Source organism: Dipodomys merriami, unplaced genomic scaffold, assembly GCF_024711535.1.
Source record: "Dipodomys merriami isolate MVZ:Mamm:240054 unplaced genomic scaffold, mDipMer1.0.p SCAF_26, whole genome shotgun sequence".
NCBI lineage: Eukaryota > Metazoa > Chordata > Mammalia > Rodentia > Heteromyidae > Dipodomys > Dipodomys merriami.
The window spans coordinates 8388313-8532491 of NW_027204048.1; the positions used below are offsets into that span (position 1 = coordinate 8388313).

The following is a 144179-nucleotide window of genomic DNA, read 5'->3' on the forward strand; positions in this document are numbered from 1 at the left end:
CTCAGGTCAGGGGGCAGGGTCAGAGAGCTTGAGAGTTCATGGTGAACACACCCAGCAAGAAATATAATCTCAGAATTCAGAGCCATACAGACTCAGACTAAGGGTGAGAGCATGGAATACACTGGGTCTTGGGTGTTAGTATTTGATGCTAGCACTCTGAAGTTCAAGAAACAGCGGGAAGAACAGTCTGATTAAAATAATAATCTACAGAAAAAAAGTTGATCTAATAGGAAAACTCAACTTCTGAGCATGTGTGGAAAATATACAAGTAGAATGGTTTTCATTCACCAGAGAAGTTTATAAATTCATGCCCGGATCACACACAAAACAATCTAGAAATATATATAATGCATATTATATATAATTCTATGTTGATAAAAATAACAATAATTAGTTGCCAGGCACAGGTAGTTCATGCCTATAATTCTAGCTACTCAGGAGACTGAGATTTGAGGATGGTGATTGAAAGCCAGCCCAAGCAGGAAAGTCCATGAGATTCTTATCTCCATTTAACCACAAGAAAACCAGAAGTGGCACTGTGGCTCCAAGTGGTACAGTACTAGCCTTGAGCAAAAGAGCTCAGGAATAGTGCCCAGACCCCAAGTTCAAGCCCCAGGACAAAAAAAAAAAAAAAAAGAGTTCATTTTAGCAGAAAAAAATGATAGTGATTTACAAGTCCCAAGTAATTTTTTGCAACAAATACATTGACAAGGCAGATTTATTTTTAACTTAAATAGAATATAGTACAGCTACGGTTTTATACAGTTCATACAGTAATTTGGCTGTGTTTGCTATGTTCCTAGAGTTAGGGGGAATGTCAACATGAGTCATTGTGTTAGCTATTATGAAAAGGAGTGTTTCACCATTCCAAAGTCATTATCATTCAAAGAAGTTAAGATTATTCTAACACTTATGGAAAGGACACACTCAAGAAAACATTGGCTGATGATTAAAAATTGCAGACATGGGGAAATACGTTCTTACAGAAAGATAAAACTAAAAAAGCTGAAAGTATTTTTCCTTGATATTTACCAGCCAAGGGTGGTGACTCATAAGGACTTCAGAGAAGTTTTAATCAAGATTATAAATGAAGAAAATTATAATGATTCAGTGATTTAATCATCAACAAGCCAATTGATTTGCTTTTCCAATACACTGAGTTGAACAGCAAAATACAACAAGCATTCCCAGGATTTTTTTATTGTAAAGATACTGTACAGAGGGGTTACAGTTACATGAGAAAGGTAATGAGTACATTTTCTATTGATCATTGTTACCCCTCCTTTGTTATTCCCCTACTATTCCTCCCCTCCCCACATCCCCAACTCCTCCTTCCTCCTCCTGAAGTTGTAAAGTTTGTTTTCAATATAGCATAATGTCTTGTACATCTCATTGTTACAATGGGTCAACCTGTATCCTTGTTTCAGCATTTTGTTATTTCCCTTCCCCTTCCCACATTAGAAAAATGTATATACAAGATGCAGGGCACCAGAATCAAAGTGACAAAAGAGGTTATACCATAGGAAGAGAAAATACAAAAGAAACAAAAAAAATCACATAGTATACTAAAAACAACAAAGAGGAAATGGAAAGACCTAGAAAAAATTATATTAAGTAAAGTAAGCCAGACCCAAAGAAACATAGGTTGCATGCTTTCCCTTATTTGCAATAACTAGTATACATCTAGGATAATCTTACTAGACAAGCAGAAAAGGTAAAAAAAAAGCTATGTACATATGACCATATAAGATGATGCTGAGCAAAATGAACCCCGAGATAGGCACCCAAGGATTTTTTTTACCCCACCTTTTCCTCTTCCTTCTTTTGGATCATTAATTCTCCTCAAGAATGACTGTCACAAAGTGTGGCCATCAGTTCCTATGGCAATTCAGGAATGCAGTCTCATAAGATAGTTAAGGCTTCTGAATTTCTGTGGCTGAAGAGGACCAAGATATCTGTTTGGTGAAGACAGTGGGGAAAAAATAGCCATGAAAATACATTTACAAACAATTCCCTAGGGGAGTCTTATTGTGTTCCTTGCTATTAAAAAATATGGATTTTTTTTTAGTATGCTATATGACTTAGAATAAAGAATGTGCTTATTTTAGCCAGGCACCAGTGGCTCACACCTGTAATCCTAGCTACTCAGGAGGCTGAGATCTGAGGATCATGGTTCAAAGAAGCCCAGAAAGGAAAGTTCATGAAACCATTTTCAATTAACCACAGAAAATCAGAAGTGGAATTGTGGTTCAAAGTGGTAGAGTCCTAGCCTTGAACCGAAAAGTTCGGGGACAATGCCCAGCCCTCGAGTTCAAGGAAAGAAAGAAAGAAAGAAAGAAAGAAAGAAAGAAAGAAAGAAAGAAAGAAAGAAAGAAAGAAAGAAAGAAAGAAAGAAAGAAAGAAAGAAAGAAAGAAAGAAAGAAAGGAAGGAAGGAAGGAAGGAAGAAAGAGAGAGAGAGAGAGGGAGAGAGGGAAGGAGGGAGGGAGGGAGGGAAAGAAGGAAGGAAGGAAGGAAGGAAGGAAGGAAGGAAGGAAGGAAGGAAGGAAGGAAGGAAGGGAAGGAAGGAAGGGAAGGAAGGAAGGAAAGAAAGAAAGAAAGAGAGAGGGAAGGAAGGAGGGAGGAAGGGAAGGAAGGAAGGAGAAAGAAAGAGAGAAGGAAAGAGAAAAAGGAGAGAAAGAAAGAGAAAGGAAGGGAGAAAGAAAGAATGAGAAGAAAGAAGAAAAAGTATATACTTACTTTGAATATATCAAGAGAATAAGAGTGTAATAGGTGTTTGTTCTTAAAAGCAAGCGCACTGAGGACATAGAATGACGTTTCAAGAGTCCTAAAGGTGCCCCCCCCGCCCCCCGTGTGTCTCCACAGGGCTTTACCTGGTCCCAGCCTTTCCTGTTTGCCTTGGCTCTCCAGTGCAGGGCATCTGATAGGAATCGCTCTCTGAGGCTCCCCTCTCCGCCAATCTTTGTGTGTATCTAAAGATGGGATATGAAGGATTGACTCCCCCCAGGTCGTGTGTGTTTGTTTGTCATGGTGACATTTGCCCAGAGATCCTTTCAATAACAGCCAGGGATAAAGGCAAAACTCCAGACTTGCAAGGATGTGTTTCAGCACCGGGAGGCTGAGCGCAGGCAGCCAATGAGATCTGGGGGTAGGGCGCCCGGGGTGGGGCTTTGTCAGATCGCTCAGCAGCAGAGAGCCCAGGGGAGCCTTTACAGTCACCACCGCGGGGCCAGAACCTGGGGGACGATTGCATCCCTCAGCCTGACCTTCCTACAGAGCTCGGCCCTGCTGACCATCACGCAGCACTCTGCAGGGAACCTGCAGCAGGCTGATCGGCCACCAGGCAGAACTGGAACAAGAGTGACACCTTGAGCCTATTTGCTGTAGGCTTTGCGAGTTTCTATGGGAACTGTTGTGCTGTGTCCTACAGACCTGAAACTTGGGTGTCTACCCTGTACTTTGGGGTGCGCTCCCCACCTTGGCTCAATCAGGTGGTTGATGCTGTTGTTTTTAACTTCCCTGAATCTCTCAGCTTGGATCCAATGGTGCTAGCTACAGCCTTTCTCCACCCACAGGAATAGAATCTCCTTCTTAAGCTGCCATTCACTTTCAAACCCCCCCCCACTGCCCCAGCTGCACCAGACAACCCCTCTCCTCCCACCCCCCTCCCCCCCAAGAACCTTCTGCTCTTTGGTTGAATCTGAGTTTTGACTCTGAAATGTCTCCTTCTCTTTGTAGTTCTTTCTCCCAGAACAGTTACTTTTATTCACTGAAATATTTGTCATCTCAAACCTTGTAATTGTCATAGGAAGTATAGGTGAAAAAGAAAATGTAAGCCTGACTCACTACCAGAGTTCTTCTCAACTAAATCCACCAAAGGTTTATCTAACCCTCGCTGAGTAAAATCATGTTTTCCCTTGACCGACCTCACATTGATTTAGAGATCTTTAAGAGAGCAACAAGATTAGAATTACATTTGAATTCCTGCAGTGCCTGGCACATCCATCCTCAGAATTGTGCTGGTTGGATGGATTGTTTGATTGACAGCGATATAAACTGATGATGGTTAAATTTGTCCTGAGAAAAATGTAAGAAAAATTCTAAATCTCTAATACTCTCTTCAGAAACCAATAGTAAAATTTATAATTTGTTTGACCATTGTTTTTGTTTATTTTTGTTTTATTTATTTGTTCATTTTGTGGAGAAGACAAGAAGCTTGAGTTTAAAGAGATCGCAAAGTCACTACCTACACCTGGACACCCACTGGTTTGGGGTAGGACCTGGAGCGGCCGCAATGACAGATCTCCTTCCAAGGTGGATGGAACACGGGTGTCAGGCCTAGCTTGGGGTGCTGATCAGTCCAACTAACTCATTCTATTATTCTTTTCCCTCAGATGCTGCTGTGCTATTAGCTGATGATGGTTTTCATAACCATATATTAGTGACTGGGGAAAACACCTGCTAATATAAATACACACAGGGGACTGGGAAGGTGGCTCAGTAGTAAAGCTCTTGCTTGCCTTGCATGCTTGAGACCCTGGGTTCGATTTCTAAGCACCACATAAGCAGGGGGGAAAATCCGGAAGTGGTGCTGTGGCTCAAGTGGTAGAGTGCTAGCCTTGAGCTGAAGAGCTGAGGGACAGCGCCCAGGCCCAGAGTTCAGGCTCCACAACCGGACCAAAAATAAATAAATAAATACACACAGACACAAATACACATATTTGGTACATACATATATACATACACACAACATACAAACACATACAGCTTCAGAGGGAAAGGAGTATATTTGACAGCCCATAGACAGACTATTGCTACTCTGTTTTCTTTTGAAGTAATTAAAACATTATGATCAGTGTTGCATCGCATATGTATTTTTTGAGTAAGAAAAGAATGCTTCTTGTTTTTAAATGACATAGTTTCCTGGGCCATGGTCCCAAAGATAACTATCAAATTCCTCCCTGACCTTTTAAATTAAAAAAACCCACATAGTTAAAAGGCTGATATGTTTGTGTTCAAAATATAGACAAGTTAACTGTGTTCCCTATGGAAGCTTCAGGACTTGATATAATGCCCTAGTAAACACCTTTTGGTCCCAATAAAGAACATAGCTTCATTTGTGCCAGTTGGACAAGGATCTTGTCTTTACTAAACTGCAGGTCCGCATGAAAGTCTACCAACAATGCACATGGAGCTAATGTGGTTGGGCTTAGGACTTTTGTACGCCCTCAAATTAGAACACATCTTGGTTCTTTATTCTTAGTTGGATGACCACTCAACTTGGCCAATTTGTCCCTCATCGAGACACACACAGAGTGCGAGTGTACAATCTAGGCTGACTCTCGGGCTTCAATATTAAGAACCTTACTAAAATTTGTTTTTTTGTTTTGCTTTGTTTTTGTTTTTGTTTTTGTTTTTGTTTTTTTACCAGTCCTGGGGTATGAACTTGGGGACTGGGCTGTCCCTGATCTTCTTCTTCTCTTCTCTTCTCTTCTTTTCTCTTCTCTCTCTCTTTCTTTCTTTCCTTCTTTCTTCCTTCCTTTCTTTCTTCCTTTCTTTCTTTCTTTCATTCTTTCTTTCATTCTTTCTTTCTTTTTGCACAAGGCTAGCATCTACCACTTAAACCACAGAGCCACTTCTGCCTTTTCTGTTTATGTGATACTGAGGAATTGAACCCAGGGCTTCATGGATACTAGGCAAGCAGTCTATCATTAAGCCACATTCCCACCTCTGAAATTTGTTTTTAAAAGAATTCTTTCTTGGGCTGGGAAGGCGGCTCAGTGGTAGAGCACTTGCCTTGCATGCCTGAGGCCCTGGGTTCAATTCCTCAGCACCACATAAGCAAAAAAAAAGCCAGAAGTGGTACTGTGGCTCAAGTGGTAAGAGTGCTAGCCTTGAGCTGAAATGCTGAGGGACAGCGCCCAGGCCCAGAGTTCAAGCCCCATGACCAAAAAAAAAAAAAGAAAAAGAAAAAGAATTCTCTGTGCAGTGGTAATAGCTGGAGATGTGATTGATTAAAATAAAATTCAATGTTTCTTCCACACTCAGAATTGTGCTTGGTAATTAATATTTGTATATGAAAAAGCAATCAATCAGAACTAATCTTTTAGGTCTCTTAAACATGTTCTATGAATCTCTTGGAAAAATTTAACACTAAAAATAATTGAGTTTATTTGGACAAAGACTATCTGAATTAAACTGATTTAGTATCCAGTCTACATATTGGAAAAAAGTATTGAATAGCCTCAAACAGTGGATTTTTCTACTTAAATAGAACACTACTACATCTGTGAATTTATGTTACTGTGACCTAAACTGATGAATTCAATGAAATATTTTGTTATATTTATATGTATATAGTGTCAGACAATGTGTGCAGTGAGTGTTTGTTAGTTTATGGGTGAAGATTTTTTAATTATTATTAAAATTAAAATTGACGTAATTGTCCCATTGATTTAATAAAAAACAATAGAATTCCTTAGCAGCAAAGAATTTGCTATTAACTCTTCCTAGGAATAATAAGATTTCATTCTTATAGAATGAGCTTTCTAGTATCAGGTTTGAAAATAAATGCTATTCAAACATGTTAAACTTTGACTAACAATGTGAATGTCTGATCCATTGAATGGCAGGAAATGGACTATGCACAATGATTCTTCCTCGCTCACTTTTCTTTTTTTTGGGGGGGGGACGGGAGTACTGGGATTTGAACTCAGTGCCTTAAATTTGCTACGTAGGCACATTACCACTTGAGCCACACATCCAGCTCATAATGACTCTTCCTAAGTGTCATTTATGTTGTCTACTCATAAAACCTTTAAAATGTAATTGTGTAATCACGTACAGCCTATGTAAAGTCTGTGATATCTATAGTAAACATAAAATAATGATTGGAAATTTGCCTTGGCTTCTCAGAACTTATGTGAACTATTAAACTGAATGACTTGAATAGCTTTCATCCTGTACTAAAAGCCAATCTTACCTGGAATTTTTTTTTTTTTTTTTTTTTGTCATGTGGCTTGAATTCAGTGCCTAGGCTCTGTCCTTGAGCTTTTTTGTTCAAGGCTAGTGCTCTATCACTTTGAGCCACAGTGCCACTTCTGGTTTTCTGGTGGTTAATTGGAAGATAAGAGTCATGGACTTTCCTGCCCAAGCTGGCTTTGAAACGTGATCCTCAGAACTCAGCCTCCTGAGTAGCTAGGAATAGAGGTGTGAGCCACCACTACCTGGCTAGAAATTGTTTCTTAATGTCTTGAAACTATGGTTATGTTAGAAATAAAGTCAGTGGTGGTCCGTTTTTAAGATAAGGCCTTTGAGCCTGAGTCAAAAATTACCAGTTGCTTCTTGTATAACAATCTGCAGACATTTGCTACTCTGGAGGCTGAGATATAAAGATTGAAGCTGGAAACCAGCCTGAACAGGAAAATCTGGGAGATTCTTATCTCTAACTACCAAAACCCTGGAAGTGGAGCCATGGATCAAGTGGTAGAGCCCTAGCTTTGAGCCAAAAAAGTTCAGTGACAGTGCCCTGCCTTCTATGTCCTTATGTTCAAACCCCAGGACCAGCACCAACAAAATAAAATAAAATAAAAATAAGGTAAAATAAAGTAAAGTACCATTGATTCCTATAAGATTTTAAGAAAATTCCAATGCTTGTGTTCCATGTCCAACAGTAGGTCAGTAAATCTCTGGTGTTAGAGACCTGCATTAGTATATTACAAGATGCTTTGTACTCCAGGCTGACAATTCATTGGCAATTATTTATTTCATTTAAAATTTCTATGGAATTGATAAGATAACTACTTTTTGATATAAACCAGTCTTCTCAGCAGACTGGAAAAGAATCTTCTTCAAGTTGCTCTATGTCAGGTTAGAAAAGTTTTCAAATGTGTGTCACAAGGTGAAACATACAGGAAAGATTCCGAGGTATGCACAGAAGAATCACCTTTTCTTCACTCTACCTCTATCAATCCCATATTTATACCTAGTTCAAGTGCTTGCCTTGTGCTGCTACACATCACTGATGGTATCTAAGTTGAAGACCTGAGTGGATATGTATAGTGAGTGCTTGAGCAACTTAGTCTCCTTGATAAAGTTCTTTTACATTCAGTAAGAAACACAAGCTTTGAATTGAAAACCCACAGCCTCAGACTGAGGATGTTCTAAGAGAGTCAGTAAACTTGATGGGCCCAAGAATCCTGGGGCATGGGTGCTAAGCAAGACACATCTTTGTGAAGTCTTATCAAAATGATTTCTACAATACAGGCACTAGTGGCTCGTGTCTGTCATCCTAGCTACTCAGGATACTGAAACCTGAGGATCACTGCTCAAAGCCTGCCTAGTCAGGAAAGTCTGCGAGATTCTTATCTCCAATAGACTACCAAAACTAAAATTAAAAAGTTAAATAAAATAAACCAGAAGTGAAGCTGTAGCTCAAGTGGTAGAGCACTAGCTTTGAGCAAAAGAAGCTCAGGGACAGTGCCTAGGCTCTAAATTCAAGCCCCAGGACAAAATAAAATAATAATAACAACAATAACAATAATAATAATAGTTTCTACAGAAGAATATCCACCTAGAGGAAGAGTTTAATTTCTGAGCATCAGATAGGATGGTTTTTGTCCCCCACAGAAGGTGATTCTAAATTTATTTATTCTAAAACACATAGACCCAATCATCTAGAGCCAAGTGTACAATCATTTCAAAGTCTGTAGTTGAACCAGTAAGAACCAGTAAGAAACCCTACATTGAAAACCAATCAGGTTCAGATAAGCCTAAAAATCTAAATGACAATATTTATCCTGCAATATGGTTCTTTGCAAAGAAAGATATTCATAAGACAATTCACACCCATTTTGACTGACTTAGAATATTGCAAATCTAGTGGTTTTGATATTCACATGGTCTAAGCTGAGACAGCCCATAAAACATTTTTTTTCCTTGTATTAGCCAGAGGTGGGGGAGTGTCAAAATGAGTAATGGTGTTGGTTATCATGACTAAGACTCTTTTATCATCCTAAAGTCAATATAATATTATTGTAACATCAATTTAAAAAGATGCTGGACACATATCATACGTGTAGAAAGTCTCTTCATTTCAGAAAAGTGAAAATTTAACACACCATGATACATTTCTCATGATTTTAATAATCAGTGGGTACTACATTGGACATCTGTGATGGTATAATCAAGACTGTGAATGAAGATCATGTAACAAATCAAGAGAGACTGTTTTCATGGCTTACAAACTTTTTTCTTAGCTTTTTCAGCACAATTATCAGAACAGCAAAATATGGCCAGAATTGCAATAGCTTTTCGGAAATTCATTTTCTCTTTTGAATGCTGTGACTTCCTCAAGAGTAACCAACTGCCAGAAAACATGGTCTTCATCTCCTGTGGAAAGTCAGGGATGAAATCTAACAAGACACGTAAGACATCTGCATCTTTGGGGCCAAGGGAGTCCAGGATATCTGTTTGATAAAAAACAATGAAGAAGTAGATAGATAGATAGATAGATAGATAGATAGATAGATAGATAGATAGATATTAAAAGACATGAATATATTCATATCAAGGAGAGCCAAATAAACTTGCAATGTTTTTCACCCTGCAATGTGACAAAATAGAATAAAACTTCGAAAGAGTCCTCAACTGTAGCTCTTTAGACTTCCTTGTTTCCCCACCTTCACTAACCAAATAGGAAGAGTACACAGTATCTCTTTGATGTGAATGTTTGCTACCACTGTACGGTGGGATTCCTTCAGAGATCCTTTCAATAATAATGATTGACAATCTGCTCTGATGACTATGGGGAGACTAAAGTCCCCCCAAAAACCGGAAAAACCCATCCTTTCACTTTTTATTCTTGTTTGTGTTTTGTTTTGTAGTTTTTATGTCTGGTCATTTGTTGTTTGTTTTTATTTCATTTCTATGTGTTATGTGTATTGTGATTTAAGATTTGCTATTCCACTTAAAGCTTCTATTTTTCATGATTATTTGGGTTTTTTTTCTCCCACTTGCCAATTTCCTAATTTGTAAGGTTTTTTTTTCTTCTTTCTTTGCCTCCCACTCTCCCCTTCTCCTTTCTCCCCACATTATACTACTACTCTATCCGCGCTACCCTGCCTAGTTCTATACACAAAGTAAGGCCTCCTTCTATGTGTGTAAACAATAATTACAGGAGTTAATTTACATTAAGTAACTCTCCAATAATATCTGAATAATCTTTCTTTAATTTCAGCAAGTCTCCCAAATACACTTATATATAACTTCTTTTTCTTACCTTCCTCTCGATCTCTAAGCTACTCCCTACATAACCTTCCTTCGAATTCTTTTCCACCTCTTACACTCAGTAACAAGGTCTTTATTCTCCTCCTACTACATATAACCCTCCCCTAGCTGTTCTTACCCTTCTACTATCATTATACCCAAGTTCTCTTCTGAACTTGAATTCATATCTTTCCAATCCTAACCCTTCACCACTCCATCTGCTCCAGCCCATTGATCCCTAATGGTTTATATCTGACCCAACTTATACTTGCATCTATAGTTGACCACAAAGTTGGTTCCATTGGACTATTTTGAGTACAAGGGGACCATCCTGTTAACTCTAAGGAACAGACTACTTATCAGCCAAACCCAGATTGTCTCAAAAGTTATAACTATACATAATCTCAACCCTGAAGCCACAATATCCTTCTCCGAGCAAAGAAAAAGAGAGCTAAATAGGAAAACACCCACACATAACTTTGAAACCCTAAGATCTATACATCTACATGACTCCAGGTTGGCTCCAATCCAAAAAAAGTCCTGTCCTACTGTTGTACCAGTGTGGTTCTTGTCTCCAAATGGGTAGAACTAACCGCAGAAATACAAGGAACATAGCCAATCAACAAACACCAATACCATCTCCACATAAACAAGCTATAGAGCAGTCCCAGAATAATCTTGAGGATAATGCCCAAGATAGATTAAAAGCATGGCTGGTAAACCTGCTGAATGAAAAATTGGACACCCTGCATAGGGTTATCAGAGAACACAATGAGGCCAACCAGAAGCTAATAGGTGACTTCATGGCCTCCACAAATAAAAAGATAAAGGAACTCCAGCAGAGGGAGAAAAAAACTAATGAAAAGATAGGAACCCAGATTAAGGAAGTGGAAAGAAAAGTCTGAGAACCAACTCCAGGAGGTAAGGCAATCTATTTAAGACTTAAAAGAAAACCTTAATAAGGAGCTGGCCACCATTAAGAAAGACCAGCAAGAAGCAAAGGTGATAAACACTAAAGTAAAAAGCCTTCAAAGTAGAATGGAGGAGGCAAAGAAAGAATATCAGAGGCTGAAGACAGTTTAGCCTCCATAGAGAAAGAGAACACAATTATTCATAACAAAACTAAGAAGCATGACAGATCACTGCAGGAAATACAAGATCAGAAAGCCTAATTTGAGAATGATAGGTATACAAGAGGGCCTGGAGAAGGAAGCCAATGGATTAGGAAATATATTCAGCAGAATCCTAGCAGAGAACTTCCCAAATATACAAAAGGACAGGCCCATCCAGATACAAGAAGCTTTTAGAACCCCAGATAGACCAACAGAATAGGACATCCTACTGTCACATTATAATCCATACTGGTTCAATAGCCACTAAAGAAAGAATTCTTAAAGCTGTCAGGGAGAACAATCACATATAAAGGTAACCCAATCAGAATCACCTCAGACTTCTCAGCAGACACTATAAAAGAAAGAATAGCCTGGAAAGAGGTATGCCATGCCCTAAAGACAAATAACTACCAACCAAAAAGAATCTACCCAGCTAAGCTCTCATTCATAGCAGAAGGACAAATAAAAACCTTCCACAGCAAGGAAAATCTGAAGCAATATATCGCTACCAAACCAGCTCTCCAAAAAATCATCAAAGACATTCTAAATATAGAAAACCAACAAGAGCAGAATATAGGCAATGAACCAGCCCCCAAACAGAGAAATACATAATCACAAGAACAGCAAAGGCACAGTTTGCCCCCAAAATATGGATAAAAACAAATACCCCTCAGTCCTACCCCTTAATATTAATGGTCTTAATTCCCCAATTAAGTGACATATATTGTCCAGTTGGATCAAAAAGCAAGATCCTTCTATCTGCTGTCTTCAAGAAACACACCTTGCCCACAAAAATAAACATATACTGAAAGTGAAAGGCTGGAACAAAATCTACCAAGCAAATGGCCCCCGTAAACAGACAAGAGTTGCAATCCTAATATCAGATAAAATAGTCTTCAAATTAAAATCGATGAGAACTGATAAAGTCACTACATACTAATTAAGGGATCTCTCCTTCAGGAGGATATCATGATTCTAAGCATCTACTCACCATATAATGAAGCACTGAAATTTATCCAAGAAACACTACTTTCCCTCAAATCTCACATAGATCAAAGACATTAATTGTGGGGAACTTTAATACACCACTATCCCCACTAGATGGATCAACCTAGCAAAAACTCAACAGAGAAACCTTGGATCTTAAAATCTGCATAGATCAACAAGACTTAATGGACATCTACCGAATATTTCACCCAGGAGCATCAGATTACACCTTCTTCTCAGCAGCACATGGAACATTCTCCAAAATAGACCACATTCTAGGCCACAAAGCACATCTGTCCAAATTCAGAAACATTAAAATTATACCCAGCATTAGATCAGACCACAAGGGAATTAAGTTAGAACTCAACACCAAAAGCCACCAAAGAAAGTCCTGTAACACATGGAGGCTGACCAACACACTATTGAACCACCAGTTGGTCATGGAAGAGATTAGAAATGAAATTCAAATGTTCATGATATTCAACAAAAATGAGCACACAAATTACCAGCCCCTCTGGGACACAGCAAAGGCAGTACTCAGAGGCAAGTTTATAGCTCTGAGTTCCTATATCAACAAATTGGAGCGATCTGAAACCAACAATTTAATGAGACATCTGAACCTCCTTGAAAAAGAGCAGCAAGATAAACCCCAATCCAGTAGACAGAAAGAAATAATTAAAATTAAATCAGAATTAAAGGAATTAAAAATTAAATCAGAATTAAAGGAATTAGAGTCCAAAAAACTATGGAAAGAATCAACAAAACAAAAGAGTTGGTTCTTCGAAAAAATTAATAAAATTGACAAACCCTTAGCAAATCTTATAAGAAAAAAAGAGAACACACCCAAATAAACAAAATCAGAGATGAGAATAGAAACATCACTACAAAAACAGCCAAGATTCAGAATATAATGAGATACTTCTCAAACCTCTATGCTAAAAGGTTTGAGAATCTGAAAGATAAGAACAAATTTCTAGCAAATATTGATATGCCCAAACTAAGCCAATATGATTTAAAACAACTTAACAGACCCATATCAAGCATTGAAATAGAAGCATCAATAAAATACCTCCCACCCAAGACAAACCCAAGACCAGATAGATTTATAGCTGACTTCTACAAGGCCTTCAAAGCAGAACTCACACCAATACTCCTCCATCTCTTCAATGAAATTGAAAGCAAAAATTCACTATCACACTCTTTTTATGAAACCAGCGTGACCCTCATCCCAAAACCAGTCAGGGACTCATCAAAGAAAGAGAACTATAGACCCATTTCTTTGATGAATTGATGCAAAATTTCTCAGCAAAAATCTTGGCCAATCGACTTCAACAACTCATCAAAGTACCATACATCACGATCAAACAGGATTCATTTCAGGGATGCAAAGCTGGTTCAATATACACACAAATCAATTAATATAATTCATCACATCAACAAGAGCAAGGATAAGAACCACATGGCTATCTCAATAGATGCAGAAAAAGCATTTGACAAAATCCAACACCCTTTTATGATGAAAGCTCTGGAAAAACTAGGAATCCATGGAACATTCCTCAATATAATAAAGGCTATATATATGACAAACCTACATCCAGCATTGTACTTAATGGTGAAAAGTTAAAGCCATTTCCTCTAAATTCAGGAACGAGACAAGGATGTCCACTCTCCCCACTCCTCTTCAACCTAGTATTAGAATGCCTAGCTACAGCAGTAAGACAAGATGCAGCCATAAAGGGGATCCAAATAGGGAAGGATGAAGTAAAACTCTCCCTCTTTGCAGATGACATGATCTTGTATTTAAAAAACCCCATGGACTCCATTCCCAAGTTACTTGAGCTGATCAGAAACTTTGGCAAGGTAGCAGGGTAAAAATTAACCCTAAGAAATCAATGGCTTTTTTGTATGCCAATAATGAGAAGAACATGGCTGAAATTAGGAAAGCAACCCCTTTTGTAATAGCCCCACAGAAAATAAAATACTTAGGAGTCAACTTAACAAAAGAGGTGAAGGCCTTGTATGATGAAAACTTTAAAAACCTGAAAAAGGAAATTAAAGCAGAACTAAGCAAGTGGAAAAAACTCCCATGCTCCTGGATTGGGAGGATTAACATCATGAAAATGGCAATACTGTCAAAGGCTATCTACAAATTCATTGGGATACCTTATCAACATTCCAACCTTATTCTTCAATGAAATAGAAGAAGCAACCCAAAAATTCATGTAGAACAATAAAAGACCCCAAATAGCAAAAAATGATCCTTAGCAGAAAGAATAGTGCTGGAGGAATATCAATACCAAATTTCAAACTCTACTACACAATCATAGTAATCAAAACAGCTTGGTACTGGCACAAGAACAGACCTCAGGACCAATGGAATAGGACTGAAGACCCAGAAATGAACCCATAGACCTATAGCTACCTAATCTTTGACAAGGGACCTAAAGAAATAAAATGAAAGAAAGACAGCCTTTTCAGTAAATGGTGCTGGCAAAATTGGTTAAACACTTGTAGAAAACTAAAACTAGATCTGTATATATCACCCTGCACCAGAATCAACTCCAAATGGATCAAAGATCTCGAAATAAAAGCAGACTCCATGAAAACATTACAGGAAGGAACAGGAGAAACTCTAGGGCTTCTTGGCACGGGCTGAAATTTTCTTTCTTTTTTTTGGGGGGGAGGGGGCGGGTCCAGTAATGGGGCCTGAACTCTGGGCCTGGGCGCTGTCCCTCAGCTCTTCAGCTCAAGGCTAGTGCTCTACCACTTGAGCCACAGCGCCACTTCTGGCTTTTTTCTTTTTGCTTATGTGGTGCTAAGGAATCGAACCCAGGGCCTCATGTGTGCAAGGCAAGTGCTCTACCACTGAGCCACCTTCCCAGCACCCAAAATTTTCTTAATAGAGACCCAGAAACACAACAAATCAAAGAAAGGTTGGACAAATGGGATTGCATGAAACTGCAGAGCTTCTGCATGGCAAAGGACATAGCTAGCAAGATCAACAGAAAGCCCATGGACTGGGAAAAGATCTTCACTAGCCATACAATTGACAAGAGTCTCATATCTAAAATATACTTAGAACTCAAAAAACTAAATCCCCCAACAACAAATCCTCAAAGAAACAACTGCCCAATAAATAAGTGGGCTAAAGACTTAAAGAGAAACTTCTCTGAAGAGGAAATAAGAATGTCCAATAAACACTTGAAGAAATGCTCAACCTCTCTAGCCATAAACGAAATGCAAATCAAGACAAGCTGAGATTCCACCTCACCCCAGTTAGAATGGCTATAATCAAGAACTCTAATAACAACAGATGGTGGAGGGGATGTGGCCAAAAAGGAACCCTACTGCATTGTTGGGGGGAGTGTAAACTTATTCAACCACTCTGGAAATTAGTATGGAGGTTCCTCAAAAGACACCACATAGAGCACCCTTATTACCCAGCAATCCCACTTTTGGGCATTTACCCAAACGATCACAAAAAAGGTTATACTAAAGCTACCAGCACAACTATGTTTATTGCAGCATTATTTACCATAGCTAAGATATGGAAGCAACCCAGATGCCCCTCAGTATATGAATGGATCAAGAAAATGTGATATATATATCACATTTGTATATATATATATATATATATATATATATATATATATATATATAATGGAATTCTATGCCTCCATCAGAAAGAATGACATTGCCTCTTTCATTAGGAAATGGAAAGACTTGGAAAAAATTATATTAAGTGAAGTAAGCCAGGCCCAAAGAAACATAGGTCCCATGGTTTCCCTTGTTTGCAATGACTAGTATATGTCTAGGACAAGCAGAGAAGATCAAAGGCAACATACATACAACCACATGAGATAATGTTAAGCAAAATGTACCCCAAGACAGGGACACGAGGTTTTTTTTTCTTTCTTTTTTGCTAGTGTTTTTAATGTACTGACAATGCACTATGTGAAAAAAATAATAATGATTGACAAAGGAAAAGCCCAGACTTGGAGGAATCTGTCACTGCATTGTAAAGCTGAGCACCTGCAACCAATGAGATCTAGAACAGCACCCTTTAGGGTGGGCTTTCCTCTCGGCAGCTGACAGCTTCCAATGCGTAGTGCAGAATTAGAGGGGCAAATAGGAGCTCTCACCTAACAGTGGCTTTATCTGAAGTGTTGGTTCATTCCAGATATTTGCCTCTCTCCTCTTCAGGTCTTTGCAGAAGTTATCAAGACCATCTACCAATGTGCTTTCACAAATAAATGTATAAGGCATTCTGGGAGGGCTGGTGGTGGTCTTGCTGGAAATCAGGCTCAGCTGGAAGCAGACTCCTAGCACATAGGACAGGAACAAGCGTGACATCCTGGGCCTTGTTTCTTGAGCTCTTGGATTTTCAGGTTTTCTGTGGAGATGGTTGCTGCTGTTACCTATGCATCAGAGCCTGTGTCAGCACCTTGGTCTTCAGGCTGCTTTTTTATCTTGGCTCAACCAGCTTTTATATACCTTGAGCCATTACTCAGCCCTTGAGCCAGTGGTTCCAGCTCCACCCCTTCTACACCCAGCTCTATAGAACTTCCTGGCTCAGCTGCTATTCACATTAATCCCTCTCTTAGCCATCCCATTTCCCATGTCCCCTCACATTTTTATAAACTGGTTTTTTTTCTTGCATTAGACCACATTTTCATCTTTCCTTTATATTCTATTCTCTCTGGGTAATAATATTTTTTAATGTTCAACAAACTATATGTAACCTTTTGAGTATCATGGTCTGAGGCTAGCCTGAACAAGAAGTACAAGATACTACTTGAAAAATAACTAAAGTACAAAGGACTAGTGGTTGGTGACTCCAGTGGTAGAGCATTTGCCTACCAAGTTAGAGGCCCTGAGTTCAAACCCCAGTGGCATCAATTAATTCTGGAACTCGTATATGACTCCCTCTCTGTAAGAATTACATTTGCTCATTCTTCGTGGCCTAAAAGTAAACACTAAAAAGAAAAACAATGGGATTTATTTCTCACAGTCCTAGTACTAGAGGTCTGAGTCTAAAATGGAGGCAGCATTAGGATTCTGTGTCTGATAGGAGCTCATTTTTCTGGTTCATTCTTAGCACGTTAAAGACCAGAGAACTCTCAGAGGTCTCTTACAAAGCTGTTAAAGTTCTCCACTCTTAGGACTTAACATCTCCCAAAGCTCCCATCTCCAGTTGCCAGCAGTGGAGATGAGGCTTCATCACACAAGTTTGGTGAAATATAATTCAGTCTAATCTCAAAGCACAGGATTATCATGTAAACCTGACAAAGAACCAAATGTAAAACTGATTTATAAATTCACGACCAGGTACTTCAGTTAACTCTTGTGGCATAAACTAGTGTTTTCCTTCCTATAGTCTCCTTAAAGTGATTTATAGTTGTTTTACAAAGTATTACAGGATTAGAATTAGATTCCTACACTACCTGGTATTTACATCTTGAATACTGAGATTGGTAAAAGGATTTAATTTTCATAACTGATAGGAAACTAATGATGGGGAAATCATTCAGTAGGAGGGAAAATGAAAATTCTCAGTAACACAACATTAAACACCTGTAATAAAGTCTGAAACTTACAATTCATATTTCTCTTTATTCTTGGAGTAAATTTGAATCTTGAGCTCAAATGATATTCAAAGGGTACTGTTATTCCGTCTTCCTGAGCTCCTGAGCAGTATGAGATCCTAGCAGTATGCTAATAGGATCTTAGGTAGGACCTAAGATGCAGTTCCTAAGGGCTGGGGAGTCAGATTCCATCACATTCTATTCATTTCTATCTCTGCTTTGATTTTTCTGGGAACATTGTTGATTTTCTTTTCATTAGTTACATGAATACTTTAGTTTGAGATTGTATGGTTTAGACATCACACACATACACACACACACAAGCTAAATGGAAAAATTTTGTGATCTATTGGGGAAATAGTTATATTTGTCCAAAAGATTCGTCATCAATTTCCTATATTCCATGTGTATTTTGTGAGTATAAAGAAAAAGGCTCATCATTTTTAAATAACCACCTTCTTCTTGGCAACAGGCGCTGTCAGATCCCATTCTTGACCTTTGAAATACAAATATACACACGTATTTATAAGCCTTATTTATTGGTGTTCATAACCTAGGAAGATGAGCTGTGTTCCCTTAAGGAACTTTGAGGACTTGGTGTAAGCCAGGATATTAAAAAAAATAAACTAGTAAATATAATTAGATCCCAATAAAAGACATGGTTTCTTTTTGTGCCAGTTGGAGAAGGGCCATGTGTTCACTCTGATGATGGTCAACAGGTTAAGTCTATCAACAGTGCCTGTGGAGATAAAGACTAGTTGGGAGACTAGCACTAGTGGCTCACGCCTGTAATCCTAGCTTCTCAGGAGACTGAGAATTGAGGATCAAGATTCAAAGCCAGCCCAGGCAGGAAAGTCTGTGAGACTCTCATCTCCAATAAATGACTCAGAAAAAGCTGAAAGTGGAGCTGTGGCTCAAATGGTAGAGAGCTTTCTTGAGCAAGTGAAGCTCAATGACAGTGCCCAGGCCCAGAGTTCAAGCCCCAGGACCGGCAAAAAAAAAAAAAAAAAGAAAGAAAGAAAGAAAGAAAGAAAAGAAAAAGAAAAAAAATTAAACAAACAAGGAGATCAGGGGCTTTATCTGTTGTTTTGGGGGCATTTAGTTTTACTTCAGGTGGACAGTGGATAATTAAGGGAACACAGTGAATGCATATTCATGTATTGCATATTCCTGCTGCACAGGACAGCAGGTAAATAGAAAGATGGAAATATAATAACAGGCAACTGCCAACCAACAGAAAAGTCCCTGTGAGCTTTTATCTCCAATTAACCACTCAAAAACTAAAGCAGTTTGAGCTGTGGCCCACGTGGTAAAGTGCTATCCTTGAGCAAAAGAGCTCAGAGACAGTGGACAGTGCTCAGGCCTTCAGTTGAAGCCCCACAACCAACACACACACACACACACACACACACACACACACACACACACAAACCAAAAAAAAACACTGAGGTTGGGGGTCAGGGCTTTTGGATGACCTCAATTTGGAGTATGTCTAGTGCCTTGGGGGAATTAACACTCAACGTTGGCAAATGTTGGCCCACATTGAGAAGCAGTGAATTTTGCCCCTGGGTGTCCCTTAAGTCTGTGAAGCCCTACATGGGTGACAATCAGGTGCTGAAACCTGAGGTTTCAATGCCCAACTGAATAGGACCCCACTGCAATGTCTTTAGAACAGTTCTCCACTGTATGGAGAATTGTGGAATTACGAAGAATTGTTCTAATGACTCCTACTCCTACTCCAACTATTGGAGTTGGTTGGTTAAAATAAAAAAAAGTTAGATAAGTCTTACATAGTAACTACATTTGAGAATTGCTTTGTGGCTCATAGAACAGCCATCGATCACTAGAATCTTGTACGTACTTTGAAAAGTTATGTGGCTCTCTTGGAAGCATGAACTATAAAGATAATCATGTTCATTTGGGAAGAATCATCCAAATAAACTAATTTTGTGTACAATCTGCATATTGCCAACATGAAGAACATTGATGAACACTTAACAATGGACATTAACTCAACCAGGACACTGAAATACCTCTGAATTTATATTGTGATCACCTGAATAAACAACATTCCAAAAATTGTTTTCTCTATGTGATGTTAGACAGTGTATACAGTGAGTTTATGTCTTATAGTATTACTGTTTTAGGAATACTTAAAGGCAATTGATGTAATCATATCACTAATAAGAAACTTCTTACCAGGAAAGACTTTCTCTTGACCATTAAGTGCATAAGTGTTATTCAAATACATTAAATGCTGACTAACAATGAAGGTAATACTTTGAATATCATGCTTAAGTCATATAGACATATATATTGAAAAGTTGTATGTATTTGGCACAATGCCTGCACATAGGGGCCACTTATGGAGTCTATTCATTAATCCATTAACATATAACTATATTGCATAATCACACTCCCTAAGTCAAACCTAAGACAGCTAAAGTAAATGTGAAATAATGGTTTCAAAGTTCACCTTGGATTTTAAAAATTCAAACAATTAGACTAAACAGATAGCTTCTGTCTCATTTTGAGTCACTCTTGTTGGTGAAGTCTAAAAAAGTATTCTAGAATTGAAGTGTGCTCATTTTTATTTTCCTTTCTTCCTTCCTTCACTCTCTTTCACTCTCACTTCCTTTCTCTCCCTCTCTCCCTCTCTTCCTTCTTTCCTTCCTTCCCTCCTTCCCTCCCTCCCTCCTTCCTTCCTTCCTTCCTTCCTTCCTTCCTTCCTTCCTTCCTTCCTTCCTTCCTTCCTTCCTCCCTCCCTCCCTTCCTTTCTTTCTTCTTGGTTGCAGGGCTTGAACACAGGACCTAGATAGTGTCCCTGATCTTTTTCACTCAAGGCTATAGTGCTCTACCACTTTGAGTCACAGCATCACTTCTAGTTTTCTGGTGGTCAGTTGGAGATAAATCTCACAGAATTTGATGTCTGGGCTAGCTTTGAACTGTAATCCTCAGATCTCAGTCTCCTGAGTAGCTAAGATTTTCAGGCATAAGATACCAGTGCCCTGCAAGTGTGCTCGTGTCTAAAATCTTGTTTTAAAACCATTGCAACACAGCTTTAAAAGTTTTAAAGGGTTAATGAGATCTTCAGCTATGATGGCCTAAAGGGCAAACTTCTCTTGTTCCTGGTCACTTTCAATGTTGTCTTTTTTTTTTTTTTTGTCAAATGTGGGGTCTGAACTCTGGGCCTGGGCGCTGTCCCTCAGCTCTTCAGCTCAAGGCTAGCGCTCTACCACTTGAGCCACAATGCCACTTCTGGCTTTTTCTGCTTATGTGGTGCTCAGGAATCGAACCCAGGGCCTCATGCATGTAAGGCAAGTACTCTACCATTGAGCCACCTTCCCAGCCCCAATGTTGTCTTTAGTCACAAAGTTCTTGACTTTCTCTTCCCTCCCTTTTCTTATTAGAGCTAGAGAGCCCAGTTGAAGATTCCAAAGGCCAGGCACTTTCCATTGGGTTCATTAGTAAAGACAAAAAATAATAACTTCTACATGGCACAGTCCATAGAGGAGCTAGCTGATCATGGGGACCATTAAAACTAAGGGTTTATCTGTCACTCATTCCACTACACTGATGGAGTACTATTCCCTTGAGTGCTATTCTCTCTCTTGATCGCCAGCCCTCAGGATGGATCATCTCACTCGTTGCTCCCTTAACTCTCTTCTTGTATCCCTTCCTTCCTGAGATCCTTTGAATCCAAGCAAGTTACAAAAGAAAAGCTCAGAGCTGAAGCACCAGCCACAGCAGTGTTGTAGGCATAGCACCTGTAGCCAATAAGGTCTCCAGCAGGGCTGTCCTGGTTCACCATCCTGACTAGTGGAAAATGCAGAAGTCAGTGGTGAGAGCTCTCATCGTGGCCATAAAGGAAATGTAAATCAAAACACCAGTGAGGTATCATCTCACTCCAGTCAGAATGGCTGTTCTCAAAATATACAACCAACAGTAAATGCTGGTACGGTTATGGGGGAGGAAATAATCCTAATCCCTACTAGTCGGAATGGAGAGATGCTATTACTGTGGAAATCACTATGGTTCCCCCTTTGTCCTTTGTCTCACCACTTTGTTGTTCCCTTTCCCTTCCCTAATTCAGATAAATGTATATACAATACCCAGGGAACCAAAATCAAATACAGTGATAACAGAGGACAAAGAGTGAACCAATACAATAGTGATACTGACAGGAAAATATGTTGGAAATTATCTGTACAACTGGGGGGGGATTGGGGAAGGAGGGAAAGTAGGAGAAAATGGAGAGGGTAGCAAGTTTGACAAGAAATGTACTCATTGCCTTACTTATGTAACTGTAACCCCTCTGTACCTCACCTTGACAATAAAATTTTTTAAAAATCACTATGGAATTTCCTTAAAACAAAAACAAAAACAAAAACTAACCCTAGAACTGCCCTAAAACCCATTGATACTACTCTTGGGAATTTACTCCAAAGAATAAAATTCAGGATATACTGCCATCACCCATGTATTCTAGTTCATTGCAGTACTATTCATTATGGCTAAGTTATAGGAATAGCCCGGCTCCCCTACAACAATGAATTGACCAAAAAAAAATGTGCAGAATAATTTTATTCATCAAGAAGAATATGTACCTACTATGAATCATGCAAAATATTGCAAGGCTGATGGGTTTTCTATTCACATGGTATAAACTCTGATAGAACAAGAAACAATTTTGCTGCTTTTCTAAAAAGTATAACTGGAGGTGGGAGTGGGTTTGAAGCGAGTTTTCATGCCAAGAATATATAATCATTCTAAAAGTCAGCATAATTAAAAGCAGTTGGTATAATTCTATCACTAATTAAAAAGGACATAAAGGGACTGGGAAGGTGGCTCAGTGGTAGAGCGCTTGCCTTGCATGCCTGAGGCCCTGGGTTTGATTCCTCAGCACCACATAAGCAAAAAGAAAAAAAAAAAAACAGAAGTGGCTCTGTGGCTCAAGTGGTAGAGCGCTAGCCTTGAGCTGAAGAGCTGAGGGACAGCGCCCAGGCCCAGAGTTCAGGCCCCACAACCGGACCCAAAAAATAAAAAAATATAAAAAAATAAAAAGGACATAAAGGCTTTTTCACTAAAAGAATTAACTGTTGGCAATAATTAAATACAGGAGGACTCTTCAGAAAATGTAAATATTACAGATAATTTTCATGATTTTTAATAATCCATGGTAATTGAGTTGAATATCAGTGAAGATATAATCAAGATGACAAATGAAGATTACATAAACGAAATAGTTGATTGCTATTACCTGTCAATGACTAAAAATATCAGTACTGACTGATTGCATCTATATAGCACATTATCCGCTTAAGTTTTCTGATGCAATCACTTGCACAGCAAAGCGATGCAAAGGAAGTAACCATGTCAAGCTTTGTTGCCCTTTCTTTTGGATGGTCTGTCTTCCTCAGGAAGGGCTTAGTCTTCAGTTCTGGTGAAAGCATAGTCTTCAGTTCCGGTGAAAACTCAGGAATGTGTTCTAACATGAGCTTTAAGGCGTCCGTATTTCTGTTGTGGAGGAAGACTTGGCTTTCTGTCAGGTCAAAAAGTGGAGAAAGAGGACATGTGAAAATACGTACAAATCAAGGAGAGCCAGTTAAATTGTAATTGCTTCCATTCTGAAAAGAAAAGGACTTGACCAAATATACTGGAACCTCAAACTAGCCATAGACTCTAGCCTTCCCACTGAAGTTTGAGGATTCCTCTTCCATCAAACTTCCTTGTTTTCCCCCCACTTTATTGTTCTAGCTGGCAAAATGGGAAAGGCACAAAGGCTCTCTTTGGTCAGATTGATTTTTGCCAAGTCGTTTGTCACTGCTATGATGAGATTCTTCAGAGACCTTTCAATCACAGCAAATGGCAAAAAATAAAGGGGGGGTGGGGTGGGGAAGTCCAGACGGTGGGAATCTGCTACTGCTCAGTGAACTGAGCACAGGCTGTCAACGAGATCTGAGCCAGCCACCGCTCCCAAGAGTAGACTTGCAGATTTCTTAGCAGCTAAGAGTCTTTCATTCTTAGTGTAGAACCAGAGGAGGCAGGAGGGTTTGGAGCACTCACCTGACCGTGGTTCCCCTTGAAGTGTCAGCTTCGCACGGACTTTTGCATCTCTCCTTCCAACATGCCTGCAGAACTTTTGGAGCTTGTGGATAACTGCAGCATTGCAGGACATATTGCCCTGACTCTGAGAGCTGGCAGTGGTCTCACTGGGGATCAGGCTCAGCAGTAGCCAGGCTCCTAAAAGGCAGGGAAGAAACAAGCGTAGCATCCTTGGGGCCATTCTCTCCTGTGCTGTGTTTTGGTTTTTTGTAGGAATTCTGGCTGGCATTGACTACAGACCAGAGCCGGTACCCTTGGACTTTGTCTTCTTGGATCAACTGGCTTTTATATACCTTAAGGTCTTATCCAGCCATGGTTCCAGCTCCACCCTTCTCCGCCTACCTCCATAGAATGTCCTGGCTCAGTTGCGGTTGACTCTGGCCCCTCCCCTCTCACATCCCATATCCCTCCCTCCTCATTGATCTTTTCCTGTTGTAAGAGACCACATTTCAATCTTTTATATTCCCTTCTCTAGAGACAACCAATTTTTTATGTACATTAAATATTTGTGATAGGCAGCAGTGGCTCACACCTGTCATCCTAGCTACTCAGGAGGCTAAGATCTGGGGATCACGGTTCAAAGGCAGCCTGGGCAGGAAAGTCCATGAGACTCTTGTCTCCAATTAACCACCAGAAAACTGGAAGTGGAGCTGTGGCTCAAAGTGGGAGAACACTAGCCTGAACAAAAGAGCTCAGGGGCAGCATCCAGGCCCTGACTTCAAGCCCTACTACCAGCCAAAAAAATAAATAAATAAAAGTAAAATAGTTTAAAATAAAATATCGTAACCTTTCTTGTGCTTGCTTTTTAATCTCAAACCATTGGATTGTCATTATAATGCATATGAAAAGATCATTGTAAACCTGAATTACTAGGCATATAATTATGTAACTATTATTATAAGATAGTTCACTACCAGACCTATCTCAGTTAACTCTTGCTACGTGACCTTGTTTTTTCCCTTTGTTCTTCCAAGTGTTACTTTGGAATTGGATTCCTATGGTATCCTTATTTTATTTTGAATAACATCAGGGGAGGATAGATTTACCTCTCACAAATGAAAGAAAATAATGATGCTCAAACCAACACCTGTAAAATGTATCAAAATTCCAAATAATGTTATTTGGCTACTTTCAATAAAGTCTGACATATATGATGAACTTTCCCATCATTTTTTTTTTGCTGAAGATAAAAATCTTGAACTCAAGAGAACTCAAACTTCACTCCTTCCATCATTCTTCTAGAGATTCTGACAAGATGAAAAAGCAGAGATTCCGATCATTGTTAGGTGACATGACTTGTTACAGCCTCCCATCAGTTACATGAATATTTTATTTGAAATTTTATCTTTTAGAGAAAAAAATACTGTGTGTGTACACACACAAGCATAAATAAGTATAAAGTCTAAAAGGAAAAAATAGAAAAATTTTGCAATAAATCAAGAGGATATTGCTAATTCATATTCTTCTAAGATAATGGAAATAGTTTTATCAATTTCCTGTATTCTATACATTTTATGCATAAGAAAACATCATTTTTTAACAGTATGATTCTTTTAGAAAATGATTGGCCTTATATATAACTATCGGTTTCCCCTCTGAACTTTTAAATGCAAATATGCACATGTATTTATAAGCCTCATTTATTGGTGTTCATTACCTAGGAAGATGAACTGTGTTCCCTTAAGGAACCTTGAGGACTTGGTATTAGTTTGGGTACCTTAAAAATAAACTAGTAAATACCTTTAGATCCCAATAAAAGCCATGATATCTTCTTGTGACAGTTGGAGAAGGGCCTTGTCTTCACTCAAATGCTGATCATCAGGTGCAGTCTATCAACGGTACTTGTGGAGATGAAGACTGTGGTTGGGGTCAGGGCTTTTGCATAATGTCAGTTTGGAAACTGACGAGGGCCTTGGGGGAATTAACACTCAACATTGGCAAATTTGTTTTTGCCCACAGTGAGATACCCACTGAGTTTGTGCCCTGAGTCTATTGCCACGGTGTCCCTTGAGTGCTTGAAGCCCTGCTTACGTGGTAGTCTGGTGCTGAAACCTGAGGTTTCAATGCCCAACTTACTATGAGCTCCCCACTGTGATGTCTTTAGAACAATTCTCCATAGAATGGAGAACCTTCCTGATAGCCTACTACTACGATTGGTGGGTTTTAAAACCTGAGAGGCCCTCAGGAGAGTCTCACTGGAGCCTTGAGGAAGAAGAGCTTTAAGATCTTAAGGTGGCAGAAAACCACATACCATTATTCCTCACTTCCTCTGTATCCTCAGTGTAGTAGAAAGACCCCTACTCAGGTGGGCAAGGCCTAGTCATCTGGAGTGACAGAGCCCACCGCAACAAAGTTGTTAGCAAGGAAGCAACTTCATTGAGAAAGTTCCTACACTGACTGGTCAGGGCTGCAGCACAGACTCAGGAGCTGGTACTGTGACCCCAAATGGCCCACAAGCCAGGGTTTTGAAAGACAAAACACATGCAGTCAAGTCTGGTCACATGCAACACACACAAACGATTGCATAAAGGATCCTCACATCCATCCCAGGGGACCACACAGAGGTAGGCAGGCACAGGAGAAAGATTATTACAAGATTTATTCGAAGAGCCATATTTGCCCCGGAGAGAGAGCACATGCAGCCTCCACTATCTAGGTAGCAGCAGGGTCTGGGTGATAGGAAGCGAGGTAGATGGGAGTTCAGGTGGCTCTGGGCAGAGAGAGGGAGGGGCCAGCTGTTTGGCAGGAACTCCAGGGCAGAGAGGAGCTCAGGTCTGGGTGGAGCTGAGAACCAAAGGTGGGCATAATGCTTACATTGCATAGTCATGACAGGCCACACACAGGTGGACAATGGAGTTACAGTGTGTCTTATAGTAGCTGTTCAAACTAACCTATCACTTTGAATTGGTGCATGAATTTGGTGGGCAAAAGGTGGGGTTTACATTTTGGCGGGGAAAAATGCAGGTAAGTTTTAAGCGCTGAGTTGAGCAAGTTGAGCAAGATTACTGGGGATTATCAAGGGAAATCATGAAGGAATGAGTCAGGTCATTAGGGGGATGGGGGCCAGATGTCTCCTCTACTCCAGGAATCTGGCTCTCCAGCTCTGGAGGGGGTTAGATTAGTGAGGCTGTTTTTCATAGTTTAAGCATTGTCTAAGGATCACCATCACCCAGTGAGTCAAGATGGAATCCAGAAGCCCACAGGTTGAATTAAAGTTTACACTGAGGTGATGTTAGTTTAAGTCTCAATTTTTTTTCTCTTCTGGGCCATTTCCCATTACACTCCCACCTTTGACTTGTTCCTGAGTCGAATCATTGACTCAGCTCCTCCATAGGGAGAGAAACATATTGGTTTTGCATTCCCATCAGTTTTACTGCCCTAATTCTTTTTTGCACGAATTGAGATATGGATACTGAATCTAAGTAACTTGAATGCCATCTTGGCATCTTGCTATTAATTGTAGATGTGGACTTTCCAAACTCTGGAGGTTATAAAGGACACTCTTTGGACTGTAAATATTGTCATGGGCTCCGGGAAACTCCTCCTTCCTCTAGATAATTGAGGTCCTGATTGTCCCCCTGAATTATCACTTTGTATAACCACTTTATTAGGAATAAGTATCCTCATTTAGCTTGTTTTGTTTTATGTATGACACTTTTTGTCCTTATCTTTTAAAACTGTGTGCTAGCTCTGTGCTGGACTGCTGGTCTTTGAGACAGGAGTCCACCATGCAGTCACTGGCTTTTTAATAAACATTCCAAATTTGACTTTTTGAATTGTGGCATCTCTAAAACCTGAGAATTGAGAGTACCATACAACAGAATGACATTAATGCATCTATAGCACAAGGGCCAAATACTAACATGAAGAGGATAAGAATCAGAGGGCCCATTACAGCTGAAATCAAGGTCATTAACCATGGGGACCAATTAAACAATGACTCATACTGCCCTTGTGACTCTTTGTGTCTCTTTTCATGCTCATCTAGTCTCTGTTTAACAGCGGCTAGGCTGTTTTTGATAACTCCAGTATGGTTGGTCCAAAAGCAACATTCTTCTCCTAGTGCCACACATAGTCCACCTCTTCTAGAAGTAAAATGTCTAATCCTCTTCTGTTTTGTAACACTACTTCTGACAATGAATTGAGGGAATCAGTTAGATTGTCTGTAGACTCATGCATTTGGTGCAAATCTGTATCCACTTATGTGGCAAGGGAACTGAAATCTGCATTTGCTTTAATTAGTGCAGCTGCCTCCAATGCCAACAAGCCAGCTACCCCTGCTACTTTGCATGGAATTAAAATGGGAACAGCTCTTTTGGCATGGCCTATGTCTACCAGATTATAAAATCCTTCTGGTCCTCCATAATAGTCTACCTTGGGGATAATATAGGTTGTTATATACAATTCATCCCAGGATGAGTTTTGAAACAGGGCTAAATCTAAGCAAGGCATAATCCATAATTACAACTATGTCTGGGTCACCACCCATTGTCCAGTCAGAGGTGATAGTCTCACATCCCCAGGGGGAACAATAGTATTCACCTGGCTGTTTATAGTTTGATGATATCCTTGGACACATGTAGAAGGGACAATCAGAAAAGCAAGGATCTGGGCTGGGAAGGTGGTTCAGTGGTAGAGCGCTTGCCTTGCATGCCTGAGGCACTGGGTCTGATTCCTCAGCACCACATAAGCAAAAAGAAAAAAGCCGGAAGTGGCGCTGTGGCTCAAGTCGTAGAGTGCTAGTCTTGAGCTGAAGAGCTGAGGGACAGCGCCCAGGCCCAGAGTTCAGGCCCCATGACTGGACCACGCCCCCCCCAAAAAAAGAAAAGCAAGGATCTACAGGGGCCAAGGCACATGTTGTTATATTAACTTGGTCAGTTTGATGATTTAGCCCCTCTACACTTTGAATGGGTTTTACATAAATTACGGTGCTCATGTCTGTAGAGAGCTGCGAGAGGCCGCACCTGGAAGATGGTGCCGGCTTCCGCCCTCCGCCTTCCCGATGGCGAGTGCTCTCGTGGTAAACAACTCCTTACATGGCTAAGGCAAAGAATCTGGCTTGCTTCCGCGCACCTGAACCTATTGGTGGTTCCCACGTGGCGTATCAGGGTTGGCTACCCAGCGGGTACTTAAGGCTGTGGGGAATTCTCCCTGGGGTTGGGGTCAGAAGATTACTAAAAGGTCCTGAATAAACTGCAGAGAGAAGAGTCTGGTGTTGCGTCTTCCTTGCTGGTCGAGGTGGTGGCGACACATGTCAAACTGCAAGATTCCCCATTTGTACCTCTGTGTATTTGGGGGTGTCATTGAGCCACCTGTTTTTAGTGGCAAAATCATAAAGAACGAAATAATTGTTTTAAAAGCCTTATCTTTAAAAGTTCTTTGAGGTCTCGATGTGCAGTCCATTTGTCCTCTGATGGTAGACTGGCAGCCTTCAAGAGTGATGCATGGATCTAGGTCTTGATGCCATCAACCTTAACTGCCGATGGTGTTGTCAGGATCATGGTGTGGGGTCCCTTCCACTGGGGAGACAGGGCCCCACATGAGGTCCCCGGTGAGAAGCTGTGTCCTGGAGCAGGTGTGTGCATCTGGGCCACACAGAATTGAGAGTGTAAGGCCTGTTGTGTGGTGTGTACGGACTGTAAGGACTGAAGTAATTTTTGGTTAGAAATTTCAGCAATAGTCTCATTTTTTAGTCTGGGTCCTAGCAAGGGTGATCTTCTGAACAGAATTTCATGAGTTAGGCCCTTAAAATAGGGCATGCATTTTGCCCTAAGTAAGGCAAATGGTAGGAGGGTCAGTCTCTAAGGTTAATTTAGTTAAGATCTTTTTTGAGTTCTATTCATCCTCTCTACCTGCCCTGAGCTCTGGGGATGATAAGCACATGTAATTTCCAATTAATCCCCAAAAGCCTGTTTAACTACCGAGTAATTTTAGACTCAAATGCAGGCCCATTGTCTATCCCTAAGCCCATAGAAGACCAAACCTAGGCACTATCTCTTCTACTAGCCTTTTGGTAACCACTTGTGCTATTTCTATCCTAGTAGGAAAGACCTCCACCCACCCCGAGAAGGTATCTTTGAATACCAGCAGGTACTTGTATCTACATTTTCCCATCTTGACCTCCATGAAATATACTTCACATAAGGCCCCAGGCATAGTTCCCCATTCTCTTTTGCCTAGTGGTGCCCTTTGCTGTCTATTGTTAACATTTACCCTCTGACAAGTCACACACCTACTAGTCACATCCTGTAAAACAGAGCTCAAGTTGGGTACATGATATCGTTTGTTGATCAGTTCATACAGTTGCGGCTATAATTTGAAGGCATGCTGGCCATCCGGTCCAGACTTTTGGAAAAATAAGCTACTGGCGGATACCACAAGCCTAGCTTTTGAGTCAACACTCCCTTGGCTTCGCCTCCTTTTTCATCCACAAAGAGATGAAAAGGCTCAGATACATCCAGAAGGGCCAGAGCAGGTGCCATCATTAAAGCCTGTTTTAGTTTTGGGAAGGCATTTTCCTCTATCTCAGTCCAACAGGTTTGTCACCCTCCACTTTTAAAGCCTCATAGAGGGGTCTTGTCATTTCAGCAAAGCTCAAAATCCAAAGTCTGCAGAAATCCACCATTCCCAAAAATTCTCATACAACTTTAGTTGTTGGAGTGGAGATTCCCAGAATGCTCTGGCTTCTGGCCTCTGACAACACCCGCATCTTCTCCGTTAGATCATATCCCAAGTACACAGAGCTGGGCCTTTTTTTCCTGAGACTCTATAACCGAGCTCCTGAAGCACTAGGGAAATCCCTTCGGTGGCTTGTTAGCAGGTCTCCTTTGTCTTCTGCAGCTATAAGCAAATCATCCACATACTGTAAAAGAGTCCCTTTGGGGCGGATAGTCTGTATTCACGGAGGTCAGTGTGTAAGGCTTCATTGAAGATGGTGGGTGAGTTTCTGAACCCCTTGAGAGTCATGTCCAGGTCAGCTGTCTTAAACCCATGCTCAGGATCCATCCACTTGAAAGCGAACAATGGTTGGCTTACTGGAGTGAGGGGAATTCTGAAGAAGGCATCCTTTAGGTTTAGGAAGTATAGACCTGTTTTTCAGCAGGCAAGACGCTCAGGAGAACATAGGGGTTAGGTACGGTAGGGTGAAGATCTTCTACTCTTTTGTTTACCTCCCGCACTCAGGTCCTGTACTGGCCTTTAGTCCCCTGTGCCAGGCTTTTTCACTGGAAGTAATGGTGTATTCCAGAATGATTTGCAAGGAACTAATATGCCTGCATCTCTCAACTAGTCTCTGTGAATTTTTATCCCCTTTATGGCTTCTGCTGAGAGGGGGTACTGTTTAACTCGTGTTGGCTTAGCTGAGGCTTTTAGCTGCACTATCACAGAAGCAATGTGAGCAGCTATACCTGGGAGTTGTCTTGTGCCCATACTTGGGGGGGGGTGTCTTGTCTTAGCTTTTGTAAGAGCTGAATGTTGGCTTCTAGCTGGCCTTTTGTCACCAACACATATTCATGTGCTAAAGTCATGGTTACCAGAATCTCTGCCTCTTGGCAGGGCGGGGGGGGAGGGGGGAGGCTACAGGTATATTTGAGTTTGATCGTTTCAAAGCTAATTTGTGCCTTTGGTTTATGCAATAAGTCTCATCCCAGTAAGGGACAGGGACAGTCTGGCATTACTAAAAAGGAATGAGTCACCGTCCCCCTCCCCAAATCCACAGTCCTTTTAGTGGTCTAGGGGTAAGGCTTAGTCCAGTCAGCCCCTGTACCTGGATTTTATCCTTAGTTACTTTTCCTAGAGGTTCCTGTAAGACTGAAAATTGGGCCCCAGTATCTACTAAAAACTGCACTGGTTTTCCCTCTACTCTGAAGGTTACCCTGGGCTCAGAGAGGGAAATCAAGCCCTGACCCCCTCAATCTTCTAAAGTGAGAGCCTCTGCCCTTTTCTTTGGGTTAGGGCATTCCTTAGCCTAGTGTCCTCTCCCCTTACAAATGGTGCACTGATCTCTGTCTAGTTTTTTGTTTCCTCCCTTTTTACCTGGCCTGCCTCTCTTTTCCCAGTGCTTTTCCCTCATTTCCCTGTTTTCTCCCCCTCTATCCGTTCGCTCCTCTTCTCTTTTTGCCAGTACCATAACCTTAGCCATTCTCTTAACATCTTTATCCTCATTGTCTCTGTTGTTAAACACCTTCTTGGCTACTTCTAACAACTTAGTCAAGTTTTCTCCCTCGAACTCTTCTAGTTTTTGTAATATCTTCCTGGTATCTGGGGCTGATGGTGTCACAAATTTCTTGCACTACTGTTTTCAGGGGCCTCAGGATCCATGGGGCTATAAGTTCTGTAAGCCTCCTTTAACCATTCCAGAAAGGCTTTCATTTTTTTCCTTGGATAAGCTCGATTACCTTGGAAAGGTTGATTGGCTTACTGGCAACTGCCCAGAGACCTCTCAATAGAGTCTGGTGAAAGACCTTTAGCCTCTCCTTACCGACAGTCTTGTTGGGGTCCCAATGCGGGTCCTCAAAAGGAAGGACTCTTGGATCTGGGCTTCGTTGTCAGTCGGCTGTCCTTGTGCGTTGAGAACCAACTTCCAGGCTTCCCGCCAAATACACACCCTCTCTTCTGATGCAAAGAGAAACTGCAGGAGTGGGTGAATAATCAGCCCACGTTGGCTGATGTAGTATAAAGACAGACTCAAAGAGGTTAATTAAGGCTTGGGGTTTTTCCAAAAACAGGGGATTTCTATCTTTCCAATTATATAAAATCACTAGAGGAAAAAGGGGTATAAACCACTAAGGGCTGAGCTTTCCCTTCCTCTTTTAGAGGAATAATTTTTGGAGTCTCCTCCGGACTCGTTTCCATCTTTGGATTGGTCCTTTTTAAGTTTTTCTTTTCATTCCTCCTCCTCCCTCCCGTATCTGGACCCCAACCGCATGTGTGGTGGACTAGGAGGAGGACAGCCTTCAGGACAAGAGGTAGGTGGTAAAGTAGGGTAAAGGGATTGTGGGGGGAGAGGAGCATAACGGGGAGGAACAATTTCCTCCTCCCAAGGCTCCAAAGGTTTAGGTGGTGGAGGTTTTTCTTTTAGAGCCAAAATCGAAGGGGTCTTGTTACCTGGGGGTATATGAGAATTAAGCCAATTTGGGGGTTCCTCCACTGGATATCTCCAGGCTACAATATAGGGGACTTGGTCCAGATGTCCCCCTGGGCCAAAGATTACCGCCTGGTTCTGGTAAATTTGGCAGGAGAAAAGTGCTCTCTGCTGGTCACCCTGTTCGGAAGCTGGACCATTCTAGCTGACAAAAAGTTTTCAACTTTTTGGAGTATCCTTTGTCCCCAATTCTCTTGCTTTCTTCTGGAAATCCTATATTGAAACAGGAGAAAGTCTAAGGGTGTCCTGGGAATGGACTCACTTTGTCCCATATTTTCCTGTGAAGTAAATCCAATTCAAAACCTGGCCAGGGTCTTCAATCCCCCTCAGGTTGGAGCAGCTAAAACCTCGATCCCGGATGAGCCCCCAAGAAATGTAGTAGAAAGACCCCCCCCTACTCAGGTGGGCAAGCCCACCTAGTCATCTGGAGTGACAGAGCCTACCGTAACAAAGTTGTTAGCAAGGAACCAACTTCATTGAGAAAGTTTCTACCCTGACTGGTCAGGGTTGCACCACAGACTCAGGAGCTGTTACCATGACCCCAAATGGCTCTCAAGCTAGGGTTTTAAAAGACAAAATCCATGCAGCCTGGTCACATGCAGGTGACCAGTGGGTTTACAACACACACACAAAGGATTGCATGAAAGGATCCTCACATCCATCCCTGGGGACCACACAGAGGTAGGCAGGTACAGGAGAAAGATTATTACAAGATTTATTCGAAGAGCCATATTTGCCCCAGAGAGAGAGCACATGGCAGCCTCCACTATCTAGGCAGCAGCACGGTCTGGGGGATAGGAAGTGAGGTAGATGGAAGCTCAGGTGGGGCTGGGCAGAGAAAGGGAGGGGTCAGCTGTATAGCCAAAACTCCAGGGCAGGGAGGAGCTCAGGTATGGTGGAGCTGAGAACCAAAGGTGGGCATAATGTTTATATTGCATAGTCATGACAGGCGACACACAGGTGGCCAATGGAGTTACAGTGTGTCTTATAGTAGCTGTTCAAACTAACCTATCACTTTGAATTGGTATATGAATTTGGCAGGCAAAAGGTGGGGTTTACATTTTGGCGGGCAAAAGGCAGGGTTTTAACAGGTGGTTGAGCAAGTTGAGCAAGATTACTGGGTATTATCAAGTGAAACGGTGAAGGAATGAGTCAGGTCATTAGGGGGATGGGGGTCAGATGTTTCTCTACTCCAGGAATCTGGTTTTCCAGGCTCTGGAGGGGATTAGATTAGTGAGGCTGTTTTTTTATAGTTTTAGCATTGTCTAAGTGTCTCCATCACCTAGTGAGTCAAGATGGAATCCAGAAGCCCACAGGTTGAATTAAAGTTTACACTGAGGTTATGTTAGTTTAAGCCTCAATTTTTTTTTTCTTTTCTGGGCTCCATCTTCCATTACACTTAGTATGTTTTGTCAGCTGATAATAGGGGAATATGTTGGTTTGAGATTGTACTCTTTATCTCTAGGGAATGGAGAATTGCTGGGGGTGGCCCATCTCCTCGCATGTGTGCACATGCTCGCCCCACACACACACACACAATTAAGTATATGGGAGGTCGTTCTTTTGGATCAGACTCTTTCATCAGGAGGACCAGATTAAATCAAATATAGTCACTGGCACTAAATCCCCCATACTGAAATGGAACTTACAAAGTTATTAGTTCCTAAACTCAAAGAGATGTTCAGCATTGTATTCTAAGGCACTGGGGAGCCTTAGTTTAAACATTTCCTATATTTTATCTCCTAAAAACAAACCAACCTTGAGGTTCTACCTCTCCCTTGTTCTACTAATCTGGGCACTGAATATGCTGCTATTCCTAAGTCTCCTCACCCACAGAAATGGCAAAATGCCTTCCTATCAACCTATAACTTCCTTTAGTACCATGAACTGAACAGCTACTTGTAGTTCACCTGCAATGATTCCACATTGGACTCACAATGAGCTCACAGTCTGCTCTGTCACTGATAAGTCAAGATGAAAAAAATGTGATGAATCAAAACAACACTGAGATACCATCTCACCCCAGTTAGAATGGCTATAATCAAGAACTCTAATAACAACAGATGCTGGAGGGGATGTGGACAGAATGGAACTCTACTGCATTGTTGGTAGGAGTGTAAACTTGCTCAATCACTTTGGAAAGTAGTATGGAGGTTCCTCAAAAGACTCCACATAGAGCTCCCCTATGACCCAGCAAACCCACTTTTGGGCATTTACTCAAATGACCACAAACAAGACCATACTAAAGATACCAGCACAACTATATTTACTGCAGCATTATTTACCATAGCTAAGATATGGAACCAACCCAGATGCCCCTCAATAGATGAATGGATCAAGAAAATGTAGTATATATATACACAATGGAATTCTATGTCTATGTCAGAAAGAATGTCATTGCCTCATTATTTAGGAAATGGAAAGACTTGGAAAAAGTTAAGTAAAGTAAGCCAGGCCCAAGGGAACATAGGTCCCTTGGTTTCCCTTATTTGCAATAACTAGTATGTGTCTGAGACAAGCAGAAACGGTTAAATAAGTTGATAAGGACTCAAATGGCTTTTCTTTCTTGTTATTGTTTCTAACATATTTATAAGATGATTTCTTTGTTGCTTTGTATGTCCATCCCCTACGGTATAACCCCTGTTTTCACTGTATTTGATGGTGGTATAATTTGTGGAGGGGAAGGGAAAAAACAAATTGTTTTAATAGGAATACAGGTGGACCCATTGCAACAATGAGCTGTACAAGACATTATGTCAAAAAATGAACTTTACAACTTTGGTGGGGGGTGGGGAATGGGAGGACAGGGATGGTAAGGGGAAACAACGAAGGAGGCTCATTACCTTGCTCATGTAATTATAACCCTGCCGCGGACCGGGTTCTGTCGGGACGACGGAGGATACCTAGGGGAGGAACCTGGAATAGGACGGGGAGATGGCAAACAGACAACTCACACACATTAGGAGTGGATGCTGAGTGCTGAGTGCGATTTAATGCAGAGGATAACAAACTTTTATAGCAAAAAGTCTCCATAAGAAAGGGCAAAAGGTTACATAATCTTGCTGCAGGGCTTCATTCTTGGGCGGTCACCAGCTGGTCGCCTGAAAGGGCAAAAGGTTACACAACCTTGCTGCAGGGCTTCATCCTTGGGTGGTCACCAACTGGTCGCCTGATAGGCACTTGTTTCCGGCTTTACCTCTATTTTTAAGAAATACAATTGGTTTCGATGATTGTCACCAATTAACCACTACTTTTTTATATAGAGGCCTTAACTGTCCCAGTAAGATCTTTCCTGTTCCTTCTTTTAATAGTAAGCATCAAGGAGACTTAGATTTAGCAAGTCTCTTAGTAAATGAGGAAGTTCTTTCTCCTAAGTAGTTATCTCAGCAATTGCCATACATTCTTTCTGTTCTAGCCGCGCCTACAACTTTTTGTAAATCTCTTACAAACAATTCCTTCTGCTGAAGTGACTTTGTGAAACCCCCAATACTTTTATATTAGCCTCCAAGAGGGGTTTCAGGGTAGCACTTAACTCTGGTGAGTTAGTCATATTTTTAAGACACTCATCAGATATTGGAGTCGTCAACACTCTTAAGAAAGAGCTTTGAATAAGGGAACGTTGACAATGAGTAAGTACAATGAGCAGTAGAAACAGTAAAAGATTAATAGGCACTCTTATGAGGAAAAGATAGGCAGAAACACATCTTTTCCAGGGGTTTTGCCAGCCTTTTCCCAGGAGTAGGCCTCTTAGAAGCCCTATTCTCCGAGGTAGACTTCGGTGAAGTCCCAAAACTCAGAGATAGGTCTCGAGGCCCCTATCATGGTCTGATAGATGGTTTCCCATGCTAAGCAGACTCTACTGGGGTCGGCGTGGCATAACCCCTCTGTACGGTATTTTTACAATAAAAATTTATTAACTAAAAAAAATAATGATATTGGCAGAGGGTCACTGAGAATGAGATAAACCCAGAGAAACCCCATAGGGTCTTTTTAATGCATAACAGGAAGGTAGAAACAGAGAGAAAACAATGAGGGGAGAAAACTCACAATTTCCATAACAGAAGTAACGTTCCATCTGCATCTGGAAAAGGAACCACTCAAGTGACAGGACAGAGGTGGGTCAGTGTGTATGGAACTGCCTGTCAGTCAGCATGACAAAAAGGTAAGGGGGATGGTGAAGATGTGCTGGAGATGGACACAGGGAGAGAAGATAAGTCCTTGAGTGCGTCCTGCATTTGGAGGTCAGGTTGCATCTTTTCTGGTCAGCACTATGGAGGCAAGAAAAGAATCTTGGGAGTGTAAGGACAGAAACCACAAGGCTCTTAGAATGGACTGTGCATTGTATGAAACAAATGACTTTCTTTTCCCCAGGATCTTTGTTCCTTAGAAATTCAGAGAAGCCAGTTACATTATTTCACATTAATATCAGGGTAATGCTGGCCTTGTGAAAAGAATCTAGAAGTATTCCCTTCTGTTTAATCTTTTGGAACAATTTGAGCAAGTTTGATACTATCTATTCTTTAAATTTCAACAATGGAGTGAGGAGTTTCTTTTACAGTATTTTTAAAAATTACTAGTGCAATTTCTTTTCTTTTGTATTGCTGGTCTGTTCAGGTTTTCTATTTCATTTGGAATCCTGTAACCTTATTGAATTCTTTATCGGCTCTAATAATTTCATTATCTCTAGAACTCATGTGGCATCCTAAAGACCTCACCATAAAAAATTTGGAGAGCTATGTACATTTACATATATATATCCAGAAGATTCAGTATTCCGATGTATAATTGTTAAGAATCTCTGAGGGGGCTGGGAAGGTGGCTCAGTGGTAGAGTGCTTGCCTTGCATGCTTGAGGCCCTGGGTTCGATTCCTCAGCACCACATAAGCAGAAAGAAAAAAAAAAAGACAGAAGTGGCGCTGTGGCTCAAGTGGTAGAGTGTTAGCTAAAGAGCTGAGGGACAGTGCCCAAGCCCAGAGTTCAGGCTCCATGACGGGACCCTTCCCCCTCCCCCAAAAAAAAGAATCTCTGAGGATTCTTTGTTCTTTGCATTGTCAATTTCAGTGACTCCTATCCATTTGATTTTGAGTCTTTTTATATTCATCAAACAAGTTCATCCTTTATCTGTGGTGAGAACTCTAAAAATCTGTTCTCTTAGCTAGATGAAATATACATTACATTATTAACTATGGTATATGTAATAGAATAGATCACCTGAACTTATTCCTCCAGTCTGCAGCTTCCATCCAATCTCGCTTTTAAATCACACCTAGCCTGGTGCTGGTGGCTCCTGCCTGTCATCCTAGCTACTCAGGAGGTTGAGATCTGAAGAGCAGTGTGAAGCCAATCTGGGCAGGAAACTCCATGAGACTCTTATCTCCAATAAACTACTCAAAAAAAGCAGGAAGTGGCAGTGTGGCTCAAATGGTAAGTGTTCACCTTCAGGAAAAGAAACACAGGGACAGTGCCCAGGCTGAGTTCAAGCCCCAGGACTGGCAAACACACACACACATACACACACACACACACACACACACACACACACACGCCAATAACATATATGTTTGTTTCAACATATACAGATTGCTAATTCTGCATCCAGACCTGGGGTACAATGGAAAGCAAGAAAAGACATAGGCCTTGGCTTTGCTAATACCTGTGGCTATCTGATTGGTTAACAAGGGGCCTATCTCTCATGGCTTCATCCCTGATCTCCTAGGAAGTCAAGAAGACAAAAATGAATGGAATCCAGGGAGGTGGGGAGGAGACATTTCTGTAGCTGGCAAGCTGCAACTTCCCAGAGAAGTAGACCTGAAACTCAAGCCGAGAACACCAGGCTACTTACAGTTCTCGCGAGGTTTCCAGAGGCGGCACGTGCGCAGGGGGGAGAGAGGTGCAGTGAGGGGTGGGCGGAGTGGGCGGGCCGGCGGCGGTTGCGGTGGGGACAGGGCCTGGCCGGGGCGGCCGGGCATGTCGCAGCTCCTCAGCTGGTATCTGCTGTGGCTTGTGCTTCTGCTGGTTGGGTTCTCGCGGGAGCTGAGCGCAGACATCGGCAGGGCCAGGAAGCTGTGCGGCAGACATCTGCTGCAAGAAATAGTCAAGCTCTGTGGCGACACTGATTGGAGCCATTTCGAGTTTCCTGAGACTCCGCCCTGGAAAGGGCGGATTCCCCAGGCTTCCCGGAAAGGGAAAGCCTCCAAAGCCGGCGCCTTCAAGAAACACCATAGCCTTTGGCAGGGTTGGAGAGGAGTCACACACCCAGGTAAAGGACATCCAGCCCGGGGATGGCTGCTCATCCCTGCACACTTCTGGCCCTTGAATTTGCTGTGCCAGGCAGTGAGCTGGGGCAGGATGTGGACTCAGGTGTATTGAGAACATGCAAACCCCCCTTCTCCCTCTCTCCCCCCTCTCTTCCCTCTCTCTCCCTCTCTCCCTCTTTCCCTCTCCCTTCTGTAGAGGAAAGAAAGGCCCACGTGTTCGTAGATATATTCCCCAGCTTCACCTTTCTGGAGTGCCCTTGTCAACCAGCAACCTCTATATCCTTCCAAGCCCAAGCAGGTATCATTTCCCCAGTAAAAACAACATGCATCTTTTCAGACTCGAACTGTTTTATCCAGGCATCTAGGAGCCGTTATCTAGGACGTGCAGGAGTTTTATTTCACAATCATCAGCACTAGACATATAAGTGGCTCAACCCAGCAAACAGTAAAAAATGTGAGGGAACCTTCTCAGATCAGAAATTGAGTGGTGTGGCCAGTGCCTCAGGCCTCTAACCCTAGCTACTTAAGAGGCTGAGGTCTGAGGAACACAGAAGCCAGGCCAATTAATCACCAAAAAAAAAAAACCCTGGAAATGGTCAAGTGCCAGCTTTCAGAGAAAAAGCTAAGCAAGACTATAAAGGCCCTGAATTCAAGCCCTGGGACCAGCACAAAACAAATAAGTAAAAGCAGTAAGTACTAACATAGAAAGCTTTTATCCATTCTTGTCTGTATTTCTGTTGCTCTTGGCCACAGTACATTCTCCATAAGGTTTACTTAAAACTTCATGTACTTGGACTTCATTTACAAGTTAAATGATAAACTTACTGAGATTTTTTTTGGGGGGGGTCAGTTGTGGGGCTTGAACTCTGGGCCTGGGCACTGTCCCTCAGCTCTTCAGCTCAAGGCTAGTGCTCTACCACTTTGAGCCACAGCACCACTCCCGGTTTTCTGGTGGCTAATTGGAAATAAAAAGTCTCATGAACTTTCCTGCCTGGGCTGTCCCTTAACCACGATCCTCAGATCTCAGCCTCCTGAGTAGCTAGGATTACAGGCATGAGCCACTAGCACCCAGCTTTATTGAGAATTTCAAGTCCTGGACAATAGAACTTTAAAACTAAATGACAGACTGCTCAACTTAAAAGCAGTTATAGTAATCCTAGATACTCAGAGGGCTAAGATCTGAGTATTGTGGTTCAAAGGCAGCCCTGGCAGGAAAGTCCATAAGACTAATTAACCACCAGAAAACCAGAAGTGGTGCTGTGCTCAAAGTGGTAGAGCACTAGCCTTAAGCAAAATAGCCCAGAGACAGCACTCAGGCCCTAAGTTCAAGCCCCATAACTGACTGAAAAAAAAAAGCAGTGTTGTATTCCAAACATTTTCCAAGGACTATTTCGTGGATGTATTTCACCCAAAATGCTAGAATTGCCTCCAGCATGTAATAGGTGAAAAAATAACTTTATACTTAATACCTTCAAGTAGTCAATAAGAAAAATATTCTTTGGAGTTTTGGGTTTTTTCCCCTCTGTTTTTGTTTTGTTTGGAGACAGGTCACATTTTGTAGCCCAAATTGGCTTCAAACTCTTGATCCTCCTGCTACAGCCTCCTGAGTAGTGGAATTATAGGGGTGTACCTGGCCAGCAAAAATATTCTTGTTTTAGTATCTTCCAGCTACACTTTCATGTTTTGGGGATAACATTTCCAACAATGTTTTCCATTTTACTAGAAAATGTAGTTTGTTTATATTCCACCCCTAACGTAATGTCATTGGAACTATTACCTTTTAAAATAATTTACTTAATTTAGTTTTATACAAGTCAAGTGTTCTGAAGTTTAAAAAAAGCAAATGTACTGTCATGCCAATATTAGATGCTAATATAGATGACTGGAACAAATACAAATAGTGCCTGTCATATTGTACATACTTAACAGCTTATTTTTGAGTGAATATAGGGGTCTAATACAATTACTGCTACTGAGAATGAAAACTTGAAGAAGAACCCATCAGACTGAATCTTGTTTGTTTTTCTTCATGACACTTACCTGCATATATACTCTTGCTGCCCTTCTCTTACCCTGGAAGTATCTCTCTTTAAAGTCTTCTACTGTTGACTCAATTCAGTGATTCTCAGATTTTTGGTGTTTTTTCCATCTGTCTCTATTTTTATTGTTACTGTAGAGTTGATATATAGATGGTCATAGTTAAATGAGTAATGGCTATGAGTACAATTCATTTTGAACCATGTCTCCCCCCACTTCTGTCACTCTCTCCCAGTGTTTCCCTCTCATCCCCACCCACAAGATATTCATTTCATTTGCCGCACTGTCTAGTGAGTATTGCTGTTGTATTTGTTCATCTTTGTTCCAACTTTTATGTGCCCTCTTTTGCCCTCCCAAATACAAACAAACCAACAAACAAAAGAAAAAGGAAACAAAAGCAGCAACATGGCAACTAAAGAATGTCTCGTTTCTTTTTCTTGGAGTTCATTTCATAGAATATTATTTTATATGATTATTTGCACCTAGCTACTGAGCAATTGTCCACCACTCCTATACATATCCTCTCATGGCCTCACTATGTGAATGACTAGGTTCCTATATGATTTATTATATCCCAGTGTGTGTGCACTCCAGTTAGAATGGACATTATCAGGAAAACTAACAATAACAAATGCTGGGAGATGTGTGGCCAAAAGGGAACTATGACACTTTTGGTTGGAACGTAAATTTGTTCAACCATTCTGGAAATCAGTATAGATGTTCCTTAAAAAGACTAAACATAGAGCTTCCCTATGACCGAGCAATCCCACTCCTGGGCATTTATCCAGTAGACCACAAACCAGGCTACACTAAATCCATCAACACAACTATGTTTATTGCAGCATTGTTTACCATAGTCAAGATAGGGAACCAACCTAGATGTCCGTCAGTGGATGTGTGAATCAAGAAAATGTGGTATATATATACAATGGAATTCTACTTATCCATCAGAAAAAATTATGTACCATTCGTAAGGAAATGGAAAGACATGTAAAAAATATATTATGTAAAGCAAGCCAGAGCCAAAGAAACATAAGCTGCATGTTTTCCCTCATTTGTGGTAACTAGAATGTGCCTATAAATCTACAAGTAAACACACTGAATAATTAAAATAAATAAATAAATAAGGGCTTGGGTTTTTATGATAGCATTGAAGATTGAACTCAGGGTCCTGAGCTAGGCAAATGCTCTACCACTTGATCTATTCCTCCTAATGTGCAGATTAATAATGTAGGAATTAATCACTTAGAAATCCTGTTTATATGTTGTCTGATTCAATAGATCTGAGAAGGAATGTTAACGTTAAAAGTTGGACACAGTTTTGAGTCTTAAAGACAAGTTCACTTCTCTTTTTTCTTCTTCCTCTTTATTCTTTTCCCCAAATCATTTTATGTCTATCTTATTCACTTAAACAGCTCTATCACTGGTATACCCTTTTCAGGTATTTCATAAGAATTTGTATTTTGGCATAGAATCCAAGAAGAAAGTGCTTTCCAAATCCTCTGCCCTAGGTACTTGAGCTATCCACTAGCCCAAGTCCATGGGTTTGGCCTATCAAGTTATAATTTATGCCATTTCTTTTACATGTGGTATCACTGAAAAGCTGATTTTTATTTAGCTTCTGCCATCAAGACATATGGTTATATTTGATCAAGCTAGCTGTCGACAGTTTTAATCTTCTGATTATTTGTTTGTGTCTGGTACAGGAATGCAGGAAAAGATGTCTGGAACACTGATACTTAAAAATACTCTTTTTCAGAGATATACATAACTTGAATCTAAAATTGTGGATTATCTTGAGTGAATTTGTTACCAAAAGAAGTTCTTTCCTCTCCTGCTCGCCTCTCTTCTGCTTCCGCATTTGAACCATGAAATGATGCAGTACAGAGGCTCTCACCACATGCTCATCAGCCCCCCAGAACCATGAGTTAGATAAGTTTATGGTCGCTTTAAATTACCAATTGTCAGGTATTGTACTAAAGAAGCAGAAAGTGGGCTAAGACAGATGTAGTAAGGGAATTAGCCAAGTGGATATCTTAGGAGAAAAATATTTAAGCAGCAGAAACAATGGAGCAGACACTTCTGTCTAATATATACTGGAAAGAGGCAGGAGGCCAGGATGGCTGGTACAGAGGAAAGAAGACAATATCAGAGAGGCAACAAGCAAACTAAAATAGGGCCTTTTAGGTTGTCATCATTATCACCAACATCATCATCATCATTATTTGAGCCGTAGAGGAGTTAGTACCATTTTCTGAGCAGAGGAGTTACATAAATGACATTTAGAAGGAATAACTGCTTTTGAGCTCAGAGTAGAAGGTAGGAGAGGTAAATATAAAAGTAGATCTGTGAGGATCTTAGCTATGGTAGCCGTCGAGGGACTGAAAGCTGCCATATTCTAGATATAATTGAGCAGATTTGCTATGAGATATGAAGGGGGGAAAAGAGAAATAACCATCAACTGCTTTGTTAAATGGCAACTCTTTTGTACCACTGCTTTAGTTTGGGCATAAACAAACAGTATGTAACTCTTGTGAGCCTCAAGGGTTTTTTTTTTGGAAAAAAGTAAAATTTCCAAGGCTGATTTTAAACATGATTCCAAATTTGTGTGGAACACTGGAAGGATGGGATTTCCATCAGCTCAAAGTAGGAAAGGCCTCAAGTGAAACAGGATTGGAAGACATTATCAGTAGCTCCTTCTTGGACCTAGTTTGAAAAGTTTAGCTGTACTTTTTTTTTCTTTTGGCTGGTCCTATAGCTTATACTCAGGGTCTGGACACTGACCTTGAGCCTCTCTGTGCTCAAGGCTAGCGCTCTACCACTTGAGCCACAGTGCCACTTCTGGCTTTTTCTGTTTATGTGATACTGAGGAATCAAACCCAGGGCTTCATGCATGCTAGGCAAGCATTCTACCACCTTTAAGCCACATTCCCAGCCCCCTTTTAAACATAGTGAGGTTGCTTAAATAGGAAACTTTGAGGTAGAGATATTGAATAGGAAGAAAGCTATATGAATCCAGAGTTTAGAAGAGAAATCTTAAAGATTGAAATGTGGTTTCATGGTTATATTGATTTTTTAAAATCTACAATATTGGAAGGGATCACCAAGAGACTAAATACAGACATAAGACTACCAAAGACACCAACATTTAAAAAGCAGTGGAGGAAGAACTAGCAAAGAGAAAAGGGAAAACTAGTCAGATACAAAGCAAAGCAAGTGTGGCATCCCAGAAAGTAAGCAAAGTCTTTCAAGAAGGGATGTTTTAATATATCCATTAAGATGAAAATTGGCTATTGAATTTAACATTATATAGCTACTCATGACCTTGATCAGAGGAATATTGGTGATGGAACAAAAGGTTATTTAGAATGTAAGACATGATGAGAGAAGAGAAATACAGTTAATAATATAGAATACTCAGGTAATTTGGGTACAAGGAAAAGATATACAAGGTAGCACAGGAAGGTAACTGGGGCCCAAAGAAATGTTTGAGAACTTGGGTTTTATTGTTGTTGCTTTTTGTTCCTGGCAATACTGGTGTCTTTATCTCCCCCACCACCAGGCTGGCTAGTATAGTACTCTTGAGGTAGCTAGGATTATAGGCTAACGCCACCAGGGCTTGGCTGATTTTTTTTTTTTTGGGGGTCCGGTCGTGGGGCCTGAACTCTGGGCCTGGGCGCTGTCCCTCAGGTCTTCAGCTCAAGGCTAGCGCTCTACCACTTGAGCCACAGCGCCACTTCCGGCTTTTTTTTTTTTTTGCTTATGTGGTGCTGAGGAATCGAACCCAGGGCCTTGAGCATGCAAGGCAAGCGCTCTACCACTGAGCCACCTTCCCAGCCCCAATGATTTTTTTTTTAATGTATGAGAAATAGTATTCATTTGCTTATAAGAATGATTCACAGGACTGGGGATGTGGCTTAGTGGTAGAGTGCTTACCTAGCATGCATGAAGCCCTGGATTTGATTCCTCAGTATGACATAAACAGAAAAGGCTGGAAGTGGTGCTGTGACTCATAATAGAGTGCTAGGCTTGAGCACAGAGAGACTCAGGGACAGTACCCAGGCCAGGCAAAGCTCTGAGACTGGCAAAAACGGAATGATTCACTTAGTATAATTTTTTCAGGTTTCCCTAATTTGTAATAACTAGAATATGTCTACCATACTCTTAACAGGGGATCTCAATAGCCCAATTGTACATAGGACCATATATAATGAAGCTTATCAACATGAACTCCACGAATTGGAAACAAGAGGTTCCTATTATGTCCTCTATGCAGTCATTTCTTTATTTTCTGTTTTAATTTTCTGTACCCTTTGTCTTATATATAAGTTTATCCAACCCATGGAAAGTAAAGGGAATCACAGAAACAGCAGGACAAAGGATGAACTAATGCAACACTGATACTCAACACTATGTTTGAAAGGAACTTTACAACTTGGGGGGAGAGGTATAAGGAGGAGTAAGCCCAAGAAAATGAGGGATGGGGTAACAGTGTTGAAAAAGAAATGTACTCATTTCCTTACTTGTGTAACTGCAGTCCCCCTGTTCATCACCTTTACAATAAAAATAAAGAATGATTCATTCAGTGTGGCTGATAGTGATTTATAAAAACAAATATGTGATTCAGTTTAAGTGAAAATTGATGAGGGGTACAGGGAGGGTTGCTGGAGTAGGCAAACGATTAGATAAATGCTCTCGAGTGGATGATCTTTGCAAATAGGTAGCAAAACAGAATTACAGATACAGATATTAAGAGGTGAGTAAAAATGGGGAAAACAAAAATGCATTTTCTCTTTTTGCTTTGATTTCTTGTGAACAAGAAAGCAATATTAGGTGAAAGTGAGTTTGGGACCCTTTAACATGATAAATTTCATTGATAGTTGGGTGACTGTTGCTCACACATGTAATTCTAGCTACTCAGAAGACTGAGATACAAGGATCCCAGTTTGAGCCAGCCTTGCAGGAAAATCCATGAGACTTTATCTATAATCAGCCACCAAAAGCCAGAAGTAGAGCTGTGGCTCAAGTAATAGAGCATTAGTCTTGAGCAAAAAAGCTCAGAAACAGAGTCTAGGCCCTGAGTTTAAACTCCAGCATGAGCACACACACACAAAAACACTGGATTCTGTGATCTTGACTTTGCATTTCTGGGATAAATCATTTCTTAGATATTTGTAAAACATTTTTATGGATTCAGATAACCAAACTGTATTTTGAAATTAACATTTGTAAGCCAGATGTGCTTTTAAGAGTTCTTTTTTTAAATCTCATATTGTTCTCATCTATTTTTAAATATATTAGCTTCATAAAATGACTTTTGGGCTTTTCCCTGGAAAACCTTGTATCTGATTGACATCTAATATTATTGTAAAATAGGTGGAATCCACGTCTAGAATCATCTGCATTTGCATTGCTATGTGGTACTGAGGTTAGAGGCCCTCATGCTTGCCATGAAGGTGCTTTACCAGTTGAGTCATGCCCCAACCCATTTTGCTTTAGTTATATCTCAGATGGAGTATTACTTTTTTGCCTAGGCCCAACTGGACCATAATCATTCCTATTTATTCCTCCTTTGTAATTATGACAGGTGCATTACCACCACAGCCAGCTTATTGGTTGAAATAGGAATTTGCTTTTTGCTCAAGATGGCCTTGACCCTACAGTCCTCTTGCTCTCTGCCTTCTGAATAGCTGAGATGAGCCTCTGCACCTTTTAATTTCTTTGATGATCATTGATATATTTTCAGTGTCTTTTTGTGTCGAGGTATTTTGTTTTTGGAATTTAGCCATTTTGACTTGATTTTAAATGAGCATCCTCAATATTCATTTATTTTAAAGTCCACTGTTCTCTATAGTTTTCCTACTGTATTTTGTTCATTTTCATTTCTTTTTTTCTTATTTACTGTGGCCCCCCGAAATCAGATTTGTTCCCTTGGATCACCTGACTTGTGACATTCTAGTCTGTGCATTATGATGTGGGATGAAGGTGCATGCTGCACAGCATATCTCCAAAGGGCCGGAATCTACCGCAAAAGCTACTGGCCAGTATAGAATGCACTGTGGTGGATAAGGACCATCATGGAAGTCCAAAAGACAATTACCATCTGGAATTATTTTTAATAATGCTGATAGAAGTATGAGTTACTTTTTGATTGTACCTTGAATATACCATCCTTTTTCTAATTTCTTTATATTTTGAAGAACAAACTGGTTTCTACTACGTGGCTATGAACCCAATTTAAAAATGGGTAAAGAACAGAAAGAACATTTTTAAAGAGAACATATAATAGGCACAAAAAATAAGTGTTCAACATCATGACATAAATATTGATCAAAATAACCATGATGTATCACTTTACACCCATAAAGATAGCTATAATAAAAGAGGAAAATATCAAGTGCTGCTGAAGATGGGGGAGAAATGGGAATCCTACTTTATGAGTACCAGAATTTTGGAATGATATATCTGCTGTGGAAAAATGTGGTGCTTTCTCAAAAGTTAAACCAAATTCCCATACGATCTAGTAGTTCCATAATTAAGTACATACTCAAAAGTTTTGAAAAACCATATTCACACAAAAACTTGTATGTGAAAACTTCTATAGCACTGCAATTCATAAGAGCCAAAAAGTTAAGAATGACAAATTGTCCATCAATTAATAAAATGCAGTGTGGAAAAGCCATACAATGTCAAATTATTCCACCATAAAAGGAATGAAGAAGTTACACATGATACAACATAGATGAACATAGAAAATGCTGAGAAAAACAACACAAAAGGCCTTCTAATGTGTGCTTCCTCAACTAGTAAACTAACACAGGATGTGGTGATTCCTGCAATTTTTTTTAATGGTTAAGTGTTCTGTTCTTTTCTCTCTCCCTTATTCATCTTATAGGCTTGATGGTTGACAGCTGAAAGTATTTTTCAGTTGTTCATCTAACTATATTAACAGAATAGATGCTTCCTCAAAATCAATTAGTGATTAAAAGAAAAGAGAAATGGAAGTGACTAGTGACTACTGAACTTTTAATTACCCATATTATTATGTATTTAAAATGTAATTGTGGTTTTCTAAATAATTGGCTGCTTTTAATATTGAACTATTAGGTTTCTGAAGAAAGATTTCAATAAACTTTCTCTTTATATCAACAGCCTCTACTTCTGCCACAGGACAATCAATATTCAGCTGGGAGATTCAGTCGCTGCCTGAGTATCAATATAAAAAGATCAACTTGATCCCTGATATGATAAGAGAAGCTTCTTCATTACATGATATCAATCCACATGTCCATGAGGATGTAAAATCTCAGAAAAAAACTCTAAACAAAATTAAAACAATAAACCATGTATTTTGGGGGAATCACCCCCAAAGAAAACGCAGAGGATTCTCAGATAAATGTTGTCTTAAAGGATGTACAAAAGAAGAGCTTGCCGTTGCCTGCCTTCCATATATTGATTCCTAAAATTTAAAGACAAAGTTGCCATCACAAGTGACTAGGATGTACTAATGATTATAGGAACTATATTAAGATAATAAAAGCTTACCTATTTAATATTTATTTACTTATGGTAATTGTGCCTGTTAGGAGCTATAGTATCCACTAGATTTAAATGTACTTGTTAGTACCTGACAATATTTTATGGTGATAAATCTTAGTATTTTCTTCAATGAATCCTTTCCCTTATTTCTTTCACATTATTTTTTGGGGGAGGGGGAGGAGAATAAAAGATGTTATTGGAAGTGGTATGATCTATAAAACATCCTAAAAAGTGCCTTTCATTTTTTGTTATTATGGTTGAAAACACTTTTAAGCTGAATTTAAATGCATTATGGAATGTTCTGCAACCCATCTGTATGGCACATAGGCTGACACTCCAGTAAGCCAATTCACTTGTCCTACCAACTTAAAAATAACTAATCAATTACATTCCTAGTGAGAACTCTTGTATGGTAACAGTAAGTACATCTTTAATTCTTTGCATTTTATTACAGAAAGACATTCTCCAAAGTTTCTGCAAAGACACAGAGTTAGTACATGTCTAAGTTGTAAAAATCTCTTTAAGATATCTTGTCTTTTCTTTAAAGATACTGATATGTGAATCAATACTCAATCCTTAGCATTATTCCGAGTTCTGGAAGGGGTCCTCAAAACATGGCCTGTGGTCAAACCAGCATCAACATCAGTTGGGGATTTGTTAGAAATTCAATTCTGAGGTCCTAACCCAGGCATACTAAATCAGAAACTTTGGATATAGGACCCAGTAATCTTCCTTTTTTTTTTTTTTTTTTTTCCAGTTGTGGGGCCTGAACTTTGGGCCTGGGCAATGTCCCTCAGCTCTTCAGCCCAAGGCAAGTGCTCTACCACTTGAGCCATAGCACCACTTCCAGCATTTTTTTTTCTGCTCATGTGGTGCTGAGGAATTGAACCTAGGGCCTCATGCATGCGAGGCAAGCACTCTACCACTGAGCCAACTTCCCAGCCCCAGTAATCTTCACTTTTAACAGGCCTTTCTGATAGCTCTGCAGTAGGCTAGAGGTTGAGGAACATTAGTAATAAGAGTAACATATTAATATTATGGAAGTCTAACATTTTCCATGCTTGCAAATCTCAATGTACCTGGGTAATACCAGGTCTTAATGTGTTTTCCACTTTCTGTCCACATGTGAAATATTTTTAATGTTATAAAGTAGAGCAAAACATAATCTGATGAATCCAAAGTAGAATTCCTACTTTCTACCAATTAATGGTAAGCACTATTTGAAATCTAGCCCTAGTTTCTTTCTCAAGCATTCACTGTAGTGTTCCTAATTTTGTTGTGATTCTTTAGGGCAAAGTTCTTACATATATAATATACATGTCCAATACATTGATGTTTCATTTTTTAAAAGTTTCAGAAAAATATCTACATTGCTATCTTCCTAAAGGAGTCACCCATTTAGATACAAAAGTAACAGATTGTATTGTGGTTGAATGGGATAAAAAGGTCTGTGAGGCTTTAGATGAAAATGCACCACTTTTATGGAAGAGGAAGGCAGCAGATTAGAGCCATCCAGCACTTTCCTACATCTACATGAATCACACAGATGAGTGCGGGAAGAGGTGGGTGCCATGGAAAGGCACAGCAGAAGTACAGCAGAAACAGCAGACAGAGGCTAGTGAAGATCCAGAAACACAAAACTTTAGATTTATAAAAGAAAGGGCCCTAACATCAGGCATTAAGATGTCTCTTCCCCTACAAGTGGAGCTTTATACAAGAGGAAAAAGAAAGTCTCAGTGAACTCCAAAAGCACACATTCTGGCACTCTGAGGGGAAAAAAAATATATAGTTTAAGATGGAAGATCTGTAATCTGTGCAAGGTAAGAATACTTTGCTACTGGTGCCATGGCTGACAATCTCTTAACAGAAGCTGTACAGTCAAAGTTTTTTATTGGTGGGGTGGGGTGGTGCGGGGATAAGACTCTGCATTTTTGTATCTCCAATTCCCAAAGGCCTCTTCTCTCCACTGGCTAAATGATTAAGATGGGACTAGGAAACTGGTTGTTACTTAGACACATACCCCAGGATACAAGTTTAAGAGTAGGAACTGTGATATGAACTGCAGAGAGGAGTAGGAGGTAAGTCTACTTTGGAAATGCAGTCATGACTCTAGGAAGAGGTGTGCTACTAGCAGGTAAATCAGAGAAGTACAGCCAAGGTAGGCAGGATCACTCAGTTCTTACTCTTTTCCCCTCTCCTCCCAGCATAGATTGTTTTGACATTACTGATTTCTATACTCTCAGAGTTCCAGAGACATATGCCAAAAATAGTCTGTCATTTTCCATGCCTATGCCTGCATCCATACTACAATGGCAAGGCACTTCTGGTGTGAGGGAGGAGATAACTGGATGGTCCACAGCAACACCCTGAGGGCAGGCAAATGAGCAAGGAAGGTAGGAAAAAAAATGCGAGAGCTACACAAAGAATACATTTCATGAGAATAGATGAACAACTGAACAGTGTTTTCAGCTGTCAACCAGCAAGATGAATAAGGGAGAAAGAAAAGTACTCAAATTAATCATTAAAAAATTAACAGGAATCGGGGCTGGGAAATTGGCTCAGTGGTAGAGTGCTTCTCTGGCATGCATGAGGCCCTGGGTTCGATTCCTCAGCACCACATAAGCAGAAAAAAGCCGGAAGTGCACTGTGGCTCAAGTGGTAGAGCGTTAGCCTTAAGCTGAAGAGCTGAGGGACAGCGCCTAGGCCCAGAGTTCAGCCCCAATGACTAACAAAAAAACAAACAAACAAACAAAAATTAACAGGAATCACATTTTGTGTTAAACATCAACATGACCCAAATACCTAAGGATAATTTAAAAGGATATACTTTCAGCTCACAATTTCAGAGGTTTCCTTGGATCCATTGATTCTGGTCCCATGGTGAGGAAGACTACATCATGGGAGCAAGAAGGAATTCACATGGAAGGTATTCTTCACTGCATCAGAGAAGAAGCCAAATGAAGCAATAACAGGAAGGAGCCATGGCAAAAGAAAAAAAATGCAAGAATACACTCCAAGTGGCCTGCTTCCTTCAATCAGGCCCTGCTTTCCACAGTCTAAACATCTCCCAATAGTGTAAGTTTTTAATCCATTGACAGATTAAACCATCTATTAGGTCAGAGCCATCATGATTTGTCTGGAAACCTCACAAAAACAATGAGAAGGGTATTTTACTAATTGGATTGAGGTACCTTTCAATCCAATCAAGTTGATAGGACTCATCATCACACCCCTCAATAACCCTAAATGTAAATAGTCTTAATTCTGCAATTAAAAGATGCAAACTAGCAAACTAGTTATGATGGTACACAACTGTAACCTCAGCACATAGGAGGCTGAGACAGTGAGTTTGAGGCCAATCTGGCTACACAGCAAAATATTCTCCCTACACACCCCCACAGAACCTGAGCTACATAGCAAGACTATCTAAATACACACACACACACACACACACACACATATACATGCATGAATACATACAGATATACATAGATATGATCAACAAGATCCAAGTATTTTTCTATCTGCAATAAATACACCTCACTAGCAATGACACCTATGGTCTGGAAGTAAAAAAAAAATAGAAAATAATATTCCACACAATTGTAGCTACGCTCAGATCAAACTGAAATTCCATTAAACAGGGTCATTACATACTAAAAGAAAATGAATCCATCAAGATGTTGGTGGATCCAGTTTCATAAAATAAGCACTACTGGTCATAGAGGGAGAGGCAGGTGCAGATACAAAAGGAGAGTAAAACATCCTACTTTTACCTGGAGATGGAGCACCCAGGCTCAGAGTCCTTGTGAGACAGGGAAACACCACTGGTGAAGTCATATGTAGTCTGCATTCAGGCCTCTCATGAAGGCCAGGTAGTTTGGAGATTGGTGCCCAGGCATCACACCCTCTACTCCAACAGAGCTGGAAGATCTTTTTCTGGGGTGAGTAGCAAGCTCCACTGTGAGCTCTTCAAGGGATGCTGGAAGAACAAAAAGTTTGGGCTCAGGGAACAGGTGACATGGTCTGCTCAGATATTTTGCTAGGCTGATCCACCATTTCCCAAGGATTCCAGGTGAGACTTGGCTATGTACGAAGATTGTTACACGTTTTCTCTCAAGTCAGGTTTCTGCTGGGATAATTCTCAGGGCATAGCTTTTCAACCAACATCAGTTGATGGAAGGGGGCCCCTCTGGACTGACTCAGGCCGCTCCTTTTTGAACATGGTTGGCTAGCCCTGGCCCTGATAGTGATGCTGGAAGTCTTTAAGGAATTCGCATTGAAGAGATGGGCCTTATCTTCAAAGTTCGGTGGATGTTTCTGAACACAGTGTTCAGACTGTGTGAAAAAGTCAGTCATAGTCCACAAGACCCAGAGGATGGGGGGTGGTGGGGGACACACACTGAGCTCAAGCAGTGAGTTCCAGCCGACATATGCTTCCTCTTGCACTTCTCTCTTGAGACTGTCCTGTCTGTGGCTCTTCCCAAGTCCCCCTGGGCATGCGGAATCAGGCAACTTGCTTGTTAGAGGGTGACTGTTTGGTCTTGTGATGGTGGCCAAGACGTGGAACTTGAATCTCTTACTGGCTTCATTCCTTGCTGGTATGGATCACTGGGCTCCAAGCAGCCCCACCAAGCCAGAGGTTAGAAGAGTTGGTAGGTGGAAGTTTAGGTAGGCAGAGTCCAGGGACTGGTATAGCATCACACTGTGAAAAACCAAGGTAGCAAAGAGGCATTCCTAGTTGAAGGAATCGTGGAGGGCCACCAACTCTATTCCGGAAACTTATGAGATCATCCAGAGCAAAAAATTAATGAAGTTTCAGAATTGAATTTCATCATAGATTAAAAGCACCTAAGAGACATCTACAGAATATTCTAGCAGCTATGGGTACACATTCTTCTTAAAAGTCTGTAAACTTTCTCCAAAATATAATATACCTTTTAAAACAAGTCATTTATAAAATTATAAAACAAGTCTTAAGTCACTTGAAGTACTTTTTGTATTTTATCACATTATAATGGAATACAATTATAGAAACTACAGATACAAACACATACTGGTTATCAATGAGTTAGTGAATCATTGGAGAAATACAGTGGGGGTTGTTAAAAACTTCCCAGAATCAAATTTAAATGCCATCACTTTCCAGAATCCAGAAGTTTATAACTATCATTGCCTACATTAAACAAAAAATCAGAGAAATGTCAAGTAACTAATAAAGTATCTTAAGGTTTCAGAAAAGCAAGAACAAGCCAAATTAAAAAATATTAAGACAGAAATAATAATGATCAGGGTGACATTGATTGATTCACTTTGTCAATCTTTTGATAAATACTTTATTGAATGGCAACTCCTTTGTATAACTACCTAAAGATAAAAAAAAATTTTTAAAAATAATAAAGATCAGATACAAAATTATTAAAATGAAAACAAAAATAAAAATACAAAGAATTGGTTCTTTGGAAAGATAAACAAGTTAAACAAACCAACTGTAAGCAAACTACCAAAAGAAAATAGAAGACCAAATTAATTCATTTAGAGATAAACAACCAAACATTGCAGCAGACAGCACTGGAATCCAGAGAATCATTGAGGAATATTTTTTAATACCATTCCAATAAATTGGAAACCCTAGAAGAAATGGACAAATTACTAGTCATATATAACCTACCCAAATTGAAGCAAGTAGATACAAATGATATAAACATATCAATAAGAGCCATAACAGCCAAGCACTGGTGACTCATACCTGTAAGCCCAGTTTCTCAGGAGGTTGAGATCTGAGGATCACGGTTTGAAGTCAGACTGAAAAGTCCCATGAGACCCTTATCTCCAATTAACCACTCAAAAACTGGAAGTGGCACTGTGACTCAAGTGCTAGAGCACTAGCCTTGTGCACAAAGAGGTTCAGGGACAGGGCCCAGGCCCTGAGTTCAGGCCCCACAACCAACAACAACAACAACAAAGAAGCTGTAAGATTAAAGTGGTCATCAGAGTCTATTAAAGAAGAAAATATGGATTCACTGACAAGTTCTATCAAACTAATCAGTAAAAGAACTAATCAGTAAAAGAACACCAATGCTCTCACCAAATGAGTTCTTTTTTTTTTTTTTTTTTTTTTTTTTTTTTTTTTTGGGTCCGGTCGTGGAGCCTGAACTCTGGGCCTGGGCGCTGTCCCTCAGCTCTTCAGCTCAAGGCTAGCGCTCTACCACTTGAGCCACAGCGCCACTTCCGGCTTTTTTCTTTTTGCTTATGTGGTGCTGAGGAATCGAACCCAGGGCCTCGAGCATGCAAGGCAAGCGCTCTACCACTGAGCCACCTTCCCAGCCCACCAAATGAGTTCTTAAAACACAAAGGGAAAGAATGTTACAAAATTCATTCTACAAAACCATTATCACTGATAGCAAAAGTAAACGACACAAGAAAATTACAGACCAACTGTTTTAATAAACACAAACATAAAAGTCCACAATAAAACCTTTGCAAACTGAAGCCAGTGACTTGTACCTATAATACTAGCTACTTAGTGGCCTGAGATCTGAGGATTAGTTTGAGTACCAGCTGTGAGTAAAACAGAGAGAGTTCAAGGCCCTGAGTTCAAGCCCCAGGACCAGCACCAAACGTATAAATACATAAAACAAAAACAAAACCCCTGAATTCAATAACACACTAAAAATAGCTGATACCATGATAAAGTTGGTTTAATGCCAGAAATATAAGAATGGTTCTGCACATACAAATGAGTAAGCGTAATATACTACACAAATAGAACAAAAGACAAAAATTACATGATCATTCCAATAGATAAAGGAAAGGCCTCTGACACAATTCAAAATCCCTTTATGATGAATGCCCTGAAGAAACTTGGAACAGACAGATCACACATTCAATAATAAAGGCAACATATGGCAAACCATAGTCACATTATACTGAAGGGGAAAAAGGGAAAGCATTTCTTCCAGAATCAGTAACTAGACAAGAGTGTTCATTCTTACTACTCTGGTTCATTATAATGCTTGAATTCTTAGAGGAATAATACAAGAGCTCAGAATAAAAGGGATACAAAATTTAAAAGCCAAATTATTCTTGTTTACAATGATGCTAACACTATCACTGTAAACAAAATTGTACCTAATTTCAACTTATACCACAGCCATAGAAACAAAAACAACATTCTATAGACACAGAAACAGAAGACCACTAGACTTCCCAGAAGTAGGCATATGCAACTAGTCATATGATCCTTGGTAAATGTGCCAAAAACAAATACTGGAAAATAGATATTAATATCCATGCAAGAAAAAATGGAACATTGAAACTATATCTCAACCTCTTATTCTGTGCAAAAATCAACTCAAAATGGATCAAAGCCTTACCCAGACTTGGAAACTAGAAAAAAATTATATAAATTATATAAAAAATTTTAGGGCTGGGAAGGTGGCTCAATGGTAGAGCACTTGCCTTGTATGCATGAGGCCCTGGGTTTGATTCCTCAGCACCACATAAGCAAAAAGAAAAAAGCCAGAAGTGGCACTGTGACTCAAGTGGTAGAGCGCTAGCCTTGAGCTGAAGAGCTGAGAGAGGGGCCCAGAGTTCAGGCCCCACGACTGAGCAGTTTACTAGATTAAAAATAAAGAGCAATTTACTAGATTAAAAATAAAACATCATAATGGATCAAAGATCTAAATGAAACTTTAAAACATAAAAATTTCAAAATTTAGGCACAGAAAATAACTTTCTGTATAAGACTCCAAAAGCTTAGGAATAATTGACAACTGAGATAGCGTTAAAATAAAAAGCTTTTGCACAGCAAAGGAAACAATATCAGAATAAAAAATCAGAATTAGAAGGGTTGAAAATCTTTTCAAAGTATTAATATACAGAATATAAAAACTCAATAAACACAAAAAGTCCAAACAATTCAATAAATGAGCAAGTAATTAGAAGAGATACTTTTCAAATGAAGAATGACAGCCAATAAAATCATGGAAAATGTTGGTAGGCAAAAAAAATACTAAGCAAAACAATATTAAGACTCCATCTCTCCAAGTCAGAATGGCTTTTACCAACAACACAAACACTGGTCAAGGATGCAGGAAAAAGAAGAAGAAGAAAAAAAAACCCTTGTATTCTATTATGGCAACATAAATTAGTCAGCCACTATGGGAGCCAATGATTCCTCAAAAAAAAAAAAAAAAAAAAAAAAGAATAGAACTTCCATGTGATACAGCTATAACTAGTTCTGGTTATATATCCAGAAGGATCAAAGTCAGATTACTACGGCGATTCCTATACACCTAAGTTTATCAGCACACTATTCATGATACTTAAAGTTATGGAATCATCCTTGGTGAACATCAAAAAATCAACTGATAAAAGAAAATGTGGTATACAAATACAATGCAGTTTTATTTAGTCATAATAGAAAATAAAACTAATGTTGTTCACAGCAAAATGCTTGGAACTAGATCATATAAAGCAAAATAAACCAGTCTCACAAAGACAAGTATCACATGTTTTCTTTCATATGTACAATTTAGAGAGGAAAAGGGACATGAAATAAAAGGGGAACTTTAGGAGACATAGAAAAGAAAGGAGAGGGGTAAAAGAAAGGGTAAGAAAAGCGGGTTAATAACACCCAAGTACATTTAATCATGTATGGAAAGGTTATAATGAAATTCATTAATATATGCTAATAATAAAATATTACATACCATTCACTTAATTATTAGTATATATTCTCCAAAAGGATTTCACTGTGATTTTCCATATATGCATTTAATAGACTTTGATCAAACAGCCTATTATTTTTTTGGGGGGAGGGGGTCCAGTCGTGGGGCCTGAACTCTGGGCCTGGGCGCTGTCCCTCAGTTCTTCAACTCAAGGCTAGCGCTCTACCACTTGAGCCACAGCGCCACTTCTGGCTTTTTTTCTTTTTGCTTATGTGGTGCTGAGGAATCGAACCCAGGGCCTCAGGCATGCAAGGCAAGCGCTCTACCACTGAGCCACATTCCTTGCACAAAGAGCCTATTATTATTCAACCTTGTATAAACAAGCTAAAGCTACAATGAAGAAGTTAACATAATTCCAGCATATAAGTCCATTTTTCCAAGGAGGATGAAGGCATTTCCTCCTATCTATAAGACAGTAAACAGTTTAGACAACATTTAAATAACAGAAGTTACCAATTATAATAAAAAAATTTCACCTAACTTTGATACATAACAAAGAATTCTACCATGGCAAATTAAAGTGCTTCAGGAAGCACACTTAAATAGCATGAAAAAAAAAAAAAACTTCCTAAAGCAAGTATACATGGAAGTAAGGATTTATATAAAGATAATAACATAGTATAATATATACAAAATTACAGGATTCTAAGAAAATTTTCAAAAAATTAAGAAACACTTAAGCTTAACTGGTTTATTACTTACCTCTTTCTAATAGCGAACCTGTTAAACAGGTACAAGATTAACTTCTTTTTATGTATGCTCAGAATCAAAAGTTAAAACATTACAAACCCTCAGTGAAAAAGAAATTTCATGTAAACTTGGAATTTGACAATAAGGTGGTCTTGCAAACTTAAGAATATATTGTGAAATTATTTTAAGTTAGAAAATGAAACATTTCAAAAGTTTTAACAAAATTCACATGCTTGTTTTTAAAAACAAAATGTTACATACCTCTGAGAAAAATTCACTTTTAAGTAATAATGTACAAAGTTTTGAAATCAAGCATAACGTGTGGTTGCTACTTTCAATTTGAAAAGTAATAGACTCAAAGTTATCTTAACAATTACATAAATAGACCCTTAAAAAGACTTTACAAATTAAAGTTATATTTAAATTTTATCAAAGAATCTACTCAAAATTTTAAAAAATGTAATATATTCTCATTTTAGATGATTTCGGCATCTGGTTAACCTACTAAAATTCCTTAAAGATAAAGAATGGAAACAGGATTCTTCCCTTTCCTTTTCCAACAATCAGAAGTTTTAAGCAAGTCTTTTTGAAATGGCATATATCACTTGCAAATAAAATAAGAAAAATTTTTTTATCAAAATGTCAAACATCTTAAATTTTGTATAAATAACACACACAAAAACCACTATCACATTTTATTTTAGGTACTAGATCTTAAATGGAGTAGCACTAGAACAGATGACAACACAAATAATACTTTATACTTATTAAAAATATGTATTTTCTCTTTTTTTTAAAAGACATACATTATGAATTTTCTACTGGCATCCTGTAATAAAATTGACAAGCATACATTTCATCAAGTTGCTCATTTCCTCATTGAGTATGAGACTCTAACAAAGGGAATCTCTTCTGTAACTGTAATAAAAACTTCAAACATAGTCTCTAGACTTTATGTCCTAGCCCACTGTGCATCTTAATGAGCTTGCACATTTTAGAAACTATGTTATGGCTTATGCTTACATTTAATAATGCATGACCACAGGTCTCAAAGACTAAAGAATCTTATTGGCAGTCAAGAGCTCAAAGGATGACAACATTCCCAACATTCTTATTCTCAAAAATGTAAAAGAATACTATTCATTATAGTCTTAGAAAAAATTTGGAGATATTTCTATTTAAAAAACATTCACCACAAACAGATACAAGAGAAACAAATAAGAAAATAGACTGTGTTATTTCTTTATAAGCTTGTTCCATTTCAAAACATATTCTTTAGGGATAGGGGAAATTCTTATACAAATAAAATAGACTTTTGTTCCCTTTGCTTTGAAAAATATTTACAATACATGGAACTGTAAGCCAAAAATCATACACCTGCTAAATATCGTCAGATAGTAGTTTGGATGAACAAAAACAAGAACGGTGCTACTAAATTTTCTGAGCACAGTAATTTGTTGGTACAGTGAAGTTATTGTGTATCAGTTGTGGAAAAATTAGAAAACATTACTAATGAACACTAGCCCTTGTGTAAATCACACAAGATGCCAAAGTATAATACATGCACTGTGGTAAAAACTGTACATATTTTTGTGCATCTTCAACAAGGCAAAATTTACACTGTAATTTTCATCTCTCAAAAAGTTGAGTTGACAAATGTTATTTATTTTTTTGCCAGAGAAGGAGGTATACTGGCTGATAAAATTCATGAAACTTTACAAAATTTCTTATTCAAGATCTCCCATCACAGTCATGTACAGTTAGCTGCATGAAGAAAACACTGAACTTTCCAAGTTTTAAGCAGCTATTTTCACATCTCTTCTGGCAAGCATCATGATTTACATAGTAATGATGAGTGATAATAGTCCACAGCAATGTGAAAACCTTTGTTCTGGATGTCTGCTTTGGTCTCGGTGTCCACGTCGTTCATTTCTTTCATCCAGCTATGCTGTCCCGTATCTGATCTACCTGATATGCTAGGTCCCTGAAGGAGGGGCGCTGATGGACATTATTATTCCAGCATTCTGTCATGATCAAATAAATCTGTAAAAATAAATAAACCACACTTATAATGAGTACAAAGCACTAGGTAGAAGAAATGAATTTGGAATTCTCACTTGATTTTTTAATACTGGGCATGTGTCATAATTAAATCTGATTCACAGTGACTTGCTTATGTTATTTATCTAAGAGCTCAGTAATTTCAATGATCTCTGAGTAAAAAGGAAAAGATGATGATGATTGCTATGGACTTAAAAAATCATTAGCTGGGTGTTGGTGGCTCAAGTCTGTAATCCTAGATAGTCAGGAGGCCTAGGTCTGGGAATCACAATTGAAAGCCAGTCCTGGAAAGAAAGCACATGAGACTTTTTTTTTTTTTTTTTCAGTTGAGAGGCTTGACATCATGGTCTGAGTGAGTCCCTAAGCTCAAGGATCACATTCTACCACTTTGAGCCACAGCTCCATTTTTGGTTTTATGAATGGTTAATTGGAGAAAAGGGTCTCATGGGCATTGTTCTGCCTGGGCTGCCTTCAAACCTCAATCCTCAGATCTCAGCCTCCTAAGTAGCTAGGATTACAGGCATGAGCCACTAGTGTGTCCTCAGCCCATGATAATTTTTTTTTTTTTTTTTTTTTTTTTTTTGTCGGTCGTGGGGCTTGAACTCTGGGCCTGGGCGTTGTCCCTCAGCTCTTCAGCTCAAGGCGAGCGCTCTACCACTTGAGCCACAGCGCCACTTCCGGTTTTCTGGTGGTTTATTGGAGATAGGAGTCTCACAGTCTCTCCTGCCCAGGCTGGCTTTGAACCGCGATCCTCAGATCTCAGCCTCCTGAGTAGCTAGGATTACAGGCGTGAGCCACCAGCGCCCGGCAGCCCATGATAATTTTAACTCCAATTAAAAACCAAAAAAAAACCAAAGTGAAGCCGTGATATAGTGCTAGCCTTGAGCTCAGAAGCTCAAGGACAGAACCCAGGCCCTGAGTTCAAGCCCTAGGATCAACCTGTATGCAACCACGCACACACACACACACCACCACCACCACCACCACCAAAAAAAAAAAAAAACAACAACACAAAACAAAACAAAAAAAACTTGTTACCTCATCTGGGCATCCATCTGGTCTTGGTAATCTTCCATTGTTCTTCAGAAGTTCTATCAAATGGAATACAATCATCTGTCCTTGTTTATCATTACCAATCATACGCATAAACTCCTGAAATACAAGTCTACTTTTCAGTGATTTGATAATACACATTCAATCATACTTACAAGAAGTACAAATTAAATATAACTTATTTCAATTTGGCAAAATATCCTAAAAATGTAATGGTTAACATGGCAAATGATACACCCATTATGCACTATTATTTATTTATTTTTATTTTTATTGGGGGGGGGTCCCGTCATGGGGCCTGAACTCTGGGCCTGGGCACCATCCCTCAGCTCTTCAGCTTAAGGCTAGCGCTCTACCACTTGAGCCACAGCGCTACTTCCAGCTTTTTTCTTTTTGCTTATGTGGTGCTGAGGAATCGAACCCAGGGCCTCATGCATGCAAGGCAAGTGCTCTACCACTGAGCCACCTTCCCAACCCTGCACTATTATTTATATATAATCTTGTATAGCTTTCTAGAAATTATTTTGAAATCATCAAAGTCTTTACTAGTCCATTACCTCTCACCTATAATTATATCTTTATTCTTGTTCATTATATTTATTTTCTTTACATTTATTCTTACTTACATGATAGCCAGTGATAAACATAAACATTTATGTTAAGAATGTTCACTGAAATGTTATATAGAATGAGTGAAAATAGAAAATGATTATATATAAAACTAGAAATATATAACTATAATGGAATGTTGCCCAACAATTAGAAATAATATATGCAGTAAAGATTTACTAATGTAGTAAAATATTCATAAATGTAATACTTAATAAAATGGGAGGATAGAAAACTACACAGCATAGGACTGGGATGTAGCTCAGTGGCAAAGTGCTTGCCTAGCAAGCGCAACATCCTGGGTTCAATCCCCAGTACCAAAAAAAAAAAAAAAGAAAAAAGAAAACTACACAGCATGATATTAATTTTATGAAACTATTTTTTTCATAAAAATTCACTCTCTTATTTAAAATTTAGAAAAACATAGAGGAAAATATCACAATGTTAACATGGTTGCCTTTGAGTAACTATATCAGGAATGATTTTCATTTTTTCATATTTTTCTATATTGAAAGAAATCTATAATGAACAGTAAAATTTAGGTAGAAAGATTTATTCTGAATTTTGTAAGTTCTAGAATGAATGAACTTACCAAACATACTTAAAATATTAATAAGAGAATAATAGTTTGGAGGTAGCCTTTTTCTAAATGTTTGTATGCAGCCTTCAACAAAAAAGCCAATCAGGAACATGAGGCTCTGAGTTCAAGCTCCAGTACTGGCACAAAAATACACCAATCAACCATAAATAAATACCATTGTATTACAAAAAAGTTGTGAAACATCAACAGAGCAGAAATAAGGCTGCTAGTTCTCAGGGTAAAGCTTTGCCCTAGGGTAAAGTAATGAGGTCAAATTCCCATTGGGAATGGGATTAATTCTTAATGCTAATGTCATAGAGTGTGTCAGTTCTCAATAGAACAAACTACTTTACAGAAAGAACAAGACTGACTCCTTCTGGCTCTCTAGCTTCAAGTGTTGCAATATGCTTGCTTCGGCATGCTAATTATCTTTTTGCCTACCTATCTGTTATGTTGCGATTCAGCAAACAGGTCCTCCACAGGAGGCTGGAACAGACAAGATGGTTTGATACTGAACTTTCAGTCTCCAAAAACAATGAGTTAAATAAATTGCTTTTTATTACCAGGTACTCAGTATCAGATCATTTGTTATAGTAACAGAAAATGTACTAATACACCACACAGTGCTATAAATACACCACATAGTGCTATAAAACCCTTCTTCATTAAAAAAATTAAATTTAGTGAATAAACTTAGTGGTTTTGATGAAAACTGCCTTTAAATAAGCAATAAGAGGCTTGAAAATCAGCTCATAGCTTATTCTTTTGATAAAGCCTTTCTCGTGGTTAAAAAAGCAAAGGTGATGGTGAAATAAAAAGTATAATATACTGACCACTGGTGGACTTTTACTCTTCTCAATATATGTGAAAAGTTCATACAAAACCACTCCAAAGCTCCAAACATCTGAGGCCACAGAAAACCTGCTCTCTGTCAGTGACTCTGGAGCATACCTGTAATTCATAAAGAACATTTAAAAGTTATTTGATATTGTTTATAGAGTTTATATATGTATATATATATGTATATATATATATATAGTATATATATATATATATATATATATATATATACTTTTAAACTCATCAGTCTAAAAACAGATCTCTATAGCCATCTCTGTAATAAAAGTAAACGCAATAATGGAAACAAGATATTCATTAGCCACAGGCCAAAACTCTCTTGAATAGTATTCTATTTAAAAAACTATTGATTAAACAAGGTACTGGTGCCTCAAGCCTGCATTTCTGGCTATTCAAGAGGCTGAATTATGAGGACTAAGGTTCAAAGCCAGAAAACCAGAGGCCAGAAAAAAAAAAAAAAAAAAAAAAAAAAAAACCAAAAAAACAGAAGTGGAGGTGGTGTGTCAAGTCGCAAAGTGCCAGCCTTGAGCAAAAAACCCAATCAGGAGCATGAAGCCCTGAGTTCAAGCTCCAGTATCGACATAAAAATACACCAACCAACCAACAAATTAAAAAATACCATTGTATTACAAAAAAAGTTGTGAAACATCAACATATCAGAAATCAGGCTGCTATCCTCAGAAGAGCTTCCTTAAAATGCTGACTTTTGAGTAGTGGCTTTCATGCACTTTCTATAATTCCTTAAACAAAAGTGACTCACTCTTCTCTCATTTAAAGAAACTTTTCCTTAGATAGTATCATCCACCTAAATACTAAAGATTCCTGAATTTATAACCATGGTTTTAATCTTTAATTCTCCAGACATACCCAACATTTTCACATTAAATGTCTAAGGGCAAACAGAACACCATTCCCACCTTTCCAAATATTGCTGATTATTTTACTTTCCTTATACAATGATTAGTGTCAAAATCTGTTTGACTTTGGTTTTTATTTTTCCCAGTATTGGAGAATAAACTCAGGGCCCCTACTTGCTGTGCAGATACTATAACAGCCTCTTTTTGGATAGCTATTTTCAAAGTAGGTCATTGGTTTATTCTCAGGCCAGCCTGGGCTTCAATCTTTATCTTTGTTTCCCCATGTCCCAGAATGCCAGGCATATGCCATTATATGAAACCACTGTGCTTCCTCAGTAGCTAAGATGAAGTTTCATGAACTTCTTTTGGCCCAGGTTGGCCTAGAACCATGATGCCCTGATCTCTCAATTCCAAGTAGCTAGGACTATACCAAGCTGAAAATCTTAAGAATTATTTTTTTACTCTTCATTTCAATGTCTAATGAGCTACCAATTCCTTAGATCCTTATGACCACTATGGAGATTGGCAAACCAGGTGCAAAGTAACTCGGATGGCATAAAGATTGCCCAAATGGTACTCTGTAGTAAGAACAAAATAAGGCTTCTCTGGTAGGCAATAAAATCCATGAGGCTCTTATCTCCAATTAACCACCAGAAAACAGGAACTGGTGCTATAACTCAAAGTGATAGAGCACTAGCCTTAAAAGGAAAAGGCACAGGGACAATGCCCAGGCCCTGAGTTCAAGCTCCACAATTATAAAAAAGAAGAAGAAGGATGCTCTATGCATCCTGAAACTATGCTTCAATATTTAAAACTACTTAAGTAGAAGCTTTTCCTCTAGTTTTTTTTTTGTTTTAATTAATTGTACTAAGGAGTTTTAATTCAACAAGTCAGTGGATGAGTAAAATGTATCTTTCATCTTTTTTTCAATAAAATCGAAAAGGAATGGCCAGATGTGATAGGTCATGCCTGTAACCCCAAATACTAGCAGAGGAGGAGACAGGGAGGATTGAGGTTTAATGCCAGCCAGGCAAAATTAATGAGACCTCCTACCATATCAATAAATAGTTCAGTCATGTGTGTCTGTGATCTCATCTAAGTGGGTAGCATAGTATAGGTAGAATTGTGAACTGAGAAGAAATGTGAAACCTTACCTGAAAAATAATAAAAGCTAAAAAGGGATGACATGTGGCTCAAATGGTATAGTACCCCAACTAGAAGTATGAGGGCCTGAGTTCAGACCCCATATAAAAAAAGAAACAGACTGCCAGCTAGCAGATAATTTTCATCATATTCCACTATATAGTTTTTACATATATACATATATGCATATGTATATGTATATGTATAAATATATCATGTGGTTTAGAAATAGTTTTTTTTTGGTGCCAGTTCTGGGGCTTAGGGTTTAGATGCTGAATGTTGCCTGACTTTTGCTCAAGGTTAGAACTCTACCCTTGTGCCAAAACTCCACTTTCAGCTTTTTGGTGATTAACCGGAGATAAAAGTCTCAGGGACTGTTCTGCCTGGGCTAGCTTTGAATTATGATCCTCAGACCTCAGCCTACTGAGTAGCTAGGCTTACAGACATCAGCCACCAGCACCCAGGTCTGGGAAATATTTTTATAACTAAATGAGTCAAATGCTCCAAAATCTGAAACAACTTGAGCATCATGTAAATGACATTGTTAGATTTCAGAGTATTTTGAATTTTCAGTTTAGGGCTCAATCTGTAATAATAATAACATATACTTCAAAGGTTGTTATGAGGATTAAATATAAAATAACCCATAAAATGTTTTCTATTATTAAGCATTAACACTGTATAGTCAAAATAATAAAAAAATGAACTTTTGTGTTATATGATTATATTTTATTTTGTTGAAAAATACTGTACTCACCAGAATATGGGACTTTCACCAGGTTCTTTCACTTTATAGTATTCTTTGTCTTGTGGCAAGACTTTAGTTAATCCAAAATCTCCAATTTTAACTCTGTTCTCATTCTCTACCAATATATTTCTTGTTGCCAGATCCCTGTGGATGTATCTTTTCGTACCAAGATACTCCATACCCTGTGGAGAAAGTAAATTTTTTTTGTAGTTGTATAAGTATGATTTAAATGGTCTTGTTCCTTTTAGTTCCTTTTATTAGCTAAGGAAAAGTTTACAGGATTTCTAAATTAGTTCAACAAGCTCATTTGGTCCACAACAAATAACTAAGATGTTAGATACCTTGCATATCTGAGATGTATACTGCAGAAGTTTTTTGTGATCTATCCGTTCTTTATGTTTTTGAAGATAGTCTCGTAAACTTCCATAAGGTAAATACTCCATAATTAATCTTAAATTACGCCGGCCTTTTAATACACAAACAGAACATAATATGTTACTACTTTATTATATTTTACTGATGTAATTTGGGGAAAAAGCATATATAAAAGACATATATATGTATACACATTCATATATATATGCATACATGAATATAAGATGATAAATCTTTATTACAAGTGAAGTAGTTGTTTAGAACACAAACTTTTTCTTTTTCATCAGAAATGAGACATTAATTAATACAATTACTTTTTACACATTTATAATAAAAATCAAATGAAAACAACTGTTTAAGTTTTTTCATTTAAGTCTTTAACCTCTAGACCATCACAATGGAAAGCAAACTTCAGTAAGAACAGACAAAAGGCACTGGTATGCATCTGTTATTTTTGTAAATTGATAGTGCCTGTTAGAAGGGCTTTCAAGAGAAAGTAGCTCTGAACTCAGTTTTAATCTTCGCTAGTCTGATTCAAAAGACTGTGAAAATACTGAAATAGGAGATAAATGTGAGATTTTGCTTGGCAGGCTTTCAAAATAAAATAATGATCATTTCATACTGCTAGAAATTATTTTTATGCTTTAAGATTTAGTGATGATTTTAACTAAAACACCAGTTATTTTTTTAAAAGCTTTAAAAGTTATAGACTTCTGTAACTCTTTCAGCTTAACCAATAAAACTTTCTTTTCTCCTCATTTATATTAAACAAGTGTATCTCTTCTAAAAATATTTTCATTAAAAACATAAGGAAATATAATTTCTTTTTTTAAAAAAAGTATACTCTTGTTAAAAGTATACTCTTGAAAAAGTGGTAAGGAGAATGACTGGTTAACCAGCTAAAGATTTCCTGAGCCTACTATCACTACACTCCATCTCCAGTCATTTAGAACATCTCTCTGGCATTGGCATATGCTAAGCCCAGATCTTCAAACAGTTTTATGTTTCTATTACCATTTGAATTTAACAGTTCCTATAGGCAACATACCAGCACTATAGCACACTCCTTTGTACTTGACAATGTTGTCATGCTGCAGGGATTTCAAGATTTCAATTTCCCTTTCAAAATCTCTGAGGTGCTCTTCAGTACTGTGCTGGAGCTTTTTAACAGCCACTACCTCCCCAGTGTTGTCCTGCAGAGGGTCATATCGGCACATCTCCACACTTCCAAAATTACCCTAAACAACACAAATGGTTGGAAGACTTTAGTTTTTTAAAATAAATTACTAATGCTAATTATACATGAAGTCTCAGGAGCTAGAAGTAATAGGCATATCACTAAGCTTTTATTTGGCAAGTTTTAGAGCAAGAAAATGGCATGATTTCAACAAGTTGGTATATAAAACTTAACTTCTTCAAAAGAAATATATACTGAAATATAAATTACTTGAAAAAATGCATTCATACAAATGATGAATCATTTACTAATACAAGAGTAATGCTAGAGGATCCCTAAATTTTTATCATTCACTGTCAGGAAGAAATTTTCTTCTTTACAATATTCCCTTTGACGTCATTAACAGTGAGGGTCTGTTATGGACTACTGTGTGCCCCTAAAATGTTTATGATGAAACTCTAATTCCCAATGTGGCTTGGAAGTAGAGCCTTACGTAGGAGTGATAAATGTTAAATTAAGACATAAGAGTGAAGTCCTAATGCTTTATGGTCAGGCTAAAAAACAGAAACAGAGCTAGAAAAAGTCTTCACTAGAAACCAAACCCTCATAGGTCTCTGATCTTATGACTTTTGAGCCTCTAGAACTGTGAAAACTAATAATGCTTGTTGTTTAAGTCAACCATTCTATGGCATTTTATTATCGTAGCCCAATCAAACTACTATATAGTCAATAGTCTGCTTTAAGAAATAAGGTATTTTAAGACAGGAGGCAGTGGCACAAGCCTGTGATTTCTAGCTACTCAGGGAGGCTTAGATTTGAGGACTGACGTTCAAAGCCAGCCCAAGCAGAAAAGCCTGTAAAACTCCAATTAACTACCAAAATAACCTGGAAGTAGAGCTGTGGCTCAAATAGAGAGTGTTAGCCTTGAATAAAAAAGTTCAGACACAGCATCCAGGCCTTGAGTTCAAGCCCTAGGTAACCAGCACAAAAGAAAAAAAAAAAAAGAAGGCATTTTTAGACTATGGAAGATATATATATATACATATATATGTATATATATGGAATATATATAGAGAGAGAGAAAGAAATACATTTGAGGTCAGTTTTTAAGGAAATCCACTCTTAAGACTTACCTACATAGGATTGGTAAGCTGATACCTAACATTTAAAGTCAAGTATAGGGTTTTGGTATTAATACCAATTAGTATATTTAAGATATTATTGAATTCTCTAGGAATGTAGATCTTGAGCAACTTTATTTCCAGTTATGTACTTGAAATCTTCTTTAAAACCTAAACTATAGTTTGGAAGGACACAAGGTGGATAAGACCTAGGACTCAGGCCAAACAGAACAGAGCTAGAATTTTGGTTCACTAATTCATCTCATTGTGACCTTGGGAAGTTCAATTCCCTCTCTGACCATCATTATTTTTTTCCTCCCTAAAATAGAGACAGTAAAATGTCTATCTCAAATTGGTATTTTTCAGAAATTACTGTAAAATAATATCTTAAAATTTAACACTGAGAAATTAAGAGTTTTATATCTTTTCCCCTGAGTTAAACAGCTTCCTAAATTCCTGACTCAAAAAACTGAAGATAATTAAGTGTTGCTTTTGGCTGTTAAGGGTAATTTGTTACACACCAATATACCTAATACACCCAAGATATCTGAACTTTTTGTTCTCATTGCTACATTACTTCAAAGATAACCAAGAGTATTTTTTAAACAAAGATAAATGAGCAAAGTATTAATATGGCTAAGCAAATATTTTAGTATAACCTCCAATGTTTAGCTCTAGGGAAGCTCAATTTGGAACTTATAGTTTAATTTTAAGGCCTAAATGAGACTTTTATATCTATACCAAAATCTAATTCATAACAATAAATAATCTGGAAGCTTATACTTATGCAAGCAAGCTTAGAGGAAGAAGCGAGAGAGTAATACTGTGGTTAGACCTTCTAAAATGAGCCTTTTCTGGTCTTGCTTACAACCTACAGGCTATCATGACCTTGCCGGAGGCTGTCTTAGAGAACTTTATCCAGTCAATGTCCTAGGCAGCAAGCAATCAGAAGATTTTTTTTCCTCTGAGATGTCTAAAGACAGGCCGAAATATTTGAGTATTCCTTTCTCTGCTTCACTAACTCACACATCATGAACTACAAACTCCTGTCAAGCAAGAGTCCCATGGTCATAGCAATTTGTGAAGTACTGCCTCCTTTATCATCCTCTTGAAGATGTTCAATGTACATTATGTGTGACGGGCTCTGAGATGTTCTTCTGCAATGAAAGTTGCTTATGTAATACAAAATTTCTCTAATATCTGACAAGCCTTTTTTCTACAGATAACCCTTAAAATGGTCAAAAATGAATTTTAAAGATTCTTCAAAGCCTCTAGATATTTGCACACAGTAAGACGGAAAGAAGATTTTTTCAGGAGAGGAACACAAAGGCTCAGTGCCTATGTGCATCTGATCAGATAAAGTAATATTTATCTAAATGAACTCCAGGAAATGGAAACAAAGATTTTTTCTTTGTGGTGGGTTTTCTTTTCTTTTCTTTTGTCTTGTTTGTTCATTTATCTGTCTTAAGAAGGGCAAGAGAGGGAAACAGAAATGGAGAGACAAAGGGTGAAAAAATGGAGCAGTCATTAGACACTAACCTGAAAATGGAACTATACAACTTATGCGTAGACACGGGAGGGAAAAACTGGGAGAGAGCGAGGCAAGGGGTGACACTGTCCAAAACGAAAGCTACTCATTACCTGACTTATATAACTGTAATCAATAAAAAAGAAAAGGATTATCTAAAGTCTCTTTATCTTCCTAAATAAAGGGTTGTATGACCATACTCTATTTGAAAAACTTGCGATAATTTACCTTCCCAAGTTGCTGTAGAAATTTCAAGTGTCTCTCTTCAAATTGTGTAGGGTCCCTGTCTTCAAAAGCACCAGAAAACCCTAGAGCACCTATCCTCATGTTTGGTAACATATCATTTTCTGTTAATAGTTCATAATCTAGACAAATAAAGAATATCATTATCTTAGGTTGGCAAATACATTCTTGGGGTGAAATCATACATATTCAAGTTGATAAAATAATCACAATGAGTTAGAAACACTAAGTGATATAGAAAAACTAAAACCGGCTTATAGATTATATTAATGGGAACTTTATTTCTCATAACCTGATAGGTTCTTAAGAAAAATCTTGCCAAGGATGATTACTTTCCTAAAAGATAGTTTTAATATTCATAAAGGTTATAATGAACAGTACTGAAGCACTTATTAAATACCTACATAACTTTAGCTCAATATCTAAAAGGAAGTTAGAACAAACAAGTCTACCTCATGTTTAGAAAATTAATTATAAAAGAGTTGTTATTAAGAAGTCAAAAATCGAGTAAACAATAAAGACTTGTTATCACAAAGTCAATTCAGCCAAATAAACATGCTTCTCATTAACTGGAAAACTAAAAACAGTCTGGAGTCTCAAACTTCCCTTCCATAGGCATAAATTGTGTTTTTTTTTAAAGGAACAAATGAGTAAATAAAATTAGGTTACTGAAGGAGAAAAAGGCTTTTTTAAAAACAAAAAAATACACAAAGTATGAGAAGTTGTATCAGTACAAGAAATTAAAAGGTCTTAGAAGACATCAAAGAACATCTTGGAAGAGAGGGCAAAACTAGTAAAAAAAATACAATAAAGATAGAAAGATAAGGAAGGGATCAATAGGTTCTCTCCAACTATACATACCTGGAGTAAATAAACTGTTAAGGTCCCGTATAATGGCTCTGAAAGAAGGCCTGAAATCTGATTCATAATCCATACAATTATTTATAAGATTTGCTAATTCTGTCCACTTTGGTGCAGGAAGCTGGTGCCTATCTTCATAGAACTGAAGCTTCTATAGTTAAAGAACAAAAAACTGAGAATAAACTTTATAATACTGTTAAACTTTCTATAAGCTGCATAAACTTTCTCGTTAAAATGAGGTGGGCTAAGAAATAGCAAATCATGTGAAAGAAATATAAAGGACCACAAAGTTTTTCTACCTCCATGGTCTGTATTAACTTACTCTTTGAGAATCGAGAGCGCTCAGAGGTTTATCTCCTCCACTGCAGATTTCCCACAAAGTGGTACCAAAACTCCATTTGTCTGTTGCCAAATTTAGATTTTTAGGATTTTCAATGCATTCAGGTGGTACCCATGGTATTCTCTCCTGAAGAACTTATAAATAACAGAACAAAAGATAGATACATAACCTCCACAACACCATTATTCTATAGGCAAATAATTTTCAAATTCACCAAGTCTTTTTTTATTATTAGAGAAGGACTACCCCTGATTATGTTTAGATAAACTTAAGAGCTTTTGGGTTGTCTAATTCGCTCAGTTTTAACAATAAGGACATGGAAAGGCATAAAAACATTAATTTGCTTAAAGTCACACAGTTTGTTAGCAGCATGATAGAATTAGAATCTTGTACAATAAATTCCACACAACTAAACTTACTTCTATTACACAATAGTGTCTCAACTGGCATATCACTTTCTCTACACCTTCTCATTAATCCTGTCCCCATCTCCATTTACAAAGTTTGTCCTGAAACTATCTCTCAACTGTTTTTTTAACAATATGTAAGTAGTAAAACTAATGGGGACAAAAAGTTTAATAACTTAATAGCAGTGGCTATTATAATGAAGATGAGCAAGCTCCACAGGCATTTATCATTATGGCAGATGAACAACGAAATTATTTTGAGGTACTATGGGTTTAGAATTGATACTGCTCAGATAATGGAATTTCCCAAATGAAGTTTCTAAGGGTCATTATAGCACTACAAAGATAGTAATCAAAGAAAGAAGAAGCAAAAGAACTCTGACTTCCAGGTATTCTGACACACATCAATGAATATGAGGGATAATCTGCAATATATTTTGGTATGTTTCAGTAAAGTAATACAAATATTTTGCTGTATAAACAAGGCATTAGGGCAGCAGGGGTGTGGTTCAAATAAATAGTAAAATGTCAGCTTTGAGCAAAAAAGCTAAGCTAAGCTCTCAGCTCATTCCCTAGTATCAGCACAAAAATAAATAAATAAATAAACAAATAAATAAATAGTATTAAAAAGAACACTGAGTTCTTTCTCCTTTACCAAGTGAATATATTTATTTTCTATTCAAATAAAGAAAATTTCCCAAGTAGTAGGTCTAAGATTGTGCAAGATTTCTTCTTTATAACTGTCATATTATAGTCTTCACTGTTGGATAAGGTACCAAGTATCATAGTCTCAAATAGAATACTGTATGTCAATGCATAAACTGATTGTATGAGTCTACATTTAGAACATTCAATTAGAAAAAAATAGTTCAGATAGTGAAATAGCAATGTCGTTTGGACTCTCCAAAAACTATTTAACTGAAAATTTTACTTTTAGGTTATTATGTCTAACAAGATTAACAGATGTAAGAAGGTTTTTTAAAGCAACTTTTAAAACATCAGAATTAGCTGAATAAGTTCTAGGGGCTTGATATATTTTTTCAAGCAGTTTAAGAACAGTTTGAGAAAATATAATGTAAAAATAAATGAAACTGCATCTTCCATACATAACTAGGGAAAAAATTGTTTTTAAAAATTATCTCAAGTCAATGATGACATGTCTCTAAGAAAGAAGGACAGAGACCAGGATGTACCTGTAACTTAATTGAAACTGCTACAAGTGCCAGATAAACATTATTAATCAAGAGCACATGAGTAATAGAAAGTTCAAGGAAAACTGAACATGCTTTTTATGTTACTACCCAAGCAATATTTAATGAAGTTAAATGAAATCCCTGTAGAACTTACTGTCCTTTGGTAAAACTGTAATGCTAATGCCAGGATCACTAAGTTTGATGAAAGGAGGATTTCCTGTCTTCCTGTCTTCTTCTCTGATAAGTAGAATATTTTTGGCACATACATTCCCATGAATAATGTTTTTTTCTTCCTATTAAAGTTAAATACATATATATTCAAATATCAACTCACAAATATTTGAACATTTCATGATTAAAGCTCCAAGACAGAATAAAGAAGCTATATAAGACAACATACAAATATTAACTTAGAGGCATGTTTTGAGACAACAGCAGAAAATTTCCTGGTTTATCCTTTAAATGACACAATAATCCATCATAATGAAGTGAATAAGTTAAATCTACCCAGTATTACTCTACTTCTCAGAGCTGAAATTCTAAATGGTAAGTCTTTCTAGATGGCAGCTGACATTAGGAAATATTATCTTCAGCTCAGCAGCCATAGGTTTACTCGAGGGGTAGGATAACTGGCTGTCACTCCAGTACTCTGCTTCTCTGTCAATTCTGCCTTTCCATAATGTTCCAATTGCCCTCAAATATCATAATAAGGCATTCTCTGCTATCCACAGTAACGTAACATGTTTCTGAATATTTTTTGGCTAAATTTGCTAACCCCAAATGTTAAGAACTACAGGTTGTCTATCAAGAGGAGATTGATGGGATGACAAAGCTATTCCTTTCCAAACAGATTTTACATAAATAAACATATTCCTGAAGTAATCCCTTTTTAACACCTAACAGATTGTTTTGAATTACTTGGCATCTATTCAAAGATTTGTTTCTTAGTGCTAGGACAAAATAATTTCTACACTGCTCATAAGATAAAGCAAGTTTTGGCAAAAACAAAATAGTAATTACTTACTAGAAAATGCATGGCCCATGCCAGCTGCTTAGCCACTCCAAGTTTCCATAATATATTGATAGAACTTTTGTTCTTTTTCAGATATGTATCTAATGATCCAAATTTTACAAACTCCTGAACCAAAATATCTGTATTAAAATATAGGTAATAATAAGTCTTAAGCATATGTATTAGATGTATTATTTAAACATAAAATTCAAACTTTTTATAAGTACATTTATGTTGCATGCAAATACGATGGGTAAAGAAATTAAACAAAATTCATTTAAAAGCATAATGGATTTACACCATGTACATTATGTTTATATTTATTCATGATGTGATGCAGGAATAAACAATTAAATACAGAATATATAATTACATGTAAAATATACAACATACATTTTACTATACAGAGTACAATGTAATGTAATATATAATTACTCCAATATACCTGGAGACTATATCTAATAGCAGTATACAATCATTTCAGTCAGATCAACTGCTAATTCAGTCTGTCAGCTATATGCTATAACCTCCTAATTTCTAATAAGTGTGTATGGAAAGAGCCACTGCTCAAATATTATGTTTAACCACCATAATATGCACTACTATGGTGAACAAAAAAGCTGTACATTTATTATAATAATACTCTAGCACTTGGGCATTAATTGATTTCTGTGTTTTAAATTTCACCACTTTTTTGTGTAAGATGTAACTGAACAATCATATAATGCTGTTAAGTTCAAGGATATCTAATTTGCAATAAAGTATTGTTTACATTGATCCCTGTACCCTGAAATTGAATTGTTTATATAAACAACCATAGATTCTCTGAAAAAGACATGGTATTAACATAAAAAGCCAGTGTTTTACTTACTCTCCTCTCCACAGACACATACTCCATAATTTAAAACCAAATGCTTGTGAGAAAGTTGGCTCATCATGCTTGCTGCCTCAAAGAACGACTAAGGAAAAGAAAAATAATGCTAAAGAATTATTGTTTTATTTATTTATAAATATACAGAGATAAAGAAGATATTCAGTGTCATAAAAGAAATGCACTTTCTTCTTAGCAGGTTACAATATGCTTTGGTCCCTTAATATGGACTTGCAAGTGGCATCAACCTTGATGTTTGGGTTTATTCTGAGGAAATCTCTTAGTAAATGTGAAATGTGGAGACAGCACTGAGAGAAAGCAATAGTGGCTGAGGACAGTATGAATAATGCAAGTCAAACAGGCTTAGACTGTAACACCTAGAATAGTTACTGAGTAAGAACTAGAGGTAGACAATTCATATCATGATATGAGACTGAGGTAGATTAATGTAAGCTCTAAATAATGGTTCCTCAGGGGCTAGGGAGGTGGCTCAGTAGTAGAGCGCTTGCCTTGCATGCCTGAGGCCTTGGGTTCGATTCCTCAATACCACATAAGCAAAAAGAAAAAAAGCCAGAAGTGGTGCTGTGGCTCAAGTGGTAGAGCACTAGCCTTGAGCTGAAAAGCTGAGGGACAGCGCCCAGGCCCAGAGTTCAGGCCCCACTACCAGACCCAAAAATAAATAAATAAATAAATAATGGTTCCTCAATAACTAAGAATAGCTTTTGCACAGATAAAGTATGAAACTTATATCAGGATGCTCTCATAGTATTAACATCATTCTAACTCAACCAATCGTTGACTAGAACTTCTGGTTACGATCGTTCAGAGGATCATAATCACTAACACTTTCATGCTCTAGATTAGAACTCCTCATCTTACTTGTTTCATATCCTCTTCCATTAACCTCCTTTTAAAACATCATAAAGATCATGAACTTGTGTTGCATCGCTAGATGATTCTCAAAGTCGGAGTCATCCGCATTTCATTCAGTGTTCCTAACTACAGTGTTATATACACTTTTTCTTTTTAAATAGACCGAACTGTAAAGGCACCTCTATGAAACCATAAAATCCTGGGAAGCCATGTTTAAAAGCAGCTGCTACAGTATAAAATTGAGATTTAATAATACTCATAATAAAATTCTAAAAATAGTTTAGAAACGTTATTGTAAAATCTTGTAATTTTCTATAGCCATATCAGAAGTCTCAGAAAGGTCTTATAGATATACATTTAAATTACAATATTTTGAAATGCTTCATGCATGAATATTATGTGTACATGAGAACACATATTTGTACGGCATAAACTACATTAACTGCCCAAAGAATATACATACCTCTGAATAATTTCTATGTGCTTTATCCAAAACTTTTAAGAGAACTTCTGTTTCATGTAATTGGCCATAGTCTCCTACTTCTCTTCTTAAGCCTTTAAAAATTTTTGTAAAAGTGCCTTGACCAAGGCTTTCATTCTGTAAAAAAAAAAAAAAAAAAAAAAAAAAAAAAAGAAGAGGAAAAAAAATGAGAAGATGGTAAAAGATGGGAAATATGTTCACTGATATTTTTTAAATTAAGGAAGCATTTCTCTTATAAGCTATGCCCAGAAATTAAACCAAGGCTTGAAATTCATTCTTTATGCTTCCTTGAGTGATAATTAAAGACAGTAAACAATAATGAATAAACTATATTTTTACTCCATCCTACTTTAAAATCTCCTGTAATAACTAATCACTTTTTTATTAATTTTTTATTATCCTCAAATAGTTCTATAATGGGGTTTCAATTTAACATGTCAAATTATGTATACAATGCATTTTGTTCAGTGTCACACCCTCCATCTTAATCTTTCTTAAGACTCAATATTTAAGCCAGACGCTAGTGGCTCATGCCTGTAATCCTAGCTACTCAGGAGGCTGAGATTTGAGGATTACGGTTCAAAGCCAGGCCAGGCAGGATCGTCCATAAGACTTTTTCTTTTTTTCTTTTCTTTTTTTTTCTTTTTGTCAGTTGTGGGGCTTGAACTCTGGGCCTTGGCACTGTCCCTTCGTTCTCCAGCTCAAGGCTAGCATTCTACCACTTGAGCCACATCGCCACTTCCTGCTTTTTCTGTTTAGGTGGTGCTGAGGAAACAAACCCAGGGCCGTATGCATGCAAGGCAAGCATTCTACCCACCTTCCCAGCCTGTGTACGACTCTTATCTCCAATAAACCACCAGAAAACCAGAAGTGACGCTGTGACTCAAGTGATAGAGTGCTAGCCTTGAGCTGAAGAGCTGAGGGACAGTGCCCAGGCCCAGAGTTCAAGTCCCATGACTGACAAAAAAAAAAAGACTCAATATTTACCTACATTTGTCTACGGAAGAGTCATTAATTTGTTTTTCATATTAGTGAAATAAAATGATCCGTATGGTCTGTGAAGATGCAGCTGATTTTTTTCCTTTTACTACTTACTAGCTGCTTAACCTTGTGCAAAGTATTTAATCTCTTTATACTGCAGCTATCTTAGTTTCTTCATCTGAAGAATGAAGATCACAATTTTCTCACAGTACTGTTTTGAACATGAAGTAAATAAATACATGAAAGCACTAACACATTTAAAAAATGTGATAGCTATAACTATTGGTATTGGTATTCCATGGTCAGAGATGTTGAACATTTCTTCATGTGTCTATTGGCCATTCTTATTTGTGCTTCAGAGAAGCCTCTCTTACTTTTTAGCCCACTTAAGTTAGTAATGAAAAAGTGCCTATCCCAAGAATTTATAATCATAAGCTTTTGAGTTTAACTACCTATGTAGTCTAAGAGAAGCTAAACCATGCTATAGTTTAGCTATATATACTAAAATCCAAGCTGTACTTTAATATTTTATGCTTCTTATTACCCACATGAGAATTCATACCTTGACAATTCTTATCTAGTCTTCTAATCTATTATCTTCTTATAGAAGTCTGAGTTCAGTTAGTCTTTCTCATTCTACCCTCTCATTCCATCCAACTAATTTCTAAGTTATAATTCTTATTTTATTCATCCTATCTGCTGCATTCCAAGGATTTCTTCAGGTCTGTAATTCAGTTCACTGACTCTCTATTCAGTTATGAGTAATCTGATTCCTAATCTGTTCACTTAAATATCAATGAGCACATTTTTCATTTCTATGCTTTTCTCAAAAAAGTTTGCTCTACCCAGTTTTTGCAGCCCCCAAGAAGGTGGATAACATGGCGGGAACTCCCAAATACCTCTCAGTCCTATCTCTTAACGTTAACGGACTGAACTCTCCAATTAAGCGACATAGACTGTCTAGTTGGATTAAAAAACAAGACCCTTCTATCTGCTGCCTGCAGGAGTCACATCTTGCCCGTAAAAACAAACACATTTTCAATGTTAAAGGCTGGAACAAAAATCTACCAAGCAAACGGCCCCCATAAACAGGCAGGAGTTGCAATCCTAATATCAGATAAAATAGACTTCAAATTAAAGTTCGTGAGAAGAGATAAAGAAGGTCGCTACATACTAATTAAAGGATCTCTCCTTCAGGAGGATATTACAATTCTAAATATCTATTCGCCAAACAATGGAGCACCCAAATTTATCAAAGAAACACTACTTTCCCTCAAATCCCATATAGATCCAAAGACATTAATTGTTGGGGATTTTAACACACCACTCTCCCCACTAGATGGATCAACTCGGCAAAAACTCAACAGAGAAACCGCAGATCTAAACAGCTGCATAGACCAACTAGACTTAACAGACATCTACCGAACATTTCACCCAGCAGCATCAGAATACACGTTTTTCTCAGCAGCACATGGAACGTTTTCTAAAATAGACCACATTTTATGCCACAAAGCAAACTTGTCTAAATTCAGAAACATTGAAGTTATACCTTGCATTCTCTCTGACCAGAAGGGAATAAAATTAGAACTCAACACCAAAAGCTACCAAAGAAAGTCCGGTAACACATGGAGGCTGAACAACACACTGCTGAATCAAGAGTGGGTCATGGAAGAGATTAGAAAGGAAATTCAAATGTTCATGCTATTCAACAAAAATGAACACACAAATTACCAGCTCCTCTGGGACACAGCAAAGGCAGTACTCAGAGGCAGGTTTATAGCTCTGAGCTCCTACATCAACAAATTGGAGAGATCTGAAACTAGCAATTTAATGACACATCTAAACCTCCTTGAAAAAGAGCAGCAAGATAAACCCCAATCCAGTAGACGGAAAGAAATAATCAAAATTAAATCAGAATTAAATGAATTAGAATCCAAAAAAACTATAGAAAGAATCAACAAAACAAAGAGTTGGTTCTTCGAAAAACTTAACAAAATTGACAGACCCTTAGCAAATCTTATCAGAAAAAGAAGAGAACACACCCAAATTAATAAACTCAGAGATGAGAATGGAAACATCACCACGGAAACAACCAAGATTCAGAACATTATAAGGGAATACTTCTCAAAACTTTATGCTAATAAGTTTGAGAACTTGACAGAAATGGACCTTTTCCTAGCAAATCTTGACATGCCAAAACTAAACCAAGATGAGTTAAACCAGCTTAACAGGCCCATATCAAGCACTGAAATAGAAACAGCAATAAGAGACCTCCCAGCTAAGAAAAGTCCAGGACCAGATGGTTTTACAGCGGAATTTTACAAGGCCTTCAAAGCAGAGCTCACACCAATACTCCTCCAACTCTTCAATGAAATTGAAAGAGAAAGCTCACTACCGAACACATTCTATGAAGCCATCATAACCCTCATCCCAAAACCAGGCAGGGACTCATCAAAGAAAGAGAACTATAGACCCATTTCTTTGATGAACATTGATGCAAAACATCTCAACAAAATTTTGGCCAATCGACTTCAACAATTCATCCAAAAAATCATACACCATGATCAAACAGGATTCATTTCAGGGATGTAAAGCTGGTTCAATATATGCAAATCAATTAATATTATTCATCACATCAACAGGAGCAAGAATAAGAACCACATGGTTATCTCAATAGATGCAGAAAAAGCATTCGATAAGATCCAACACCCCTTTATGATGAAGGTTTTGGAAAAATTAGGAATCCATGGAACATTCCTCAATACAATACAGGCTGTATATGACAAACCTACAGCCAGCATTATACTCAACGGTGAAAAACTAAAGCCATTTCCTCTTAACTCAGGAACAAGAAAAGGATGCCTACTCTCTCCACTTCTCTTCAATCTAGTATTAGAATGCCTAGCTACAGCAATAAGACAAGATGCAGACATAAAGGGGATCCAAATAGGGAAAGAAGAAATAAAACTCTCCCTCTTTGCAGATGACATGATCTTGTATTTAAAGAATCCCATAGACTCCACTCCCAAATTACTCAAACTGATTCAAAACTTTGGCAAAGTAGCAGGTTATAAAATTAACCCCCCAAAATCAATGGCTTTTCTGTATGCAAACAATGAGAAAAGTGTGGCTGAAATTAGGAAAGCAACTCCATTTGTAATAGCCCCACAAAAAATAAAATACCTAGGAATTAACTAAAGAAGTGAAGGACCTCTATGATGAAAACTTTAAAATCTTAAAAAAGGAAATCAACACAGAACTTAAAAAATGGCAAAACCTCCCATGCTCCTGGATTGGAAAGATTAACATCGTGAAAATGGCAATACTTCCCAAGGCTATCTACAAATTCAACGCAATACCTATGAAAATTCCAACCTCATTCTTCAAGGAAATAGAAGAGGCAATCCAAAAATTCATATGGAACAATAAAAGACCCCAAATAGCAAAAACGCTCCTCAATGGAAAGAACACTGCTGGAGGAATATCAATACCAAACTTCAAACTCTACTATAAAGCCATAGTAATCAAAACTGCTTGGTATTGGCATAAGAACAGACCTCAGGACCAATGGAATAGAATTGAAAACCCAGAAATGAACCTACGGACCTATAGCCATCTAATCTTCGATAAGGGAGCTAAAACAATAGAATGGAAGAAAGACAACCTCTTCAGTAAATGGTGCTGGCAAAATTGGTTAACCACATGTAGAAAACTTAAGCTAGATCCTTATATATCACCCTGCACCAGAATCAACTCCAAATAGATCAAAGACCTTGAACTCAAAGCAGACACTCTGAAAACATTACAGGATGGAATAGGAGAAACCCTAGGTCTCCTTGGCTCAGGCCGAAACTTTCTGAATAGAGACCGGGAAACACAACAAATCAAAGAAAGGTTGGACAAATGGGATTGCATAAAGTTGCAGAGCTTCTGCAGGGCAAATGACATAGCTAGCAAGATCAATAGAAAGCCCACGGATTGGGAGAAGATCTTTACTACCCATACAACGGACAAGGGTCTCATATCTAAAATATACTTGGAACTCAAAAAATTAAACCCCCCAACAACAAATCCTCAAAGAAACAACTGCCCAGTAAATAAGTGGGCGAAAGACTTAAAGAGAAACTTCTCTGAAGAAGAAAGAAGGATGGCTAATAGACACATGAAGAAATGCTCAACATCCCTAGCCATAAAAGAAATGCAAATCAAAACAACATTGAGATATCACCTCACTCCAGTTACAACGGCAAAAATCAAGAACTCTAACAACAGATGCTGGAGGGGATGTGGACAGAAAGGAACCTTACTTCATTGTTGGTGGGAATGTAAACTTGTTCAACCACTTTGGAAAGCAGTATGGAGGTTCCTCAAAAGACTTCACATAGAACTCCCCTATGACCCAGCAATCCCACTTTTGGGCATTTACCCAAAAGTTTACAAACAAGACCACACTAAAGCTACCAGCACAACTATGTTTATTGCAGCATTATTTACCATAGCTAAGATATGGAACCAACCCAGATGCCCCTCAGTAGATGAATGGATCAAGAAAATGTGGTATATATACACAATGGAATTCTATGCCTCCATCAGAAAGAATGACATTGCCCAATTTGTTAGGAAATGGAAAGACTTGGAAAAAATTATATTAAGTGATGTAAGCCAGGCCCAAAGAAACATAGGTCCCATGGTTTCCCTTATTTGTAATATCTAGTATATGTATGAGTCAAGCAGAAAAGGTCAGATAATGTGATGTCAGGAAAATGAACCCTTAGATGTGTATTTTAATGTTTTTTTCTTTCATGCATGTGTTTCTAACGCATTTATAAGATTATCTCTTTGTTGCTTTGTATGTCCCTCCCCCACAGTATAACCTCTGCTTTCACTATATTTGATGTCAGTATAACTAGTGGAGGAGATAGGGAAAAACCAGTTGTTTAAGGATACAGGTGGACCTGTTGCAACAATGAGAAGTACAAGTTGTCATTCCAAAACGAGCTTTACAACGTCGGTGCGGGGGGGGGGGGGGGGGGGAGAAGATTGGGATGGGGGGGGAGGGGGGAGGCTGGGAAGGGATGTGAAGGGTAAACAAAGGAGGAGGCTGCAATGCTTGGTAAGAAATGTACGCATTATCCTGCCCACGTAATTGTAACTCCTCTGTACAGTATGTTCACAAATAAAATTAAATTAAATTAAAAAAAAAAGTTTGCTCTTTAAAATTGTATTTTATAATTATATTTTAAAATTGTCTTATTTTCCTATGTTCTTAACTCCTTTTGATTCTTTAAACATAGGTGTGTGTTCTGTAGTCTCTACTTGAAAAATAAATGAAGTTATTGAATTATAATTTTGGTTTGATGACTCTTGCTTAATCCTGGAGTGTTTCCCTGTATGTTTCAAAAATTTTAATTAAAAACTAATGTTTGGAGTAATTTTATCTGTGGGAATCCTGGGTAGCCTAGGTTAAACAGGTTCTTCCATAAAGTAATCTGCATGTCTTTCTCCTAAGGAAACAAAGAGTACTACCTTTAATCTCTTGATTTAGCGTCTCTTAGACCATATAGGTAGTTAAAACTCAAAAGCTTATGATTATAAATTCTTAGGATAGGCGCTTTTACATTACTAAGAACTTAAGTGGGCTAAAGACTTAGAAAGAGACTTCTCTGAAGAGGAAGTAAGAATGGCCAATAGACATATAAAGAAATGGTCAACATCTCTGATCATAAAAGAAATACAAATCAAAACCAATATTGAAATTCTACCTCATCCTAGTTAGAATGGCTATACTCAAGGGAACACTACTATACTCTCGGTGGAGTGTAAATTTGTTCAACCACTCTGGAAAGCAGTATTGAGGTTCCTCAAAAGACTCCACACAGAGCTCCCCTATGACCCAGCAATCCCACTTCCAGGCATTTACCCAAACAACCACAAACAAGGGTCTATAAAGCTACCAGCACAACTATGTTTATCACAGTATTATTTACCATAATTAAGATTTGGAATCAACTCAACTGTCCCTAAGTAAATGAATGGATTAAGAAAATGTGGTATACGTATTCAATGGAATTCCATGCCTCCATCAGCAAGAATGACACTTCCCCAATTTGTAAGGAAATGAAAAGACTTGGAAAAAATTGTATTAAGTAAACTCAGCCAGACCTAAAGAAACATAGATCCCATGGTTTCCCTCATTTGTAATAATCAATATATGGTTAGGATAATCCTAACAGATGAGCAGAACAGCTCAATAGCTATGTACATATGTCCATATAAGATGATGCTAAGTGAAATGAACTACAAGACATAGACACAGGAGGTTCTTCTTTATTGTTGTTGTTTTTAATGTACTATGTGATTTCCTTTTTCTTTTGTATTTTTTTCCTTTTTACTATGGTTTATCCCATTTGTCACTGTATTTGATTTTGGTATCCTGCGTATTGTATATACGTTTATCTGAAGTTGGGAAGGGAAGGGGAACAACAAACTGGTGAGACTAAGGACAAAGGACATAACAATGCAACAGTGATACTCACAAGACAGTATGTTGGAAATGAACTGTACAAATTGAGGGGAGGTTGGAGGGAGGGAAAATGGGAGAAAAAGGAGGGAAGGGGTAACAAGTTCTATAAGAAATGTACTTGCTACCTTAAATATTTAACTGTAACCCCTCTGCACATTTCCTTGACAATAACATTTAAAAAATAAATAAAGGAACTGAAGTAAAATAAGTAATGTTCTTCCTTTCTCTTTTGCTTGGAAGTTAATTTTTCACTCAAGAAGTATGTTCTTCAGAATCCTTGCACTCAGCAGGGATTGTCTCACTTTTAAATACTGGCCTCACAAAAGCTTACTAACCAGCCCTTTTTCTTTGTATAGTTTTTAATTTTTAGAAGATAAAACAGTCTAAACTCCACATCCATCAAAGCATCAGCTCTAGTATACTATCCTGAGTTCCTTAAAAAAGAGTACTTTGGAAAGCCAGGGAAGGAGTGGCATTGTCCAAAAAGAAATGTACTTATGACCTTGACTTGTATAACTGTAACCCCTCTGTACATCACTTTTAAAATAATAATCTTGTAAAAATCTCACAAAAAAAGAATACTATGAATTTCCCTTATTGTCTTGAGAACTTTAACAATTTATAAAGGAAATATTTAAATATCTGAAAAGAGAATATAATTCATTCTTAATTTTTTCTTATTTCTAACACAAAGCTGGCATATTTCTCATAACATATAAAATGTTTAAATTGCAAGTAAACTTTATAATATATGATATAACAAAATAGTTCCAAATATCACATAAATATAATACAGGGTAAGAAATCAAAAAGAAAGAAAATGATCATTATTTAATGGCTTACAAATATCAAGTCTTCATTTCTGATTTTGTGAAATACCATTTGGTTCACATTATTATGCCTCTGTAACGTTGGTGAGTTTGGCACATCAGAAATGCCATTGGTTCTGAAGACTAGAAGATTTGATTTATCTGAAAAATAACAATAAGACACATGTATATATGTATGTGTGTGTTGATATGTATGAATGTAGCCATCAAAACACATTAAAAATATGACTTGCTCCAAAGAAAAGTAAAATGAATGTATTCTTTTTTAATTTTATTTTAATCTTTAAGTAGTTGTACAAAGTCATTGTCATTCAACAAAGTAGCATATGAATACAATAAATAATAGCTGTTCACTGTTCATCTTTTTCATATAAAATTATTTGCCTTTTATTCATTGAACTTACCAATTATTTCACACATTCAAAATTAGGATCACTTATTTAACTAATACAGTTTTCCAAGGGGTTTAATAATTAACTGTATTATTTCAAGGAATTTCCAACCTTACTACCTACTTTAAAAGTGCAGACATTAAAATTTTTAAAACTGCATGAAAGTGCTTCTTTAAAACACATGAGCAAAATCTGGTAGTAAAACTGGCCAGGTCCATATATGACTAATTATCTTTAAAATGCAATTTTAGAAAAATAAAGTATCAAGCCACTAACAGCAAACCAAACAACCTGATCCTACTTAATGCTGCTTTGTACAACAGAATGATACAAAACTAATTTGTTTTTATAAGTGCTTCTTTGGTATTTCTTTTCAAATCAGTGTATTAAAGTTATCTTCTACCACATACATAGCCCATTACCAGTATTTTTTAAATAACTAGATTTTTTTTTACCTTTTGGTTTGGGGGGACAGCATTTAGTAAACTGGAAAATTATATTGTCTGAGCGAACAGTTTCCATCTGGTAGCAATTCAAAAGATCTTTAAGATTGCTGAAATTTTTCTTAGTCCCACTGAGGTTGTACTCTCTATTCTCATTTTTTGTAATTAAACAGTGTTTATATTCAATGACGTTTTCTCTCTATATAAGTTTAATTATAAAGAGAAGGAGGGAACGTTACAATGGACAGCATAGTAACTGTTTTCAGAATATTTAAACATTTAAACAATAATTCATAAAGCAGGGTACAGTCAAAGGCCCTTGGCTTCTCAAGAAGGCATTTAATTATCATTCCATAGCCTACACAAGTAGCTCACAAATAGAGTCTATTAAAACAAAGTAAGAAAGCAATTAGTACACTTTCTAATTTTTGTTTTCCAAAAGATGTTTCTTGAAGATAGGTTTATATCATATAACATATAGCATACATACATCTTCTAATTTATATCATTCATATTAGGTGAGGCACATACAGTATAAACACAAAATTCAACACAATTGATTGTCATAAATTGTAGTGATATTCTAAAATTAGGATTATTAATTTCATACAATGGTGAAGTAATGGCTTCATCTACCTTTAATAGTTCATATATTAATCCATTCTCTGGATGTGCTAAATGCAAGATGGTTGCTTTTACAAAACCAAGTGAATAACGAAAGTCTTTACTTTTTAAAAAACAAAATAAATTTTCCTGCTGCTATAAAAAGATTTGAGCCATGAAATTTCCTAATAAATGACAGTATCTTTTAAGAACTTGTATACAGTACATAATATTAGATGAGGGTCAAGATGAGGTGCATTTAACAGAGGCTTCTTTGCAGTTTTACACTTCAAGCATAAATTATATACATGATTATAGTCTTAATATTGGGAAATTACAAGTTAAAAGTGCTATGGTGTTTCTGTTCCTTTGTTATTGTTCTATTTTTCAGCATTTGCTTCCAATTAATTTTGCTCCACAGAATATGGCAAAGAGTTCTACTTTTGGTGACAAAGTATTTGACAAACTGGTTGCACATATAATTTTATGTTTATATAAACACTAGGAATTATTTATGCAGAATTTTTAGAAAAGTTAATAATTATGATGCCAGTTATCATACCCAGAGTTATAATTCTGAATTAAAAAGAAAATGATATATGATAAGCACTAAGGACAAAGTATAGACTAAAAAACATGTTACCATAAATAAATGTGCCATACTAACCTCAACAGCAAAAGTCAAAAAATACTTATTAAAATCCTTAGGACTGCATCGAAGTACATATAGACCAATCTGATTACCTGCTTTCTTCAGTTTACTAATGGCAAAGTCCATTCTGAAGATTAAAAAGAAATAATATGAATGACCACAAGCACCACTGCATGATGATCAAATGACATGTAAGAAATCAGAAGTCAAATTTAAAACTGAATTTTTAGAAGATCAGTCTATGATACACTTATCAATAATCTTGCAAGGGGGGAAAATCAATTTATCAAGCTATTTTGCAATAAGTTCAAACCAATTCAAGGAACAATTATATTACTTCAGAAACTCCCACAAGATATTATAAGACAATAACCATCAAAAAGAAAACTCATTTTAAGCCATATTCATTCTTATACAATTCTATTTAACTATGCAGAAAATGTCTCTTAGCTCTATTATAACAGTTACTAATATAAAAATTGTGTATATTATTTTAATATAATTCTAAAGTCTAATAGTAACTGAAAAACTCTGCTGAACCTTATGATTGTGAAGGTACACAATGGTTCTAATTGTAATGTAATATGATTTATGCAAACAGATTTTTGTTGGTGGTGGTGGAGGTCATGGGACTTGAACTGTGGACCTGTGGGTGCTGTCCCTCAGCTCTTCAGCTCAAGGTTAGCGCTCTACCACTTGAGCCAGAGCGCCACTTCCGGTTTTCTGATGGTTTACTGGAGGTAAGAGTTTCATGGAGGGGCTGGGAAGGTGGCTCAGAGGTAGAGCGCTTGCCTTGCATGCATGAGGTCCTGGGTTCAATTCCTCAGCACCACATAAGCAAAAAGAAAAAAAGCTGGAAGTAGCGCTGTGGCTCAAGTGGTAGAGCCTAGCCTTGAGCTGAAGAGCTGAGGGACAGTGCCCAAGCCCAGAGTTCAGGCCCCAACCGGGCCCCCCCCCAAAAAAAACAAGTTTCACGGCTACCCTCCCCCCCCCAAAAAAAAAACCAAGTTTCACGGCTTTTCTTGCCTGGGCTGGCTTTGAACCATGATCCTGAGATCTCAGCCTCCTTAGTAGCCACGATTACAGGTGTGAGCCACCAGCGCCTGGCTGCAAACAGATTTCTGGTAGAAAATAAATTTCTTTTTTGGGGGAGAAGGAGGTCTGGTCGTGGGGCCTGAACTCTGGGCCTGGGTGCTGTCCCTCAGCTCTTCAGCTCAAGGCTAGCACTTTACCACTTGAGCAACAGCCCCACTTCCGGCTTCTTTCTTTTTGCTTATGTGGTGCTGAGGACTAGAACCCAGGGCCTCATGCATGCAAGGCAAGCACTCTACCATTAAGTCACATTCCCAGCCTGAGAATAAATTTCCTTTCCAAACCCTTAAACCTACATGTATTGTATAAAATCTTCTTTATAAATATAGTTGTCCCTTGACATCCATAGGGATTTGGTTCCAAAACCCAAATCTTAGGATATTCTCTTATACAAAATAGTAAAATTTGCATGTAACCTATGTACATCCTCCCACAAACATTAAATCATCTTTAGATCACTGATGATATATATGATAATGTAAATTCAAAGTAAACATTGTTCTATTGTACTGTTTAGGAAATAATGAAAAGTAAGTATATGTCCAATACAGACACAACTTTTCAAAACTATGTTCATTATATGGTTGACTTAATTCATGGATGTGGCAAGTATAACTGACTATAAATAACTATAATTACAAATGTGCTATTTTATTTTGTCATCCATGAGGCCTGAACTCTGGGCCTGGGCGCTGTCCCTCAGCTCTTCAGCTCAAGGCTAGTGATCTACCACTTGAGCCACAGTGCCACTTCCAGCTTTTCCTGCTTATGTGGTGCTGAGGAATCAAACCCAGGGCCTCATGCATGCAAGGCAAACACTCTACCACTAAACCACCTTCCCAGCCCTAAATGTGCTATTTTAAAAATTTATATATAAAGTCTGTATTACTCACGAGATTGGACCATGGCAATTGCTTTGTATATTTTCTAGCACTGCAGGTGGTGCTACTTCTTTACAGAGGTAATGGTGTGCATCTGCAGTTAATCTATAATACCCATCAATTAATGACACAAATGATAAAGCTTCTCTTAATGAACTAAGTTCAATTTCCTAAGAGAAAAGAAAAAAGCCTCATGTCATTTGAAAGTCAATTGAATTCTAAATGCTGAAATTTCTCTACACCCCACATTATTGCATTAATTCTCCTAAATTAATTAGAATTTTTCAAATATGACTCCAAATTCCCCAATCTACATGACAAATTCTTATGTCTGTTACTTAAAAGCCTCTCAAATATTGAATTATCATGTATTTCCAGTTACAATTTACTCCACATACATTAAGTCTACTGTATTTTATAATAATCCTTTAAACCAATGTCAGTTACCTCTTATAGAAATGGGATCTGATAAAAATTTAGTATTAAAAGCCTGAGCACTTATTTTTACACACCAACATCATACTGCTAAGACTAAAATATTCGTGCTTAGAAACTGAAATATTAGAATGTGTAGCATGCACATATATACATTTGTATATTTATATTTACATATGTGAAAATAGTCAATTTGATAAGAGAATTAAAGAGAAAGCCTCATTTAGAAACGTAGATGTAGGAGGTAGGATTAAACGTGTGAAGCAATTACTAGAAAAATTTCAAAACATTCTTACACAATGTAACCTTTATTCTTGACAGTACTAGAATTTGAACTCGGGGCCTCAGGCTCTAAACTTAAAACAATAAAAATTAAGAGCTGAAATTTTTAGATCATGAAACCAAATTTAAAGTCTTAATATCCACCCAATCATAAAGACCTCGGAAAGTTACTTAACTTTCCTGTATTACAAACTTTGAATTAAGTCAGCAAATCCAAACATCTTCCCATAAGAAAAGTCTTTGTATTAAGAATGGCTGGTCACATAAAAATCAATAAACTCTTTTAGAAACACCTATTATAGATCTATATAGATGTTGATAATTACTAATCATACTTTCATATATCCATGAAATGTTTATCAATCATTCTTGCTAAAATATGTCCAAGAGCATTGTGCAAAGTGAAGGACATAAAAACACACATAAAATATGATTCTTACATTCAAGAAGCTTACTGCCTGTTTGACCATATGTGTACACTACTTACCACAATTTTTATCTCGGTACAGGAAAATGTTCAAAATAAAGTGAGCTGCAAGTCAGTTATAATTTATTAAAAGGCTAGAATTAAGCCACACATATTTAAGATAAATGAATAAACAATATTATAATCAAGCCAGGTGTTCAAAAAGCATTCAAAGTAAAAAGAATACACAGCCAAGCAAGTAAGAAATTTAATAGAGGAATATAAAGAGTTCATTTCTTTTGATATAAAATAAATGGGATTTTGAAGCTATGTTGTTTAAAAAACAGGACTAATCTTTTAGAATTAATTATGTCTTACAACTTGAGTGAGGCTGATTTAGAACAGGTTTATATTTTATCATAGAAATGCCATACAAGATGGTGGCTCAGGGGTAGAGCACTTGCCTTGCATGCATGAGGCCCTGGGTTCGATTCCTTGGCACACGTAAGAAAAAAGAAAAAAGCCGAAGTGGCGCTGTGACTCATAGTGGTAGAGCGCTAGCCTTGACCTGAAGAGCTGAGGGACAGCGCCCAGGCCCAGAGTTCAGGCCCCACAACTGGACCCCCCCCCAAAAAAAAGATTATTTTATTTTCTCTTTTAATTAGGCAATATGGCATTATGTAGGGTTCCCACATACTCTAGCTGATAAGAATACAACATTTTAGTCAGGAATGAACATTATAACAGGTAGCTAGCACAATTCTGAGTCACAGGAAGGGTGTGGGAGTAATTGGTGCTGTGTAAATTATAAAAAATGAGAAGAATGTGTAGTAATGCAAAGAAACTCTCAGAGGATAAGTCTTTGGTAGTAAAATAAAAACTCAGATGTGGTTTAAAAAATTAGTAACCAGGGGGCTGGGAAGGTGGCTCAGTGGTAGAGCACTTGCCTTGCATGCTCGAGGCCCTGGTTCGATTCCTCAGCACCACATAAACAAAAAGAAAAAAGCCAGAAGTGGCGCTGTGGCTCAAGTGGTAGAGCACTAGCCTTGAGCTGAAGAGCTGAGGGACAGCACCCAGACCCAGAGTTCAGGCCCCACGACCGGACCCAAAAAAAAAAAAAATTAGTAACCAGTAACATGTTTAGAGCTATACCAATAATTAAAATTCCTATAATAAAGTAACTTTGGTAGTAAGACTCAAATATTTATGTCTGACAATTACAAAATATAATCACCATTTAGTCATAAAACAGACTTACCAAAATTTTACCATCTTGTTTATGGATAGTTACAATTCTACTTTCATTTGAGCATTCCTGGCTTGCTTGCTTTATACTAACATCAATAATATCAGGAAAATCACAATACAACTGTAAATCCTGAAATTAAGAGTATTTAAAGTTAAAAACAGTTATGGAGCCATCCTAAACAGAATTTATGAAGGGGCACATTCATTCAAAATTCTTTATCTCTTGATGACAACAGATAGACATCAAGAGTGATTTCTTCTCCCCAAACTCTAACAGTAATACTATACTTACTTTGCTTTGACTTAAGCATGAGAATATTAAAAATTCCAGGAATCTATATGGAATTATGGTACTCTTTAATATAATTAACATTAATATGAACTACTGCCAGAAAATTAGAGATGATAAAAATAGAAATAAAATAATTGCACTTAATCTCTGAAACAATCTAAGAACAATAGGAAAAATTTTAAATAATAATAACTTCAATGAAAACCAAACACAGTAAGTTAATTAATAGACACACATTATCATAAATCAATTAGAAATAATCTTTTCCATTTAATTAGCTTTATGGTTAAAACTCCTTATTACTAATTATAAGGAAAGAAAAAGATTATAATCACTTATAGAATTCATCCCTTTTCTGAAAAATGTAAAAAAGTCATTATTATTGTCATTAAAAATTAAATTAAAAGCCATTTCAGAACATGAAATGACCTTGAAGACTTCACACTACTTTCATCATGGGAAAAGTGCAAAACCATGTTTCAAATGATTAAAATTACTTTGTTTCTATTGGCATTCTACTTAACATAACAAAAATGAGAACATATCATTAAGGATTACCTGTTCTGTCAGTGTCTCACTTTCTTTATGTTTCCCTCTTGACCACTGAATTCCACCGTTTCCAGTTATTATAATGGTTGCAAAAATCTCCTCACCTGAAGGACCTCTTCCAGATTCTTTTACTTCAAACTGCTCTGTGTAGAAGGCAGACTGAAGAGTTTCCAGATTTATAACATACTTAAGTTTCAAGTTTCTGGCAGTGGCTTTGCATTGACTGAACTGCTGAATAAATCTGCGAAATCTGTACCTTATTCTCTTCCTTGTCAGAATATGATAGTCTTGGATCTTTGCTCGAACACATTTTGGTAAGAATGTCTTGTAGCTAGGAATAAAATAGTCACGCACAGAAAAACAAAAGTTCGAAGATAAATCTAAACAAAATTGAAAGACGCGACCTTTTCCCTAGGTAGGAACATGTTACAGCACAGTAGTCAAATGGGCTATGCTGACAGAATTACCATCCATACAACCAATTTATCTCAGGCAGGGTTTGAGTTACCATTAAGTTTAGAATAGATGCTAATTTTCATCCCCTACTGAAGTGAATTCCTGTTTCATTAATACTAAAATATCTAAAAATTCACTTTCTCTTATTTCCTGGATCCCCAATCATCATTTATAAGATTTTTTTTAACATCTATTGTTCTGGGCTGTAAATATTTCCTATAACGTAAAACTGCAAAATTTTATCTGAATCCCCAAAGTGGCTAATTTTGTTGTATGCTCTGTGTACTTTTGTATACAAAGTTCTATTAGGCTAGCTCGAACAATTCCTACTAGGTTCCTTATGATCAAAATATTTCCTATTAGAAACGTTCTGAGTTCTCTGTACCTTCATTTTTACACTTATCAGCTTAAAGAGCAAATGTTTTTTTCTCAGCTTCTAATGAACATTTCATTTCTGAAATACAACTACATAAGATTTCTAGACCTTCATATAGCTTAATCTTTATTCCTATCACCAGTCTCCTATCTACTTAGCTTTAACTGGTCCTACAAGTCTCAGTTCAAGTATTACCAAATCTAGGAAACTTGTCTAGATCTCATTTATTACTGAATTAAATGTTCCTCCTTTTGTTTTCACAGAATGTATGTAACAGTCTATTATACAACTCTGGGCCTGCTTATTACCAATCATACTCTGGAGCAATACTACACTGTCTATGCCATCTCTGCCTTCGATGTTATTTGTATTAATCATATGCAAATGGTAAAAAGGGTTTGTCAAAACTACCAATTTTGTATTCCCTGATATCAAGCTGGTATCTTGAAACTGGCTATCATGGAATATTTTGGATATTATATGGATATCAGAAAATATTACAAACAAATCAGAAGATCAGTTTTCTTATTTTTTAGGAAATATTTGTTACCAGTATACCACTACTTATACCTTCTCCTACTATACATCAAGTCCCTTTGGAACTCTTAAGCATTTTGCACGCAAGTAGTCAGAACTGCTCAAGAAAGCCATTTTACCGAAAAACTTAGTTGGTTTTTTTTTTTGGGTCCGGTCGTGGGGCCTGAACTCTGGGCCTGGGCGCTGTCCCTCAGCTCTTCAGCTCAAGGCTAACACTCTACCACTTGAGCCACAGCGCCACTTCTGGCTTTTTTCTTTTTGCTTATGTGGTGCTGAGGAATCGAACCCAGGGCCTCATGCATGCAAGGCAAGCGCTCTACCACTGAGCCACCTTCCCAGCCCCTGAGTTGTTTTATAAACTCATACCCACCAATTTCATCACTTTTAAGACATGTCTCTGTTGAGCCAATTTTCCCAAATGCTAAGTGGCTATGATTTTTTTTTTATTTGTCCCAGTACTTGTTTGTTATCCAAGCCAGCTAGGACCACAATCATCCCGTTCTCAGATTCCCACATCGCAGAAGTAACAGATATCCAACCACTGGTTTAAGCCATGTGTCTGGCAAGATTGCGTAGCTCTTGGATATGGTAAATCCACTTCAGTGTCATGTTATCAATCAGAATTGTTTTTTAAAAATAAAATAAACAAAGCTGTGGAGGAAACATAAAAGCTGAAAGCTCATAGTTGTGGGCTTCAGCTTATATTTACTGATACGGATCTGTTCAGTTACAGCCTGAGAATCTTCCATTTTAAATGATCCCCAGGTGATTCCCAGTGCAAGTAAAATATAAAGTAAAGGACAATTTAAAAAATACTTATTCTGATTAATAGTGTAAGTTGAGGGCCGGCTATCAAAACTTATTTCTCCAAGTATTCTGCCATTCCTTTAAACTTACCAAAAAATATGTAGACTCAAACATCTCTGATATTTTCTGATACTGTAAAACTCTTTCAGTAATTGCAGCTGGTTTGTTTTCTTGTAGTGCTAAGGATCAAATCCAGATTGCTAGGAAAGTGCCCTACAAATGATCTATATCACCAGCCTGATTGTTTTTTAGTACTATAAAATCAAAAGATAAAGGCAAACACTGAAAAAAATTATCCAAAACCTGTAAGTTCACATTTATATGTGCGTATATATAAATAGATATATATGCATAAGAAAATTACCTTATAGAGTTATAAACAGCCAGCGGAGTCTGATCCTTTTCTTTTGCTATTCTCATCATATCTAACACTGCCATCCCAAGACATTCTTCCTGTGTTTCATGAGTCACAGGTACTTTTATCCATCCATGAACAAAATCATGCCGCCACTGACAGAAATAAAATTAATAATTTTACTTTAAACTGCACTATCCCATTTTAAACCATCATATTTCAACCTGTTAACATAGTATTTCCAGAACATATGCAATTTAAAGGTATAAATCAACTTTTTTTTTTTGGTCAGTCACAGGGCCTAAGCAACTGAACTCAGGGCCTAAGCAACTGTCCCTCACCTTTTTTTGCTCTACCATTTTAAGCTTCACTTCTGGTTTTTAGGTGGTAATTGGAGATAAGAGTCTCACAAACTTTCCTGCCTGTGCTGGCTTCAAACCATAATCCTTAGATTACACCCTCCTGAATAGCTAGGATTATTAGGATTACTGAGCAGCTAGAATTATTCCTAATAATTTATCCATAAAAGTTCATTTACAAATGGAAACTGACATAAATTGTGCATACAATATGGAATATATATGACATATCCAATTTCATTGCATATATTTACAAATTGTATTTTCTACATAAAATATAGAACTAAAATAGATATTAAAATTGAATATATATTGAGTTCTATTTATGTTAAAAGTATCTCTAATATGTTAGAGATAATGTTGGAGACAAAGAAATAAAGTTGTGGCCTTAGCCATCAAAAGTATTAAAATCTAGCTTGTTACCCCTTCCCTCAATGTACCCATTCCCTTACTTATGTAACTGAAACCCCTCTGTACACCACGTTGACAAATTTTAAAAAACTTTTTTAAAAATAAATTAAATTTAGCTTGAAGGCTAAACATGAAAACAATTTCAATGCCAGAAATTGAACAGGAAGTACTATACCATAGCTACTTTAAAATTTTAGAAAATGCTGAAATTTGGGGAGGTTTAATAGATTTAAACATCCTGTAGCTTTGAAAGATGTGAAGAAATTTTTAATGGGCACAAAATATACTGAGGAATTGAAAGAATAACAAAAAAACAAAGCACAAGGCATGTCCAGGGATATAAATTAGTTTGGTTGAGATCAAACTACAGGTTCCTTCGAATGACTTCATCCCAAGAGCAATGAGATTCTCTCCCATTGGTACAGTAGTCACAATGACAGACATACTTAGACAAAGTAAAATGTGCTGGAGGGTGGAGCTCTTTAAGAGGTTACCATATGGCTCAGATACAATGTAGTATGGATCTGATATAGGAAATAGAGTTGCCTGAAAAACTGAACAAAAAAGTCTGATTAAAAAGTGAGCAAAAGCTGGGCTCTGGTGTCTCACACCTGTAATCCTAGCTATTCAGGAGACTGAGATCTGAGGGTTGTGGTTCAAAGCTAGCCAGGGCAGGAAAGTCTGTGAGACTTATCTCCAATTAACCACCAGAAAACCAGAAGTAGCACTGTGACTCAAATGGTAGAACGCTTGCCTTGAGCTGAAGAGTGCAGGAGTAGTGCCCAGACCTAAAGTTCAAGCCTTATGACTGACAAAAAAAAAAAAAGTGGGCAAAGAAGTGGCTCACACCTGTAATCCTAACTACTCAGGAAGCTGAGATCTGAAGTAGGTGGTTTAATGCCAGCCCAGACAGGAAAAGCTCTAGAGACTCTGATATATGTAACAACATGGATGAACTTTGAAGACATTATGCTAAATGAAATAAGCCATTCACAAAAGACAAAAACCATATAATTCCATTTATTTGACGTAATTAGTAAGGTTCATAGAGGAAGAGCATAAGATTGGTCACTCACAAGTTTTTAGGATATAAAATGAGTAAAAGTAAAATATAAAAATGTTTAATGGGTATGAAGTTTCTATTTGGAAATATGAAAAATACTCTAGATACGGATGGTAGTTGACAAATAAAGCATAATTTGATTATATTGTAAAACAAATAACACTTTGGTATCAAAGTTATATAGAAAACCCACAAATGCTAGGATATGTATTTTCAGTACTATAATTTGAGTACTTGACTCATTTTTCCCTAATGCTGTCCAACTTCTACTAAAGATAGGCTGTCATTCAATAAATCTAAATTTTTCACTTTATCATTTAAATTAAGTACATGATGTGCCCTTTTTAGCTCAGAAGGACTGTCATCATTTGTCCTTGCTTTCTGGGCACCATTTGCTTTGTGGGAGGAAAATTTTCACAAAACAAGAGCCAGGAAACACTCAGCAGATCACTCAACTGACAATAATGTGGGACTGACTGGGAGCCTCTCCACATCAATTAAGGCATATGATGCCTAGTTGGGAATAAAAAAATTTTGTTTTGAAACTTTTGATTTTTATTTATTTTTTACTGCACTTGTGTGTCATATTTATTACACTGTGTATAATAAATCCACAAGTAAGGTGAGCCTACTATGTACTTAAAATGGTTAAAATATTCAATTATATATTTCAATTATATTATGTATTTTTGAAGGGATTAGGGACATGGTTTAAGTTGTAGAGCATTAGTTTTGCATGCACAAAAGCCCTGGATTCAATCATCAGCATATAAATTAAAAGAAATGTGACTATTACGTATTTTACTATGATTAAAAAAATTAATGGGCCTCAACTCAAATAAGGAAATAGTTTTCAACTTGTGGCTCATAAACTTACCAAGCTTTATGAGAATTCTTGAAAAAGCAAGCTGCTAGGACCGGTAGGGTTGTTTCCTTTACTTCCTATGACTTTAGAAGACCTGACTTGGAACATTTTAATTTAAATGCCATGGGGATACCTTTACCATTCCAGTAGCATTTGAAAAGTAAAAGCACTATAATGACAATACTGTTTAAATAAAAGTAATATAGAAGTACTATGAAATAGTCAAACTTCAAAAATGTAACCTTGGGCTGGGAAGGTGGCTCAGTGGTAGAGCACTTGCCTTACATGCATGAGGCCCTAGGTTCGATTCCTCAGCACCACATAAGCAAAAAGAAAAAAGCCAGAAGTGGCGCTGTGGCTCAAGTGGTAGCGTGCTAGCCTTGAGCTGAAGAGCTGAGGGACAGTGTCCAGGCCTAGAGGTCCCACGACCGGACCCCCCCAAAAAAAAATGTAACCTTAACAATATTAAAAAACAAATAGCTAGAATGCAGCTCTCTACTAACATCTAGCCATCCTCTTGTAAGTAGCTACACAAACTACTATAAAATTATCACAGATTAGTTTTATGTTACTTACAATCTTTACATTTCACTACCCACTATTTAAGACTGAAATTGTCCCGAAATTTAAAAAAGACTAAAGAAATGAACCATCTAATCCCTATAAAAAATCATGTTGTAAAACTCATTCTACACTCTGTGAAATCCTTATGATGATCTAGAGTTCCAATATAGAAGAATAATGGAATCTTTATCAAATGTTATCATTCATAAATCGAGGGATTCAAAATTAGTGTTAGAAAGATTAATCTTTTTACATTTCTATACTTGCTGCATAAAACAGAAATGCAATTTTCCAGTGTAAAGTTTGTTTGGATGATATCTATCATTTAATGCACAAATAATACAACTGTACCTGGGCAAAAAGGTAAGACATAACAAAGTCATCAAGAAGAGGAGATTCAGTCCCTCGAGATACTCCATGCCGATAGGTTCTGTTACTGCCACTGCAGTACCAGTGAGCAAAGTAAAACCTGTAAGAAAATTAACACGTGACTTCAGCCTCCACAGATTTCAAATATAAACATAATGTATATATTTAACCACTTTTTCCATGCCAAAAAGTATTATCTTGTTATCAGAAAACACACCCAACAATGTTAATACAAGTTGGGTACAAAAGGACATCATGGATAATACCATGATAATAAAGTAAATAGAAAATCCAGCCAGGTATGATGGCACATACCTGTAACTTCAGCACCCTGGAGACTGAAGGAAGAGAATGAGAATTGTGAGCCCAGCCTGGGCTACATAGTCTCAAAATTCCCAACACTAGCCCCAAAAGCAAAGAAATGCAAGAAACATAAGTAAGTGTAAAGTCAACATACTGCTTACTTTGGCACAATATAGAATGTAGAATGCAGAAGCATAGGAAACAGAAATGTAGGAATTAAAATACCAATTAAAAAGTAAACATTGTTGGGCTGAGAAGGTGGCTCAGTGGTAGAGCGCTTGCCTTGCATGCCTGAGGCCCTGGGTTCCATTCCTCAGCACCACATAAGCAAAAAGAAAAAAAAGGCCGGAAGTGGCTCTGTGGCTCAAGTGGTAGAGCACTAGCCTTGAGCTGAAGAGCTGAAGGACAGCGCCCAGGCCAAGAGTTCAGGCCCCACGACCGGACCAAAAAAAAAAAAAAAGTAAACATTTTTGAATCCAGTAATGTCAATAGAAGAATCTGAAAATACTAATTTCATGTGAAGATGAATCACTGCTGCTTCTTTTGAAAAAAATGAAGGTTAAAAACTTAACTGATTCATTGAAGATAATTTTTCCCACTTTGCCATTTGGTCAAAAATAGGTCAATTTATGTGAGAAAGTACCTTATTCTGTACAGTACATTTAGTTTGGTTGACTCATCTATATGGAAGACATGGTTGGGTGGATACCAGATCCTTTCTGTTTCATTCATTAAAGCAAACATATTATGGTACAAAGGGGTGATACCTAGAAAGGGGACAGAAAACAAATGATTACCTGTAGTTACCAAACCATTTATATAACATATATAAAACACATGGGTCATTAGTAAAAACTCTTAAATTCAGCATAAAAGATGCAGAAGAAGTTGAAACCATTTGGTACAGCATGCTGCATACCACTATGAAACTCAATGAACACAAAGAATTCAAGCAAAGGCTGAAGGCTTAAATGGATTTTTCACAAATTGTTTTATTATAAGAAAAGCAAGATGCAAGTTTGTGACTTCATTTTATAAAGAAATGCCTTCAAAACAATCTGTAAACTGGGGAGAAAGAGGCCATACATGATTATGTCCATATATGATTTAGTACCTGGAAAAATTATTAATATCCACAAAAATTACAGTGAGAAACCTCTATTTTTAAAAAGATTGCATTAGCTAGTTGCTGGAGGCTCATGTCTGATAATACTATATACACAGGAAACTGAATTCTGAGGATAACAGTTAAAAGCCAGCCCCCCAAAAATTATATTAAGTGAAGTAAGCCAGGCCCAAAGAAACATAGGTCCCATGGTTTCCCTTATTTGTAATAACTACTATATGTCTGAGTCAAGCAGAAAAGGTCAGATAAGTTGATGTTAGGGAAATGAACCCTAAGATATGAATTCAAATGTTTTTTTCTTTCATGCGATTGTTTCTAACATATTTATAAGATTATTTCTTTGTTGCTTTGTATGTCCCTCCCCCACGGTATAATCCCTGCTTTCAAGGTATTTGATGGTATAATTTGTGAAGGGGAAGGGAAAAAACAAATCATTTAAATAGGGATACAGGTGGACCCATTGCAACAATGAGATATATAAGTCATCATGTCGAAAAACAAACTTTACAACTTTGGAGGGGGGAGAGGGAGAAGGAGGATTTGGTGGGGAGGCAGGGGGGGGGGAGGATGGGAAGGGATGGGAAGAGGAAACAAAGGAGAGGCTACAATGCTTGATAAGAAATGTATTCATTGCCCATGTAACTGTAACCCCTCTGTACAGTATTTTCACAATTAAAAAAAAAAAAAAAAAGCCAGCCCAGGCAGAAAAGTCTATGAGATTCTTATCTTCAATTAACCACCAAAAACCAGAAGTGGAGCTGTGGCTCAAGTGGTAGAGTGCCAGACTTGAGCAAAAAAACTTAGGAACAGTACCCAGGCCCCGAGTTCAAGCCCCAGAATCAAAACAAGAAAAACAATAAGGAAAGAAAGACAAAAGGTAAAAAGTGCATTCTTTAAAAAGTAAGATCAATACCAAGATGAGGTAGAAAGGCCACAATGCAGATCATTCTCAAACTATAGGAAATAATGATTTACATAAACTTTAAAACAGCCACCAAGGAAGCCAGGCACTGGTAGCTCCTGCTCAGAATCCTAGGTATTTGGGAGACTGAGATTGAGAGGATCACAGTTCCAGGACAGACAGGACAGAAAAGTCCCAAGATTCTATCTCCATGGAAAGGAAGCTAGACAGGATGGTGCACACCTGTGATTCCAGCAACTTGGGAAGTCTGAGGTAAGTGGATCAGAAACTCAAGCATTCACTCAGGAGAGTTGTGACCCAAATGGTAGAATACCAGCCTACCAAGTGTTGAGTAGTGCTGGAAAAAAATAAATACTAGCCGGGCGCTGGTGGCTCACGCCTGTAATCCTAGCTACTCAGGAGGCTGAGATCTGAGGATCTCGGTTCAAAGCCAGCCCGGGCAGGAGAGACCTTGAGACTCCTATCTCAAATAAACCACCAGAAAACCGGAAGTGGCGCTGTAGCTCAAGTGGTATAGCGCTCGCCTTGAGCTGAAGAGCTGAGGGACAGCGCCCAGGCCCAGAGTTCAAGCCCCACGGCCGACAAAAATAAATAAATAAATAAATAAATAAATAAATACTAAAAGAATAATCACACAGGAAAAAGTTACTTTATCTCAAAATTATTTTAACTAGGCTAATTCTGTATTGAAAAAATGTTTTAAAGCTAGGCAAATGGGTTTATGTCTGTAATCCTAGCTATTCTGGAGGTGGAGATTGAGAGGACTGCAGTTCAAGGTTAGGCCAGGGTAAAAAGTTAAGGATACTCCACTTCAACCAATAAACAGATAAACAGGGTGTGTTCACATGGACTTCTAGCTACAAAGGATCTACAAACAGGAGTGTCTCAATTGCAGGCAAAAATGTAGGCCCTTATCTGAAAAATAACTAAAAGGTTATGTTCAGTTTTAAACTTGAAAATTAGAATAATATCTAATCGATTGAATAAATGTTAATATCATGTCTGACCCTTGTACATGCTAGTAGTTATTCCTTTCTCTCCTCTACATACATGTTTCCCATACCTAGTGTAAAAGTCAGTGTGAGAAATGAAACTGTCCAGGGAGAGTCCTGACAAGAGACTAATTAGAAAAAAACTGAAAAGAGAGACTTAATTTAAATAGCAATTTAATTTAAATGTAATTACCCAAACCGTAATCACTATTCTTTAACATATTTTCTTCTTTTTTGTTTTTGTTTTTATTGTTCTTATAAAGGTGATATAGAGAGGGGTTACAGCTAAATAAGCCAAGTAATGAATACATTTCACCCTTCCCTGTCTCTCCCAGTGTTTCCCTCCCATCCCCACTCACAAGTTATACAGTTCATTTCAACACAGTGTCTTGTGAGTACCACTGCTGCGTTTGTTCATCCTTTGTTGATTTCTATTCTTATCATAGTGCAATTTTCGAACAAGAAAATGTCACGATTTTTTTCAACCAGAACACATACGTAAAGCATGACAAGTAAATTCATATTCATTAGTCATCAGGATTTTTTAAATGATGAATAATGCTCCCCTAACATAGGACTTGGTATCTTAATTATAAGTATCAAAAGAAGAAAATGAATGTCCATCCATATAAACTGTCACAAAAGAGTCAGAAAAAGGAAATATACCAAATAGGCTATACCAAATAGGTTATCCCTGTAAACAAATAACAAAAGGCAGTATTTTGTAAGTTATATTTAGTCACTAATTCCTTATTTCAAAATTGCAATTATGCATCATACTTATTCCAATTTTTTCTTAGTAGTTCATGTTAATAGAGCTGTCCTAGAAAGGAACAAAAAGTAGTGAAACTATATTTGAGACATAGTTTATAATGAAAAAATAGGACCTCAAAGAAATCTCATTCTCTACATACCAAGTCCAAATTCTTTTTATTCTTATCTGGGAAAACCACTGCAGTATGTTCCTCTTTCCCAAGCCATTACCAGAAATGTGCTTCAGTTCCATATTCTACAGCAACTGTAGTCATCATCCCACCACTAACAGTAACAGAGGCCTGGTTTTATTATAGGTACAAGGCAGGTATTGAAAAATGCAAAAAGAATGAATAACTTGAAGGATCTCACAGTACAGTAGATAAGATAAAGACATTGGTAAGTAATAATTCAAGAAGCTAAGTGCAATGTTAGTAAGAACCACAGGAAAATAAAGAAGTAAAAAAATTATTAAAAGGGACAAGTAGAGTAAAAACTTCAACAACAAAACCTTTAAAAAGTAGTATATAAGCCGGGCGCTGGTGGCTCACGCCTGTAATCCTAGCTACTCAGGAGGCTGAGATCTGAGGATCGCGGTTCAAAGCCAGCCCGGGCAAGAAAGACCATGAGACTCCTATCTCCAATAAACCACCAGAAAACCGGAAGTGGCGCTGTAGCTCAAGTGGTAGAGCGCTCGCCTTGAGCTGAAGAGCTGAGGGACAGCGCCCAGGCCCAGAGTTCAAGTCCCACGACCGACAAAAAAAAAAAAAAAGTAGTATATAAACTGAAGTCAGATGTGGTGGTTCACCTCGCTAATCCCAGCACTCAAGAGGCTGAGGCAGGAGAACCACAAGTTCAAGAGCAGACCAGGATACATAGCAATATCCATGACACATAGTGGGACATTGTTCTAAAAAAAACAAGACTTGGTTAGCTGTGGTATTATACCCCTGTAATACCAGCTTTCAAGAAACAAAGATCGGGGCTGGGAAGGTGGCTCAGCGGTAGAGCGCTTGCCTTGCATGCATGAGGCCCTGGGTTCAATTCCTCAGCACCACATAAGCAAAAAGAATAAAGCTGGAAGTGGCGCTGTGGCTCAAGTGGTAGAGCGCTAGCCTTGAGCTGAAGAGCTGAGGGACAGCGCCCAGGCCCAGAGTTCAGGCCCCACGACCAGACCCCAAAAAAACAAAAAAAGAAGCAAAGATCAAGACAATTGAAGTTCAAGACCAGCCCAAGCAAAATATTACCAAGATACCATCTCAAGAAATAAAAGCTGGGTATTGTGGATCCTAGCTTTGCAGAGGCAGAGGCATGAAGATCAGTTCCAAGTCTAGTCCCCAGCACAAAGCTATACCCTATGTAAAAAATAACTAACATAACCAAGGGTTTAGGGCATGACAAGAACAGTACAGCACCTTCCAAGGAAGGGCAAGGCCCTGAGTTTAAACCTTAGTACCATAAAATATTTCAAGAAGACATAACAATTAAAAACATACACAATATATACCATATAACATAACCAAACATATACCATAAAATAAAAAGTAGACACAATGATCATTATGGCAAGAAGATATAACAATTATAAACATATGCAATTTACCTAAAAGTTTATGAACCAAAAACGTGAAATAAAGGGAGAAATAGACAATTCAAATATAGTCAATTGAAGAACTCAATTTACCATTCTCAACAATAAGAACCTACAAAGGGGGCTGGGAAGGTGGCTCAGTGGTAGAGCATTTGCCTTGTATGCATGAGGCCCTGGGTTCGATTCCTCAGCACCACATAAGCAAAAAGAAAAAAGCCGGAAGTGGCGCTGTGGTTCAAGTGGTAGAGCACTAGCCTTGAGCTGAAGAGCTGAGGGACAGCACCCAGGCCCAGAGTTCAGGCCCCACGATCGGACCCCCCCAAAGAGGACTTGAATAACAGATATTATACAGGAAACCTGTGCCTAGGTTCATTGGACTTAAAATCACTTATAAATAACAATGTAAGTGGCACTGTGGCTCGAAGTGGAAGTAGCCTTGAAAAACAGAGCTCAGGGATAGTGCCCACACTGCAAGTCCAAGCTCCATGACCGACAAATAAATAAATAAATAAGCAACAATGTATTTAATAAGTCCAAAAGAAACAAGGAAATTGTATATGAAAAGATCAATCAATTTTCTGAAGCTAAAAAACTTGTCAGTCATAGCTATAGAATGATCAAGAATCTAAACCAAATATATATTCTCACACACTGATATCAACATCATTGATATTGATACTCTATTTTCATACTGCACTCAAAATGTAGTTTTAATATTAATTTATGAGATATCCCACATCTAGATACTTTAGTTTCCTCATATGGTCTTATAATGGGTGCTCAAAAAATATTTACAGTCTTCAACTTGTTTTGACATATCCTCTGAGGAAGAGACACTTTAAATTCTACTCTTCATGCCTTTCTCAAATTTTATGAATGTGAAAAGACACCTGCCATCCATAACACATTGTACATGTACACAGAGTAACATAATTAAAGCAATGATATATTAACAAGAAAAATGATGATTTTTGACACTTACCACAAGCTTTAGAAGCAGCAACACAAATTTCTTCTGCAACATATTCTCCAGATGGAAACTTCAGATAATCTCCCTCAGCTTTTCCAAGAGAATGATAAAGATACACCTGAAGGACTGGCTCTATTTGCTTCACAGAATCGGTGTTTCCAGGAATATCACCATTCTGATGTATAGGAGATGTGGAGGTTGCTTCTATTTCTGTCATTGTAAGGCAAGCCATTCTTATCCAGAGTCTTTTTCAGAACATTGGCCTATTAGAGAAAACAGAAAGGTTACAAATCAAAGTGATATTGATATCCCTTTTATGCAAAGAAGTTTTCTCAATAGCATTGACTATCAACACTATCAACTGAATAAATATTGTGTACTACACAACAAAAATACTGTGCAAGATAGATTATAAATGCCCAGTGGACAATCATAAAACCCCAGTTATCAACCTGAGAAATTGTTCATATCAATATACAACACTAACAGACACACACTAACAAGCAGTGATAAAAGCATTATCAGTTCCGCTGAAGCATAGGATTGTAATTTGGAAGAGTTCATGACTAGAGATGATAATTTGATGACAACTCTCCCCCAGCAGATATATTTTTGTACAGAATAGAGAAGACAGTAACAATGATAGACAAACTCATAACGGCATTTACTATGTGCCAAGTACTGCTCTAAATACTACAAATACAAAAAAAAAAGAAGAAAAATACCCATGAGTAAATGAATTACAATCTGACACTCGGTTCTACTTGCAATTTATGGGCATTACTCTTACCAGAGAAAATAGTGTGTCAATCCTCAGTTATGAAATAGTACCTTTTGAAACTTTCAGTGAGTAAAATAAAATAAACAAAAAAGCCAACTGGAAATTGTTGGAATAGACAAAACTGCAAGATTTCTGAAGTTCATTTGCAGCTGAGTATGCAAATTTTTAAAGGATTTTAATTTATTCAAAGATAATTGTAAAAATATTTGTTAGGTTCTGGTGGCTCATGCCTGTAATCCTAGCTATTCAGGAAGCTGAGCTCTGTGGACTGTGTTCAAAGCCAGCACTGGCAAGAAAGTCCATGAGACTCTTATCTCCAATTAGCTACCCTTCCCCTCCCCCCAAAAAAGAAGGAAGTAAAGCTCTGGCTCAAGTGGTAGAGCACTAGCCTTTAAAGCTCAGGGACAATGTGTAGGCCCTGAGTTCAAGCCCCAAGAGAGGCATATATTTATATTTCTTATAATCTATTATACTTTATTAATTATAGATCAGTTGAATACAGCATAATTATAGGTCAATTAAATATGGCAAAAACAGTTCTAACATGGAAGCAACAGCAATATTAAAAAGATCTCAAATGGCCTAATATTATACCTCAAGGAACTAGAAAAAGAACAAACTAAGCCCAAAGGTAGCAAAAAAAATGAGTTTTGAAGACTTTCCTGGCATCAGCCAGAGTCCATACTGTAAGAATTGCTGCCGGGCGCTGGTGGCTCACGCCTGTAATCCTAGCTACTCAGGAGGGCTGAGATCTGAGGATCGCGGTTCAAAGCCAGCCCGGGCAGGAGAGAGAGACCGTGAGACTTCTATCTCCAATAAACCACCAGAAAACCAGAAGTGGCGCTGTAGCTCAAGTGGTAGAGCGCTCGCCTTGAGCTGAGGAGCTGAGGGACAGCGCCCAGGCCCAGAGTTCAAGCCCCACGACCGACAAAAAAAAAAAAAAAAAAAAAAAAAGAATTGCTGCTATTCTACTCCTAAGTAGAAATTCTATAAAAATTTATGTGTGTGGATACAAAAGACACACTGGTGATTGTACCAGTTTCCAAAGGGGGAAGGAGTAAAAAGACCTATAAACTGCTCAAAGTATCAGACTTCAATACCTTCACATTATAGAACATGTTCCTTTCAGTTAAAATAAACTATGATTTTATGTTAACATAGATAAATCTTAGGAATTACATCATAAAAATAGGAAGTTGTAGACTATTAACATGCTATGTGCATTCTTCTTTCCGTGAATTTCATGCTTTTCTTCCCATAATGTGGTTTCCAATACCAAAATTGTTTTTCTTTTAATTCTAGCTCGTTTTAATTTTTAATTTTGAATTTTTTTAAACTGTATTTTTAATAATCATGATTATTCACTTGTCACTTTTACAACACTTTAGTTATTTGGTACTTAGGTTATGCACTAACTGAATGGAAATCATTTAAGAATTGAAAGGAACACATCAGATTTAATTTATCACATTTAATTTCTTTCTTCCTTCTTTCTCCCTCCCTTCTTTCTTTTTTCTCCCTCTTCCTCTCCCTCTTTCTCTTCCTCTCTCCATCTTTCTCTTTCTCTCCCTCCCTCCCTCCTTCTCTTTTTCTTTCCTTCCTTTCTTTTTCTCTCTTTCTCTTTCTCCCTTCTTTCCTTTCTTTCTTTCTTTGCCAGTCCTTGGGCTTGAATTCAGGGGCTGGGCACTGTCTCTGAGCTTTTTTGTTCAAGCTAGCACTTTGGCTCTACTGCCACTTGAGGCAGAGCTCTACTTCTGGCTTATTAGTGGTTAACTGGAGATAAGAGTCTCACAGACTTTCCTGCCTGGGCTAGCTTTGAACTGCAATCCTCAGATCTCAGCCTACTGAGTAGCAGATTACAAGTGTGAGCCACTAGCACCCAGATCAATTTCTTTATAGAAGTAAAATAACCATTTTTGTAAATCTCCAAACAAGAAAACCTGAATTGTACGCTAAGGAATTCAAATGTGATTAAACAAACCAAAATGAAAGACCAAGGTGTTAAACCTAATACACAAAATGAACTGGGCAGGGGAATAATTACAGAGAAACATTTATATAGGTGAAAATTACCACTAATGTACTAGTTCTTGGGATGGATGGTAGTTTCATGGGCATTAACTTATTATTTTTTATAACAAATTATATCTAATCTACTTTCCCTATTACAACAATATGCACAAATATTCTCAATAAACCTGGAAAATGAACATATACCTGGCTAGTATAAGCCCTATAGAAATCATCATGATCTCAAAAGTTCTCTCATGCTTCTTCACCAATCCTTAATCCTACCACCCAAGCAGCCACTGTCCTGGTTTTATTTCCACCAGAGGATAAATTATTCTTTTGCTCACTGACTTTCTTGTATCACTAGTGAAAGTTTACTGAAGTTACTTAAGTTATACTTATTACTGTATTATTAGTGCCTGTAAAGGTGCCTAACACAGGAAGTTGTTGAATAAATGGTTAAATAAACATTATTATAAATTTTAATCAACTTATACACACACTGAAAAAACAGAAGCTCAAACATAAAATTCTAATGTTAATATCATCATATACTCATATACCTTAGTCTTATTATTTACTCATCTATATTATAATTCTGAGACACAGCTTTTCAGATCAATAAATACTTGTGAGGAAATAATGTAATAGATTAGTAAAAGCTAAATTGGGAACCAAGAAAGTTAAAATTAACTTTCCTTTTTTGCCAATATTTGGGTTGGAACTCAGAGTCTAAAGCCTGAACCATGCTTCTAGACTGGCTTTTTGTTGGTTATTTGGAGATGAAGTCCCATGGACTTTTCCTCAGGCTTCAAACCATAGACCTCTAGATCTTAGCCCCTGAGTAGCTCAGTTTAACCCACTTATTACAAACTAATTATATGGCAAACTAATCTCACCAGCTCCCAGCTTAAAAATTACTTTTAACCCTTTTTTGTCATACTGAAATTTGAACTCAGGGCCTTAAGCTTGCACAATACCAGTAAGTCATGCCTCCATCTCTGTTCTTCACTAGTTACTTTGAAGATAGAGTCTTACTTCTTGCCTTGGAAGGAGAACTTCAATCCACCTACGTTTAGACTTCTCTTCACTAAAATGTTAGGTATGTACAATCGAGTCCAGTTTCCCTGAAAGGAGACAGTCTGCTGGACCCAGGCTGGCTAAGTACTATGGTCCTTCCAATCTCTGCCTCCGTGTAGCTTAGGATAACATGTGCATACCACAGCTCCTAGATATAGGTTGAGAAGGGGTCTTGACAACTTTTCTCCCAGGCTTGCCTGAAACCAAGATCCTCCAGTCCTCAGACTCAAGTAGCTAAGATTACAGGCATGAGCCAGCAGCACTCAGCTTAACCCAGTATTATTACAAGCTAATTATATGGCAAACTAATCTCACTTCTACAAAGAAATTGATAGGTTAAATCTGAGGTATTCCTCTCAATTCCTAAATAATCTCCATTTGATTAATGGTTAATTTTTCTATCAAATAATTTAAGTGCTCCAAAAGTGACAAAGAGAGAATTATCATGACTGTTAAAGACAGGTTTTAGAAATGTCATACAATAATAAAACTCAAGCTAGAAGAGAAAAACAATTTGGACAATGACAACACAACTTTATTTGCAAAAAGGCAAAAAAACACACAGAAAGACAAATGGACACAACACGTTCCTAGAACATATAAAGTAGAATTAAAAGCAAACTGAAATTAGGAGATATTAATAATCAAGCCTTGAATTGGCAAATATCAAGCCATCTGAAATACCCTGTTAGTGGAGAAATATAAATGTAGAAGTATAGAAAAATATAAACTGGCACTTATACAACGTTAATTTGAAAGTATATGTTTAAATTAGTAACACACACCATTTTTGTTAACTCAGAAATTATTTTTCTATTTAACACATAATTATATACGCATATATACATATATATTAAATTACATTAAAAGTGCTACCAACTTAAGAAATTTTAAGAGAAAATAAAGAAAAACATATACAAATAGCTCTTCTAAAGAGTTTTTCTGTGGGGCTGGGAAGGTGGCTCAGTGGTAAAGCGCTTGCCTTGCATGCCTGAGGCCCTGGGTTTGATTCCTCAGCACCACGTAAGCAAACAGAAAAAAAGCCGGAAGTGGTGCTGTGGCTCAAGTGGTAGAGTGCTAGCCTTGAGCTGAAGAGCTGAGGGACAGCGCCCAGGCCCAGAGTTCAAGCCCCATGGCCGGACCCCCCCCCCAAAAAAAAAGAGTTTTTCTGTGGAGAGAGAACTGAAAAATGGGGCAGTAACTTGAAGAGACTTTAGAGTCAAGTAATGATATAAATTGGGAATTTGTACCAGCTTAGCAAAAAGGGTTTGGAGATATGATCAAGTGATAGAGCTCTTGCCTTAGCAACTGTGAGGTCCTAGATTCAAACCCTAGTACCACATATATCTGTTTCTAACTAGAAAATATTTATTTCCCACCCCTAGTTTAAATCAGTGCTTCTCATGGTCTGATCTCCAGATCAACACCAGCAGAATCACTTGAGAAATTGTAAATGCTCATTTCAGAAGTACTGAAACAGAAACTATCAAAGTGAAGTCCAGTAATTTATGTATTAAAAAGCCTTGTAGGTAATTCTAGTAAGAAACAATGGATTAGAGAATACTTCTGGTGTAGCCAGGTACAGATCCAAGAATCTACCTGAAGTTTGTCTTCACAAGGGGCCCGAGGAGATGTAATGGAAGCCTAACACAGCTGAAGGAGATTCTGTGAGTGCTTAATACAAAGTGAGTCTACACACCAGCAGCTTACACCTACAATCCTAGCTAGAGGGAGGCTGAGATCTGAGAGTAATGCTTCGATGCCAGCCCAAACAGACAAATCCATGAAACACTTATCTCCAACTAATAAAAAAAAAACTGCTAATGTGGCTCAAGTGCCAGTCATAAGCTAAAACATCAAAGTCATCTTAAATGGCCTTCTCCCCCCCATGTCATCCTTCCTTCTTATCTAGTCCAGAATGAAGTCTTGTGACATCTTTCCAGTCTGACTTATTTCCTCAAAGTAATTTCTCATTATTTTAGTGCCATTTTATTTTCCTTCATCATTTCACTTGTTACTTCAAACTATATCAAGCACAGGTATCACTTTAATTTCTCTAAAATATTTGTTTTAGAAAGCTGTTTCCCAGCTCAAAACTTTTTCTGTTGCTTAAAGTGAAAAGCAGTAAGCCATTAAAGATATGAGGCTATGAAAATACCCCAATAAAGAACATTACAGTGGTTGCTCTATTCTATTCAGTATAAATGGAAGGGAGTGATGCTAGATTCTGAGCAACTGATCTGATTTTCAAAATTCTAGGCTCAAGAGACAAGTCTTGGGATTCAAGTGATAAAAAGATCTAGAAAGCAGAGATGTAAGAGACAAACAGAGAAATGCTGGATGGGTTAACAGGTAAATGAAAAAGGTAATTTAAAAATGATGCCGAGGGCTGGGAAGGTGGCTCAGTGGTAGAGTGCTTGCCTTGCATACTCGAGGCCCTGGGTTCGATTACTCAGCACCACATAAGCAAAAAGAAAAAAGCCAGAAGTGGTGCTGTGGCTCAAGTGGTAGAGTGCTAGTCTTGAGCTGAAGAGCTGAGGGACAGCGCCCAGGCCCAGAGTTCAGGCCCCACGACCGGACCCAAAAAAAAAAAAAAAAATGATGCCGAATTTAAAACCTACATGACCAGGACAGAAGAATATTAAGGAGCTGTGTTAGGCAGCATTTAGTTACTGTGATTAAACATTCAACACTGTCAACTTAATATTTTGGCTCCTAGTATCAGAGGTTTTGGTGGATGGTTGTTTGGCTTTCTTACATTAGGCCTGTGGTGGTACAGTACGTTATGGGAGGAATGCCTAGAAGATTTGGTCTGTCTCAGGAAATCAAGAAGCAAAAAGAGAAGAGGAGCCAGCAATCCAATGTTTCCTAGGCCATGCCCTTGCTGATCCTAACTTCCCTCTACTAAACTCTGACTCCCAGTAGTGCCAAGGTTAGTGACCAAACATGAGCCTTTGAGAGAAATTCAAGGTGTATAAAATGATCGTTTTTAATTGGGGAATCTTGGACTTAAGGACCACAAACCATAAAAAGTGTCAAAAGACCCCTTCTGGCAAAGATCACTTAATATGTGATATAAGCAACAGGATGTGCAAGTAAGCAATACCATTAGATTTATGATGTGAAATCACTGAACAAAAGTTATAAAGGTACAAATAGGACACAAAATACATTAAGCCATTACTGTACCAGTAATTTTATCAAGAAAGCTAAAGCAGAGTTTCCACATCATCTCCATTAAGGGAGCTCTTTGAGTCTCAATCTTGGTTTTTTTGTTTTTGTTTTTTCTTTTTTTTCCGGCAACCTAGGCCAAGAGAAATACTTACATAAGTGAGATCAAGCAACTTAAGTATTAATAGCCTTACAATTTAGTGTCTGTTTGGGCACTACACATCTCAAATCTTGAAATCAAGCAGGACACTACCACATTTGTTATGTCCTAGTCCATGTTGATTTTTCAGTAGTAAGGGATCGCTATTTAGCAGAGCAATCTCTAAAAACTCAGCTTTTACAAAGACATGACATTGTAGAAAGAAAGGTAGGTATCTAACATTAACACAGTAAACTACTTCAAACTTCAGGTTCAAGCCTGAGCTCATACTGGTGCCAAAGAAAGGAAAAAAGAAAAAGAAAAAAAAAAACTGTATAGAAGAGGAGCAAAAGAAAGTTCTTTGCAAAAATATCCACAAGAGGGCAGCACAAGAGCAGATGGGGGCAGCACAATGGGGCTCAAAGAGAAATCATTTTGATGCCTAGTAAGACCCCTTAGCTGCCTATCAAGACCCTTTAGCCAGATCAAGACCTAAAGTCCTTTTTCTCTGCAAAAGAGGAAGAAACAGGAGCCACTGGCAAATCAATTTATGCACAGTCATCCTACTTTTCTATAAATTTCCTTGAGATATCTAGCTATGACAGTAGCCAAGACTTCACTTCAGACTTGCAAAATTAGACACTTACATCCCTTTCTCCAATGTCATATCTTTGTAAAGCTATGTTTTCAGAGACTGCACTGATCAAAAGCAACTATTTACTGTGTAACAATTAGAGTGTATCAGGAAATGGCAGTGTAGTGGTATTCAATTTGATTCTAAGGAATTTGTTTTTAACTTACAGTTATGCACACATCCTATTCAATTCCCACAAATAATCTTATAAGAAAGAAAGTAGTAAGCAACACAACTGTTAAGTGTCAGGAAGACCCATCATTCAAACCCAAATCAGACTTCAAAGCCAATTTCCTTTCCCATTTTGCCTTAAAAGCATCCCATATTTCAGCAATAGCTAAGTAGAGAAAAGATAACATATTTTCGTCTCTTGACTGAGAAATTTGTCTCAATTACTAAAAAAAAGGCACTAAGAGTAATGAGTAAATTCCTTAACCAGACCCTAAAATATGCTTTAAACTTCAGGGCATTCAATTAGAGCAAAAATAAGCATATGTGCTTATCTGATTAGCAAGTACTGCAGCTTTCCAGTACAGGTACAGGTGTGTCCAGCATACAGTCTGCAGGTAATTCCAACAGGTAAGTTCACATACAAGCAAGTGATTCTCACACTTGAAGTGTTTAGGCAAGACACACAGAGAAATACAAGCCAAAAATTGATCATTAGTTTTCAGATCTGCTAGATGTATCAGAATATTTGCAGTAGCCCAACAATCACTTCTACAAACCTATTATGAAACCAAAAGCAATCATCCCTTATTCCCACTTCTGTTTTCCTTCTACACATTTCTCCTCCCTTGTATGACAGACATACTGAGCACTCCTATTCTTTCATTCAGAGAAAAGGAATTTCCCCTGACAGATTAATAACCACCGGAAAGCAGCAGACTGGGTACATTCAACCGACATAGCAAGCTTAGGCAGATAAAACCATCCAGGAAACATTCAATGTAATAGAAGAACGCCCCCTCTCCCCGCCCCCCCACCCCCGGGAGAGGGAGAGAAGCACTAGCTAACGCGTTCTTTCAATAAGTATTCCTTCTTACTTGAAAATATATGTTTAATAGATAAATCTCCGGCTACTAGGGGAAAGACTTAACGAACATTTTACTATTCTCTACAAAGCCACGTTGTTTAAAAAAAAAAAAAGCGATGCTACTTACAAAGATCCAAGAGCAACCATGATACCCTAAAATTATTCTCACAGACCCACACGGAAAGTTCAAGCCCTGCCGTTTTCAGAGTGATCAACAATGAGCTCTGCTTGTCTTCACGTGCATCCACCCTTCCTACGCATGCACCCCCAGGTCCCCCCGGCACCCTGACACCTTCGCCTTCATTGCGGCAAAAAAAAAAAAAGACAGCAGCCCCAAGCGCACCCCAGCCCCAAGCGCACCCCAGCCCCGATCGCACCCCACCCACGATCGCACCCCACCCACGATCGCACCCCACCCACGATCGCACACCCACCGTCGCAGGAGGGGAAGGAAGGGCTCCTCCCCCGCCTTTTTTTTTTTTTTCAATTTCTGCAGAAGAGTAACAGTTCACATCTTCCCGGTCCCTGCCTCGGGAACCTGAAAACAGAAGCCACAGTTACTACCGTAGAAATCCCGGGAGAGGGGGGTGGCGGGGGGCTAGAATATAGATGGTTTCCCGCCCCCCCCCCACTCCCCAGGGCTGTTCAACTAACTAGAAAATGTTTAAAGCAGGGTAAGTAAAGGGGGTGGGGATGGGGGTCACAAAGCGCACATGGATGCAAACAGCCCACAGCCACAGCGCGACCCCGAGCTCCAGATTCGGTCTGAAAGGGGAGGGTTGTGCCGGCTGGGAAGTTCACTGCCATTCTCGGGGAGGGGGGGGAAGGGGTTCGAGACTGCCCCCCAGCCCATCCACCCGAGCCACAACACCCACCAGGGGCGCAGCCCGCAGGGCCGCCGCCGCCGCCTCCTCCACGACGCCCCCCCCCCCCCCCGCGAGCTGAGGTCTGCGGAAACCCCGGGACCCGACAGCCGGCCCGAGCGCCGGCCGGGCAGGGCCGGGGGAGCCGTGGGGGATCCCGCGCGGGCTCGGCTCCCCGTCACATCCCACGGCGGCGAGGACCCGGCCTGTCGGGGCGCCCCGGCGGCGGCGGCGGCCGTCCGCCCGGACCGGAGCCTCCACAGCCCGGGGCTCCGACGGGGGTGAGGGCGACGCGGCGGCGCGAGGTCCCGGGAAAGCCGGGCGGCCGCCCAGCCTGTCAGCGCCGCGGCCGCTGCTGCCCCCTTTCTGCTCCCCTTCCTCCCTTCTTCCTGCAAGTCCACACCCCTCCCACTGTGGGAAGCCCGTCACCGCCGTCGTCTCCTCCCTCCGCCTGGTCTCCTCAGCGGACTGACGCCGCTAGAGAGCAGGGCGGGGAACCGGGAGGGCGGGAACCGGACGCCCCCTGCTCCGGGTTGCGCATGCGCGGCCCCGCCCCCTCCACGGAGGGGTGCGAAGGTGTTGGAGTGCGCAGGCGCGTGCCGTGTAGGCTCGCCGTCGTAGGCGGGGGGTGTGGGGGGGGGGGAATGCGCGAAGATTCCCGCGGCAGCTCCGTTCTCCTTCCCCGAGAGAGTCCCGCGAGGAGACTCCGGGGGGGGGGGGGTGGCCGGGGCTCGCTTCACTTTGGGGCGCCGCAGGGACTCCTCCCGATGGTGTGTGTGTGTGCGCGTGCGCGCCCTGGAAGGCGGGCTGAGGACTCAGCCGGGCCGGGCAGGCCCAGCCGCGGCCGAGACGATTTTCCCGGCTGCCCCGCACCTTCTGCCCATTCTGCTTCCGTGAGACGGGCCCGGGGTGGGGGAAGCAGCAGCCCGGGGGGGGGGCCGCGCTCGTGGGTCTGGCTGCCATCCGAGCATCACCATCCTGCACAGCCGCCTTCGTTTGCTCAGAGGCCTGGCGATGCCCCTGCCGGGGGCCAGGCTGGCCTGGCGTGCCTGCTCCTCCCCTCCAGGAGCATCTAAGCCACAGAGTGTGCCGCCATCATCATCATCCTAATAATAATAACAACCGCACAGGTGTGAGGGACTGAAGTGAGCGAACCCTGTGGCCATCTGGGAAGAGTTTTGGGCAGGGGAACTAGCCCAGACGAAAGACTGGAGGAGAGAACCTGATCCACAAGTTCAAGTACCAGGAAAAATGTCACCGCGGCTGTAGAGAGGGAGAGGAGCCAGTGGCTAAGTGGCCAGGCCGAAATGGCCCGAGAAACAGACTGTACAGGTCTGTGTTCGTTACTAGTGGTCATCGTTCACATGGCTGAAGAAATGCAGCGATAGCTCCCTACTTCACTGCACATAAGTGTGTTATGATTCAGATCATCCCGTAGCTCAGGGTTTCACCAGAACAAGACAAGATAGACAAGGAAAAATATGTAGTAGCAGTAAGTTTATAGAATTGGTAAGCCCTCTACCCACACTGAAAGATAAAAGTCGAGTACTTAAATTCTTTCAAGTTTCTCTTTTCACTAAGATAGGAGTTTAAGCCAATGCCACCCCTGAATGTGAAGCTTTTTTACCCTGCACCTGTACCTTTGGAGTTCTTTATGTGATTCTTGGTAGTGGCATAGAGCTAGTAATGTCCTCCCCAGGATGAGTTTACCCTTATTCTTTGATAATGATAAAGGAGAATTCTAAGGAATTTGACCACATCCTTTATGACATTCGTGAAATAAGAAACAAATGCTAACTAGATGGTAATACATTCACACTCAAAACTATAGAGCGAGGTTCAGAGATAATAAAAATTAATAACTAGTTCTAAACTGTAGTACTATGTATACAGTCATGTGGCAAGATTCTGTCCTTCCACAATGGTGAAGCCTAACACAGACAGTTGACTGCCACACCCCAAACCCATGCCAGCCATAAGACTTTAACTCAGTTAAGTGTGAGATCATGTCTTGGCTTCAAGCTTCTTAAAGTTTTTCTATTCCTGTCTTCCTTCCTCCCTCCCTTTCTCTCTTTCTTTCTCTTTCTTTTTCTTTCTTTTCTTTTCTTTCTATCATTCTTCTTTCTTTCTTTCTATTGTGAAAGTGTTTCACTGTGTAGTTCATTCTGGCCTGAGCTGGATGTTTTCTTGCTTCAGCTACCCGTGCTGGAATTATATCAATTTCAACTTGATATCAAACTATGTAAGAACAAATTCGATCAGACTCTTATTCTCTTGAATTAGGTTACTTACCCACTAAAGTTATCTGCTATTGTGAGATGAGGTCATCTTGATTATTGTGCATGAGTTGCAGAGAAAAATAGCTCACACTCTGAGTCGCCATAGTTGTTCAGTTTCCTATTCCTTATAAAGCTCAGAAAAGCCCTGTACTTGATACCTAAAAACACTCCTTTTGCCAGGCACCAGTGGCTCACACCTGTAATCCTAGCTACTCAGGAGGCTGAGATCTGAAGATCAAGGTTCAAAGCCAGCCCGGGCAGAAAAGAGACTCTGATCTCCAATAAACCACTAGAAAACTGGGAGTGGTGCTGTGGCTCAAGAGGTAGAGCACTTGCCTTGAGCTGAAGAGCGCAGGGACAGAGCCCAGGCCCAGAGTTCAAGCCCCACAACCGACAAAAAAAACACTCCCTTTTTTACATAAGCTAAATATATTAGCATCAGAGCACTTAAGACTGAAATAAACTGGAATAAATCATAATACAATGATGAGGGGGGGAAAAAATCCTAATCTACAAGAAGGAAATCTGTCTCATAAAAAGCCAATTGATCTACAGATTTTGGGAGATAGCAGCAGGCAAGACTGTGTATGACTCATCACAACTTGAGATATTACGTAGAACCCATAGGTTAGAAGAAGATGAGCTGTCTTTGATGATGGTACATATTTCCTAGCAGGAGATTTTCCACAGCCATATTTCCTCCCTCCAGCTATCATACCACTCACTAATACTCCAATTTTTCTCACTTGCTTCACTCTATTTTCTTTGTAAATTAAGTTGTTCATGTAATTGCTGTTGCCTTTCTTCTCTCACTACATAATGACCAAAGGGAAACCTGGTTTGATATTAGAACATTATACTGGTGTCTAGAATATTGTGCATTTCACACTGAAAAGACCTAACAAGACCAGGAAATACTGAAAGAAACAGCTTAAATTTTAACTCCTACTTCTGCCTGGTTACATACCTGCAAATGCCTGTTAATTTCTTCTTACCAAGACTTTTTTCTACTCCTTTATCATTTTTCCCCCTTGATGCCTTTTTTCTAAGGTTTTGAGGTTGCATCTCTATATCATGAGATGATGAAAGGGAAAGCAACTGGAGTTGAGGGAGCACCCGACTCAGGAGCACCCGACGAGGGTAACCCTACCTTACGCATATTTCTTTCCTCCCTGGTGTCTTCTGGACCTGAGATCCATCACAATGGGTCTTGTGCCTAAACTTGTTTTCCTAATTTGGTCACTGAACTTAGAGTCGAGCCCTTTTTCTGGCCTTGCTTGCTTGACTGGCACTCTTATCACTTAAGCCACAACTCAGTCCTCATCTGGCATTTTCTGGTTAATTGGAGGTGGGTTTTCTGCCAGGGCTGGCTTCAAACCCCCATCCACCAGGTCTCAGCCTCTTTGGTAGCTAGGATTACAGGCACGAGCCACTGGCATTCAGATTGAATTTTATTTTCTTAGTCAAGGACCCTTTCACTATTTTTGGTAATTGAACAGATTGTGAAGTGTTTCAAAGTCCACTGAATTAAAGTCTTACATTAAGGTCATGCATGTAAAATAGCTTTTATTAACCTTCATCTATCATGAGCCAAAGTTTAATAGCAATCCTTTGGGGATATTTTGAAGTCCTACCTGTATCTGTGATGGTAACCTTATTCAGAAATAGGGTCTTTATAGATGTGATTGAGTTAAAATTAGATCATTAGAGTGAATCCTAATCCATGACTGGTGTCTTTGCAAGAAGAGGAGACAGAAACACTGTAAAGTACAGACAGAGATTGAGTGATGGAACTACCACCATTGGGGATGCTTGGGATTGGCAAAGCCTAGGCACTAAAGCAATGCTCTTACCACCCCCACCCTTCACTGCACCCTCTGGCTTCTGAGGGAGCAGAGCCCTGCTCAAACCTTGATTTGGGAAACTAAGCCTCCAGAATTGTGAAAGCATAAATGTCTGCTTGTTTAAACAACCCAAATAATATTTATGACTTTATTACGGCCATCTAGGAAACTAATAAGTCATTCTGCATTCCTGACCATCTTGTGCCTGCCACACCTAATACTGCCTCCCGCTGACAAGTCTGTCCATCTGTAAGGAATAAACACATTTCTTTGTATTCTCCTTTTGGGTAATGGAGTTTCTGTTTAATTTTTTGCTTATTTGCTTGCTGTCACCTTCACCTGTTGCAGAGCAAGCACAAAATGATGAAATAGTCATAAGGCAATCTCTTTTGGCTAAGAGCTACAAAAGTTTTTATATCATGTGCTTTCCACAGATGCCAATTTAGCCCTTTCTCTACTCACAAGAAATGTGCTGAGAATCAGCAGCATTACAGTAATAAATGTTTTAGTAAGAATGATGACTTGGGTGTGGGGGGGTGCAATGTAGGGGGTGGAGATGGGAAGGGATGGGAAGGGGAAACAAAGGAGGTGGCTACAATGCTTGATAAGAAATGTACTCATTACCTTGCCCATGTAATTGTAACCCCTCTGTATGGTACTTTCACAATAATAAATAAATGAATGAATGAATAGAATGATGACTTGGGAAAATATTCAAATGGACATAATTTAAAACCCATGAAAACTTAACTGTTGTATATTTTAGTGTCTATTATCTATATTATAGTGTTTTTAAATATGTTGAAAAAAGTTACCTTTTTCCTTTAAAATTTCCAAGTAAATATTAATACATACTAGTGGAAACTCCAAACAATTTGAAAAAAGCACACAAAGCAGAAATTCCTCTTGACCCTTGTTTACTTGTCAGAATCACTCACTAATAACCTTGTGAGCTATAAGCTTTTCAACTTTTTCTAATGCATTTTCCTACATATTTTCTGTAGGTGTAGTTTTGAGTTCTGTAAATAAAATGGATAAATCTGTGCAGATCTTTTTATTACCATTTTTCCCACTTAATATCTTGGAAAACTCATTTTGTATTTCTAAAAAGACTCATTGTGTATTTATAAAACAAAACCAGCTCTAGTAGCCTTATTATGCTCACTCATTGTCTAGGAGGGGCTTATATGCAGGATGTAGGAGGAGAAAGAGAAGACTTTCGATGTAATTTCTGCAGCAAAACAAAAGTGAGGTTAACTGGAGTCAGTCAGCCTGCTATGAACCAATATGACAGGTTTCTCTGAGCAGAGCACCATTATGGAAACCAAAGCATAAGAGAAGATAGTTAACAGGGGCACAAAACTAATGGCTATTATTAGTGTTGTCATTTTCTTTTTGTTTTTCTGTTGCAAGAATTGAGGTGGGTGGTATGTAGACATGTTGGAGTTGGAAGATAAAAGAGGCAGCAGGAGAAAGTTTTCCAGAGGAGGAGGATTAAAAGAACAAGGATGTGTAGTCTGACTATTGAGCAGGATTAAGAGCCCACTAGATGTCAAGAATCTGAAGTGAAACTCAGCAGTAGCAGCATTGTGGGTTTGTCTCCACCCACACTCAGCTGCACAAGCCAAAACTCAGAACAAAGAGAGATCAATAAAAGCAGAGTTGGAATTTTCCCATATGTCTAAGAGGAAGTGTGAACAAAAGTAAAAGTTGAGGACATGTGTAAATGACTCTTATTTTTAAAACTTTAGACCAGAAGTGTTTCAGATTTTGGATTTTATTTGGGCATATTGATAGACTGATGGATGGATAGATAGACACATAGATACACAGATAGATAGACAGATAGATAGACAGATAGGTAGAGACATCTTGGGGATGATATCCAAGTCTAAGTACAAATTTCATGCATGTTTAATATACATATTATACATATAACCTGAAAGTAATTTCCTAGCAATATTTTTTAGTGTGATTATGTTTTCATTACACATATTACATACTAGTAAAGCAGATATGGAGATACAGAGATTTTCCAATAGTAGTAAACACATATGTGTTGAAACAATTTCAGATTTTGAAGCATTTTGAGTTTTGGATTTTCAGGCAAAATTTTCAACAGTAGAGCTGGAACTACACACGGTAATGAAGTTGTAAGGAAATGTAGCTTCCAGCTTGCATACCACATTCCCTCCATTCCAAACAGGTTTTTATCTTTCACATTCAGATGCACTTTGGAGAAACATCCTCATCTAACTTTGTCTGTGTTTTGCAACCAGAGGATTTTTCTCTTACACTGCACCCACATTATATTTCCTAATTCACACTACAAGTATTGCTTATATTTATCAAAAATGGCATTTAAGTTTTTGTTTTTCATTCTTCTTGTTGCATTTGGGATGATTACTGAGATTGCTACTGTTCTGGTTTGGGGATATTAGTGTTGTTGTTTTTTGTTAGGAGTGTTTTAAATCTTGTATTTCAGTGTATATTCTCTCTGGACTGTAATAGTTCCTGGGATGCATAGAGAGATCTGTCTCAAAAAAAAAAAAAAAAAAAAAAAAGCAATTTCTTTCTTTTTTTTTTTTTTTTTTTTTTTGTCGGTCGTGGGGCCTGAACTCTGGGCCTGGGTGCTGTCCCTCAGCTCTTCAACTCAAGGCTAGTGCTCTACCAATTGAGCCACAGCACAGCTTCTGGCTTTATCTGCTTATGTGGTGCTGAGGAATTGAACACAAGGCCTCATGCATGCAAGGCAAGCGCTCTACTACCGAGCCAACCTTTCTAGCTAAGGAAGCAACTTTTTGTATTCACATCATTGTTGGGAATGATTATCTTAGCTGGAGCATAGAGATGGGATAAGACCAGCCTTTTCATCTCTGTTTCTTGTTACCATGGACAACGAAAGTTCATCAGAGCTCCTCTACTGTGGGGGTAGAGATTGGCCAATTTAAGTAGAAGTTGAACAAAACACTTTTTATTAAGTATAGTAACAGTATTAGTGTAAAGAGCAGGATGAGATCAAAACCTCAGGGAATCACTGAGGTGTAAGACAAAATTCATAATTGTTCAGCCAATTACACCCGGGTTAGTCAAGTTTATCCTTTGGGACTGGAAGGGATGGCTCTAAAGAAGGGCTAAGAGGGACAGTCTATATGAAAAGATATTGCCAGTTTCTCCCAGGAAAATTATATTGGAAGCCACATTGCCAAGCAAACATTCTGTTTTCATTTGAACTCAACATTTAATGGAGGGCCTTTTTGTTAAGACTTTTTTTGTGTGTGATACCTGAGTTTGACATCAGTCCTATGCTTGCTCAACTTGTTTGTCCAGCTGGTGTTTCCACTTAAGCCATGCCTCCAGCCTTATCAGAAGTCCTGGTGAAGATTACTGGATGGTTAAAGACAATACTTCTACCCAAAACACCACCTGTCAATGACTAGGGTATGATAGATAGGAAGTCCACAACATATGGCTGAGTAAAGCACCTGATTAGAGGGTACTATGTATGTTGTAATCTCACATAGAAAACAAGGAAGGAAGCCAAATGCTCATGGCTCATGCCTGCATTCCTAGCAACTCAAGAGGCTAAGATTTGAGATCTTGGTTCAAAACCACCTGGAGGAGCAGGAAAGTCTGAGAGACTCCAATCTCCAATTCATTATAGCCTTGAGCAAAAAAGATCAGCCACAGCACCCAAGCCCTGAGTTCAAGCCCCAGGATGGACATTAAAAAAAAAAAAAAAAGAAGGAAGAAAATGTATATGTGTATATATGAAAAAAGTTTTAAAGTATTTCTATGACAAGATGTAAATAGTGGTTGTTCTTGGGTGATAAAATTATAAGTAACTTATTTCTACATTCTGCTTTTGTGTGGTTTTTCTGAATTTTTGCATAGTTAGAATATATTTATTTGGAGACAGAAAAAAAAAGTTTCCTGTTAATTCTGAATAGATTTTCTCACTGGTGTTTTATAGGACTATGGATGAATTAGTAAACCAGCAAAATTTTTAAATTAATTATGAGTGACTCAATTATGCTGTGATCACAAGCCGTAGCATATACTGAAGATTTCATAATTATACTCAACTTGAGTTTCGAGTTAAAAAAAAAACAAGTCCTGTTGAATTCCACTGAAGCGGTTTCTTGAGTCACAGGATTTGGGAAATCTCTGACAAACCAAAGGTTGTGTGGAAACAGGGTAAAATCTTCCCATCAAATGAAAATGTTAAGCAGTATTGTAAATCTTTCATGTCTATTATATTTGCTTTACAAAATGGATTTTGAAGTTGAAAACAATTAGAGAAGTCTGCCACTGATGAAATTTGGAAACATAGGCCTAGTTTAGTGACCCAGGTGTCATTTATAGTTTTTATAGTTAATATGGATCCTAAACAAGTGGTAACACCATCAGTCAACTCAATACTAACTAAAAATGCAGAATTCAGAGAATTCAGTGCCATTCCTACTAAGTCAGAATTTACATTTTAAAGATCTCAAGGCACACATATTCACAGCTATATTTAAGAAGAACTAATATAATTCATTCATAACAAAGTGTACTTGTATTAGATGTAAAAACTAGTGAAGGCATGCATGCCAATGGTTCTTAAACTTGTCCACATATCATAACTAGCTGGGTAGTTATAATGATGTATGGGCCTCATATCTATCATTAAGATCCTTATTCCTAATTGGTCTGAGATGTAGCCTGGGTGTTTGGATACATTAAGCTTGTGGATAATTCTAATATGTGGTTGCATATGAGATCAGCTGAAGAACTTTGGCAAAAATAGCAGTACTGAGTCATGTACCTGTAATCTTTGCTATTTGTGAAGCAGAAACAAGAAGATTGCAAAGTTCCAGGCCAGCCTGGACAGAGGTAGCAAGCAAGACCCTGTCTCCAAAACAAATTAAGTGCACTCAATGATGTTAGTACAATGAAATCACCTAATAATGCATTTCTCAGGATGTGTCCTATTATTAACTGACACAGAGCTATACAATGATGTATATAAGCACAATTTAGGTTGGTTTTTGTTATTATTTGTTGGTTAGTTGTTTTGATTTACTAAACAAGAGAAGAATATCACTTGATCTTTCACTTTAAAACCAGAGTGTCAGGCTTTTGGATGGCAAACTGCTTATCCAGTATGATCACCAAGGGGAATCAAGTCTGTTATCTTCGATATAAAGACAAACATTGTTCAAGTAACGGATCATGTTTCTGTGCTATGGTTCTTCAGCATGTGAACAAGTAAAATTTTAACCAGGGTGAGGAAATAGAAATAGTGGGTGCTTGATCTTTTTCATGAATGACTGCTGACATTATTGCTATATTTATAAAGGCATGTTGACATTTTTAAGTTCAATTTATAAAGGCATGTTGAAAAACTGAAGTTATGAAACAGATTTGTTGGGGTTATATTAAGACATTTTGCTCTTAATTGTTGTTAAATATTAGCCTTTAAAAATGATACATTTTACTTGCATGCATTGTTTTCAAAGATTTAGTTAAATCTGCTGCAGTCTTTTCTATTGTAAAAATGATTCATTTAGCTTAATTAATTACCCTAATTTTATGACTTTTTAGGGGTACAAGGACATTCTCTCACTAGAATAGATCCAGAGTGCCAAGTAAAGATAATATGAGGAAAAATTGGCTTCATTCACTTATTAGGGATGCTTGTTAATCAAAATGTAGAACCTCATTTTCCTTTGGAAAAGGTATGTAGATATTCTGCTTCAAAACAAAAATTCCAGTTCAAGAAGTAAGTTTTCTAAGCTGAGATATGTCATGCCAAACTCATTCTCCAATCTCCTGCTCTATCAATTCAGATGAAGCAAGATTACATTTTCTAAAATCAGAGTTAAATTTTCTAAAGTTTTGGCCATTCCTTGGAACTCTTGAATCTCCATATTGTAACCAGGATCTGGAGAATACAAGTGTTGCAGAAGGTCCCCACTAATTTAAAAAGTAATCACACAAACACAAACAAAATTCCCTAACCAGCTTTCCTTGAACTGATTACTTGTTTCTTTTCCCTGCTGAGCTATCAGCTCTATTTCCCTAGAGCTTAAGTTGTTGTTCCTATGTAAATAAACTAACTTGAACTCAGACATTATCATTTGCTATTGATTTTAATACTAAACCACAGAAATATAAAAAATTTCCACAAAAATAAAAAAAATTCCAAAGAAAATGTTCTTGTTTTGAAAATTTTTAAACAGAACCTCTAGTTTAAATCTTTTGCCTTTAATCACTTCTTTTTTTAAAAAGAAGCCTCTATTCATAACAAAGATTACAACTATAGGGGAATTCTTTTCTCTAGTCATTTTTCTTAGTTTCTTATCTTAATTATTTCCTTTCATAGTACATCTTACTCCCTGATTTTAGAACCTCCTAAAAACAACATGGGTGGATGGGTAGGTATATGTATAGTTCAAATTGAATTTTATCTCAATTGAACCAATTACTTCTTGACTCAGCACCCAGATTAGTCAACCAATAACTCTTATTAAAATAGGGTGATATTACATACTCTTTTAAAAAAGAAACATATGGTTACTTAAAAGTTTTTAAAATTCCATTTGTCTAGATGGGAAAGCAGGATCTTGGTTCATATGTTGAAATGTCACTATTATTTAAGCCAGTGGGTATTTCTTTTAACTTATTCAAATTAATCTGTTTGTATTCATATAGTAGATTGGATCATTGCTTCCAATTCATCACTTCCTCCCTCTGTCATATGAATTTCTCATGAGAGTTATTTTCCTATCTAATTGATGTGATACATGATTCTTTATTTGGCTTGCTTTGGCCAATGAAAGGCAGCAGATGTAGGTACAGGCCTTAATAGGTAGCTCTGGTTAACTTATGTTTGATGCTCAAGTAGGAGAAGAATATATGGTAATGGACTGTGAAAGGTAAAGCAGACCAGATAGAAAGTAGGAACATTGATTTAAGCCTATAACAGAAGCAGAGCTGTCCCAACTCACCCATAGATCCACCCTGAAGGAAAATAAATGCATACTTTTATGAGCCACTGAGCTTTGGGATTTATTATTGCTCAGCATTAGTACAACAGCTGACTAATACAGCATATATTTCTCTTTTGTTCATTGGCATACACAACTCTGAACAGTGCCTGGAAGTGCCATGACCTTAAATTAGCTCTCAGTCTCACAATATGCAATGACAAGTAGCACTTGAAGTCTCAAATAATCAAGGCCAGATCAATAGCCAATGTTTCTCGCTGGGGACACCCCCAGACAAAAACATGAGATGATTTTCTCATAATGAAGTCAGGGAGAAAATGAAAATGTATTAAACTTCTAAAGCTGTAAGAGCCTGAAAGAAAGAGCTGCGTGAGGAAGTTGGCCAAAAACAACAGTACATGATAGATCAAATTCCATTTGAGCAAACACCACTTAGACTAGGTAATCCAGAGGGCAAAAAGTAGGACCAATGAGAAGTGGGACAGAGGCTATCCCATGAAGAAGCAACAAAGATAGTCAATAGTTTGAAAAATTCCATAGGTGGTCTCTGAAGTCCTTCTAATCTTATTTTCCCTTGAGGGCCAGACTTTGGACCCCAAATTCTTGATTCTAGAAATGGGGAACTGCTTCGGGTAGGAGAAAGAGGAAGAATCCATCTTTTTTTTTTTTTTTTTGTGGGCAGGGCTGACAATGGTCAAATTTTGAAATAGTCAAGTTTATCTTTAGCATCTTCTCCACTTCCCTTTCTGTACTTTTGCTTGCCATCTCCTGCAGACCTCTGTGGCCCAGTGCTGTGAGTAGGAGACTTAGCTTGTGAGCTGTGTTACCTCTTATTCCATCGCTCCTTTGCTGGCTGAGCACTTCAAATCTCCCCTTCTTCAAAGGTACCTAATCTTAGCTAGGTCTTGAGAGGAAAAGAATCTGCAACAGTTCATGACTGATATCCCCCATACATTTCAAAATCAGATATAAATGTTAAGGACACAGTATTTCAAACACCAGTGACATCTTGAACTAATAACAGCAGGTGGTTTGCTAAATTCCAATTAAAAGACTTTGTAGCATGCTCTTCATTATTCTCCAGTAATCTCGAGCAAGTTACTAAGGCATCCGTGTTTCCATATTCTCATCTGTAAATGAGGAAGATGTATAATAAAACTAAATAATTAAAACAATCTTCTAGTATAACACAATTGACATAGAGATACTGAGAAATATTACTTATGCTTGTCTCTTCTACAATCCTTCCCTTGAAGGTATAATGAAGGATTTCCAGTTTTCCTTTTTCTGTTTCTACTTCAATGTCCATAAGCTTTGTGTCCCATGTCTTGTTCTGGAAAGTACAAATCCGAGTCAGAGTCTAGGAAGCTGAGACCTTCCATAAAGTAGGACCTAGCTACGTCCATTATCATTTTCTATTCCATTTATTATCTATTATCTATAACCATTACATATTTTTATTTCTGCATTTCTCCTCTTTTCCTTGCGTTCACTTAATTTTTATTTCATGAAGTTGAAATGGGTTATTATATTTTAACTGAAGTCCTGGTTAACTTACTTTCAATGTCTCTTATTTTCTAATTTGTGTATTTAAGGTAATAGGTTTACCCCTGAATAGTACATTGATTATACTCCACAAATTTTGTAAAGCAATGCTTTTGTTCATCTGTCTTTGCATGCTTTATAATTTCCACTTAATTTTCTCTTTAACCCAAAGTTTACTAGTATATTTTAAACGTTTTGCATGTATGTCTTAATGGGAATATTACTTATTTGTGATTCATGAGTAATCTATTAGTCTTTCCTTTCTTCCCATCTTTCCTACTTTCCTTTTTCCTTCTTTTCTTCCTTCTTTCCTTTCTTCCTATCTTATTTCTTTCTTTCTTCTTTCTTTCCTAGTGACTGAGCCCAAGGCCCCAAGTCTGCTAGGCAAACTTTAGCTACATCCCCAGACTTTTGGCTCTTATTTGTTTTTGAGATGGGGTCTTTGTACCTTTGCTTTAGGATAGCTTTGAACTTGCTATCCTTCTGTCCCTGCCTCATGAATACCCAGGATTATAGATGTGTGCCATTACTCCCAGCTGAGTATATTATTATAATAAATAAAAGTAATATGATAGCCACTCAACAGCCAGCAGCCATCTGTTCTGTAGGTCATATGTAATGCTCACGCTCAAAAGCTTACATGAAGATTAAATAAGCTATACATTAAAAGATAATTATAGCTACAATATTTACGTAATTCTGAAAGAAGTCAACTATGTGCTCTCAATGTAGTGAACACTGATGGGAAAATAAAGTAGCCCCAAATTGAAAAGGCTCTGTGTGTATGTGCGAGAGAGAGAGAGAGAGAGAGAGAGAGAGAAAGAGAGAGAGAGAGAGAGAGAGAGAGAGAGAGAGAGAGAGAGAGGAGAGAAGAGGGTCTGGGGATCTGTAGCATTTTTGCAGATATAATTTATATCTAGTATGCCAAAATTTGGCAATATCTTATTAGTGGTTTTGGCCAGGAAAGTTTAATTGTGTAACTTTTGTTCTTTTGATAGCTGCATTTGGAAGTTTTCTGCTGATCTCAGATCACAAGATTGCCTTATCTTAGTGAGATAGCAGAACATCTTCCCTAACAGCGGGAACTGTTTACTTACTCTTTTTTCCATCCCAATTGTTAGAGCCCAAGCTCATAGTCATACTAATATAAAAGTTAAAATCATAATCCACTATCTTACATTTGGGTCTTTTTTGATTGATACTGGGGTTTGAACTCAGGACCTGGAATTGGCAAAAGCACTCTGCCACTTGAGCATACTTTAGTCTTTTTCTAGCTTTTTTTTTTTTTTTTTTTTTTGAATAGGGCTTTATGTGTTGTTGTTGTTTTCCTCCATGCTAGCCTGGACCAGGATTCTTTTGTTGTATGCTTTCTGCATAGCCAGGATGACAGATGTGTACCACCATGCCCCAGTTGTTTGTTTGTTTGTTTTTTCTTTTTCTATTGATACAGAATCTCACAAACAGTTTCCTGGAACTGGCCTCAAACCACAGTCCTCCCTACCTTAACCTCCTAAATACACAGAATTACAGGAACATGCCATCATATCTGGCTTACTCTTGGGTCTTCTAGAGTGAAGAATTGTTCTTGTTTGCCAAGGATTGTGGGTTTCCTGAGATATGGTGTTAACAACAGGGAGAACTCAGGGTAACTCAGGGTAAACACAGATAGTTAGCCACCTTGTATTTGTAAGTGATTATTTTTAAATTGACACATCAAAATGATACGTATTTGTTGGGTACCATGTCATATTTCACTACATGTGTACATTTTGTCATTGTTATTCACAATAGCCGCAGCTGGATATTTTTGTTTTTGTTCATATTGATTTAATTTTCTTTGGAACTTTATCCACTTGTGGGGTTGCTGGGTCTTTTGAATTTCTTTCTGAGTCTCCATTCTGTTTCCCATAACAGCTGTGGTAGTTTACATTCACTAGTTTACCAAGAGTTCCTTTTTTCTACATCCTTGCCAGCACCTGGGATAATGTCTTTTGTGGCTTAAATTTGCATTTTCTGCTGGTTAGTGGTATTGAACTTTTTCTATTAAAAAAAAAAAAAAAAAGGAAGATACAGAAATGTCTTCTCTTTTCCATGTTTTTTTTTGTTTGTTTGTTTGTTTTTCTGTTTTGGTGCCGGTCCTGGGGCCTGAACTCTAGGCTTGGGTGCTACCTTGATATTCTTTTGCTCAAGGCTAGCATTCTACCACTTGAGCCACAGCTTCATTTCCAGCTTTTTGGTAGTTAATTGGAGATAAAAGAGTCTCACAGACTTTCCTGCCGGGGCTGGCTTCAAATCAGGATCCTCAGCTCTCAGCTTCCTGAGTAGCTAGAATTACAGGTGTGAGCCACCAGCACCCAGCTTGTCGTTGGCATTTTGATAGAAGTTGCATTGCATCTGTAGATTATTTTGTATAGCGTGGATATTTTAACATTATTGGATTTTTTCCAGTCCATGAACATGATGTGTTTTTATTTTTGGTATGCTCCTCAATATCTTTCATCAATGTTTTAATTTTCTATCAGAGATATTTTACCTGTTTGTTTAAAGCTATCCTTAGGTATTTCATTATCTTGGGAAGTAAGTATTAGAAATGAGATCACTTTATTTGTTTCTTTTTCTGATAATTAACTACTGGCATATAGAACAACTACTAATTCTTATACATTGATCTTGTTAAATTCATTTACTATTTCTAAATGAGAAAAAAAAATGTATAGGATTGTGCAAGTTAAAAATAGTGATGGAAGCCAGGTGTCAGTGGCTCACACCTGTAATCCTAGCTACTCAGGAAGCTGAGATCTGAACATTGCAGTTCAGCCCAGGCAGGAAAGTCCATGAGACTGTTATCTCCAATAAACCACCAGAAAACCAGAAGTGGTGCTGTGGTTCAAGTGGTAGAGTGCAAACCTTGAGCTGAAGAGCTCAGGGACAGTGCCTAGGCCTGAGTTCAAGCCTTTTATTTATTTATTTATTTATTTATTTATTTATTTATTTATTCCTCTTGCCTGATTTTTATAGCCATGACTTCATGTATTATGTCAAATAAAAATGGTAAAATTGGATATTCTTGTCTTGTTGCATATTTTGGAATTTTCTGATCTATCGTCAGACACGTTATCCATTGCTCCACTGGCCTAAGTGCATCTTGTTGCATATTTTAAAGAGAAAGTTTTTAGCTGTTCCTTGTTCAGATTTATGGTAGGTGTGGCCAGTTAACATTCCTTCTGTCCTTAATTTCTTCAGAGTTTTAAGTCATGAAAGGCTGTTGAGTTTTATCAAGTGCTTTTATAATTTAATTTTTTTAATTTTTAATTTATTTTTATTGGTCATGGGACTTGAACTCATGGCTCTATCCCTGAGCTCTTTTGCTCAAGGCTAGCACTCTACCACTTTGAGCCACAGAGCCAATTCCAGTTTCCTGATAGTTAATTGGTGATAAGAGTCTCAACCTGGGCTTTCCTGCCCAGGTTGGCTTTGAACTCTGATCCTCAGATCTCAGCCTCCTGAGTAGCTAGGATTACAGGCGTGAGTCACTGGTGCCCAGCAAAGTGATTTTTTAAAATATCTGTTGAGATGACCATACCTTTTTTGTGTTCCCCCATTCTGTTGATTTAGTATATCACATTAATTGATATGTTGAACTATCTTTGCATTCCTGAGAAAAATCTTACTTGATCTTTTCTACATGCTATTGAATTCAGTTTGCTAATATTTTGTCCATGACATTTTGTGTGTGTGTTAATACTGATACAAGGGCTTAAACTCAGGGCCTTGCATTATCTTACCTTGCTTTCTTGTTCATGACTAGTACTCTACCACTTGAGCCAGGTCTCCAGCCCAGCTTTTTGTTGGTTAATTTGGAGATAGAGCCTCAGAAGCTTTTCTGCCTGGATTGGCTTCAAACTGTAATTCTCCTGGCCTGAACTTCCTAAGTAGGTAGGATTACAGGTGTGAGCCACCAGTGCCCACCTTGTTGATGATTCTTGAATCACAGATATTGGCCTGTAGCTTTTGTTGTTCTCTCCTTGTCTAATTTTGATATTATGGTAGTTTGTCTTATTGAATAAATTTGGAAGAATCCTTTCTTCTTCAGTATTTTGGAGAAATTTGAGAAGAATTAGTATTAGTTCTTCTTTGAATGTTTGGTAAAATTCAGCAGTGAAGTCATCTGGTCCTGGACTTTTCTTTGATAGGATTTTTTAAATTACTGCTTTTATCTCATTACTTGTTATTATCCTAAATTTAACATTTCTTCATGAATCAATAAGGAGCATGCATCCAGGAATTTGTCCATTTCTTGTAGATTATCAAATTTGTTGCCATGCAGTCATTCAAAATTTTTTTATAATCCTTTGCATTTCTGTGGTGTAAGTTCTAATGTCTTCCTTATTCATTTCTGATTTTGATTACTATATTTTTATTAGTCCAGATAAGGATTTTAAATTGTATTATTTTAAAAAGGCATCTCTTTATTTTTTTTTGGGGGGGGGGGAGAAGGGTCTGGTCATGGGGCCTGAACTCTGGGCCTAGGCGCTGTCCCTCAGCTCTTCAGCTCAAGGCTAGCATTCTACCACTTGAGCCATAGTGCCACTTCTGGCTTTTTTCTTTTTGCTTATGTGGTGCTGAGAAATCAAACTCAGGGCCTCATGCACGCAAGGCAAGCGCTCTACCACTAAGCCACCTTCCCAGCCCTCTTTAATTATTTATGTTATATATTTTAGTCTATTATTTTAGTCTATGTCATTTATTTCTGTTCTTGTCTTTATTATTTCTCCCTTCTCACTCTATTTACTTTCTCCAATATACCACAGTATCATCCAAGGCCCACATTATAAGCATGTAGAATAAGCTAGTGCCGTTATATTGTATGATTTAAGGGCTATCAGAAAGGCTCTTCTGTCCCTCAAATTGCTCACACATTTTGATAACACTGTCCTGTACCCATTCTGCAATTAACCATTACAGTCAATCCCTAAGTTACATGTCTTTTTTTTTCTAGACTTACACTTCAGACTACACTTGCTCATGCAATTAGTACCATTACAGCCAATTCTTAAGTTACGTGTCTTTTCTAAAATCTAGAATTACATTTCAAAGACTACACTTTCAGGGATCTAAAATTATACATCAGTGGTTCAGGAATGATCTTTAGAAAACCTTTGTTTCAAAGCCCAAATCTGGAAACGGAGGTGGCTTTGAAGTCTCTTCTCATCTTATAGGCCGAAGACCACTTTTCAAAGCTTTAAAGACTGGCCAGGCTCTGGTAGCTCATGCCTGTAATCTTAGTAAGTTAAGACCAGGAAGACTGAAATTTGAAAGAACCTTAATCAGAGTAGGGAATGACATTCCAACTCCAATTAGCCAGCAAAAAGTAGGGCTGGAGGCATTGCTCATGTGGTAAAGTACCAGCTATAAGCAAATAAGCTGAATATGAGGCTCCTGAGTTCAAGCCCTGGTACTGGTACAAAAACAGAAAAATAAAACCTTAAAGGCCAGGCTAGTGAAGGTGACAGAATGTAAATAAGGCCAGATATGTGTCCCCTCCACACACAGCTGCCCCTTTTCTGGCCACTCATGTCTTCATTGCCATTGACACAACTTGTATAACACAGTCCTTTCAGAATAAGAAGTCACAAATAGATTTATACTAAAGTATAGGTTAAGTGGTTTATAGTTTTAAATGGTTACCTCTTTAGTGGGCATATATATTAAATAAGGGAAATTTTAGGCAAAAAGTGAGGAACTTTAGACATAGCAAGTAAATACAAAAATATTTAGGAGCTCCAAATTCACTTAGCCTGTAGAAGTACTAGCAGTACTGAGGAGATCCTGAAAGTAGAAGGTTTCACCAGGGAAACAAGAGAATTCATCTGTTTTTTTTTTTTTTTTAATAAGCATCTGTTGAGCATTTGATATGCTCAACAAGACCTTTTTCTATCCACAGGACCTTCTGGACCAGGTAAGAGATAGACATGTATGAATGTACATTATATAGAGGCACATACAGTACATTATGGAAAAGAAGAGAGAAGATTAGGTGGGGGCAACAGGGAAGAATCCAGAGGTTTGCACATAGACAAGTTGATAATAGAAGTTAAGTTCCTGACATCTATGTTCCTAAAATATGCTAAAAAGAAAGCCAGGGGTGACATTGTCCAAAAATAAATGTACTCTTTACTTTTTTACCTGTAACCCCTCTGCACAGCACCTTTATAATAAAAAAAAAAAATTGAAAGAAAGCCAAGTCCAAAAAAAACCAAAATGCTTCCTATTTTACCAACTGTCTCTCTAAAACCACGGTTTGAGCACAAAATTCTCTTGACTAGTAACCCTAAACATAAAAGTTGAAATTATACCTATGTAACATTTATCTTATACATAAAAATACATATAATATATATCTTATATAATATATATGATATACAGTATATACTGCATATACAGTATATACATAGTGTATGTACCATATAACAGTATATACTGTATATGATATATATGATATATATGACATAAGATATATAAGATATAATATAATACATATGTGTTATATCTAATAATATATAATATATAATAATGATATATAAGATATACATCATATATATCATATATTATCTATATTATGCATTTAATATATAATACAATATACTGTATATCATATATTATATAATATTATATCATATATTATATTATAGTTAATGGCTCACACCTACATTCCTAGCTACTTATGGAGGCTGAGATCTGATGATAGTAGTTCAAAATCAGCCCAGGTTATACATGAGATTCTTACCTCCAATTAACCACTAAAACCCAGAAGGGGAGCTATGACTAATGTAGTATAGTGCCAACCCTGAGTGAGTCAATCTAAGCAACAGCACACAGGCCCTGAGTTCAAGCCCCCGGTACTGACACCTGAGTGCACATGTGCACGTGCACGTGCGTGCGCGAGCGCGTGCGCGCGCACACACACACACACACACACACACACACAGAACTAAGAATTAATTTTAAGACAATAGCATAAACAACATGCAATTTTAAGGGACTGAAAACTCAATTAAAAGCCATTTTCTTGAGGAGCAATGATTCTGAACATCTAAATAACTTTTCCACTTTTGTGGCTGATGAGTTGCTCTGTTGTGACTAATGTTATTCATGCCGTTGTTGATATTCCTCAGCTTTTATCTCTTGCTGTTTCATTTCCCAGAAACAAAACTGTTTCTATTTCATTACTTCCACTTTCCAAATTAAATTACGTACTGAGTCATCTTCAATCTTTGCCTTACAATGAAAGCTTCCAGCCCTTCTGACTTTTAGATATCAGAAATCAAACGGAGCCATCTACCCTGGCTTCTTAGTTTGTGTCTCTGTATTTTGACAGCATAACTGTGTTCTTCTTCACACAGCATGACACATTTTCAAGAAGATTATGGAGACTGATGTAGCTTCCATTTCTTGCCTCCAGTAAATCTCTGGGGAAACCAAAGACTGTCAAAGTTCTGAAAAAAATGAAATTCTTAGGTCATAAAAAGAATCCCTCAAGCCTGTGGGCCCTTCTCTAAATATCTTGGGCATTCTCTTTGAATATTTCAGTTTAGGGCAATCCTAAGGATGAAGGTTTGGACTAAATGGTAGAGATAAATTACATAACAGGTGGAGGTTGTAGGTGATCAATGCGATATTATCTTCCAAGTCTAAGAGTCTAGAAAATTACTTTCTTTGAGCCATAATTTAATGGACATTTCCTATGCTCGGTATATTCTGTCTTCTGAGCCAAGTGCCACCTTCTATCTGTGTCCCTGCAAGGAGATAGCTGAGTGACGCAACTCCAAACCTAGACTTCCAGCTGCGGTTGCTATCCCAAGTTAGAAACCAGGCAGAAAATTAACCAACACTGAGCAAGCACATCTTGAATACATGCTACTAAACTCTGTCTGGGAGAATTTCCAATAATTGCCAACATGACTTAGAAACAATGGAAATCTTTTTTTAAAAAAACTTTTATTGTAAAGGTGATGTACAGAGGGGTTACAGTTATATAAACCAGGGAATGAGTATATTTCTTTTGGAGCAATGTCACCTCCTCCCTGATTTTCTCACCATGGAACTCTTAATACACCACGAAAGTCTAAAATACAAAGGATAACAACCAAAACTGCCAACAGGAACTATCATACAGTGATATTAGGATAAATATATAGTTTTGGATTCTACTACTATTTACTAGCTCTGTGACCTTGAGCAAGTTATTCAATACTAATCCATTACCATATCTGTCAAAGAGGATAATAATAGTACTATTTATTTATTTGTCAGTTGTGGGCCTGAACTCTGGGCCTGGGTGCTGTTCCTCAGCTCTTCAGCTCAAGGTTAGTGCTCTGCCACTTGCACCACATCACTATTTCCAGCTTTTTCTACTTATGTGGTGCTGAGGAATTGAACCCAGGGCCTCATGCATGCAAGGCAAGCACTCTACCACTGAGCCACCTTCCCACCCCCAATAATAGTACTTTTGCCATAGGAATTCCCTAAAGATTAAAAGGGATGGATTCACAGGACCATTCTGCATTTGCCTTCCACACACATTTCACCCTTCTTCAGCATCCCTGAGCACCAAAAACCTTGGATTTAGTAACCTGAGTACCCCTGAAAAAGCATGGTAGGTATAAAGGTGAGATCTGTGTAGTTCAACTTCCTACCTGTAGGGCTATCACAGGCTGACGAGGTCCCTTCATTGATGGCCACAAGGCCTGTAGAGTGGCCCTTCTCTTACAGCCTTTCAGGCCTAGATGGGACAAATGCGCCTTGGTTTGGATAGCTATGCTCTCCTGTGTGGCTTCTTCAGAGTCGGAGGCCTAGCCTGAGCTAAATAGTTGAAAAGCAATCTGAACTACATCATGAGACCCTATCTCAAAAAGCAAGGTCAATGGTCCCGTGGTTAAAATCTCCTCAGAAGGCTCAATTGGAATCCCAATATGGTAAAGCAGCCAGCAAGCCACAGTAGAAGCCACAATGGCAGCTACAGTAGCTGTGATTATTATACAGGTGCAGCAAAATAAATAGCATGCAAATCAATCCCCACCTGCTAGAATACCTCAGGTACAGGCAATTCTTTAACTCTCGGACTTTTTATACTATATATGGAAGATAGCTTTCTCTTTGGAGAATCTCTTTCTCCTTAAAACGGACAGCTTGAGAAAAAAGTATCAAATAGTAGGCCTCATTTAGTTTAAATTTTACATAAACAACAAATTGTATTTGGTGTACATCACAAACATTGATGTTGTTCCTGGGAAATGTGTACTTTCATTCATTGTTTTTGTTTGTTTGTCTGTTGGTTTTTACAACCCAGGGTCTTGAACATGCTAGGCAAGTGTTCTACCACTGGACTATATCCCCAGACCTTGCTTTTTGAGATAGGAGCTCATGATTTAGTTCAGATTCGTTTTGAACTATTTAGCTCAGGCTAGGCTGCCAACTCTCAAGCCTCCTGCCCCAGCCTTCCATGTTCTGGAACTTCCAATGCTAGCATTGGCTTATACACCACACCCAGCTCACAGTTGCTATAAGAGTTTGAAGTCATGGGGCTGAGAATGTGGCTTAGTGGTAGAGTGCTTGCCTAGCATGCATGAAGCCCTGCGTTCAATTCCTAATACCACATACACAGAAAAAGCCAAAAGTGGAGCCGTGGCTCAAGTGAGCAAAAGAAACTCAAGGATAGCACCTGGGTCCTGAGTTCAAGTCCCAGGACTGGCAAAGAAAATGAGTTTGAAGTCAAGGTCTTCCACTTGCCCAGTTCTGCTAGTTGTTTTGAGTTTTGTTTTTTTTTGGGGGGGGTGTCCAGTCATGGGGCCTGAATTCTGGGCCTGGGTGCTGTCCCTCAGCTCTTCACCTCAAGGCTAGAGCTCTACCACTTGAGCCACAGAGCCACTTCCGGCTTTTTTCTTTTTGCTTATGTGGTGCTGAGGAATCGAACCCAGGGCCTCAGGCATGCAAGGCAAGTGCTCTACCACTGAGCCACCTTCCCAGCCCCCCTGCTAGTTGTTTTGAAAACAGTCTCATGGACTTTTCTGCTCAAGCTGGACTCAAATCACTATCCTCCAGATCTCACCAGTTCCTGCGTATTGTTTCTTAAATAATATTCAAGAACATACTTACCTGTACACTTTCCTATATGTACTTTTCCACAGAAGGATGCATTCTCTGGCCGCTTAAAAGCACAAGTTATTAATACAGAAGGGCAAACCACCGAATCACATTCTATTCAAGAATAGCCAATGGTTGGCCATTGATGGCTCACCCCTATAATCCTAGCTAGTCAGGAAACAGGTCTGGGATCAGGAAAGTCCCTGAGATTCTTATTTCCAATTAATCACCACCAAAAAAGCCAGAATTGGAGCAATAGCTCAAGTCATTAAGTAAAAAAGCTTAGAGACAGTACATAGTCTGAGTTTAAGCTCCAGAACCAGCACAAAAACAAACATCAAAAAATAACCAATGGCATATGCATTTTTCCTCAAGTCCTTCTAACTGCTGTATACATTGCTCTCCACCAAGAAGCAGCTCCTCTTCTTGAATTTGTGGCCTTAAGCAATCATTCTATCTCAGCCATAGGAGCTATGGGACTACAAGCATTTCTCCTCTTCTTCCTCATCCTTCTTCTTTCTTCTCCTTCTCTTCCTCCCTCCTCTTCTTCTTCCTCTTCCTCTTCATTGGCTTTTCCTTCTCTTTGTATCCTATATTAAAGCATTGGGTTTCATTATGACCTATGATATTTCTGCATATGAACATAAGTTGTTTTGATCATATCCATTCACTGTTAACTTGTGCAATTCTCTCTCTTCTCTTTCTTCTTGCTCTTCTTGCTCATATTGAACAGGGCTTCACATATGCTAGCCAAGCAAACTCTGCCTCTGAGCTACATTCTCATTTCTCTTTTCTTTTCCCTCCTCCTCATTTTTCCTTCCTCATACTTAATAGTCCTAATTTTTCTTCCATGTCTTCCTCTGCCTCTCCAGATAAGTAAAAGCAGGAATACTTGGCTTTCTGTGACTGGTTTATTTTGCTTAAAGTGGAAAACCCCAGTCCCATTCCTTTCCCTACAAATGACATAATTTCATAAAACTTGGTGTGTATATACCATATCTTCTCTACCCATTCATCGACTGATGGGAATCTAAGCTGATTCTATAACTTTACTATTATGAAGAGTATAGCAATAAACTTGAGTATGCAGGTATCTCTATAGTAAGCTGACTGATTCTTTGCAGGGATATACCAAGTAGTATAGCTGAATCATATAGAGGTTTTATTTTCAGTTGTTGTTTTCTTGTTTGTTTGTTTGTTTTGAGGAAACTCCACGATGATTTCCATAGTGGCTGTAATCATTTACATTCCAGCATTGCATCAAGGTATTTTGACCCCTGGATTCTTGTATTTGTTGGGTTTGTTTTTTAACAAGAACCATTCTGATACGAGTGAGCTGGAATCCCAAAGTCATTTTTGTCTCATTTGGCTTGGTTTCGTTTACATTTTAAGACAGTCTCACTCAGTAGCCCAGGCTGGCCTGAAGCTTACAATCTTGTTACTTCAGTCTCCAGGTGTTGGGCTTATAAGCATGCAACACCATGCCCAGATCAATGTAGTTTTGACTTGCATTTCCCTGATGGCTGAAGATGTGAAAAAAATTTTTTTAACATATTCAATTCATTGCCCATTTATTGACTGGATTATTTGGTCTTTGGGTGTTTAAGCTTTTATTAATTTTATATTAATCTCCTGTCAAACGAATAGAAATACACACACACACACACACACACACACACACACACACACACACACACACACTCACATACACACATTGGGTTTTCCTATTCATGAAAACCTGCAATGATGTCTAGTTTACAGAGATTAATAACTTATAACTACTTAATAAAAATATCTAATAGCCGGGTGCTGGTGGCTCACGCCTGTAATCCTAGCTACTCAGGAGGCTGAGATATGAGGATCGCAGTTCAAAGCCAGCCCGGGCAGGAGAGATCGTGAGACTCCTATCTCCAATAAACCACCAGAAAACTGGAAGTAGCGCTGTAGCTCAAGTGGTAGAGCGCTCGCCTTGAGCTGAAGAGCTGAGGGACAGCACTCAGGCCCAGAGTTCAAGCCCCAAGACCAACAAAAAAAAAAAAAAAAAGAAAAAGAAAAAAAAAGAAAAAATATCTAATAATAGAACAATTGTAAGAGAATACTTTAATCAAAGTTGTATGTGTATGGTCTCTCCTCCCCTTAAACTATATTATTGTACTGCACTCAGTCTTCTTCTGGTGGTGATGTGATAAGATGAATGCCTATATGAGACACTGGGACATAGTTACAAGGATTACTTAAACATAAGCACTATGATACCACAAGTCCATCTGATTAGTTATCAGATGACAATGGAGTGACTAATTGGGCAGGGAGGGTATGAAGCATGGGCATGCATGACCCAGGGACGATTCATATCCTGAGTAGAATGGAATCTATGGGTATAGATTTCATCATACTACTGGAATGGCTATGCAGTTTTAAGCTTATGAATGGGTTGCTACTAGAATTTTCCATTTAACTATTTCAGACTGTGGTGAACCCTGGGAAATTGAAATGGTGGAAAGTGAAATGATGAATAAAGGGGAAGTACTGTGTTTGTAGGACTCTAGTTCGTTGGTCCCTTAAATTGTGGGCAATGAGCAGTCATGGGTTCATAGAACATTCAAAGACGGTCACCATGAAGTTGAAGAATGAAAGAAGATGCAGTTGTGAAGTGAAAGGAGAAATGGTAGATGCGAGAGACTGAGGAAAAGGGAAGCATGTGTGCTTCATGAAAGCTATGGGGACTTTTCTTGTATCCATATTACAAGATGAAACTAGGTTGTCTGCATCTATTAGTCATAGTTTTCCCAAGTAACATGATGGAAGGAAGGAAGGAAGGAAAGAGGGAAGGAAGGAAAGAAGGAAGGAAGGAAGGAAGGAAGGAAGGAAGGAAGGAAGGAAGGAAGGAAGGAAGGAAGGAAGGGAGGGAGGGAGGGAGACTTATCATAAGGAATTGGTTCACAGAATTCAGGAGACTAAGACCCACTATCTGTCATCTGTGAGACAGAGACCTGGAATGGGCAGTGGTATGGTTCTGGTCCCAATCCAAAAGGCTTGAGAACCAGGAGAGTCTATAACTCTATTGTTGCCAAGAGTAGAAATCTAGTATCCTTGATCAAGCAGACAAGCAAGAAGCAAAAGAATGAATTTCTTCTTCTTCTACCTTTTTGTTCTGATGGGGCCTCAATCGATTGGATGCTGTTTTGAGTCTTTTTGAACTGATTTTTGTACAGGATGAGATAGGGAGATACGTTCTGTTTCTTCCATGTGGACTTCCAGGTTTTTCTAGCACCATTTGTTAAAGAGCCTTTCTAAATTTTATTTTTCCAATATACATGTTGGAGACTTTTGTCCATACTTAGGTGGTACTGTTCCTTGGGCTTATTTATAGTCTTCAATGCCATTCCATTGACCCTCGAGTCTGGTTTTGTGCTAATACCAAACTGTTTTGTGTTACCACAAGTCTATAGTATACCTTGGTGTTGTGATTTTTCATTTTTTTTTCTTTTGATCGGTCATGGGGCTTGTACTCTGGGCCTGGGCGCTATCCCTCAGCTCTTCAGCTAAAGGTGAGCACTCTACCACTTGAGCCACAGCACCACTTCCTACCTTGGTATTGTGATAACTACAGCATTGCTCTTTGTTTCTTGGGATTACTTTCACAATTTGGAATCTTTTATGGGATTTTTTTTGGTTTATTTTATTTTTTAAAATTTATTTTGTTTTTCATGGGTGCCATGGTTTCCCTTATCTGCAATAACTAGTATAAGTTTAGGACAAGCAGAAAAGGTCAAAAGCTATGTACATATGACCATAGAAGATGGTGTTAAGTGAAATGAACCCCCAGATAGGGACACAACTTGTTTTTTTCTTGCTTGCTATTATTTTTAGCATATCTAAAATGTACTGTGATTTTTTTTTTTGTTCATCTTGTATGTTCTTCCCCCATGGTAAAACCCTTTTTTCACTGTATTTGACGTCGGTGCCCTACATCTTTTTTTTTTTTTTTTTTTGGGTCCGGTCGTGGGGCCTGAACTCTGGGCCTGGGCACTGTCCCTCAGCTCTTCAGCTCAAGGCTAGCACTCTACCACTTGAGCCACAGCGCCACTTCCGGCCTTTTTTTTTTATGTGGTGCTGAGGAATCGAACCCAGGGCCTCGAGCATGCAAGGCAAGTGCTCTACCACTGAGCCACCTTCCCAGCCCGGTGCCCTACATCTTGTATATACATTTTTTTTAATTTAAAGAGGGGAAGGGAAATAAAAAATGCTGAAACAAGAAAAAAATTAAATTACAATTTTTTTTCTTTTTTTATTGTGAAAATACATACAGAGGAGCTACAATTACATGGGCAAGATAATGAGTACATATCTTATCAAGCATTGTATCCTCCTCCTTTGTTTCCCCTTCCCATCCCTTCCCATCCTCCCCTTATCCCCCCTCCGCCCCCCCCAACCAAAGTTGTAAAGTTCGGTTTTCAACATAATGACTTGTACATCATGTTGTTGCAATGGGTCCACCTGTATCCCTATTTAAGCGATGTGTTTTTTCCCTTCCCATCCACAAATTATACCAACATCCACAAATTATAATACAGTGAAAGCAGGGGTTATATCATGGGGGAGGGACATACAAAGCAACAAAGCAATAATCTTATAAATATGTTAGAAACAATCACAAAAAAGAAAAAACAATTGAATACTTATCTTGGGGTTCATTTTGCCTAACATCAACTTATCTGACCTTTTCTGCTTGTCTCAGACATATACTAATTATTGCAAATAAGGGAAACCATTGGGCCTATGTTTCTTTGGGCCTGGCTTAACTTCACTTAATATAATTTTTTCCAAGTCTTTCCATTTCCTAAAAAAATGAGGCAATGTCATTCTTTCTGACAGAGGCATAGAATTCCATTGTGTATATTTACCACATTTTCTTGATTCATTCATCTACTGAGGGACATGTGGGTTGATTCCATATCTTAGCTATGGTAAATAATGCTGCAATAAACATAGTTGTGCTAGTAGCTTTAGTATGGTCTTATTTGTGATCATTTGGGTAAATGCCCAAAAGTGGGATTGCTGGGTCATCAGGGAGTTCTATGTGGAGTCTTTTGAGGAACCTGCATATTGCTTTCCAAAGTGGTTGAACAAGTTTACACTCCCACCAACAATGCAGTAAGGTTCCCTTGTGTCCACATCCCCTCCAGCATCTGTTGTTATTAGAGTTCTCGATTATAGCCATTCTAACTGGATTGAGGTGGAATCTCAATGTTGTTTTGATTTGCATTTCTTTTATGGCTAGGGAGGTTGAGCATTTCTTCATGTGTCTATTGGCCATCCTTCTTTCCTCTTCAGAGAAGTTTCTCTTTAAGTCTTTAGCCCACTTATTTATTGGGCAGTTGTTTCTTTGAAGATTTGTTGTTGGGGGATTTAATTTTTTGAGTTCCAGGTATATTTTAGATATGAGACCCTTGTCCATTGTATGGCTAGTGAAGAACGTCTCCCAATCGGTGTGCTTTCTATTGATGTTGCTAGCTATGTCATTTGCCCTGCAGAAGCTCTGCAATTTGATGCAATCCCATTTGTCCAACCTTTCTTTGATTTGTTGTGTTTCTGGGTCTCTATTAAGAAAATTTGGGCCTGTGCCAAGGAGACCTAGGGTTTCTCCTATTCCATCCTGTAATGTTTTCAGAGTGTCTGTTTTAACTCCGAGGTCTTTGATCCATTTAGAGTTGAATCTAGTGCAGGGTGATATACGGATCTAGTTTTAGTTTTCTACAAGTAGTTAACCAATTTTGCCAGCACCACTTACTGAAGAAGCTGTCTTTCTTCCATTCTATTTTTTTAGCTCCCTTATTGAAGATTAGATGGCTGTAGGTCTGTAGGTTCATTTCTGGGTTTTCAATTCTATTCCATTGGTCCTGAGGTCTCTTCTTGTGCCAGTACCAAGCTGTTTTGATTACTATGGCTTTGTAGTAGAGTTTGAAATTTGGTATTGATATTCCTCCAGCACTGTTCTTTCTGTTAAGGATTGTTTTTGGTATTCGGGCTCTTTTATTGTTCCATATGAATTTTTGGATTGCCTCTTCTATTTCCTTGAAGAATGAGGTTGGAATATTGATAGGTATTGCATTGAATTTGTAGATAGCCCTGGGAAGTATTGCCATTTTCACAGTGTTGATCCTTCTAATCAGGAGCATAAAGAAATGCCTGCAAGGGCTGGGAAGGTGGCTCAGTGGTAGAGCGCTTGCCTTGCATGCCTGAGGCCCTGGGTTCGATTCCTCAGCACCACATAAGCAAAAAGAAAAAAGCCGGAAGTGGCGCTGTGGCTCAAGTGGTAGAGCACTAGCCTTGAGCTGAAGAGCTGAGGGACAGCGCCCAGGCCCAGAGTTCAGGCCCCACAACCGG

The 144179-nt window shown here is 38.1% G+C and overlaps 2 protein-coding genes and 2 long non-coding RNA genes across 6 annotated transcripts; 1 reads left to right on the plus strand and 3 right to left on the minus strand.

The window, feature by feature from the left end:
• Nucleotides 1-9069: 9069 nt before the first annotated feature.
• LOC138836829 (uncharacterized) lies at nucleotides 9070-16880 on the minus strand. Its single transcript, XR_011375078.1, has 2 exons — nucleotides 16506-16880; nucleotides 9070-9465 (listed from the first exon to the last, which is right to left on the minus strand). It is a non-coding gene; the product is annotated as an uncharacterized lncRNA (long non-coding RNA).
• Nucleotides 16881-22514: 5634 nt separating this feature from the next.
• LOC138836830 (uncharacterized) lies at nucleotides 22515-24377 on the minus strand. Its single transcript, XR_011375079.1, has 2 exons — nucleotides 24015-24377; nucleotides 22515-23490 (listed from the first exon to the last, which is right to left on the minus strand). It is a non-coding gene; the product is annotated as an uncharacterized lncRNA (long non-coding RNA).
• A 14726-nt stretch (nucleotides 24378-39103) lies between these two features.
• Insl6 (insulin like 6) lies at nucleotides 39104-49187 on the plus strand. Its single transcript, XM_070035447.1, has 2 exons — nucleotides 39104-39454; nucleotides 48642-49187. Exons 1-2 carry the CDS (start codon nucleotides 39163-39165, stop codon nucleotides 48950-48952), a joined length of 603 nt encoding a protein of 200 aa, XP_069891548.1. The 5' UTR covers nucleotides 39104-39162; the 3' UTR covers nucleotides 48953-49187.
• Nucleotides 49188-59124: 9937 nt separating this feature from the next.
• Nucleotides 59125-115435, minus strand: Jak2 (Janus kinase 2). Of its 3 annotated transcripts, XM_070035654.1 has the most exons (26): nucleotides 114996-115037; nucleotides 114555-114658; nucleotides 112330-112444; nucleotides 105282-105532; nucleotides 99559-99682; nucleotides 98595-98712; nucleotides 94991-95136; nucleotides 92460-92781; nucleotides 91620-91739; nucleotides 89251-89408; nucleotides 87281-87392; nucleotides 86023-86209; nucleotides 85189-85316; nucleotides 76824-76958; nucleotides 75488-75575; nucleotides 74629-74756; nucleotides 73759-73897; nucleotides 71987-72138; nucleotides 71665-71815; nucleotides 70789-70925; nucleotides 67783-67972; nucleotides 66701-66825; nucleotides 66369-66541; nucleotides 63587-63704; nucleotides 61550-61663; nucleotides 59125-60493 (listed from the first exon to the last, which is right to left on the minus strand). In XM_070035654.1, the coding sequence occupies exons 4-26, from the start codon at nucleotides 105499-105501 to the stop codon at nucleotides 60386-60388; spliced, it is 3393 nt and encodes a 1130-aa protein (XP_069891755.1). In that variant the 5' UTR covers nucleotides 105502-105532; nucleotides 112330-112444; nucleotides 114555-114658; nucleotides 114996-115037; the 3' UTR covers nucleotides 59125-60385. The 3 variants fall into 3 exon arrangements, with proteins under 3 accessions (XP_069891755.1, XP_069891754.1, XP_069891753.1); XM_070035653.1 differs by lacking the exons at nucleotides 112330-112444; nucleotides 114996-115037 and adding an exon at nucleotides 115387-115435; XM_070035652.1 differs by lacking the exon at nucleotides 112330-112444.
• Nucleotides 115436-144179: the final 28744 nt, after the last annotated feature.

Coding starts and splice junctions, on each gene's coding strand:
- Insl6 (XM_070035447.1), top strand. CDS start 39,163: ATGTCGCAGCTCCTCAGCTGGTATCTGCTGTGGCTTGTGCTTCTGCTG. Junction 39,455..48,641: donor GAGAGGAGTCACACACCCAG/GTAAAGGACATC, acceptor TTATATCAACAG/CCTCTACTTCTGCCACAGGA.
- Jak2 (XM_070035653.1), bottom strand. CDS start 105,501: ATGGCTTGCCTTACAATGACAGAAATAGAAGCAACCTCCACATCTCCT. Junction 75,576..76,823: donor CACATAGAAATTATTCAGAG/GTATGTATATTC, acceptor TCTTTTCCTTAG/TCGTTCTTTGAGGCAGCAAG. Junction 66,826..67,782: donor AGGAGTGTGCTATAGTGCTG/GTATGTTGCCTA, acceptor GTGTATTAAAAG/GCCGGCGTAATTTAAGATTA.